The sequence below is a fragment of the Diuraphis noxia genome, unplaced genomic scaffold, assembly GCF_037042655.1.
Source record: "Diuraphis noxia isolate RWA-SAM2 unplaced genomic scaffold, SU_Dnox_SAM2 contig0003, whole genome shotgun sequence".
NCBI lineage: Eukaryota > Metazoa > Arthropoda > Insecta > Hemiptera > Aphididae > Diuraphis > Diuraphis noxia.
In genome coordinates, this window is record NW_028301713.1 from 38,698,835 (window position 1) to 38,843,013 (window position 144,179).

At 29.4% G+C, this 144,179-nt stretch overlaps 9 protein-coding genes and 1 long non-coding RNA gene across 22 annotated transcripts; 6 read left to right on the top strand and 4 right to left on the bottom strand.

The window, feature by feature from the left end:
- Positions 1–1,850: 1,850 nt before the first annotated feature.
- kz (putative ATP-dependent RNA helicase kurz) lies at positions 1,851–10,563 on the top strand. Its single transcript, XM_015518336.2, has 14 exons — positions 1,851–2,221; positions 2,404–2,593; positions 2,657–2,872; positions 2,945–3,080; positions 3,280–3,593; positions 3,665–3,897; positions 6,111–6,331; positions 6,397–6,618; positions 8,037–8,260; positions 8,319–8,550; positions 8,942–9,079; positions 9,148–9,319; positions 9,673–9,770; positions 10,260–10,563. Exons 1-14 carry the CDS (start codon positions 2,004–2,006, stop codon positions 10,334–10,336), a joined length of 2,691 nt encoding a protein of 896 aa, XP_015373822.2. The 5' UTR covers positions 1,851–2,003; the 3' UTR covers positions 10,337–10,563.
- LOC107168810 (uncharacterized) lies at positions 9,643–12,681 on the bottom strand. 5 transcript variants are annotated; one of them, XM_089222852.1, is made up of 5 exons: positions 12,537–12,681; positions 12,146–12,279; positions 10,957–11,079; positions 10,571–10,687; positions 9,643–10,490 (listed from the first exon to the last, which is right to left on the bottom strand). In XM_089222852.1, the coding sequence occupies exons 2-5, from the start codon at positions 12,149–12,151 to the stop codon at positions 10,386–10,388; spliced, it is 351 nt and encodes a 116-aa protein (XP_089078978.1). In that variant the 5' UTR covers positions 12,152–12,279; positions 12,537–12,681; the 3' UTR covers positions 9,643–10,385. The 5 variants fall into 5 exon arrangements, with proteins under 5 accessions (XP_089078978.1, XP_089078977.1, XP_089078976.1 ...); XM_089222851.1 differs by having other exon boundaries at positions 12,466–12,664; XM_089222850.1 differs by having other exon boundaries at positions 12,450–12,663.
- Positions 12,682–21,559: 8,878 nt separating this feature from the next.
- Positions 21,560–24,099, top strand: Prx5 (Peroxiredoxin 5). 3 transcript variants are annotated; one of them, XM_015518333.2, is made up of 5 exons: positions 21,560–21,719; positions 21,945–22,034; positions 22,098–22,232; positions 22,306–22,437; positions 23,763–24,099. In XM_015518333.2, exons 2-5 carry the CDS (start codon positions 22,023–22,025, stop codon positions 23,952–23,954), a joined length of 471 nt encoding a protein of 156 aa, XP_015373819.2. In that variant the 5' UTR covers positions 21,560–21,719; positions 21,945–22,022; the 3' UTR covers positions 23,955–24,099. The 3 variants fall into 3 exon arrangements, with proteins under 3 accessions (XP_015373819.2, XP_015373818.2, XP_089077944.1); XM_015518332.2 differs by having other exon boundaries at positions 21,580–21,781; XM_089221818.1 differs by lacking the exon at positions 21,560–21,719 and having other exon boundaries at positions 21,788–22,034.
- Positions 24,100–45,320: 21,221 nt separating this feature from the next.
- LOC107168811 (nuclear regulator Bacchus) lies at positions 45,321–48,575 on the top strand. The gene is made up of 3 exons (XM_015518339.2): positions 45,321–45,680; positions 47,289–47,427; positions 47,490–48,575. Exons 1-3 carry the CDS (start codon positions 45,579–45,581, stop codon positions 47,546–47,548), a joined length of 300 nt encoding a protein of 99 aa, XP_015373825.1. The 5' UTR covers positions 45,321–45,578; the 3' UTR covers positions 47,549–48,575.
- Positions 48,081–53,525, bottom strand: LOC107168803 (uncharacterized). 2 transcript variants are annotated; one of them, XR_016190676.1, is made up of 6 exons: positions 53,255–53,525; positions 51,207–52,836; positions 50,928–51,082; positions 50,352–50,859; positions 49,606–49,689; positions 49,463–49,517 (listed from the first exon to the last, which is right to left on the bottom strand). XR_016190676.1 is itself a non-coding variant. In XM_015518328.2 (5 exons), exons 2-5 carry the CDS (start codon positions 52,825–52,827, stop codon positions 49,335–49,337), a joined length of 2,043 nt encoding a protein of 680 aa, XP_015373814.2. In that variant the 5' UTR covers positions 52,828–52,836; positions 53,255–53,502; the 3' UTR covers positions 48,081–49,334. The 2 variants fall into 2 exon arrangements, 1 of the variants encoding a protein (XP_015373814.2); XM_015518328.2 differs by lacking the exon at positions 50,352–50,859 and having other exon boundaries at positions 48,081–49,517; positions 53,255–53,502.
- Positions 53,526–55,121: 1,596 nt separating this feature from the next.
- LOC107168806 (proto-oncogene tyrosine-protein kinase receptor Ret-like) lies at positions 55,122–65,837 on the bottom strand. 2 transcript variants are annotated; one of them, XM_015518334.2, is made up of 15 exons: positions 65,696–65,836; positions 63,914–63,975; positions 62,129–62,343; positions 61,876–62,022; positions 61,307–61,461; positions 61,066–61,242; positions 60,872–60,986; positions 60,634–60,766; positions 60,434–60,551; positions 59,805–59,994; positions 59,553–59,742; positions 58,582–58,711; positions 58,298–58,499; positions 55,525–55,682; positions 55,122–55,460 (listed from the first exon to the last, which is right to left on the bottom strand). In XM_015518334.2, the coding sequence occupies exons 1-15, from the start codon at positions 65,745–65,747 to the stop codon at positions 55,303–55,305; spliced, it is 2,202 nt and encodes a 733-aa protein (XP_015373820.2). In that variant the 5' UTR covers positions 65,748–65,836; the 3' UTR covers positions 55,122–55,302. The 2 variants fall into 2 exon arrangements, with proteins under 2 accessions (XP_015373820.2, XP_015373821.2); XM_015518335.2 differs by lacking the exon at positions 63,914–63,975 and having other exon boundaries at positions 65,696–65,837.
- LOC107168808 (uncharacterized) lies at positions 65,189–66,811 on the top strand. Of its 2 annotated transcripts, none has more exons than XR_016191059.1 (3): positions 65,189–65,381; positions 65,684–65,954; positions 66,686–66,811. It is a non-coding gene; the product is annotated as an uncharacterized LOC107168808 (long non-coding RNA). The 2 variants fall into 2 exon arrangements; XR_001506225.2 differs by having other exon boundaries at positions 65,831–65,954.
- A 9,272-nt stretch (positions 66,812–76,083) lies between these two features.
- Pgant5 (polypeptide N-acetylgalactosaminyltransferase 5) lies at positions 76,084–83,139 on the bottom strand. 2 transcript variants are annotated; one of them, XM_015518341.2, is made up of 9 exons: positions 82,088–83,139; positions 81,807–82,014; positions 81,623–81,733; positions 81,381–81,558; positions 80,425–80,605; positions 79,062–79,201; positions 78,906–79,004; positions 78,709–78,843; positions 76,084–78,608 (listed from the first exon to the last, which is right to left on the bottom strand). In XM_015518341.2, exons 1-9 carry the CDS (start codon positions 82,731–82,733, stop codon positions 78,456–78,458), a joined length of 1,851 nt encoding a protein of 616 aa, XP_015373827.1. In that variant the 5' UTR covers positions 82,734–83,139; the 3' UTR covers positions 76,084–78,455. The 2 variants fall into 2 exon arrangements, with proteins under 2 accessions (XP_015373827.1, XP_015373826.1); XM_015518340.2 differs by lacking the exon at positions 80,425–80,605 and adding an exon at positions 81,002–81,182 and having other exon boundaries at positions 82,088–83,136.
- A 1,212-nt stretch (positions 83,140–84,351) lies between these two features.
- Positions 84,352–87,789, top strand: Elp5 (Elongator complex protein 5). Of its 3 annotated transcripts, none has more exons than XM_015518331.2 (5): positions 84,352–84,557; positions 86,494–86,814; positions 86,918–87,093; positions 87,158–87,327; positions 87,392–87,789. In XM_015518331.2, the coding sequence occupies exons 1-5, from the start codon at positions 84,551–84,553 to the stop codon at positions 87,489–87,491; spliced, it is 774 nt and encodes a 257-aa protein (XP_015373817.1). In that variant the 5' UTR covers positions 84,352–84,550; the 3' UTR covers positions 87,492–87,789. The 3 variants fall into 3 exon arrangements, with proteins under 3 accessions (XP_015373817.1, XP_015373815.1, XP_015373816.1); XM_015518329.2 differs by lacking the exon at positions 84,352–84,557 and adding an exon at positions 84,618–85,113; XM_015518330.2 differs by lacking the exon at positions 84,352–84,557 and adding an exon at positions 85,798–85,936.
- A 5,028-nt stretch (positions 87,790–92,817) lies between these two features.
- Positions 92,818–114,468, top strand: LOC107168813 (polypeptide N-acetylgalactosaminyltransferase 13-like). Its single transcript, XM_015518342.2, has 10 exons — positions 92,818–93,303; positions 108,490–108,599; positions 108,949–109,129; positions 109,224–109,393; positions 111,123–111,290; positions 111,361–111,689; positions 112,362–112,542; positions 112,600–112,742; positions 113,161–113,463; positions 114,163–114,468. The coding sequence occupies exons 1-10, from the start codon at positions 93,143–93,145 to the stop codon at positions 114,292–114,294; spliced, it is 1,878 nt and encodes a 625-aa protein (XP_015373828.2). The 5' UTR covers positions 92,818–93,142; the 3' UTR covers positions 114,295–114,468.
- Positions 114,469–144,179: the final 29,711 nt, after the last annotated feature.

Here is a 144,179-nt window from a genome sequence, read left to right on the forward strand (position 1 = left end):
TAATGAGTATTCATCATAATATCATGTTTAATTTAGGAATATTTAACATTATAATTTAGATTCTTCCTCTCAGAAAATTACTGGTTGTGCTAATGCCTATTATAATAATAGTCTATTTAATATATTACAACATATTATGATGAATAGATATGATTGAATATCTAATTATAGATTATATAGTTGGTGGTTATTAATTTATTATTATATTTATACGACATATGGTACAAAAATATTACATATACAAATCTACAGACTTACAATAAATGATTATAGATGCACGAACCTTAACCAGGATGTAGAATAGTTATGTACAGAATCAAGTACATTTACAATCTATAGTAGGTAGGTATCTATAGAGTTCAGAACAGGGTTGAATCCAGACAATATATTTTATGACTATCTAAGGTGGGGGAGGGCAGTGCTCTTTTTTCCATTGGTAAATACATTTAAGTATTATAAAATCTTTTATTAGTTACTTATTAGTTATTATAAATAACAACTAAGAAATTCTAAATTTAGGAATAGTTACAAAACAAATGTTAATAAACATGATGGTTAAATAAGTTCTAAATAATTGTAACGAGTATTGTATAATTAATAAATACATTTTGTTAGAAGTTGTATTTTTGTCAGGTTGAAATTACAAGACATTTGTCTTTCCTCTTAAAGAATGCCTGGATTCAACTCTGGTTCAGAGTTTAAAATCTATATGGAATTATGGAAGATAGTAGTAGATTATTTATAATTTCAGTATCTTATAATTTATGTACCTAATTCTAAATATGGAAATTATTGCTTAATATTTTATAGATTACAGAGAAATCACAAATTCCTAAGTATCTAAGGCCGGTTTTTACAATGTTCGGTTAAGCGTCCGTTAACGGTTAACCGACGGTTAGTGGGTTATTACCGGCAGAATCCCATGGATTGTGACAACTGACAGATGAATATTATGAAATAATTATTATTATGATATTAAGAAGACGTAACACCGGCATTTGTTGTCCCCCCCCCCCTTACAAGTGCGTAATATACCAAATTTACCTTCATCAAATCACGTGTAACTTCATGAGTTTAAAAATTAGAGTAAATCGACCTCTTATAATGGTATAACCATTATTTGTGTTTGTATATCGTATGTGAGTTTTTTTATGATAGTTCAATTTTAAAGTGAGTAATGAGTATTCTAATTTATATTATTTTATATAGGTACGCAAAACTTGCTAAAAAAATAGTACTATTATAAAAAAAATAAACATACAAACACAGATAATATTTTTGCCATCAAGTTTCATAAGAGGCTAATTCACTATAATTTTTAAACTAAAAAAGCTACACGGGATTTGCTGAACGTAAATGTGGTATGCTATTATGCTAATATGCTATACACTTGTAAGAGAAACAACAAATGTCAGTGCTACGTTATCTTAAATATTGTAATTAGACCCTCGCGTACCTATCTAAATATAATAACAAAAATCAATTGATATTATTCTGGGTGGTATTTGAAAATATTTGAACACCTACTTATCAAAAATATTTGAGTATCAGTCAAATACATCTGCCAAAAGTAAGTATTAGCCCTAGCCCAAATTACTTATAAGTTACATATGATTTATATTTTAAATACATTTTAAACTTTTCAAGTGCTAATGTCTAATATAACTATATAAGTAATGTAGCATTCGAAATTCTAGAAAATTTTCAATTTTAACTGTGAATTATGCGGTAACAAAGAATATTAAGCTAATCTGCGGCATCTACTATCTATATAGTATCTACTGACTACTATTAAAGTTTTTTCATCATTGTTGCTTATCAAATCTTCTTATCATATACTGCTGAACAACAAAAAGTAAACATCACCACCACGTGAGAAATTCAAATAATTTATATTTTTCAATACGTCAAAATGTATTTTGTTTGTTGTGGTTTACATTTTTGATTTATTGTATGCTATTAAATTATTAAGTGAATTGTAAATTTTTACATAATCAGTAATTATGAGTGGCAAAATAGATTCTGCTGCTAAAAAGCAGATAGTTCCAATTAATCGAACACCACAAATTATAGAGTCTCGTTCAAAGTTACCGATTATTGGTGAAGAACAAGTCATTATGGAAGCAATCAGTGAAAACGATGTCATTATTGTTGTTGGTGAAACAGGTAGTGGAAAAACTACCCAAGTACCTCAATTTTTATACGAAGCTGGCTATTCAAAGTAAACACACTTTTATGTCAAATATAAATTCAATACCTGCATTTTGTAAATAAATCATAAATGAATAACATAAGACATTTCTATCAGTATCACACTATACAAACAATATAATAGTGACAATCACAATCAACCCTTGGATTGAATGGAATTACTAACACAAATTATGTATTATTTATTTTTAGTGGCAACAAAATGATTGGTGTCACAGAACCTAGACGTATTGCTGCAATATCTGTTTCTCAACGAGTAGCAGTAGAGTTAAATGAAACAACTGATATTGTATCATATTTAATACGCTTTGAAGGAAATGCAGGAACCAATACAAAAATAAAGTTTATGACTGATGGTGTATTGTTAAAAGAAATCCAAAGTGTAAATTTGAATGTTTATTATTCTAAAATAGTAACAAAATTATAAAATTTATGTTTATTTCAGGATTTTTTGCTCAACAAATATTCAGCAATTATATTAGATGAGGCTCACGAGAGGCGAGTTTTTTCTGATATATTGATTGGTATCTTGTCCCGTATTGTTCGCCTGCGTCAAAAAAGGTCTAGTCCATTAAAATTAATCATTATGTCTGCTACTCTTAAAGTTGACGATTTTTCAAAGAACCAAAAACTTTTTGCTCAACCACCTCCTATTATTGAAGTAAATATTCAAAAACATAATAGGTTGTTTAATATACATTTTAATTTAAATTATTTTTAAATGTTTATGTAGCTGAGTTCAAGACAGTTTCCAGTGACAATTCATTTCAACAAGAAAACCCCACATGACTATTTAACTGAAGCTTATAATAAAATTTATAAAATTCATTCCAATTTACCAGCTGGTGCTATTTTAGTGTTCTTAACTGGTATATCATAATATAATATGTTATTTTTAATACAATTCAAAAAATTATAAAGTTTAAATCCTCATTAACTCTAACAAATTTAACTTCAAAAAGCACACTTTGAAAATAAAAGTTGGGGAGCTTAACTGTATTTTTTTCTTCATCTACTATACATTTTTATGCAAATAAGTTTAAATTGATATATGTATTTTATTTCCAGGTAAGTTAGAAGTAAAACAATTGGTATCAAAACTCCGTAAAGCATTTCCATATCGAGAAACAGATTCTAATATAGGTTCAAATACCAAATGCAAACCAAGTATAAAAAAAGAGATTGGAAAACCTATACCTGATATTAATTTAGATGATTATGATATTGAAATGCATTCAGAAGATGAGTTAATTCTTTCTGATAACTCAAGTAATGATGACGAAGATGATGATGAAGTACCCAGTAAAGTTATGAAATTTAGTTCTAAACCACTTTGGGTACTTCCTCTGTATTCAATGTTACCTGCCCATAAACAATCAAAGGTTAATTTACTTGTTAACTATTATTTATAAACAAAAAATCATTCTAATATTATATACCTAACACTTTTTAGATATTTGAACCACCTCCTTTGGGTTGTCGCATGTGTGTTGTAAGTACAAACGTAGCAGAACTCTCTTTAACTATACCAAATGTTAAATATGTTGTTGATTGTGGAAAAACTAAAATTCGAGAATATGATCCTTTAACCAGTGTTTCAAGGTTTTCAGTTGTTTGGGAAAGTAAAGCTTCAGCAAATCAAAGAGCTGGAAGAGCTGGAAGAACTTCTCCAGGACACTGTTATCGGTAAATTTATAATTTTCAATTAAAAGTGTTGTTATTATATATTCATTTTTGTTGCTCTCAGACTTGTACTAGTTTACCTTTAAAGGACCATCCAACTCAAAAAATCAATTATTATTTTATTACCACAATAAATAGAATAGAGTCTAACTAAGATAATGATACTACTAAAATTAATTTGCGACTATTCGTTCGCTAGTTACGGTGGTTCTTGACATTGCGCGTGACGTCACGGATTCATTCGCCGCGGCGGCGGCCATATAATATAATACTCGGCAATATTTATCCATTTTTGGTTTAACGTAAAATAACTACTTATGAATTTATTTTTTTTCAAATGAACTAATCAAATGTATTTAAGAGTATCTCATAATCTTTCTATTCGTATTTCACATTTTGGTTTAATCTATTAGAAAAAAATGACACTCAAATCAATTATTTTACGAATTTACCATATATTCATTACAGTAAACGTGTGTAATATTGTTTTGACGATCGTGACATCGTGTACTTACAGATTTTCAAAGCCTAAACTGGCTATTTTAGTTTTAACTTAACTTGAGCTAATATTAGAAGTTGGGGAGGGCTTTCATAATATTGTTATCTGACTATTCTTACTTAAAATTTAATTGCGGACCGCGGCGGCGACATATGGGAGTATGGGGCTATATAATATTATATATGTAGGCCATTATTTTATTAATATTAAACCAATATATGATATAATTATACGAATAGAAAGATTATGAGATAATCTTAAATACATTTGATTAGTTCATTCGAAAAAAAATAAGTTCATTAGCAGTTACTTTACATTAAACCAAAAATGGATAAATACTGCCGTGTATTATATATGGCTGCCGCCGCGGCAAATGAATCCGTGACGTCATGCGCAATGTCAAGAGCCACTGTAACTAGCGAACGAATAGTCGCAAATTAATTTAAGTGGTATCATTTTTTTCGTTATAGTATGCACTATACTTTAAGCCAAAGAAAATTTGATGAGTTGGATGGTCCTATAAGGGGCACGAGAAAAATATATTTATAAGGCGCCAACTATATTTTTATATATCCACTTCAAAAGAAAAAATGGGTGTTTATCAATGTCTACTTGTGATTGTTTTATTTAGAAACTTGAAACTACCACCTGAAGATGTTAAACACAGATCATGATTTATTCTGCAATTTTTAACAAAATTCCCATCGAAATAATATATTTCATAGTAAAACAGCTAGGAAAATAAATTGTGGCTCTTACTTTTAAAATTTAATTTAACACACTCTAACCTACTGAAAGATTAAACTACATAATAACACATTCCATTAATACACGTAAAAAATAACAAATTTTATTAGAGTGCTTACTCACTACTCATTAAATGATTCAACATTTAAAAAATTTGTTAATCTTAAAAGTTAATCAATTAATAAATGTCGCTTTTAAACGCCCTCCAGAGTGAATAATAATATTAGAAATGCTTGGTTTAATTTTTGAGCATTCTCCCAAAATTAAACTATTGCGATTCAACACGACAAAACACCCTCGAATGCCGTTACTCAAAAATAAAAATTTTGAAATTTTAAATATAGTTCAATGATAAGTATTGAACTAAGGTCTAATAACATATCAAATAATTTTCTTTATGTAAGTCATGATGAGTACGATCAATTTAATATAATAAGTATAAAATAAAATGTATATCTTATTGAGTTAAAATAATTATGTTGGGTTCTGTGATATCCAAAAACTGGAATTTTAGTATAAATGCACAATAATTAATGTACACACATTTTATTTCGATTACGGTGTTCAAATTTCACATGCCATATCCATTGCTTTTATAGTAAGTTATAATATCATAAATGATAACAAAATAATCATTTTCATTAACATAAATACTGTAATAGTAGTAATACTTCTGCATAATAATTACAAAATATATAATTTGTATACTATAATACACACACACAAAAAAAAAAAATAGGTACACTCTAATATATAGTAAATATATATTAAAATTATATAAAAATAAAAATTAGACGAGGGGTGCTAATTTCTAAATTGATCATGGGGCGCACCGGTATACCTCACTGTGTCCTAGACCCCAGTGGACCAATTAGAGCCTGGTTGCTCTTACAAAGATATTACAGCAAAACAAAATTATTTTTTTATATGACAAATTTTGTAAAGTATATTGTTTATTTTTATCTGATAGTTTATTTTCATCCGCATTATTCAATGACGAGTTTCCCGAATGGAATTTACCAGAAATTCAAACCACTCCTATTGATAATGTAATTTTACAAATGAAATCGATGAAAATTGATAAAATTACTAGTTTTCCATTTCCTACACCACCAGATAAACAGACAATTTTAGAAGCAGAAAAAAGATTAATTACACTTGGTGCTTTAGAAGTTGACAAAAATGTTGCCGGTAAACATGATAAATTTAATATTCATCTAACTATTTAATAATTAATTGTTTGAAACTATATTTAGAAATCAACAATATTACACCTCTGGGAAAGAGTATGGCAGCTTTTCCATTATCCCCTCACTATGCCAAGATGTTGTGTTTGAGTAAAGACCGCAGTTTATTACAGTATATGTTATTTATAATTTCTACAATGTCTGTTCAAGAATATTTACCTGGTGACAATGTTGATGCTTGGAAAAAAACCAAACTCTCATGGGCAAACAAGGGCGAATTTTTACTTTTAGGTAAATACTAATAACAAAACATATTTATCTATAAAACAATTATTGTGACTTGGCGTGGCAAGGTTGCTGCAATCATGATTGCTGTAACGTGATTGAGTGTACACACCACCTGTTACCACTAATTTCCATGAGGGTGATCACCCGAGTTCTTAGTGGCAAAAACTTTGCCACACCTACATGAGTAATCGGTCAAAATATCCAAATTTTACGTAAATTAGTAGATTACACTTAACTTTCTAATAAAATTAACTCCTAAATATATAAATTACATTAGTAGTATAATAATATCACAAAATAAACTGCATAAACATTAGTCAAATAGTCAAATAATATAAAATAAAATGTAAAACAATTTGTTTTTATGAATACAAAAATAATTTGCTAAAATAATGACTACCTACAATTTTTTCTAAAAATGTTTTAAAAAAAAATGTGCGTTTATGTATACTGTGCGTCTATCTATGAGCTGAGCTTGACCGCTTGGCGAGTTTTGTTAATATTATATATATTGTAATATATATATATATACAGGGTGTCCCAAAGAGATCTGACATTCTGACAAATGAAATAACTTTTGTTCTAATCAATATTTTAAAAAAATTTCTTTTAAATATAATCCATAGACACAAAAAATAAAAAATAAAAAATGTATTCTAAAAATGTAGCGCATGTGTCTATGAATTATATTTAAAAGAAATTTTTTTAAAATATTGATTAGAACAAATGTTATTTCATTTGTCAGATCTCTGTGGGACACCCTGTATATAACAATTAAAAACTTAACGCAGGGGTTTGACTAATGTGTATGCAGTATAGTTTATGATGTTATTAGGTAGGTACTATTAATGTAATTTATTTTACAATTCGCAATAATAAGTAATTACTAATTAGTAAATTTTTAAAAACGATTTTCTAAATTTTTAGAAAAATGTGTAGTATATTATTTGACTATTTGACTAATGTGTGTGCAGTATATTTTGTGATATTATTACAACTAACGCAATTTATATATTATATAATATATTAATTATATTTTTATAATTAAATAATTTGAGATTTGAGTTAATTTTATTAGAAAGTAAAGTGCAATCTATTAATTTACATTAAAACGGATAAATTTGGATATTTTGTCCTAGATTCTGTACATGCGTTTCGAACCAACTGTACCCTCACAGTTAAAAAAAATAACACAATTATTTTTCTGAAATATATTTGATACTATTGTTTTACTCTTTTACTCATAACCTGACTGCTCTTTTCACACGGAGTTTGTGTGCACTTGCCCATAATTAAAATATTAAAATTAAAATTTATAATCAACATTATTTTGCAACATTTATGTGTGTTAAAATTATAAAAAACATAAAATATTAACAAAGTAAAAATATATGTTGTTTTTTTTTTTTTGTAATAACTAGGTGATTTAATGGTAATACTACGGTCTATGGGTGGTGCAAGCCATGCAATGAAAATATCAGGTTTAGGAGGTCTGCAAGAGTATTGTACCAAAACAGGGTTACATCAAAAATCAATTTTGGAAGCTTGGAAATTGAACAATCAATTAATTAATCAACTCAACATAAATGTGCCATCATTAAAATTAAACACTGATTTAGACATGACACCGCCTACACCAATACAAGTATGGCAGATAATAAATTACTCTAGATTTACAATAATGCAATATTAATTGTCTGTAGGTGAAACAAATACGACAAATTGTATTAGCTGGTATGTTGGACAGAGTTGCAAGGCGATTAACTACCAATGAATTAAATAGAAATGGCATAAGGCCAAATAAGGCTGCATATTATGCATCAAATTTAACAGCAATAGTATACATACACAACAGTAGTGTATTAAAAAGAAGTAAACCAGAATGGTTAGTTTATCAGGAAATATTTGAAGTACAAGACAAAATGTATATTAAAGGTATAATAATAATACATTTTAGTTTTACCAAAACTTTTTTTTAACTTTTATGCTTATACAAAATGAGATATGGGTTGGAGTGGCAGAGTGGACTAAGGCGTCGGTTGCGACGCACGCAGTCGCCGGTTCGAATCTCGGTAACGGGCGGCATCGCTCTTTGGGCATTTCGCGCGATGTCTGGAGAGAGAGGCCGCCGGCCCCCAACCGGGTATGGCAGAAACCCACGGGTGCCCATTCAAAATTCTGCCAAAAACCCACGAGCTAAAACCTTACAGTACCTTCCCCTACAGTTCCCCAGGCTAATGACCTCAGTTAACGAAGCCCTAACCATAAAAAAAAAAAAATGAGATTAAATATGTATTAATTAATTTATAAAAATTGTATTTTTAAGGTCTCACTGCAATTGAACCGGAATGGTTACCTGTATATGCTAATAAATTATGTAAAACATTAAAAGTATTAGACAATCCTATGCCTAGTTATGATGAAGAAACTGGAAAAATGTTCTGTACAGTTAATGCGACTTATGGTAATTTATTAACAAATTTTTGTCCGAGCTACACACTAATATTAGAATTGTTACTCAACTTCATACAGGTCAAGCTGGATGGTCATTACCACAAGCTGAAATCGAATTTCCTAACATTGATCAAAAATATTGTTGGTTAGCATTTTTTATATTGAATGGAGAAGTATTTCCAAAGTTGAAAGATTTTAGGCAACATTTGTTATCTAAACCTGATCTCATTGTAAAACCTTGGTTGAAATTGTAAGTACATATTATTCCAGATTTTATAAATAGTTGGGGAAGGGGTGTAGTGGCCGGCGGATTTAGGCATCAGTTTCGATGCGCACCTTCGCCGGTTTGAATCCCAGTATAGGCGGCATCGCTTTCTGGGCAGTTCACACTGTCGCAGAAAGAGGCCGCTGCCTTCATAAGGGCATGGCAAAAATCTACAGTTGCTTACTGGAAATTCTGCATAAACCACGTGTATTAAAAACCTACCCAACTCAAAACTCTTCAGTACACTCCCTACACCCAATGGCCTATGTTGCTGCGGGTTAACTAAATAAATAAAATAAAATAAATAATTGTATTATTTTATATCTTTTTATTTTTAGCTTAAAAGAATCATTTTATTTAATTACACAAACACTAAACAAAAACCATGATGATTCGGCGAAAAAAATTAAAGAGAATTGGTTAAAAAAGTCAACATGTAAATTTTTATTCATTAAATGATTATTAAGGGGATTTGATACCGTGATTTTCTGTCATTGTCTAGCATATGCGCGTCATAGGATTTTAGCCGTATTTTTTGCCAAACGTACTGATGGCTATAGCAAAGCGATAAGAATTATAAAAACAGATTTGAATTTGTCATATAATCTACTTGAAATCGACTTTCCCGAATTTTTGATTTTAACTTCAACAAAAATTTAAAAATTACAATTTTTAAAATAACATAAGCATAACATTAATTAGAATTTGGAAGATAATATCGAAAATGTTGAAAAGTCGATCTCAAGTAGTCTTGACGACAAATTTAAATCTGTTTTTATAATTCTTGTTGCTTCACTATTTCCATCGGTATGTTTGGCAAAAAATACGGCTAAAATCCTATACCGCGCATGTATTAGACAATGACAGAAAATCACGGTATTGATCCCCTTAATTTCAGATGTTAACAAAATTTGTTTTTTCATAGATTTATTGGAAGAATATTTGATATGGTTACCACAATCAGCACATAAAGAAGTAAAATTAATATGGCCTCCATTGTGAAATAGTTACTGACTTTGTACAGAATGATTTAAGTTAAATAAATAAATTATTATACAATTTCATCCTCATCAAGTTCTGAACCAACATCTTCATCAACTGTCATTTCATCTGAGCTTCTATTTTCTTTAATGGGCTTAGCTGTTTGACATTTTTTCTAGAATTTTATGTTTTGATCAGTTTGTTTTAAAATTACTATTATAAAATATAAAAGTCAAATAATAATGTAATTGTTACTTTTTCTTTTAATGCATTTCTCAATCCACTCGTTTGTGTTTGACTTATAGATGTCATCAAAGACAATGAAGGTGCTGAAAGCTCGAGACTCTTCAGTTCATTTAACATTTCAGATCTCTGAAAAATGTGTAAGAAAAAACAATAATACTTGTTATGAAATATAATAAAATGATCTATTAGTATAATGAATTCCAAAAAAGGTTTGGAAAAACTGCAACCTTGAAACAATAGGACCACTGTGATTAGCCAATAGAAGGTACAGCAACAAACATTGCAAACAAGACTGTAAAGAGTGCAAACCAATACACGTTTTCATGGTGGTTTTTTTCTAAACTTATTTAGAATAGAGTGTGGGTAATAATAATACAAAAAAATTAAAACATTACCTTTTGGCTTTTTTGTTTTTTTTCGATAATTTTTAAAAGTGCTTTTCTTTGTCTACTTGTCAGCTTTTTTTTCTTTAAAGCTTCTGTATCTGCTTGGTTTACATTTTTTTTAGATTTATTTTTCTGTAAATTAGCATACAAAGTATTATTATTGTTGCATGGAAAAATAATAAGTACTAAAATTCAAAATGTCTTGCCTAATCTCTCAAAAATAATATTTAGGTAGTATCAAAAATACTAATCTAATCTATACCTTTAAAAATATAATTTAACACAGTACAATATTAAGTAAGTACTGTGAAAAAAAACAATACCTATATGGCTACGTAATGACTAGGGCTCGGATTTTGTAGCAAATGCTTCTTTTGAGGGGAGTGTGATAGAAAGATAATTCTTATATATAAATACGTTTTGAATCGTTCTGATTTTAATGAAGTAAACTTTTTTCCACAAAATCTGCTTTTCACCCTATTTGATTATTTTTTTCTTGATTTTTACTTATTTTTCTTGAAAACTTAGCCTATTTCTATGTATATTATACGTCTTGGACAATATTATTATTACCAGAAATTATAAAACCAGTGAAAAAACCAGTAGTAAATATATGACTGATAAAATAACTGTTGTTATTGTGCCGAAATGTGTTATCTACAATTATCTATAGTTGTATTTAAGACTCGAGGAAAGGGAAAATTATCTGAATTATACCTACGTATTTTTGTAGCAGGTTCTAATAATTAAAGTAGCAAAATTGATTTTAGAAAAGTGCAATCGTGTTTTTTTAAAGAATGATGGATAGGCAGAACTTCAAAAAGTCAATAGTATTCATAATGGCACTGCATTAAACGTAAATGTGGAACTATATGATTCAAATGATTTAGTTTATATGAAATATGCACCGATTACATTGGTTGACGTGGAAAGGACTTTTTCTATGTATAAAAATATATTAGCACCCAATAGAATGCGTTTTAATGAAAGTAACTTGACTAAATATATGGTTGTAAATTCCTTTTTTAATATTTAATTTTATGTGTAATTGAAATTTGCTTTTTTAGAATTTAATTATTAAATGCTTTTTTTGGCTACTTAAAATGCTTTTTTAAGGATTTATTTTGCTACAAAATCCGAGCCCTAGTAATGATTAATGGATAATAATAATTAGGAACTTGTAAATTGTAATACATACCGCCATTAGATTTTTATTTGTCCACAGAAATCAAACTATTAATTATTTTATATTGTCGAGAAAATATGAAATTAAACAACAAAATGTAAAATTGGTAGCACAGTCCAATTTCGATTATTGATGACTTGTTGATGCTAGAAATTATTTCAATACAGAGGATTAGGTAAATTTCAGACTTCAGTTATTAAAACTAAGATTAAATGGCTAACTTAAGATATTCCTCCACAATGAAACCAATATTAAAAACAAAACTCTTTAACTACCCATACAAGAAATATAATACAGAAATATCTCAAATTTTTACTGTAGTAGTGTAGTACTGTGAATTGTGATGTGCAGTGTTTCGTGTTTCTTAGTTCTTACTTATATATTATTTTTCTATGGTTCTTACTGTTATGTCGTTATGTGTTTGTGACGTTTGTGTATGATAACAAACTATGAAACTATAATGTACCATGTGCGCGGATGTACCCACGATTTAAGATAGTACTATCTTAAATCGTGGATGTACCCATGAAGGCATGAAATGATAAAGCAGCATTATAATATTAATATGATTACGGGCAACCAATGTTTGTTTATGCCATAGACCTTAAAGAACACAGATATAGATAATAATATTTTATTATCTATATCTGTGGTTCAGACCACTGTTAAAGATATACAGGTTAGCTATCGCCCGCCAACCAAGCGGTCCGGAAGTGTTACCACCACAGAATATATTTCATATATTTCATATATTCTGTGCCCCGACTATAACTAGATACCCTAGTGACATTTTGATCCCAGGGATTTAATTGACGGGGTTCTAGCTGGTACGTCACCCGATAATACAGGACAATGGTATAATATAAAAACTGGCGAATTATTTTTTATCATTGCCCCCCGAGATTGTTAAAGTAGTTGCCTATTTTATTCCTTGAAGGCTTGAAATGTTCATAAAAACAAAATTTATTAATCTATTCACAATATTAATTTGTAGTATTTATAAATAATTATAGTTTAATTAAGTATAACTAATATAATACTAATTGTGATTCAAAACATAATATTACTTTAATTTTTCATAATAATTATACAATACAAATTAAAATCTGAAATTATAACATATAAGTGCTTAAAAATTAAAACAAATAAATAATAATAATTGTAGGTACTGAAACATGAACTACTTTTTTCAACATTTATATTGGTTAAATAAGTCATTGCACTTCTTCACATAGCAGTTAATACTTACGTTAAAAAATGTATCTAAAAATTGTGTATTGCAGTCTTTACATATACTTAGTGAGTACCTTTTACAGACATGGCCTTTTATTAGTTTAAGATCCTTTTTTAAATTAGGTACATTTTTTTTTTAGGAGAAGGTTTTCAATGTTTGCATGAAAGAGTGCAGAAACATGTTTAGTAAACTCCAATGTTTTAGTTAGAATATATAGGTAATTTGTATTCTACTAACATAGGTCTGCCCATATTGGCTATATAATCATCCTTTGTAAAGTGAATTGAACAAATCGAACAACTTTTTGTCAAATCTAAATGTCCACATGTTTCTAATAATTTGAAAATTTTTTTGTTTTGGGCCAAATCTATCCATTTTTGACAACTACAAATAATAATTAGGTCAGCAAAAATTATTATAGTTATTTTGTTATACATACAACTTTAAATAACCAGATTATTTAAGTGCATAATATACCTAAATGTTTAAATCTTTCGGGAATTTATGAAATGAAATCGTAGAAGGTAGTGTCATACCATATACTTTACTTTACAGTTAGATACTGCACAGACTTTTTTGGATACCATTATTACTGTGTAATTCACTATTTTAACATGTATTACTACTATAAGAATTAACACTAATGTAAGTATTTCCGATATTATGGACTAAATACCACTTTTATAACATACAGAAATTATAGTCATATTTAGTTTATTTATGATGAATAATAAACAATATTATATATTATAACAATATAGTAATAAATTATAAAAAGCGGGAATTTATACTAGATTAAGGAGTAAAATAGGCAACCATTAAAACAATATCGGGGGGAAATGATAACAATTTGTTCGCCACCATTTTAGTACTGAGTGTCCTGTATTATCGTATATAGGTATTTGCTATCAGAAATTAAATAATATTATAATTTATAATTTAAAAATTGAAAATAAAGCATATTGTACGCTATATTTGTCATAAATCATAATATATTAGAAAATTCAAGAGTTGGAACGTTTCGTATCTGAGATACTGAAATAGAGCTATTAAGTAGCTATAAGTAACTATACAGTTCACAATGTTCACATCCATTTATGTATAATTTCTATAGCACTATAGCTGCTGTAGCACTGCGCAGCCAGCTCGTTCACAAAAAAAAAATTATCTATATATTAGGCGTTTAAATTTTGTTATTTCACATAAAATCATACACCATGAGATATTTTGTCATATTATTACCTCTTGTTGGCTGTGCTTTTAATAACTCGCGATATTAAATGAAATACTATACCAACAATATTTTTCTATATCAGAGAAATACGTAAAGTATACTTGGTTATTTTGTAGCTTTTGTAACCCTTTTCTCCTTTCCCCTATCCTCTACCATCGAGTTTGTAATTTTTTTTAAAATTATTACCTTCTAAGTTCTTAGTAGGTATGTTATACTGCAGGTAATATATAAAATTATTAGGCAATAGAAACGAAAAATGTTTTTCTAAAGTTCTATATAGTTACGCTTTTGGGTATAGTTAGTATATAGTTAGTAGTTACCTACTTACAGTTTAATTAAAAGCTTCAATGTGTAATTGTAATTTATTATTATTGTACTAAATCCGGGGCACTATGGCACTAAAGACTTATAGGTATATGTACCACGGACCGCGGACGTTCGTTAAAGCTCGTTCCGCTATTACCGACAACCTATTGGAAACCACAACCACGAGACACCAAGCAAGTGATTATTTGCGATTAAATATACCTATATGAGTAAATGACTACTAAAGTTGTAAAGAACAACAATTGACAAATGTATGTCGTTTGGGACTAAAACAAACTCCGACAGCGATTATTAGGCACTGTCCAACCAAAAAAAAAAATATAATAAATACAATTTTATTTGAAAAAATTATGTGAAGATTATATAAAGATAACTGATAAGCGACGTGATCTACTAAATTTTTTGTTAGCTCTATTTTATTAGCTATTTTTTCAGTGGTGGTTTTGGGGGTGAGGCAAGTGAGGCGGTGCCTCACTTGTTATTTTCAGGAAAATAAAAAAATAGGTATATATAGGTATTTAGTAATATTTTGAATTTTAATCATATACTTAAATTTTAATATTTAATTTATATAAATATGCTTATATTTTGTATACATATACTATACAGATACAGTATACATAGACGATGGACATTAAATTCTTAATGTTAAACAAAATTGTGGAATATTTAATTTATTTGTACAGAACTTGCACTTGTTTTAGCCCTTTGAACATCGATACGAACAACACGAAAACAAGATCAAACAATACTTCAAATGATAACGAAATGGCTGTCGATAATGACGCTGTCGATAACGACGTTATCGATATAAAAGCTCCGCCACCAATTTTTATTAAATCAATTATTAATAACTACCAAACTTTTTGCGAAGAAATTAGTAACCTACAAGCTCCACCCTTGGAATTCTCGTGTAAAACTACATCAAACAGCTTAAAACTCAACACATCAAATCCCAATTCTTATAGAACGGTAATAAAGTACCTCAAACAAAAAAATTTAAATTTTTATACATTCCAACTACACGATGATAAACCTTATCGTGTAGCTATAAGAAATCTCCACCCCACCACTGCAGTTGATTTTATCAAAGAAGATTTGGGTAACCATGGGTTCTTAACTCGGAATATAACAAATGTACTTCATTACCAATCCAAAGCTCCTTTACCACTATTTTTTGTCGACCTCGAACCAGCCATCAACAATAAAGATATTTTTGAACTACAATATATTTGTTACACAAAAATCAAAGTCGAAGCTCCTAAACCAAAAAAGCAAATACCTCAATGTATGAACTGCCAAGATTATGGCCATACGCGTTCTTACTGTCACAGCACACCTAGATGCGTTCGTTGTGGTGATCATCACAGTTCAACCACTTGTACGAAAAGCAAGGACCTTCCAGCAAAATGCGCCCTTTGTTTCGGCGATCATCCAGCAAACTATCGGGGATGTCCAGCTCTTAAAAATATTCAAACCCATCGCAACCGTCACTCCAAAGTAAACATCAATCACCGTCTCAACAACAACAATAAATTCTACGAAAATAACACTAATGTAATTACTAATTACCCACCCCAGTCCAAACAGTGCCTCAGAAAATCAAAGAATCCCTATTACTACTAATTTATCCTATGCTCAGGCAACTCAAAATAAAAACCATTCTGCAAATAATAATCAACCCCAATTAGATTCTACTTCCTCACTAACTGCCCAACTTACATCATTTATAAATGACCTAAAAACATTAATCACCCCTCTCATAACACTTCTTACAAAAGTAATTGACATAGTCTTAGAAAAAAAATGACTTCAAACTCAATAAATCATGCCTCTTCCTTATCAATTTTCCTATGGAACGCCAATGGATTAAAACAACATTCCAATGAACTTTTTTACTTTCTTCACCATAAAAACATTGATATTGCCCTTATAACTGAGACTCACCTATCCACTACTTCCAATATTAGCTTCAATGGTTACTCAATTATTAGAGCAGGCTATTCAATACATCAATTCTAAAACATAAATTATCATTCATCTCCCCTGATGAACCAACTTACTGGCCATCACATGCAAATAGATCCCCTGACATTCTCGACTTTTTTAATACACGGTTACCAAATAGTTTAAACAAATTTATAACAAACCTTAACCACCTATCAAGCGATCATTCTCCTGTTTTGTTAACTTTAGACGCCAAAATTGCCTCTACCACTACAAACCCGATTCTCTCATCCGGCCCTGTAGACTGGAATCTTTTTCAAGCTAAATTAGACGAATCTTTGTCACTAAATACTCTTTTAAAATGCCCTCTCGATATCGACCTAGCAATCTCCAAATTAACAAAAACTATCCAAAATACAGTTTCTCATTCTTCCTTGACCACCCCTAAAAAAAAACCAATCTAAATCCCACATCTCGCTCTCCTCATACTTAGTCAACCTTATTAAAGCCAAACGTCGTGCTCGATCCTTGTGGCAACGATCGAAATACCCTGAACACAAAACTGCCTACAATTATCTATCAAACGATCTTAAAACTCAATTAGCGAAATATAGATCTGAACAATTTAGTCAATACCTAAGTACTCTGTCTCCTAACAACGGCTCCCTCTGGAAAATAACAAAAAAGCTAACGAATCAACGTGAAAATATCCCTCCTCTTGAACGTCCCGACAAATCATTAGCCATCACTGATTTAGAGAAAGCAAATCTCTTTGAAGCCCACTTATTTTCAACTTTCTCTCCTCATCCTGAAATAATCCCTAGCCCTGACTACACTGACCTAGTAAACTCATTCTTGTCTTCTCCCTTACCCATGTCCCTTCCTGCCAATCCGATTTCTCCATCCTAAATCGTAACAGTCATTCACAAGCTTCGGCCTAACAAAGCTCCTGGTCATGATCAAATCACAAATAAAATAGCAAAGAATTTATCCAAAAAGTCAATTTTGTTCCTTACCCATATATATAATTATATGTTACGCTTGTCATACTTCCCCTCAACCTGGAAGCATTCAGTAATTGTCATGATCTCAAAACCAAACAAGCCTAAACATCTCACAAGTTCTTATCGTCGATTCAGCTTACTACCTTCATTTCCCAAACTTTTCGAAAAACTAATTTTACATAGAATCTCGCCACTAATTGACCAACAAAATATTTTACCTAAATCTCAGTTTGAATTTCGTCGTAAACATAATACAACTCAACAAATCCAATCGTTGATAAAATGTCATCCTCTTTCGAGTCAAAACAATTTTGCCCTGCGGTATTCCTCGATATATCACAGGCCTTTGATCGCGTTTGGCATGACGGACTTCTTTTCAAACTTAAGCACTTTCTCCCTTCACCTTACTTTCTTTTAATTAAATCCTATCTTGATAACCGGTCCTTTTCAGTAAGCCTTTTTTCTCTAAATTCCTATAATATTTATACCTTTTTTTTTCCTTCTTGAAACCGGGAACGGGTGGGAACTGTTCAGCACAATACTGCCACCCGAACCCGTATCGTTTATTCACCATAACAAAAACTTACAACAAAGATATATACATACGTGGGGGCCTCTAACCACCCCAGGTATTTGGCCTTCAGCCCACAAATTCAACCACCATATATTAATCGTGCCTGTCTGGACCGCTCTGCATCCTCCTTTCGCCCGAGAATCGCCTCCACCATCCTGCCAAACGCCAACCTCTGCTTCTCCGCCATCGCCTCAATACGTCGCCTCCTGAACGCATCATCTGGAAGGAGCTCCTGCTATGGCCCCAGGATGATATCCGGCACATCATTGGGCCGTAGTGGCCGGCCGACGCATTGCCCCATCTCTCGTCTGTCTTTTGCCCAGAACGGACAGTTAAACAAGGTGTGCTCCACAGTGTCCTCCGGCTCTTCGCAGTGCATGCAGTAGAGGTTAGCTGCCCTTTTCCTCTTCCACAGGTAGTGCTGGTAGCATCCGTGACCCGTCAACGCCTGGGCCATGTGGAATGTCATGACTTCAAGTCTTGACTGATACACCCACCTCCTGATGTCTGGAACCATCCTCCTCGTCCACTCCGCCTTCGTCGTGTGGTCCCAAATCACCTGCCAATCGCGCAGTGTTACCTCACGCTCCTGCCTCCTTATGACCGCCACCGTCGTGAGCTCTCGCTTGCGCTTCTCAATTCTGTGTCGCTCGTCGGTAAAATATTTATACCTACATTAAATTCTATGCAGGGCCCGGCAGGGGGCAGGGGCGTATACAAGCGGGTGAACGCCCGTCAACCCCTCTAGCCTTCAATATTTCCAATGCTGTATTATATACTATAAATTGGATTTTGTTGTATAATTTTTAAAATTAATTATAACTGATTATTTGATGTTTGTTAACAATTTAATAAGGTTTTAAAGACTTTGTTCTTTTTTATTTTAAAAACAGTATATTAAGTTATTTTATTATGTAGTTAATTATATATAACTGTAATAGTTATAACTAGTTTATAACAATACAATTATCACCTTTATTTAAATTTATATTATCATGGTTTTATGAAATATGTTATAAAAATTATAATATATTAATAATATCATGACACCAGAACAATAAAAAAATTTAATGTTCACCTAGGTAAATAATTTGATAAATTGATGTTTATACGAAGATAGAAATGCAGTGATCAACATGGGTATTTGACCATAGGCGCAATTAGGTGGGGGCTAGAGGGGCTTAACCCCCAAATATTTATTTAGCCCCCCTTCCCAAATAAAGCTATGACTTACGAATTTTTATTTGTCATAGAAATAAAATTGGCAAATTTTTTTTTTAAATAAAAAAAACCTGAAATTATTATTTCAGTTATTATCCAAGTTGCACATTCCAAAAAAAATGTGCAAACGTTCGTTTTCTTCTATGCGTAGATTAAAAACTTAGCAGAGGACGACAATGACAAAAGAGCGATTTTTAAATTTATCAATAATAAATATTGAAAGGGATCTAACAAATAGTTTGGAGACAAAAACAATTATTGATAAATTTGGCGCAGCTAATAGAAAATTAGTATTTTATTGAATATTAACTTAATTAAAATATTGGTAATATCATAATATCATATGAATTTATTTGTGTATTTATTTATTTGTCAGTAGCCATCTGGTTTATAAGCTTTTGGTGTTGCGGTGGCGAAGCCCCTGCGGGTTAGTGTGACTTATACAATTCTATACCCCCCCTCCGCCGAAAAATTGACCCTAGTTGCGCCTATGGGCATTTCTATTCTACTCATTCAAGGGTTTTATCAGTTGGAAAAATTTAGTAGAAGTTGGTCATTATTCAGTAGTGCAGTTCTTTTTTTTCTGTATTTGACTAATATTTGTTTCATGCATATTTGCTAATTTTGTTTTTTTTTTTATAATAAATTGTTAATAATAATTTTCTACATTTTTTTTTTTTTAAATGTTTTATTCAATATATTACAAAAATATGAACAATAAGAACAATCGAGTAAGTAAATAGGAAGTTTTCTACAATTAATCAATTTTTCGCCTCCCCCTCTGGGAGATGAGCTGATTACGCCCCTGGGCCCTGATTCTGTGTTTGCATCATGAATTATGAACATAGACTATTCCATGTATGATGTATAATATGATTAGTAATGTAATTTATATTCGAATAGTTCTATCGTAAATAATTCGAATATTTGTATATTCGAACATTCAAATATCAGTATTCGATGCTACAATACCTAATATGTTTTATCCGTTTTCCACTGCAAGCTTTTTATAATATTTATTATTATTCACTAATTCATATCTACACAACTAAAGATAATGTATGGCAATGATTAAGCGACCTAAATACGAAAATAGTTCTTATCTTGCAGATACCTGTTCGTATAGTTACCATTTATTTATTTATTATATTTTTTTTGTAACTTATACATTATTATTAATAATAATTTAATTATGATATTCTGGTATTTTGCTCAATTTTTATTTTTGTATTTTATTAAATTGCCCTGTCAAATAGTAAATATCGTTGGCTTCGAATCCACTTCTCGCAGGCCTTCATGCGCCATATAATATTATTATTAAATGTTTTGTGTTGCGTGAAAACTTAAAAGAATAATTTACGTTGCGTATTGTATTGTAGCATCGAATACTGATATTCGAATGTTCGAATTATTTACGATAGACCTATTCGAATAATTCCCATCACTAATATGAATACATAGTTAAATAAAATATTATTTTAGTTCCTTGTTTGAACCTTACCATTCAGTATCTAATTAGATACAGACGATACAGTGTAATTATGTGGTTTTTAATATTTACGTATTACATTTAGGTACGCATTTGGCATTCGACCAGAGGCACCAGAATTCAGAATATGAATATAATTCGATGTGCGTAAAAAATTATAGTTACAGGTTACAGAATTGCACAATATATATTATGTAGACTGTAGTTAAAGATCCTATATAAATAAAAAAATTGTAATCATATTTTACAATTATCTTAAATTATGCATAGACATATAAATATATGTATATATTTATATGTCTATGAAATTATGGTGTGGACAATGTCCACTGTGCAGCGCCACGGAAGGCACCATTGCACAGATTATCACTTTATCACTTTACGTATTCACGTTGGCCTTGGCGCTTGATATATTTTGTTGTTTTTTTCTCCTTTAGTTCGTACTTTGTACTCGTCGTCCGTCGTTCACTCGTCATTCCAATCCAATTCCGAGTCGGCAACTAATACCACCATAGACGCGCACCTAACACCACTACACCAGCTGCACCGGTCACGAGTCAGTCACTACTCGATTGTATATAATTAATAACATTAAGTATAAACCATTTTCGTTGAACGGTAAAGTACTCAAACATACTTACACATAATTTATCATAATATAATCGACATACGTAATCGTAAATAACTGCGTTAAACTTTTAAACTGATAATATTATATCTCTTATATTGTAATTAAACCGAGCTTTTTTCAACCATGTTTTGTTCTATTGGGGCGTTACAGAAGACATTGAGTGCAGCCCCGTCCACCGTACTCGGTACAATAACTAAACGTCTATTAAGCGTCAGCCAGACTTCCAAAATGCCCGTCAAAGTAAGATCTATTTAAATTATTCAAAAATGATTAATTTATTTTCATATTATTCTATTTTGATAGGTAGGAGATACCGTACCCAGCATAGACTTGTATGAAAACACACCTGCTACAAAAGTTAACATTTCGGAACTGTGCAGTGGAAAAACTGTCATACTTTTCGCTGTTCCCGGAGCATTCACTCCAGGCTGCTCAAAGGTAAGTGTTCTTACTATAGTATTATTTAATGTGTTGATTACCATTTAAACATTATCAAATGAAATGCTTTTAGACACATTTGCCTGGCTATGTAAACACTGCTGCTGACTTGAAAAGTAAAGGTGTAGATGAGATTGTCTGTGTTTCTGTGAATGATGCGTTCGTCATGGCAGCTTGGGCTCAAGATCAAAAAGCTGAGGGAAAAGTAATTTTTTTAAATTATCTCTAATATCATTTTACAATGTTACAAGTGCAATAGTGAAAGATCTCCTTTTAAGCTGCATATTTTGTTTGAATTTTTCATCTATTTTCAGAAAAATCAAATATTTATAGGATATTTAATAGTAAACAGTAATCAATGATGACGATCGTGACTATTCTAATATTATAGACAATTTATACCTGTACATACATTCTTACTAACTTGTCAATTATATTTTATTGTCTGTTTGAGTTGGACTTAAATGAAAAAATGCAGACCAGGCCTTAGGTGGTTTCAATTTTTTAATTTAAGTTTTGGATTAAATGCTAATGCTGATCCTTTGTAACTATTTTATGAATATGTTTTTAAAAATAAACTGTGTTAATTATTTGAATAATTACAAACAAAACAAATTGTTCAATTAAATAGGTGGCATTTAAACATTTGCATATTTAAAAAAATACTTATATAAATTTAAATTATTTAAATTATAGCAAATTTAAATGGTATTGATTTAATTAAGTAAATTTTTTTTTCAAAACTCAATTTATCATCACATAACTTTTAAATATTTTAAGCTTGTACATTATTTATTTTTGTCTGTTTAGAATTGATTAAATAACCGAGTACATAAATAAATCTTAATTTGGATTTTATATGAAATATAAATAATTATTTACCTAGTTGCATAACTTAGAACAATAAATAACTTATTAATATAGATAATATCATTAATATTTTAAACAAATCATTTAAATTTAATTAAAATACCCTATATTACATAATATATTATATTTTAAACTTTGATATTTTGTTTATTGTTTTATGGCTTGGTATTAATCACCAAATCTGATTAAAGTTTGACCTTTAAACATTAGTTTTTAATTAATAAAATAAACTCATTAAAATTTTGTAAATAATTCATGCAAATATGTTTAAAAATATCTTACAATTACAAACTTATAAGTTCCCTTATTATTGATTTCCTTGTTTTTGAGTGTAGATAATTCATTATTTATACTAGTTGCATACAATTTATAGATTGTGGGGTTAGGTTAAAATGTATTGATTATTTACCCGTTACCTTGCATATATATGATAATCAATAATTTGATGGTAAAAAAAGTTACTTTGTCAAAAAATTTAATTTATTTAAAGTTACCCTGCGTGATCAGAAATAAATGGTGACATGTTATCTTTAACTACATATATTGATATATTTAGCCGCTATGTAAAGAAAATTAATCAGAAAAGAATATCAGAACCCTATTTGTATCATATTTTTTTTATATTTATAAAATTACCGATTTTGTACTAATTAATTTTAGGTACGATTATTAGCTGATCCCAATGCAGAACTCACAAAAGCTTTTGATTTGGCCATTGACTTGCCACCATTGGGAGGCACTCGTTCCAAGAGATATTCAATGCTAATCAAAGATGGTAAAGTGGAACAATTAAATGTTGAGCCAGATAACACTGGATTGTCTTGTTCATTAGCAAATAAAATTGTTTTGTAATCTTCTCATTATTTTATTTTATACATTTTTTTTCTCCAAATTTATTTTATGTATCATTTAATAATTTAATATAGTGCTTTAACAAAATATATACTATTTTTTCGGTGCAAAAATTATAGATCTTTATTATTTAAATTTCAAATAATGTGTTCTTTTTTAATATGACCCAAAATTACTATGTATTTGTGTTGTATCACTATAATTCAAAATACACTTTAGTTAAATTATAATATAAATTTTATATTTTTTATACAAATAATAAATTAAATAATTTAGCTAACTGTAATAGGTGGATTAAAACTTACACCGTAGAATGATCACATATTATATCATTAATAAAAAAATATTTAATTTAAAATTAATAGTTAAAATTTAAATATTCTTTCCAGCAAGAGTTGACCATGGAACATTCTATTTTTAATATTTTACATTTTTTTAACCATATAATAGGATTTATAATTAACTATTTTTATTAAATGCCCAATGCTAAATAGTAATAATAAATGCAATAACAAATACTTAAAAATCATACTTGTGCATAACATAGATTTTTGCATATTTAATCAATACTTATAGATTGTACAGCAATAGTAATGATTCTGAATTTCTGATTATTGATAATATGATATAATATAAATGAATTAAAAATATTTTTATTTCAATGAATGCCATCGGATCACAAATAATAATTGGTGAAATTTTGTGTTTGATTAAATAATTGAATGCATATTATAGTATTATATACCCCAATAATATGTATTTGATGTCTTACCCAAGATTTTTTATTTTTTTTAAAGTTAATGAATAGTATGAATTATGGAAATCAGAATCATGAAATTTCTAGTTGCTGATAAGTGATACCATCAATGCTGTTATGTTTATTTATTTCGATGGTATGTTCTATGTTTAGAATTAGTTTTTTATTCACTTTTTTACTTTGTTTACAGAAGTTTTTCAGGGTGGATTTGAAAGAATCAACAAATAAATGTTAGACTGTCAGGACTTATATTGACGAAATGATGACAATTCATCATAATATAATATTAAATATGGATAAAATTTTCAATATGACAATATTGTTTTTAAAACCAATTTACATAATATAAATACCAAGCATTATAATTACAAATATGTATTAAATAAAATTGCACTATGTCTGCTTCTATTGGTTTTGTATACATAATAATTGTAACCACCGGGCTAAAACAATTTACTCATGACTATGTTAGTGGTATGCTTGACTTGTGGTAAATTATTGATCCATACTAGAAATAATTTCTATATTATAATATGCCACTGCTAATACATGTTTTCAATTTTAATATGTTCTTGAAGACTGGATTCTGACTTGGTAAGAAATGTTGCATATCTATTCTGATGTAATAATGATTTCAAATAATAATTATAATATGTAGCTATGTTATTATATAGAAAATTTTAATTACTTTGTATATTATATTGTATTGTAGAAAAGAAAAAACACTCAAAATAATCAGCTATTCTCTTAGTTCAAGCACTGTGTCAATTGGTATACCTGCTGAATAATATTAATTAATAAATAATTTTAATATTTTGTTCGATTTTGTACTATTGAATATTTTAATTTGAATACTATTTTAGACGAGAGAAAATATTTAAATATATATTTGTAAGCCAAAAACATCGATTGATGAAATGAATAACGATTAATAATGGAAAGTAGTTTTATATTTTATATTGATTACAAGCAACTAGGCTACTTGCGTCTTGCATGTTAAAATATTTAATTGCCTATGCGTTATCACTAAAATATATTATTTATAGATTAGCTACTTCGACTTAAAAAATAAGTTCATGAAGAAGCAAAAGTCAGACCAACGCTTCTATAACTTACTGTCTTAGCGTTAGCAGATACCTCCAACAATAATCTACTATTACGAAATCTCGAAGTCCTTTAAATTCCTATCTTCTGACAACAAATCTAGGCGTCTCAAAAGAAATTATATAGTCAATGAGATATAAACTATAAATTGTTTATATGTATATCGGTATATTATGACAAATAAAGCCAACAAAGGTAGAAAAATTATCATTCCAAATTTCAAAAATTCATTGGTTCGAGTTTATAGAGTACCTAGATATCTGTAATCTGTGCAGTATCAGAGTGACAGACTAGGTTTTTTATTTTCGTTATATACTATTATAAGTACATATTTGTTAAACAACAAATTTTGTCCGGAGACAATATTATGTTGCAATGTGTAAATATTATTAACATTGGGACATGGGATCTCTAAGACCATTATGTTAGACAAACGTTACTTTGAAAACATATTTGATGAAAATCATATTTCTAAGATTTTAATATAAAATTATTAAAATTTCTAATAAATCTTGTGTGTGGGAATTGAGACTATAATTATTATTAAAATTATGTTATCTATGGACTTTGACCACCTATGAATATTTTATTATTATCATTGAATATTGTTCTGTGCTTTTATGTTAAACCACGATTGTATCGGATCGATTGTAATCTGTATGTATACATAATATATATTATTATTTTGTAATTTTGGTTTTATAACTTATACGATTATATTTTTAAATGTACCTATATAATTTTTTTATTTTACTTTTACAATTTATGCTGATTAATAATTATCACATAAGAATAGATACTTATAAAAAAAAATTAGAAAATTTCAAATTCCTATATTAACAGTAAAAAATTAGTTTTAATATTTTAGACATTGTAATTTTGTATTAAAAATACTAAATACTAAATAGTAATTTAAATAATAGAAAATTGTTTCAATTTTCTGCAATTTATAGTTTTTTGGATTACAATGAAATAACAAAAATTGTGTTTCGTACCTAAATATTTAAATTTGTCGGTAATCTGTTTTTATTTTTCCCGCTAGTTAAAAAAAGCAAGGGTGAAATTGTACTTTAGATACTTGGTACTAGAAATATATCCAATTTTCTTTATGAATAGGCTAATAGTTGATGATATAACCATTTGTATTGCTTCAAATGAGGATAAAAGACAAAAGAAACACTAGGTACATTGATGCAATGCCAATATTAGGTTCCATTATAGTTAACAGTTTACATAGGTAACGTATATAAGTACCTCGAAACTAGGTATGCATTTTTGTGACGACGGTATCGCCATGGACCATGGTTGTAGTATACATCGACAAAATATTTTGTCATTTGTCAGATATTGGACACATGGGTCTTGGGGGAAAACTTGATACTTGGTAGGGAGTCTAGAGACCACCGAACATGTTCTGACTAAACATTTTAATCAATGCCACAATTTTTCAATCGTTTAAGTGTAATATTATAAATGTATAATACAACTAGGTACCTATATATAGTAACTACTGCCTAAAATTATTCTACACTGGGCCCTGGGAATTGCAGGGATTGAACGATACAGGACATATTGGTGTACTGTTAAGTAAGTAACAGTAGTAACACATTTTTATATTATATGTTATTATATAACCAGGAATCTAATCAGAGCTTAGAGACCTCGGAAATATCAGGTGACAGGTGTAGCCGTGTAGGATATAATTTTATTAATTAATATGCGTTTGTAGACTTATTGGAGTGGAAGGTGTATCTATATAATATATATATATATAATAGCGTATAAATATCGTGTATTTAAGTCTATTTATTACTGTCGCTCAATAATAAAGACTATATAAAGCACAATATTAAAATATTTAACGCGATCTATGTTTAAATTCGATTACTATACATAATACATGACGTGCGTTTAACGGATACCTACACAGTACACAGAGACAACGGTCAATATTTTGGTGTCATTTGTTTGAGGTAGGTACTCAATACGCAGGGCCGTATAATAATAATAATATGTAAACGCGTATTTTATGTCTACGCAGTATCTACTATAATATTACTATGGGGATAATGGGTATACTTGTAATTTACGTTGTAGGCATAAGTATTGTGGAGGCGGTCCCAGGAGCCAATGGGGAATAGACGAGGGTCGAGTGCAGGTCAACTCTGTCGCTTCGTCGCGAATCGGGGCGATTTAATTTTAAAAATTTTAACTAGCAGAAATAGTATTTTGTACATTTATATTTATTGTTTCGTGTTGTATGCCGTTGTTGCTATCAGCAATTTGCTATAAAACAAAAATAATACGTCCAAGTTCTTATACGTATAGGTAGGTAGTCGATTAGTCGATAGATATATTATAAACATATATATAGCTAGGTATATGTGATGGGTTATAGTCTTTTGTAGCATTGATTATACATTTATATATAATATAATATGCATATTTATATATGTAATGCATAGTTTATGTACCTATAATGAATGGTTATAGCCCATAATAGGTATTGATTTTAACGCAGCAAAAATAGAATATATATCCTTATATCTAATAAATACTAAAGTACCTATATTATAGATGTAAAACTTATATTATTATTACCTATATAGTTATAAAATGTATGTATAACAACATCTAGGGCTTACTCGCTTACTATTTTGCTTAGTGCCCATATAGCATATGGCCGTTGCCCGTTTGCATGTAAGCCTGTCCAAGGTTTTTAGAGGATTTTAAGCATTCACTGCTTACACGAATACAGCTCAGCAATGTTGAATCCAGGTATACTTCAGGGGGGGGGGGTGGATGCCCCCCCTGAAATTTCTTTCACCCCTCCTGACAAATACAACTTTCTGACTTTCAACAAAATGTACCTATTTATTAAATGCACAATACTAATTTACAAATAAATAATTAATATTTTCAATATTTATAATTTCTGAATTGTAATAAATTATAATAATACAATGTATAATATGTGACGACCTTAGATTAACCTTAGATTGATTTATAAATTGTAATAAGAATAACTACCTATTAATGGATATAATTCATTATACTAAAATGACGTATCACCATTCATCAATGAAAAAAAAATGAGCCCCTTCCCCCCAGAAAATTGTCTGGATTCAACACTGCAGCTCAATAATCATGGTTTGCAAATAAGTGACGAAAATAAGTCATTCTGATAAGGAAATCTGTCCCCAATATCATTCCCCGTGAGCTTTCCACCAAAATTAAGGTATGACTGACTGACTGATTAATGACATTACAAAGTACGTGCGAAAATAATGATAATTATATTGGTTAGCCCGCGGTAACATAATGGGCCATTGGGTATTTGAGTGGTTAGTAGGGTTTTCAACTGTGAGTGAGTGTACACGGTTGGTTGGTACACGCTATTTGTATGTGTGGCATTTGTGGCAAGGATATTTGTTGCTAAAAATCCGGATGGTCACCCATCCGGGAGCTATAGCAACATCTAATATATTATGTGATTATTATAATATATAACGAATATATGGGCATATGGATATGGCTGTATATAAGTTTTAAATTTAAAAAACTCTTCTATGTGAAAATGTGCTAAACGTTGTAGTAACTATTATACCCACAACCCACCCGTTTAAGTATATGAAATTAATAATAAGTACGCCATCATAGCTTACCATATAACACACTCAAATTGTTATTTGCACACATAATTTACTTGAATAGTTTTTATATAAATAATGTATCTATTTCTATAATGAGTATAATGTAACAAATATAAAAACAATTGCTGGCCAGCATGCATGATACAAGAACGATTTTCAATTTTATTACCGTTAAACCTTTTTCAACACTTATTTAACAAATTAATTAAAAACTTAAATTAATGCTATTGATACATTTGGAACTCAAGATTATAGCAAATTACTTAAATATAGATAGTTACTTATTATTAATATTTTATTGAATCGATTAATTATTATTATTGAAATTATTGTGATTTATGAATAAGTAATTTGTACCGAAAACTTTATATAATTTTAAAATTTCTAAAATTTAAGGTCTATATATAGGTAGTTGTGTACTTGTGGCTATATGCGTTTAAGTACCTACTACAGATTCATACATATTAATTAATAATAGGGTAAGGCCGTGAGGGTGTTGAAGTGATTTAATATCAAAAAAAATGTATATAGATAAAATTAAAAATGCTTTATAATATATTCTTTTGATAGGAGCTCAACTACCTATATAATATAATATGTTAAATGGTTATCATTGATCATACTCGTAAAGTCATAATAATAATATATTTGTGAATCAGTGATTATATCGTCATTTGTCAATTTGAATTAATTTGATATTTTTAAATTTTTAAACATATAATAATCACTATACCCGTATTAAATTATATCTGCATATACAAATAAATAAATAAATACGAAAGTAAGCTTAATAAATAATAAAAAAGATTAATCAAATAATAAATGCACATTTTTTGTCGGGCCCACTTCGCCGTTTCCATCCTATCTCCGTCACCGGTGGCAAAATCAATTAGAAACTCTCGGTTATATAACGACGATAATAATACGTATAGTTTATACGCATAAAAACTCAATGCGCATGCTCGCGCGTCTATAATACGCACCTCGGCGCGCAATGGCCTGGAGTTTTTTGATTTTACTTTGGGGCGGCGACTGCGGACTTGGTAGGACAGGACTTCTGCAGTTCCAGAAACTTTGTAATATATTAATTATTATTTTTATAAAATTACATTATATGCAGAAATAAGCTGACACTCGAACGTCATTGTCGTTATTGAACGAACATACTTAATATACTCATCAGATATTACTTACACTTCATAAAGTATGGTCAGCGCCCAGCAGGCAGTGAAAATGGTGTTTGGTTATAAATATTTAATGACTGCATATATCATGTGACTTGTACGACTTGTAACCAGTATCGACACTTTTCATCACCGTCGTCGTCGTCAGGTAAAAAACGAATGGTTAAAAAGCAGTAAGAAAATAAAAAATAAAAAAGTCACTACTGGGATAGTTTTTTCTAACAACTCATTTATGTCACTGTGAATTAGACCACATTCTTATTGTGTCTCATGGTACAGATTGTATATTTCTTATAATATAAATAATATAAATTTATTATTTTATTAATAAATGTTACATGACCAGTTATTGGTTTTGGTTATAGCCGTTATAGGTCTATGATAATACATGAATACACAATTATACGTTGTAGTTTACACGAATTATTATCTAAAATATAAATAAGTAATAGCATTGATGATAGATATAAGATTACTATCAATGGTAATAGCTTGCGTGTGATGTGTGCATAATATTATAATAAATTATTAGGGAAATAAAATGCACTGGCCATCCCATTCACGACCCCAAGGGGCCACATCCCACACGGGTTTATAAGGATGTCTTGCTATATCGTATTTTTTTTCTGACTCGTAAGTCATAGACTCCTGACTCATAGATATGTGTACAAAGTTTATATTATATTATATTGTTATGTCTTATGTAATATGTATATATTCGTATATACATTATATAGATAAGGTATAATATTTAATTAAATGTGAAGAATACGATAACAATAATGACAAATTAAATTTTATCTTCATAAATAGGCATAAATATCAAATATCTCTTTGCGCTCAAAAGTTGATATCGATTTTTGGAACAACATATTCTTGAGAGTCTTTATACTCAACCATGGAAATGATTATATCAGATATCTAAACATCGATCAACATTAACGGATGATCATTTAACGAATTTGTTAAGGACTGTTTTAATAAGATATAATCCTGATTTTAAAAAAACTTACAAACAAAATAAACACGCAACAAATAAGAAAATAATTTAAAATTTAAAATTTAAAATTATATCAAGAACACTTTATTTTTGCTTTTATTTCTCCATACATTGTAATTTAATAAAATATTTATAATACATAATATACTGTATTTAGTCTATTTACACATTTTGAAAAGGTAAAAACTTTATGAAACATTTGTGATCAGTAATCAATATTGTCGAGAGAAAATAATTAAAAATTATATCAAGAACATGTTTTTTCTATACATTGTAATTTAATAAAATTTACTTTTTCAAATTCATAAGTTCATATCGAAAATGTTACGATAAGATACGAGCTACAAAAGTGCAAATGTCTATGACGTGAGCCACAGTTTGGCCACCCCACCCACCCCTGATTTATTCATATATAAAGGAAAATTATTGTCGTTGACTACCTGGTTGTGTATACCTTTGCGACAAACGCAATTGTCAAATATAAATTTAACGGATTAAAATCCAACAGAATAAAATGAGTATTATATCTTTTTCTACTCGTGACAGAAGTTTGTAACAGTTGTCCACCAATTACAAACAAAAACATTAATTTTAGAAACTTTAGGTGTACAAAAGTTACAAATTTCAGATTTTATATTTTAAGTAAGCCATATTTTTCGGGTTTGGAGGATAATATGGGTATAAATATATATTTTTTTTGTTTAAGATTTTTTGCCCTATAATTACTATATTACACTACCTACTAAGTTCAATTAAATTTGGGTACTAATCTGATGATTAGATCTAAATATGGGTTCCTCCTAAAAATAAACTAAATATAAAAATAGTAGCTACTAGATAAACTAGCAATACCCGTTGGCCGTTATAGAGTCTAAAATATTATGGTAAGTAACAACTTTTTGCAAATTAACTATGATATTAGACATTAGTCATTATAGAGATATTTTAAAACTTAAAAGTTTCTGTATATGTATATATACTCGTATGTATAGCGTACCGTGCATATATTATACATGCACGTGGTTGATGTCCTTATAGTTGGTGTAGTTATATATAGTAGGTACTCACGCTGTATACGGCGTATATTGTATGCATACTTATATTTCCACCGCACAGCGTCAACTTCCCCTCGCTTGATCTCGCGCAACGACAGATCGTTATATAATAATATGTTAACAGAAAGTTATTCCCCTTCGACAAAAAGGACCTTTGTTGGCGGTTGTTGAGAATTTTTGGATCGGACCGCGTTCCCCCGCGGTGGTGCTGTTCCCGCGCACTGATCCCCGATTTACCCCACTCCATCACCCTGACAGAAAAACCGCTATCTACCATGCTGGCAACGGCGCGGCGAGACAATTGTATAATATTGTGAACAGCAGTTTTTTCGTATTTGTCTCCAACGAAATCGCGTCCATTGGCTCAGTGGCGCACACTCAAAAATAAATAGAGGTAGCACGTGAATGGAAAATAATATATATCACCCATCAAATCGTTTTCAAAAACAATCCCTGTACCTATCCCTATTATCAATTTATACATATATATAGGCATCTATATAGTAATAATCATTGATCATTAATAGTCAATAAGAATGACGTCTACATCGAATTATGTCGCGCGTCTACAGCACAAAGTTTGATCATTAAATAAAAAACAATTTCGGAAAATACACTTGAGAATTAAGATGGTTTTAAAAATTGACATTAAATTATTAAAAGTTCAAAGACACATTTATAATTTTACTCCAAACTCCAGTCATCCAGTCGTAGTGTTTCTATTAAATAGGTTTTCAATATTTTGAATTTGCATGCGTGAAGTGTTCTCCCAAGAGTTGATGAAGATGTACAGTGCATAGTATTTTAAATAATTGGTATATGATAACTGGTAAGTATTAAAAGAAAACAATAGCGTAAACCGCATCTATGGGGAATGGGGATTTTAGGAAATTTTTATTTGCTTTCAGTTTTTCTCCAAATGTCTCCCATAGTCCCATCCCCCATATGCGTGAGCGAAGTATAGGTATAATAACACTAATAGCAGCTAGTTTGAATTTTAGCGACTATAAAGTCATGTAACCTAACAAGTTTTTCAATTGGTTAATATGGTACATATTTACTTAAAAAGGTTACTTCAAATGTAGCTTTATACTCAACTAAGTCATAATAAGTGATGTGTATTTTTTAGAAATTATGTACAATTAAATATTGATTTTGGTCTCACTGTAAAATGTATAAAAAGGACCTAACTATAATATCACTATACTAATAATTATTATAAATAGAGCCTTTTAATTACCTACACGTTTAAGGGCCTCGTCACCATAATACAATATTAAAATTTATACATAGTCATACAGATATAGGTATTTATCATACACTCTCGTCTCTCACTAATCACTATTTAGTCGTCTCTGCTCTTGTAGTAATAATAAATTATTTTTGACTTTTCTCAGAGCGTGTAACAATAATATATCGGTAAACTAAACAATTCGAATAGGTAATAAAAAATATAAAATTAAATCGCTAGTCATCACCCATCATACTTTTTACTTGACTATAATAATTACTTTTGTATTTCTGTATTCTTAATAATTTACTTTGATATAAATCGATTAAAATCATAATGATATGTGATATGATCGATGTACAATGTAGGTAGGTACATAAGTATAGACGATAATATTATATACATAGCTTATAATAAATTAATGGTTACTATTATAATAGGTATAATGCTATAGTACTATATAAATGTAATATAATACAGACATTTGCGTGACTTTTTTGTAGCACATGAAGTATCAACTTAAATATATACAGCATATGTACAATGCATCTATATACACTTACTTATTGTATACCGTATGGAGAATATATTAAGCAATTTAGCTATATTTTAATTATAATGTTGTGTCAAGTGTCAACATATAAATACGAGTACAAGTGATATTTTATTTACTATTACAGTATATTGTACTCACGAAGTTGTACTAAATAATAATGCTCACATATATATATTACCATATTTTAAAAAATGAAAAATATTATTTAGATTAAATTCCAAATTTAAGTATTCTTATAAATTATAATTAATTTTTCTATGTTAAATATCTATATATAATATATTATGTTTAGGTACTAGCTAGTTTTTACAATATACGCAGACGGACTTTAATATATTATGTAGAATTAAGGTATTGTAATTTGAAATATTCTACATAATTGATGTTTAGTCGATTGTTTCATGTCTGTATCATAATATTATTCGTTTGTAATTAAATCAAATACTGAAGTACAATAATCTATATAGTATATTAATAACAAATATACAACAGTGATGTGTTATATACATATACTATATACATAATATATAATTGTATTTTATAAATAATACAACCACTTTTTAATAATAATATTGTGATACCTACCAATTACCATATTACACCAGGCTTACTAAACATAGGTAGTATTAGTTGTATAAGTTATATTAGTTATTCTAATGTACCTATAGGCTATAGCAGGTTATTTAGTTGTATATACTTGACTAAAATATTACGTGGATGTCAACGCACTATTTATTTTCTCTCTCTGACCGATGCTCGGCCACGCAAAACATTGCAAATTTATGTTTATATAGCAGAACCAACCATGTGTTATTATTTTTAATATTAGAGTGAATTCACCTACTATAACACTTTAAGTTAAGAACATTACTTGTGTCCCTACTCTCTACGTTATTATTTTATAATATTTTGATTTGAATGCGTAAATCATATAAGCGTGTTTAAATTATTACAATTTAAAAATGCTTATAACAATTTTAATGTCGTGAAAAAGTCAACATAGGGACATAGGTAATGTTCTTAGCTTAAAGTCTTACAATAGGTGTATTCACTTCAATATTAAAATGAATACCAGTAATACCACTGCCGGTTTGGTTTTATAATAAACTTAAATTTGTTATGTTGTACGTGGGTTATATCATAGTGCAAAAAATGGTGCGCTGACATCCTTTTATGCACTTTTATAAAATACTCCCTAATGTTTTTTCAATAATTACTAATATATATTACTTTTTATTCCAATGAGAAATTATTAAATTAACACAACATACCTATTGTTGAAATATTTTATGTTTAGTGATACGTTTATGACAGTAATGTTTGGGTGAATGCGTGATTACACATAACTATAAGTAGGTAACACTAGATATTTTACTATTTTATAAGTAAGTACTGTGCCTTAAATGATAAAGGCATAAAAAAAAGCATGTTTTCATAAATAAATATTTATCATCAATAAATTATTTTAATACCAATAATATCATAAAGTATACAAACTTTTCCCTCAAAATTGTTATTCGTATGCATTGATTTTTTATCAATGAGATCAAATTTAGCACATTCATTACTATGACCCAAACGACACCTGTTGTGCCTACTGCACGGTACTCAGCACTTTAAATGGTTCTATAAGCTGAACTCTCCCTGAACCAAAAATGTTACTCGGGTGCCTACTTGCAACGGGCGTAACACGTTTCCACCAAAAGTAGACCTTTCCCTTTTCCACCAAAGGTGTATCTTTCCCTTTACCACCAATATCCGTTACCACCAATAATGAGATCTACCTATAATTAAACCACGGTTAATTTACCAAAATAATTTATATACTACGCTTATATTAAAATCTTTAATACAGTTATAAGTTTATTTAAAATACTAATGCTGGATTGAAAAAAAATGATATATTAATGTATTTAGTTATGTATATATTGTATCTACTTATATATATATATAATTGGTTGATATTTTTTTTCAATGGTAGAATATAGCAGTATACAATTGTTTTTGTAAAAACATGGTACATAATTTTATTTGGCGGAAACGGATATTGGTGGAAAGGGGAAAGATACACTTTTGGTGGAAACGGGTATTGGTGGAAAAGGGAAAGGTACACTTTTGGTGGAAACGGGCATCGCCCCTTGCAACTTGCCCACCGTCGTTTTATATTTAAGAATAAAGATGTGTAAATAAATCCTGCAATAGTGATTATTTATGAAAACCTATTAAATTTTACCTAATTCAAGAATTCCTTTCAATTAATCAACCGTTGTCCATTAGACTTTTTTACCGGTCTTTAAGTTATAATACTCAGTTAACCAAATTCAATATAATATTCGTAATAGAAATTACACATTTTGTAGGTTAAACATTTCAATTTAATAATCATGAAATAGTATTGATACTTATTAATTATTATACTCATTATATTCAAATGATCAAATAAATACAATAGCAAATATTAATTATATAGTAATTATCTGTTGTATATATTACTTACCATGACAACAAAAATTGCGATGATTGGTGATACTATACGGACATAATTTAATTGGTTAGTTAATTTAGAGATGAAGGACCTATAATAAGCAATAAAGAGACAAGTAGCAGGTACTGTCTACTTTTTCTGTCTAATGGACATGCATCGTTTTTATATACAAAAATATATATGTATCAGACATCAGCAATCAGTTTATTATTTATTTACTTATGTATTAAGTATATTAATAGGTTAAACACATTGTAAATACCTATTCTCTTTTTAAATAAAAATAAAAATAAAATTAGATGTTCTTTTACTTCATAAAATATTTCTGGTTGATTTTAAATTTAATATTTACTATAAGTTATAAGTTAACACTATTTGTTATCTAAATATTATAAATTATAATAAATGTACAAGCGAGTTATACTTCAGATTTTATGACTTATAATTTTAAGGGCAGTTTAATATCTAATATTTAATAAAATAAAATATAGTTTAAATATCATACCTACAGCTACATCCACTATATAATGCTTCCTTCCTCATAGGCAATGGACATTCTACATTTTTACATTTTTACATAAATACACGCACCTATTTTTTTTTTAGCAATAATATATTGCTAATAATACAGACAATACTCTTTTTTTTTTAAATACAGTTTGATTGTTAATGAATTTATTCAACTAGGCAGAATATTATGCTTGCATGCGTAGGCACACACATTTGGCATCTAAATGCAAATTTGGTTTTTTATTGTATTAATATAGAAGTAAGATAATTAATAACAATGTATAATTAAGTTTTATTTATTTATTATTATAAAATATAATACTCATATATTGTTAATATCTAAAATCAAATTAAATAAATAATTATATTTATATAGGTTCTACCTAACCATGGTACGTATATGCTTTATGTACATCATCAGCACCTGCTACTTGTCTCTTTACTGCTTATAATAGGTCCTTCATCTCTATTAATTAACTAACCCATTAAATTATGTCCGTATAGTATCACCAATCATCGCAATTTTTGTTGTCATGGTAAGTAATATATACAACAGATAACTAGTAACTACTATAATTAATATTTGCTATTGTATTTATTTGATCATATGAATATAATGAATATAATAAGTATCAATGCTATTTCATGATTATTAAATTGTATTTTTAACCTACAAAGTGTGTAATTTTTATTACGAATATTATATTGAATTTGGTTAATTGAGTTTGAGTATTATAACTTAAAGACCGGTAAAATGTCCTATGAAAAAATGTATATTTTACATGTTAAATAGGCACACCCGACACCCTACACCCATACTATGATTAGATATAGTCATCTGTAATAGGTATGTCATATTATGTGTAAGCTAATATTTATCATCTAAATATTATATTTATTTATTTAAAAATTATAGTTATTAATTTAGAAACAATAAAACTAATTAGTGTTGCATTGATTTCCAGATTGGTTGGATTGGACTTAATGTTTCTCAGTTGCATTTCGATGAAATAATCCGCATTAATATAGTCCGTCAAACTATATAATTTGCAAGAAATAGGTTAAAAAATTACCTACAATAATTAACAACGCCTTAAAAACGTTTAAAATACCCATATTATACGAAAAGCCTGTTAAATAGGTACTATTCGATAGTTCTTACTATATTATATTATTATATTATAGATCCCAACACCAATAGATCCTAATTTTGGTGTAAATTAGAAACTCAATTTTCAACTAGCTACCAGGCGTGGATCCAGTGGGGGGGGGGGGTTGTAGGGAGGGACGACTGCCCCTCCTCCCACCCGTTGGCCGTACTTTTCGCAAAATGTATTATTTAAATGTAATGTTTTGTGTTATCCTATGCATTGTTATATTATTCAGTCATAAATCGTCGTATTTTTTTTAATAACACACATTTATAAATTGTTGATAACAATATTAAGAATTTAAGACCGACTGAGGAACGACCAACGACCGTCGACTGCTATTTGATGCTCGGCTGTTGAGCCGCTCATAGGGTTTTGTCCTAAAAATATCTAATAATATTGTCTATATTCGACTGTCTAAAATATATAATCTAAACTTTAGATACTATTGCATGCTTATATTAGTTATAAATACTCGTATTTTACAGGGCCGTATTTAGGGGGGAGCTACAGGGTACTGTTGCCCCGGGCGGCTAAGTAGGAGAGGGCGGCTAATTTTTTTATAATAATTTAAATTTGTATTTTGTATAATGATTAATGAGGCGTATTTTTTTTGTTGCCCCTTCGTGTCAAATTCCTAAATACGGCCCTGCGTATTTACCAGAAGGTAAATAGTAAATATATTTAGATATTTATAATCCGCCACTCCCGTTAATGAAGGCTGGATCCACGCCTGCTACCTACGATGGTTCAAATTTTACACCCTTATATTTTTTTGCGAATTACGAACTCCCCATAATACGGACTATTCTAGACTGTGAGAGTATCATTCTTGAGCTAGTACTTTAGAAAGGTCATTTTTCGATTTTCAAAACAGTAATTGGAAATAAAAGCGGTTAAAGGAGAAAAAACATACGATTTCACGATTTTTATAATATTAAATAATTACGGACGACGTTTTCTACCAGAAATAAAAAATGAAAATCTTTTTTGTTGTATTTTGGATTTTTATCTTACGGTTTAAAGTTCGGAACATTTTAGCCATTTTTGTGCTATTTATAGACATTTTAATTTTAATTTTTTTTTTTTTGTTGTATTCGGTTAAAAACATTCGTAAAAACTTGAAATTTTGGTTGTTTACTTATATTAGCCTTACCTAGATATGGTAAAATTTTCAAAACATTTGAGTGACTTTTAAAATCTAAGATTTGAAAATTTTTAATAATCTATAATATTAAATATATCCTAGCTAGACAGATAAACCGTCTCCGCGCAGAATCGTTTTTCGTATACAATGATATAATATCATTGGATTCAAATTTAATTCCATCCATTACAGTAACCCACTTGTAACCTACTGTACAGCAGAGCGACATCCACGACTTACCCGCTTTTTTTTAATGCATTTTATGTCGACCATATTTATACAAATTATTTATCATATTTAGTATATACTGGATTTTTTTTATTATAATATATATATATTATAACGATTAACTTATGAAAATGTAAATAATATGACTACTTATACTTTTGAATGTATTTTATAACAAAAATAATTATACAAATTATTAAGACTAAATTATAGAAATGATTAAGGACGGAATAAGTATATACATTTTTTTAACCGGGACGAAATTGGTATTATACCTTTTTTAACAGGGACGGAATTGGTATATAAAATGGTTCTTGGGACGGAACTAAGATGCAGCCAGTAAGTATGTACTGTGAATCAGGTTGGTATTTTTATCAATAATAAAACAATGAGTAAATTACTTAAATAGTTATCATAATAGTTAAAAAATATTTTTATTTATTTTTATGTTGTTTAAAGTATGCAATCGGTAAAAGAGTTTTCATTAAGTGTATAGGTTGAATATTCATTACATAAAATAAACACGGTAACGTAAAAAAAAGAAATACCTAACCCTGCACAGTGGTAAGACTTTACCTATATATCACATACTTATATAATATATATATTATACACATGAAAATTACCGTCTATTAAAATAAATTTATATATTTTATATGTAACATGTATAAATACATAATTCTATGTTGTTTATATTTTTATTTAATTATATTGAATAGTGTTTAATTATTTTTCATTATAATATATATTTTACACATATATTATATTGTAATGGACCTGCCGGGTGTAATCTATCGTGGTAATGTGGTATGAATTAAAATATGTCAATTAAGTGTCATAATTTGTTTTAAAACTTATCAAGTTGACGTTTAGTGTCAAAAACTCTGTTAAATTATTCTAAAATTGTTTTTCAACGTGTGAAGAGCGTAGATTATAGATAGTCCTAAATGGGTAAATAGATACTTGGTCTGATATTTATATAATATCATCATTATTTATATAAGCAATAGCCAATGAGATACAAGTAATAATACGGTCTCTTACTAATTAATTTTTAAAGATAAGTGTTTTAAATTGTGAGCGTTTCGATAATTGTATTGATATTACAATGATGTGTGATTTATTTTTGTGTTATTATTAATTTTTGGGTAATAAAAATGCTTCGATTTTCGACTTAGAGAGTGGTTGTTGGTAGAAAATTTGATCTGTTTAGTACAAAAAACTTGAATACACAATTCAAGCATCATGACGTTTCTCCTAAGTTGTTATCATGGCAATTTAAAACTATTTTAAGATACATATACACTGACACAATATTTTTCATGAGCATTTGAAATTAAAATTTTGACAAAATTCAACTATACTAATTATTTCATAGATAAAAATTGTATGAGATATTTAATTTTTATAGCTATAAAGATCGAAAATTTAATACAAGATTCCTCCTAAGCAAAAGAAAACTCACACTGAAATCAAAAAAATCAAAAAAAAATTTGAAACACTTATTTTTTATAGGTATAAAATATATCTGAAATTTAAATATGGACTAAATTAGATTAATTTTAACCAAGAATGATTTGAGTTATTTTGTTGAAATTCAAAAATATTATGTTTAGAACTTACAAACTGTTGACTTCTTTTATAGCTACCTACATCACACGATAACATTATTAAATGCAATGTTTTCGGAAAGAATTAATTAACTTACCATATAAATAATAGTAAAATGTACTTACTACGTATGCAATGATTTATTATTTAAGACATAATAATATAGCCAATATAGATATTATAACATACTTAGGCATACATTACAAATTTACGCAAAACGCTGCAATTATATGGTGACTTGACACTCAATGACAACGAACATTTGAGTATTCAACACCTACTGCACAGTAAAGCGGTTACTTAATTTCACACTTTTTATATTACAAACCTATAATATATATTTATATAGGTACTCTATAATATAGTCTATTTAACAACATTAGTTAAATACCAATATGCGTACAGCGTATCTTACGACTTACACATACTTATAAAATATCACAAATAGGTACAATTAAAACATAATATTTGCGTTTGACTGACTACACGGTGTGTACGCATTTTAAGTTTAAAAGACGAACTTCATTAATGCGAAATTTTAAAGAGAAAAAGAACGAAAATAAAAATTCGTTAGGTGGTGCATGCGCATGCGTGAGCCGGGTGTACACACGAAAATCCTGATTGTTTCATGTTTGCTGCTGCCGGCCATTCCAAACAACAGATACGTATGTACCACAGACTATATGGTATATTATATAATATATATACCTATATACATTATAGGAGGTACCTATTATTATTTATAAATACTCATTTTTTTTTGCCTATACATTATTATTTATAATGTACCGTTCAAACGTGTTCTTAAATTTCACCCCTGCACATAGGGCATTAGGGCCACGACCGACCCGACCAACCAAACGGCTGCGGCGGTTCGTACATCTATACAAACTATATAATAAAATATTATACACTCTTGCGCTTTGTCGCGATGTACCTATATCCATATTATTATTATTATACAACGAACGAATTAACGAGCAATGATTTTATAAGGTGAATTTAAAAATGCTATACAAATAATATTTAATAATGCACATTAGGGTATATCCAAATGCGTATAGTGTTGAATTCGGCGAAATCAGAGAGTAATATGTGCATGCGTCGTATTATAACATTGACGTAATATATATATATATATATATATATATATGTATAGGCAAATGAAACATCGCGTAGTGCATTGGCAATAAACCGCGATGCGATGATTTTGGCTGTGCTACAAAAAACCAAAATGCACAAATGCATGGAGAACTCGGAAATATGAGCAAAATAAGTGGAAACGTATCGTCTCGACCGCGACGTCTCGTATCTATTGCAAACAGTACATAAATGTAACGCGCGGCACTAGCTGTCATCTCTCGCGTTATATAGATTCCGATCTGCTTGCGATGCGAGTGATGCGACCCTGTGTACAATACCGGTACACTGGATTTACGATAGTTTTTTTTGTTTTTACATTTTTTGTATGCGCTCATATCCAAAAGGAGTGATGAAGAAAAAATCGTCCAGCACATCTATTTACAGATACGAAAAAATGTTCCGATAATATTTTAGTCCATTCTTTATAATATAGAATAATTTTATATTATATCCTTTTAAACAGACCATTACGATATTAAATTGTATTGTTGTTCAGCTTTAATTGAATCGGTCTCCGATTTTTCTTTTTCATGCGTTCGCATGGACCGAATAATAATGTTATTGGACCCAGTTGTGTCTAATAAATGAATGTATAATATTGTTACGCATTTTAGGATATATTATTTTACCATTGTTTATATTATATTAAACGCAGGTCACCGATACTCCAAGAGATCAGTAAAAAATTATTTTACACGTGGTGTTATTATAATTTATTATATTATAATATTTCATAATATTTAAATGAGCGCAGAGCGACAAACGTCAGTTGGTGACGCCATTATTATTATAATCGTTATTCGTTACGAGTTTAATATAATATTACGACGCCGTGCGCGGGCCTCGAGTACAAACTATGCAAGCACTCTGGAAGTTTTTATAACTTCCCCGGAACGCGGTGGTCCGGTTTATATTCTCTTTGGAAAATCAATGTTGGCGGCGACGCGCGTAGGCGGCATCCGCGGATGCGGCAATGGCGGACCCGGATCACCGGAACCGTTAAACTCTCAATATTATTATATAATATAAAATATACGTTGTACTTATTGTTTATTTTTTTCATAACATAATATTACAATAAAAACTCACGCTATAGGTTAATCGGCTCCTGTGTAGCCGTGTCCTGTCCAAGAATCGCCATTTTATGCATTGTATACACGACGTGTAACACACATACGTTTAAACAATAAGGGCGGTTAACAGTTCATTCAGTTCATTGTTTAATACAATATTAATAATAAAATAATGGATGGGACGTATATGCCATGTTGGAATAATCAATGAACCTGTTTGTGTACTAACTTTTACGTGCTGGAAAGGGTTTGTATTTTAAACAAACAATAACGGCCATTAGCGAAATTATGACGAACGGTTTTGTATTTTTATTGAATCTTGATCGTGGCATGAACAGACTGGACGGTTAACCACGGCCGACGACAATGAAAAATGCGCTGGTAAACATTCGAATGCTTCGAATTTCGAATAAATAAATACGTACTCGGTACAGTAGGAACTGTATAGTAGCCACCCGCCGGCCATCGTCGAAGTGTGTAATGTTTACGTCCGACCAAGGAACTATTATACTATTGTAGTGTGCCGACTGTCGGCGCCCCCGCGAACCTATTGTAGTTACCATATTATTTTACGCACACGTATTGCCAATTGGTAAATTATGTATTACATAGACATATCGATCGCTGTAATTTTAATTTTATTGGGCTACAATGTGTATTTAGATTTTAGATTGAAATTGAAAATTCCCAGATGTACCTAAATAAAATAAGTAGGTACCCAATAATTAAAATTATTTGAAAAGACGAGCTATCTACGGCTGTATAACAAATTGATTACGGTAAAACGACGAAAGTGTGTACAAAACATGAAACACGTTTTATAACAATAATAATACTATAAGTCTATGATACGATTAATACGACAAAGTGTTGCGTTTGCCGAAAGTCGTGCCGGTACGTGTATGATTAAAAACGAATTTTTCGTTGGTTGCGAACGTGATGGAAAAAAAAATTAAAAGTGACATATGAGAACCCAATCGGCCCACGATGACTGTAATTTTATAATATTCATATCGTGTGCGTTCGACTACATAATAATATACTATAATATTATTAGTAAGTAGTAAGTACAGAACTACGGTGTGTTATAAATTATTGTTGATTCCGAAATTAGTACAATGTTTTGAATTAGTATAAAAATTATAAAAACACCGTCCTCCACGGCGTGTTTTTTTTTTGTTCAATATTAACGCCCGAAGCGTCCGCGAGAACGCGCTCACAATTGCTTTAATCTCAACACCATTGTCGTGGGCCTCCGGTTTTAATCTCAAACCCCTCTCGATTTTTCTCGGATTTCGTCCGTGGGCCATTTAAAAACAAAAAAAAAACATTAGCAAGTTAAAAAAAATATCCTCAAGATTTAACAACCGTCTTTGGGGTTTTAAACGGCCAGGAACCGTCGTAAACGGATTTTTAAAAATCAGCAACGTCCGGCCCCACCAGCACGCGCCATCTTCACAAACAAAGAACGCCACTCGCTTGGGCCGTATTCGCTGCTCGTTTGTCCGATCGTCCGTGTGCTGTGTTCGCTATCCGTGCCGACCCGCGTGCATAACATTTGGTTTTTATTCGTTTTCACGATTATTTCCGTCCACAAGTCCGTGTGACCAAGTTTTCTATCCACCACAAGCACACGCTTACAGCACCGGTGCGTTATTCCCATCGATATTTCAAACGTCGCGAATCGTACGTTTTTTGAAAATTTTTTTAAATTTTTTTTAATTTCAAAACCAAAAATGAGCACGAAAGAAGCCAAGAACGACGTCGCCGTAGACAAGATTGCCGATGATGTTGTGGACGCCAAGGCCGATCTTAAGGGCACCAAAAGAACAGCAGACGTAAGTATCCCTGACAGTGTTTTTTTTTTTTTAATTGTATTGTGTCTGTTATTCAATATATTTTTGTTTTTAATTAACCCATCGGCGGTCGTTTTAACTACAATATCTATCATATTGTTCGACATCGAGACTTGTCTAAATGTTCAATGAATTTGCGCGTATTCTACGGGTCCGGCGCGTCCGTTACGCGCGCGTTTTCCCTAATTTTCGAAATATCGACACGGGCCGCCGCAACCGTCACCGCGTTGCCGGTTACCGGCGCCCGGCGCCGCCGCCGCGCGGCGATTACAAAACTCACCACATGCCCGCCATTTTTAACCCTCGCGGTCTTATACCATCGGCGTTAAGCGTGCGTGTGGTTTTTTTCATCGCGTCCTTCCTTAATGGTAACGCACTCGAGTGTTTCTCAACTCGCGGCCACTCGACATTTTTTCATTCGTTTATATTTCGAACACGATTTTCTCAATCGAGCCTATCGTCGTATTATTATTATTTTCTTTCATATCTCAATTTTTATCGTCCGCCGAGTGGTTTATTGTCCTGATACCGTTTAAAAAACTTCGGTTGCGGTACTGCCGCCGCCATCGTCATCATCATCGACGTGATTATCACCTTCACCAATCACCTAGGCTTGTCGTAGGTATTCCGACATTCGGTGACGCCGTGCATCGTGTTGTTTGTTTCCGGCACACCGACGGTTGTTTACCCGGTCTCTTTTTAACCCCCCTCCCGCCCATCAACCATAAGCACACCCGCCCGCCCTCCCGTTCACCCACTCGCCCCGTCTATCGTGTCGGCGTCGGAACAGTGGCGCGGCACCCCCGCCATAGTGCTCGTTTTCTCGTACGAGAAATTGACCATAAAACGCTGTCTAATTACAAGCGCCGCAAACACGCGTCTCGGGTTATTCTTACATTATTAATAAAGTGCTCATTATTGTGGCGCGTGTATGGTTATTGTTCTAATAACTTGGAGGCGGCCTTTTTTTTTTTTATTATACCGAAAAATTACTTTTCGCTCATCGTACTCTCCACGGGTACTTGCCGATCCGCACACCGCTTGAACGCGCCGCCGCAGCTGCTTTTCCGTAACGGATTGCCGACGTTGGTGATGATGTGTTGTGGCGGGGGAACCGGCCGACCGTCGTCTAGGACGCGTGTTTTTCGCGCGTTACAGATACGCCGAGTACACGGACGCGTTACTGATCCATCGCGATTCGCGGCCATCGCCCTGATATTGGTGGGGTCGGTAGGGGGGAAAAAAGGTTTTAATTTTATAAAAATATATATTTATATCCATCTCATATTATTATTGTCACTATACGAGCTCGATGTCTACGTGAAGCCGAAGACTCGACATTTAGTTGCTTCGTTCGCACATAATATATTTTCAAAACGTGCGTTCATTCCTAGTTGACGACGCCATTTTTCAGGACGTAATGACGTAATGTGTCGCCTAAATCGCCAGTATTCTATAATTCTGCAATCAGGTTGGGCTATTATAGTCTGATATTAAATCGTGTGTACATATAATTATTATTCCATTTATCTTTGATTTGTTATGTACCTAATATAAATATTGTTTTAATCGCTCGGTGATAAATTATAGGAAAAATCAGAAGAAGTGAAAAAATTGAAAAAAGAAGAAAATGGTGAGGAAGACCTAGATGAAGAAGAGGAACCTGAAGGCGAAGAAGATGAAGAAGAGGAATTTGCCGAAGGTGAAGATGATCTAGATGAAGCTGATGGTATGTTACTATATTAAAAATTCCTAATAATCTAGTTATTTCACAATGCACTATTTTCTCAGGTTGTTCAGAAGACGATGAAGACGATGTAGATGGTGTAGAAGAAGAAGATGATGTGTAAACTGACATAATGTACAATTGAACAAGTCTCTTAATTTTATATAATTTATACATAGTGCCGCATGTACTCGGTAACTCCGTTCGATAGAATTTGATTCCAAAATGTAATTTTTTTATACATAATATGTAATACAAAGCTTTTTTGCTACTGAGTGACTAAGACAAAATTTGATTTTTTTTAAACTTAAACACGATATTCCTACTAATTTGTCTTGTGTACATGTTCTTAGTCTCTAGTCACTCACTATCATTCAAGTTTTGAGCATGTACTTGTGAAAAAAAAGTTTCTAAACTTTAGGTAACACTTGACTGGATTACTCAAAACTAACTCGACCACCGACTATTTACATAATGGGTTTTTTTTTTACAATAGATTATAAATGCAATAATTTCTTTTTTTTTTTTAAATAAATTAAATACTACTTAAGTATAAGTAAATATATAAATAATATTTACAAAATAAAAATTGAAATACTGAATTGTAATTTAGTTCATAGGTTTGTCTTCTAAATATATATATACATATATATATATATATATATACATATATATATATATATATATATACATTATATATTATCGTTTAAAATTTAAGCTACTTTTGTATAAACATTTTGATTAAATGATAAGATAATCTAATAAGTACCTCGTGTTGGTTTTTTCTATTTTGTATTCTCGGTGTGTTTCAAAGTTTAGGAAATTTTTTTTTGTTTCTCATTCCAACTAATGAATTTTTTAAGAACTTTCTAGCCACTGAAAATATGTTTTAAGTTTATGTTTAACATTAAATAAAAAAAAATTGTAATGTCAATTTATTTTACCCCATTTAAGTAAAATAAGTATATATAATCTGATATAATTTAATATATATATATATATACACACACACACACACACGTGTCATCAATGTTTTGTTGTCTAGACAGTATTGTAGTTCACAATTAATTAATTGTTGTAAATAATTCTAGTACAAAATGATGTTTGATTTGTTAATATTCTTAATACATATTGTCAGTTGCTACAGCTCAGCGCATTTAGTTTTTATTTATTATAAATTTACTGTTTTTAAGTAATACAATATTAACTGTGTTATATTAAATGGTTAATTGTGACCTATGGTGTAAGCAGCAATTAAATATTGTGTCCTATTCCCATATTTTTAACTAGTTACTCAATTTCCATTGTGAGTAACAAAACAAATTAAAATTTAATATTTTTAATGATAATTATTGTCTTGTGAATAATTTTAAAAAAGAGTGTATGTGTAATTGTCATTTGACTCTAATAAATTTCCTATTCAAATAAATGGTTAATTAATATCTACCGAGTACTTGGACGTGTAATAATTGACGTGGTATTAAATTAATCATATTTGTAAGATTTATTATGTTAATTCTTTTTAAAATAAGAATACTAGGTGTATAGAGTTCAAAATTGAACCATTATTTTGACTGATATTCAAATAAAAATACTAAATAGTAACTATTGACATTTATTTATATCCATTAAATTCATTACTATAAGATATTTATTAACATTTAAATTTGATATAATTAGAAAAATAAACATAACTTTACTATGTTATATTAAAATATTAACAGTACGGAGGTAAGAAATTTAACAAAAATAAAAAGCAACCTGTTGATATAAATTTGATTGAACGAAAAAAATTAACGTAACTATGTTATATTAAAATATTAACAGTACTGAGGTAAGAGCTTTAATGAAAAATAAAAAGTATAAGCTACAAAATTGATAATATACATTACATGATCTCGGTCAACGGCTTAGTGTAATTTTATACTAGTATTGGATTCTAATAAAAATGATCTCTTTATTGATGGCCTTGTACATCTATTAGGACTGTTTTCAAGTGAATTAATTTTTTCCTCTCGAATTTTGCAAAGTTTTTTCATTAATTTATTCTCCAAACTAAGTTTCAACATGTTGTCAACCAAAGCCTCCATTTGCTGTTCAAAATTAAATGTTAAATTAGTTTTATATTTTAATGCTGTGTTATTATATTGAGTTATTCAGAATAGTTGTTTAAAATCTCACCTGAAATCTGTTATTGGTTTTAGATACATGAGTATTGCAGCATCTTTGGGGAGTTTTATTTTGTATGTCATTTAATTTCAATAACTGAAATGAACAGATAATTATTAACACATTTTCTATGTAAACATGTATAATTTAGTTACAGTATTTATAAATTATACACTGTACTTAAACGTTTTTTTAAGGGAATTTAACTATGTACTGATTATGATAAAAATTTTAATTTTAAATCTTTGTTAGTATTGAAATACATAAATGTAGATTATATCCTTCCCCAGGGACCATGATAATTTCTTAATTATATAACAGAGCATTTCTGAAAATCACAAATTAGCAATACGGTTGTCTATTAATTTTATTAAATACCTGAAACCATGATTTGGATGGAATGATCTTGTATTATTTTAATTAATGTAACAGTACTCTAATACTTCGACTAACTAATTTAGTATACTAAAAGGTACAACTACATTTTTAGATTCTGCAGTCATGAATGCGTAGATTTTACCTTAAATCATATACTTGTGTGAATATGTTAATAAGATTTAAAGATTTTTCATGAATGTGTTTTTTTTATCTGTCACCTTTTGAAGCAGTAAAATCCGAATTAAATATTCAGTCAATTTTAATAGGTTAGTACATGGTATAATTTTGAATCTTTATTAGTTATTAATAGGATGTCAATGTACTGTTTATTATGTTTTTGAAATATCTTAGTAAAAATTATAGAGAATTTTTATACTCACAAAATTTTATTTTTATTTTGGAAGTTGATATGAATTGAAGTCGAAAAATAAAATATCAATCTCTTTAATCTTTAAGGTTATCCGTAATATAAAATTGATTTTCGGTGAAAGGGAATACAATAAAATGTTTTTAGAAATATAGGTCGACAGTCTGTCTACACTTGGAATTATTTTTCGTAGGTATGCTGTTATCAATTATTTTTGAATTTAAATTTAACTTCATGATTCATAGCAACGACTTAATCTATGCTGGGGTAATAACATTATAGATAGTAGATTGACTTCTACTAGTTCTACTACCTACTTTATATTTAACAACACAGCTGTTTCTTACTTCCTTCTTATTTTAAGCATATATCTTATCCAGTGCATGCATTTTTAAAAAACATTTTAGTGTAGGTAGTCTTTCTAATTAATATTAATCTCAATGAATAATATTAATCTTTAGGTTCACACAACTTTTTGCAACCTCTTCTATTTTATTTTTAATTCAAGCACTATATAGAAACTACTAAAATGTTGTGATAATGTTACAATAATTAGTTTTTAGTTATTTCTGATTATCTATGCACATACTTGAATGTTACAGGTGTTAGTTAACTGGTCAATAGTAGTTAGAGATTCTTTTAGCTGTAAACTTGCTATTTTTTCGGCTATCATTAAATGCGAACTTTTCAGTTTTAAACTCTCCTTTAAATTGCAAATTTCATTTCTCAAATTAACTTCTGTGTCTGAAAATTAAAAACTGATATTAATATTAATTTTTTACAATGTAATTTAATGTTATAATATAATTATTATATTATATTGTAATTATATTATAACATAATTACAGTGTTATATTTTTAGACAAACCTTCCATGTGTGTGATTTTTAAATTGCATTTTTCTTTTATATCTTCCATCTCATTTTGTAGTTGGAATATAATAACTTCCTTTTCTTTGGCTAAATTTTCCGTCAACGTTAGTTTGTACTCGATATCTTTAAGGTGTTGGTATATAGATATCCGGTTGTTTCCTTTGTCGGACTGTTGTTGGATGGAATTTTGCATGTGGAACAACACTTTCTCATAACCGACTATAGTCTTATTCCAGGCAAAACAGCTGTCTAGTAGTTGGTCCATTTGTTCTTCTAATTTACTCATAATGTGCAATTGATTATCGGATATCAACGAAGAGGACCGCGGCGTTGCTGTGTGCTGTTTACTTTGGGCTTTTGACATCTCTTGTATGGTTTTATTTTTTTCGTCCAATGCATACCCTAACGTAATAACTTCGTGTCTTAAATTTCCGATGTAGTCTTCTTCTGATTTAATGTGTTGTTTCAAATCATTTAACTCACTTCGTACCAATGCGACGTTGATTTCTTTTTCGCTGAGGCAGTCTGTAAATTCTTCCACCATTTGTTTTGTGTAAATTTCGTTTTTTTGACATTTTTCTTTTTCGTTTTTGTATTTTGCAATCGCAATTTCACATTTATTCGTCTGTTCTTTTAAATTCGATTGAAGCGTTTTAATTAGATTATCGTTATCGACACATTTAATTTTCCTCTCGGCCAATTGTTGTCGATGGTCGTCGAGCAACGATATTAAGTGTGTGTTTTTCTTATTTAGTTCATCGTACATTAATTGCATTTTTTCATAATCTTCGTTAAGTTTCTTATGTTTGTTTTGTTTGCAAATTAACATTTGTTGTACCAGTTTTTTGTCTTCAAATTCAGAATTTAGTTTCTCGTTTTCGTTTTCCAAATGTTTCTGCCATTTTTTTTGATCTTCAATTTCTTTTATTAGTTGTAGATTTTTGTCTTCAATGTTTCTAATTAAACATCTGTTAATTGTTTTTAAATGTTCTTCTTTATCGGCTGTCAATCTAGCAAGCATATTGATTAAATCACACAATTTTATGTTTTCAGATTTAAAATCAGTAGTTCCTTGGATTTGATTAATGTGTTCAGCAATCAACATTTTGCCTTCGTACAATTCGTTATTATTTTGCGAACAATCAAATGCGCCATGGACGCTTTGATCGATACATTTTTCAGGAAACTCTGCTAAATTTTCATGCAATACTTGTAATTGTTTATTTTTTTCTTCATTAATTGAACGTATATCGTCTTTCAATTGCGATATTTTTAGATCTTTTATATACAGTTCTTCTTTTAACTTCTCTACGCTTTGTTGAATTTCATCATAATAATTACTTAACTTAGATTTCAACTTATCGTTTTCCTTTGAAATGTAATTATATTCATTTTTACATGGAGCTAACGCGGCGCAAACATTAATCAAATGCATAATATCTTCATTGTCATTAAATTTACGATCTAATGCTAAACAAAGATTAATTTTTATTTTATCCATTTCAGATTTAAGCCTATTGCATTCTTCAACTACACAGTCATAGTTTTCATATTTATTTTGTAAAGACGTATTCGTCGTTTGATTACTAGTGTTAGTTTGCTCGAAATTATCAGACATTTTTTTTTGCTGAAAATATTAATTATTGTTCTATTTAAAATAATCTATATAATATAAAGGTATATATGTATACAAATATAATAAATTTTAATTGAAAAACAATTATTATATAATACATATTAAACTGTAATCGACTTTGTATTGATTCCATTATGTATGTATAGAACTGTATAGAAACAGAAACAAATTATCGTATCAATTTAGACGTCGAGAAAATCGTTTATTGATTTACTTGGACGTTAGTAGTACTGATAAATTTGCATACCTAATCAAAATAATAATTTATTTTTAAACGTTAGTAGCCATTATACTAGGCTTGGCAATAATTGTTAGGAAATTGTAGTATATTGACGTATAGTATACTCGTACAAGTCATACAGTATGAATATAAATATATAATATTATGTAAAATTCTAATATCGCTTACCTTTTATGGCGTATATACGAATTATATAGAAATACACCGTTAGTCGTTAGAGATATTTAAGTATTTTTAATTCTACACAGTATCGCTCGTTGAAAAATGATTCGTTGCGAACGGATAAAAAAAAATAACAACAACAACTATATTAATTTTATTGTTACAGCTATGGACTAAATTATTATAATATTATCTGTCAATATTATAATTATTGGCCTTCTTACGATGAATCGACAATTTTTCTTTCTATACTTCGATGACCGACATAGATTCGGTAATCGGTACAAGCGAGGGAAAATAACATGGCATTTTGGTCCTGATGACTTTTGGTGGTAGTCGTCGTTGGTCATAATATTTTCCTCCATGAACCATGATTCGTAAAAGTTTGGTATTACTCCGAATAATAGCTTGGTGATGCATAAGGCATAACCTGCACCGGTGGAAGAGCAGGGCAGAAGGAGGCAGCTGTTCTCGCCATTTTAGGGGCCCCGTAGGTACCTTTCATCGGATTTGATGATTTGTAAGTCTATAATTTTGTTTTTCAAATTAAAAATACTAGTGTCGTCTGCAGTGGTGGTTTGTGAGTTTTTAATGAAGTGCATATCCGAGAATAAAAATAATGCAACAAATATAATATTATATTACGAATAATTTGATGAATACATGACAGAAACACGATTGTTGTTTTGAATTTACGGTAATGATCGACGAACGTTATCAGCTGATAATCGGAATATAAATATATAATAATATTATAATTTGTTAAAGAGTGCGAGTAAAAATAAATTATAATGTCAACGCGGGACGGCGACGTCTAAAAATATTAGCTGAAAACAATTTAATTGGTTATGTGCACATCAATTCCAATAAATATTTTTAGGCGAGTTATGTTAAATACAACAAAATTTCATATAGATAAATATTAGGACGTGACAAGAAAATGTTTTGTACATTATGAAAAAACATTTTTTGGGCCCACGAAAAAAATCTGCGCGCAAAACCTACCCCAGCGCTGTACTAACATGAATATTACGGTTTCCGACTGGATTGATCACAGGGTATATTATCTATATCTTTGAGTGTGATTATCACATAGATGTCATATTAATAATTAATATACTATACATTGGCGTATTTAGGACAGGGACAACATGTATCTTGCCACACATTCCCAACAGTCCCAACCCATTAAAAAAACTTATTATTATTTATTTATAGGTATAAATCTAAAAGATATTATAAACAATATTTTCGATTGTCGTACTTCAACGGCCGGAAAATACCGATTCCGTTCGTATTATCGACTAAAGAATTAAATAAAAGACATTCAGGAACCAATAGATCAATGTGACAATGTTAGATTCTTATAGGTACCTATATAAGTGAATTTCTTTGTCAACAAAAACATTTAAAAAAAGGTGAGTAATTCGTGGATGTCGCTCTGCTGTACAGAAGTTACAAGTGGGTTACTCATTATAAGTACGAATTGTTGTGTTAAGTTGTGTATTTATCTTTTACCGCACAATTATTTATATATATATAGCTATATGCCTATATAGCAATATAGCTATATAATATTGAAATGTACATCTATATTTATAACCACAAAAGTTTTTAGATTAAAAATAGAAAACAATAGAGATAATTAGGGACAAGTGGATATTTTTTTTTTAAAAGAAATGAATTAGGTTCGGTATCTATACTATTCTGTTATATAATTTCATACTTGTTTTATTAACTATAAATTATAATATTTTATTGATAGGAACTTAAATAACTAAATAAGAAAATTTTAAAACAGTTGTATTTAACTAAAATTAAACCTAAAGTTAATGTTTTTGTATTACAAATAATAATTTCTTACAATAAAACATATTTTAATAAATTTTAATTTGGTAATTGGAAGCGTAATTTATAATTTAAATTTGTTAGATTAAATGTTTGTATGTAAAAGATATTGATAGGTTCTCCTTTTAATAATATTAAATCATTTAATATTTGACTAGTATTTTTGGGTAACTCTAATTTGGCACAAAATCATATTCTTAAAAACTTCACACAATTTGTGCTGGTTGCTGTTCTGGATCAAATACAAAATCTTTCATTGTTACATATGCCATTCCAATTTCGTTAATAGGTTTAGGAATTTCATATTTCACTTCTTTCTCTGTATTTTCAGCTGAAGTTTGATTTTGATTTGCTAATTCATCGTCTAAAATCAGTCATTTTGTCATCAAATAATTTCAGTCATATGTGACTGTAATAAAAAAATTTACCATCCATAAAGTAACACATGTTATTCACAATTTGTTTGAAATCTAACTTTAAGTAATCGTTTCCTTTTTCCAACATTTCTTCCAGTGACGTTGTTAATGATTTGAAACTAGGTCTTCTGTATTGGTCTTCTGCCCAACAGCTGCTCATTATATCATATCTGTAAACATTATTTAGAAAATCAACATACAACCGTACCTATTATTTAAAATTGTATAGGTACATTATAAATCCATAAATGTACATTATGCTATTAAGGCATTGAGAACTAGATAGTATCGTTACCTACATAATGTCTTTAAATATTAAAGTAATTATTAAATACACACTTAAGCACTTGTAATAACAAACATAGAGCATAAAAGACAGACTTTTAAAACCAGATACGCGTATTTGGTTAATACTCATAAATTACAGCTAAAACCCTCATGGATACATTAATACGAGTACTTATAACTGAAAATTGAAAAATTGTATTTATTTAATTTTGACATTATGTATTCATTGTACTTAATAATACAAAATATAAATTTTTGAATATCATAGGCACTACTATAGGTGTAGTCTGTCGGTGCAGAATTTATATCACTTGTTAAGAGCATACTTATTGGTAGAAAATTGTAGTTATAAGTTTGTATGAATTATATTATAAAACATTCCTTGATTTTGATAAATGTATAAATTTAACATAGGTACACCATATTATGTGTAAGCTGGTATTTTTTAGATTATAGACAATTTATAGACAGGATTTGGGTTGTATGTTGAGTAAAAAACATCAATATTTAGAGTTGTGGCAAGATCTATTGCATTTTATAGTTTGTAATATTGTTGCCATAATATGAAATTCAATACTGCCATATTTTAGTATACCTATTATGGCTGTCTTGAAATCAATTTATGTAGGCATGCAATACAGCAACATCCTAAAATATGGCAGTTTTGAATGTTGCATTTACTTAAAAATTGTGAGGCCACAAGTCTAACTTTTTGGATTTAAAAATGTATTTCATAATATTTGAAAAAGTTATATTGTAAAATTTGTAGAAATATCTTAAATTCTTAAATTTTTCAAAATTTTCTCAAAACTATAAATTTTGAATTGAGACTTGTGTCAGTCTAATTCTAGTGGTGCATTTTATATTGGAGTTTATAGTTTTTCTTCATAAAAATAATGTATCTACTTTCTATAACTTGAAAGTATAGTAATGAATCGCTATTATAATTTAATACAATTATTAAAATATTATTTATATATATTGGTCTTACAAAATATCTTTGAATAAAAATGTTGTTGATTTTTGGTACGAAATTGGATTGAGTTTTATAAAAATTCAAAACATTCCAAATGTGTTGTTACAATCGTTTATTATTAGCATCAGGGAATTTAAATATTGATATAATTCACGGGGATTACGAAAACTTACAAATTAATAATATTGTTAAAAATGTATAACATTTTTAATTTTAATAAAAACTGAGGTTTTAAATGAAATACAAGATTTTTAATAAGTTTTGTTTTTTGATAGAATTTAACATAAAGCATCTTTAAGATTGTATGAACTTTAAAGTTAATTTTAATAGTGCATACCTTACATACTTATATTCAAAGGAAAATAACGACTTCTCTTCGAGCAAATTTTGTTATTACGTTATAATTAAAAATATACTAACCGTAGAAGCTTGAAAAATGTCTTTACTTATTATTGAAAAAATTTACTGTTATCTTATATACACAAATAAAAGAAATTGTCTATGTAGTTAGATTAATTTTAAACTAGGTACCAACTTTACTGTACGTTAATTAATTAACCTAAAAATGATTAAAAACCAATAATAATATATGAAAGAATATTAAAGTAATATTATTAATTAAAGTTTTTAACACTATTTAAAGTTCGATCTCTTGTTTGTTAATATAAAATATAAATAGTTAAAAAATAATTTTTGAAATAGAGGCGGATGACACACCACAAGCTAAAATGGAGACACAGTAAAATAATAAACTTAATATAATAATATGACCGTTTATGCAACTGTCATTTTTTATAATAATTTATCACTTAATTCAAATGTAACACGTCATCTTCTTCAATCATTACACTGATTTAATTAATGACGAAGTACACTAGAAAGTAGAAATCTAGTATCTACTATAACCTACACATCAGGAGGGGTCATCAATTAATATTTTTGAAAAGCCAAATAAGAAATTTTTAAATTTTTCGTGGGCCATCAAAATTGCACATGTTGGTGAAAACCAATAAACGAAAATGATAAATTACAAGACCAGTACGTATAATAATAAATTATATATAATTAATATATAAAATATATAAAAATACAGTTAATCGAAATATTATTTTTATTTTCTCATTAATTTTAAGAAATTTACGAACATCTGAGAATTTAAGTCAGTGTATAAGAGTACTAAACTCGATATGATTATATTTAAACCTTATGTTTTAACTTGTTAAATTGTATCCATTAAAGTACGTAACTGTTATTATTTTATTTTCATAATTATTGTTTTTTCAACACATAATGTTTTCCTTTAAAATTAGTTTAAATGATTTTAAACTTAAATAGATATATTATTGTGAATCTGAAATTTTCCGTAAACGTTGAGCATTGAACGATGTTGTTATTAAAGTGATATTATTTAATAATCAATATGGTACCTACATTCGGTTTAAAATTTAGATAGTATAATATAATTATATAATCATAGTTATACATTATGCTTATACCTATTAATTGAAAACCCTTACTTACAATTCAATAGAACAGTTATTTGGTTTATCCATTCGGTATCCTTCTTTTAAAAGTTTAAATAAATCTTGTACGATTATTCCAGGATATGGAACTGCTCCTAAAGTGACTAATTCCCAAAGTAAGATTCCAAAACTCCAAACATCTGATCTACTCGTGTATATATGATCTGCTAATGATTCTGGCGCCATCCATTTCACTGGAACTATAACACAATTTATTTTTGTTAAATTAGAGTATTTTAGATTTATTAAAAAAAAAAAATACATATATATATATACACACACCTCTTCCTTTCGTTTTTTTTAAATAAGCGTTGTCTTCATAAACATCTCGGGTCAGGCCGAAGTCAGATATTTTACATACTTTATCTTCAGTAATTAGAACGTTTCTCGCAGCCAGATCTCTATGAACTAACTATATATATAATATAATATGTATAACAAGTATATAATAGCACCTAAAGTTGAATACTTTTATATTGATGTTTTTTTTTTTTTTTTTTTTTATAAATGTTTTATTCAATCTGTTACAAAAAGAACAATAAGAACAATTGATGAAATCGGAAAGTAGAATAAAAATAAAATAAAAATAAAATAACAATCTAGATATAAGTATATAACAGAGCGTAGAAGCCTCCCAGTGGAGGTACTACATTATCTATATTGATGTTGAATCATTTTTTAAACTATTATTAATTACTAGTTATTAGTTATTATCAACTACTTAATTTGTTGGTGTTTATAAACACCTACTGTACCTAGTTGATATTGAATATTACCCAATTTGTATTTTGGGGTGATTAATTTAAATTAGTTTTATTTTGATAAAAATTTTGTGAAAAATTATTTAACATTTAAATTGAAATTATCATATTATTGACTTACCGTCCTATTTTACCTTGTAATTTTGACATAATATTTTAAAATTATATTCTGTAGAATTTTTAGGAAAAGTTATTTTTTTTTACATTATAATATAATATATTTTATGTACATAAATAAAACAAAAATGTTTTTGTATTATACAATCATTTTAAATATGCATAGATTCAAGTAAAAAGTATATGCATTTTGTGTCAGTATTACATTAATGGATTGACAAAAATGTATATTATAAGATTATACTCGTAAGTAGTCGAATACTTTAAAAAAATGCATTTAAGTATATTATTTTAGTATATTTCCAAAGTATTATTTAAAACAATATCTGCTAACTGGAGTACAAGTTAAAATTAAATACAAATGAAATATTTTACTTTTAGCTCTGCAAGATAAGCCATTCCCTTAGATATTTGCCAGGCAAATTTCAAAATATCTCTTGGAGTGATTTGATAAAGTGGAAATGCCATGGATATCAGGCTTTCGTTTTGTTGTAAATTTCCTGCTGTATTGGCTACAAAGTCATTTGTATTATTGTCTAGGATTCTGCTCTTTCGGAGGTATGACCTAGATGATATTTTTTTTTAGTAAACATAAATGTATTCTACTTAAGACTACATTGAACTTACCTAAGTGAACCATATTTGGCATATTCAATAATAAGGTAAAATGGTCCATCTTGAGTAGTGCAAGCCCCAAGTAGTTTAACTACATTTGGATGATTAACGTCTTTTAACAAATTGTACTCTGACAATAAATCATCCTTTTCGGTTTTTCCTGCATCGTTTTTTATTGTTTTTACGGCGACCGTTGACATCCCTATATAATAATAAGTAGAATTTAAGATGCATATACATTTTTAATAAACACAAAAAGTCATAAAATAATGTTGGAATGTGACCCCTTCAATGACACTTTATGGAAGGGGTGAGACAACTCGAGTATGCATATAATAGCTATAGGACGGCATGTAGACGCCGCCGTAGCTTTTATATTAATAATAATGAATATGTTCATATATTATAGCTCAAGCGTTATATAGAGTCATGAGTTCCTCACCAAAATCGAAACGTGACTGTCGACTGGAAATATGTAATATTTATAATTTAATATTATTAAACAATTATTTTTTACTTAACAGTTTATAGAAATAACGTACAAATTAAAGTGCAAGTAGCGATATGCAACTGTTATGTATACTGTATGTATATTTAATTAATATAGGTTTATTTTATTGACATAATTTGAACAATCATACCTTTTGTACCAGGAATATCTATTGCTTGAGCTTTTAGAACTTTACCAAATTCTCCTTCACCGATCACTTGCTCTAGAATAAGTCTACTTCTTGGAAACTCCCATTTAGGGTCAAAGTCCTGTCAAATAACATATTTGATACAAATTATGTAATAATGATTAGTATATAGAATTGGTACTAATAACCATTGTGTTACTTACTATATTAATGGTGAAAGTATCTCTGTTAGGTACTGGGTTCGGTTGATATTCATCTTGATTGAAGTTCGGCAACAGTTCGTCGAGTGTTCTGACGTTCCTATTCGTTTTATAACCACCCAAAATCCATACGATTCTGAAAACGATATTATTGCTTTTATACAGCTATAATAATAATAATAATAATAATAATAATAATAATAATAATCTTGTAGTTAAAGAAGATTAAACTAAAATGTACCTATTTCTAAAACAATACATAACAAGTCCAGTTGTTACAAACGCTATTACTATTATTATACTAGTATTAACATAGTTGTCGCACCAATTTCCGCACTCGTCTTGTTCAGGATTTACTGAAATGTTTCGATTGTAAATTATAATAGCAGTAGGTATGAATTTAGATGTTACACTTATGTGCAAAAGATGGACTACCTATAGTAGGTGCGTCTGCGAGTATAACGGATTCATTTCGGATTTTTTGATTTTTCGACGGTCCAGTGTGAAGTTTTGTTTCACACGTACATTTTCCAATTTCGTCACACGTACAAACGCCTTTAGCTCCCGAAATCCCTGAAGTTTTACCTTCTTTTCCGGTGCCAAAAACTTCATCTTCAATCATAATCATAATGTTAAACAATATATGTATTAGTAACTGTTATATAGTTATAATTACTGGTACAGTCTTGCGGGCATAATAAATGATTCATTTTTTCCAGGCTGTCACAATTTCCATCTGGACAGGTGTTGATATCCGGGGTACAAGTTGAATAATTTGCAGTGAATACATCGGGATTTGACGATTCTCTCCATTGACATTTTGTAATGGTTCTGCGAAAATTTGAATAAATATTAGTTATTTGTACTTATTTTACTATAAAATATAAAAAATGTGTGTTGTTAAACGTTTAAATATTATTTTCAGAACAGTAGGTAAAAAATTATTTGAGTGACTATATAATCATAATTGGTTAAAGTTTGTTATAAAAACTTCATAAATTATAATTTTATCGTGACATTAGGAAAACAGTATGGACTCATAACAACGATGAATGTATAATTAATAATTATTCATATAACAGTGTCAAAATACCATCTAATAGTGGTAGAGCATGGACATTCTGTTTTTAATTTTAACTATTCGGTGACGTTTTGATTGACTATAAAAAAGCTTTAATTGAATTAAATTTCTCTTTAAAAAAATAAAAAAATAAAAAATATATCCAAATTTTATATTTTACTCACCCTATTCCACATGACGATGTACATTCGGATTTTGTATCTAAATGTATATTAGAACAGTGTGATGTTTTCTTGCATTGTTCATCTGGTAAATTGTTAAGTCTTAAAATGATTTCTGTTTTTTTATCCTTGCCATAATCTATCTTCAGCCTAAAAAAAGATACTTAGTTTTCATAACAATGTCAATTTATTATTAATAATAATTAATAGAAAATTGTTCTGTTCACTAGTTTATATATTATTTTTCTCGACTTACGTAAATTGTGAATAATTGAATGTTTTTAAAAGTTTCACATTCTTGATAAATACTATGCCACCCTTCTTTGTTATACCAAATACTTCAGAATATTGGTTATCTTGGTTATCAAAATAAAAGTTTAACTTTTGTAACTTTACACTGGAAAAAGGTTCGGCTATACGGACGTAATTACCAGAATTTGTATTCACCTCATACGTGATATTTGGATAAATCTAATAAGAATAAATGAATTAGTCTTAGATTCAAATTAAATGATAATGTTTTAAAATGTATTAGCGATAATATATAGGTATACAATCAAAAATCATCTAATAGATTTTGGAAAGTTAAACAGCTATAATATTATAAATACGTAGACTACCTATCTGTATATTTTAATCTGTTAATATTATATAAATTAATATATTTAAATAACTTATGATAAATTAATATTTAATTGTATATAAATTAATTAAGGTCAACTAGCATTTATTTAACTTCTCGCCACATGTTGCAATACTATATTATTCCTTTCAAATACCTATAAGCTTCAAATAATAAAATTACCTATATACATTTCCAGATTTCCTATATTTTTTATTAGTGTTTAGAAAATCATTACTCTGTTTATTGAGCTGAAAAATAATTTTATAAATAAAAATCTAAATATTAAACTTCAAATATAGTTGAAAATGTATGTTGCACTAAGTTTTATTTTTGATTAAATTCTCATAAGAGTTTAAATAAATACATATGTAAGTGTATATGATATACTATACCTATACAGAATAGTTAATTGATATAGTTAATTAAATTTATTAGTCTAGTCAGTAAAAAAAAAGTCTAGAACGTTTTACTAACAAAATATATCATATTATTCTATATTTTATAGGTCAAATATGTTTTGTCCATTATACTTAAAGCTTTATTATATAAAATTATGTTCTACCTACGCAACACGTGCAATAATGTCTCGTTAGTGAAATTAAAATTTTGTTTATCATTAGTTATCATTTTGATTGAGCGTCAGATTTCTAAAAATCTCATTCGTTAATCGTAACTGCATCGTGTAATATATATGTGTGCGAAACATATCCTATTTAAAGATTGCTTAAATATTTAGCTTTTAAATGTAATTGGAATGGCTCTCTTATACGAAACTTAACAAATATGTAACTGTTTAGCTTTTTAATTATTTTAAAATGATCACGAGTTGGCAGTGGTGGCTTGTACTTTTTCCTTGACTCACTTTTAATAGTTTTTTACCACCCACCCCAAACATTTTTTCCAAAACTCTCCAAATATAATGAATTATCATAGGATATTAGAGATGGTTAAATAACGGTTAATTATTAATTAATAACCTTAAAATGTTTTTCAAATTACTTATCCCCACCCTGGGACAACCATTCATTAACATTTGTGTGAATCACATGATTGAAATATAGGTAGTTTCTTCGAGTCACCACCGCATGTGAGTTGTGAGTATGTATCTAAAATATATTAAATATAGTATTTAATGTTGTTATCAAAAGGATAAGATACATATATGGTATATCTGAGATTAGCTATTTCTACAAAACTACATTAAAATATATAACTTAAATAATAATATATAATATAGACGTGTCTATCAAGCGTTACTATATACCCTATATCCTATATATGTGTTTCTACTTTCTTCATTTGATAAAGCAATATATTTATTTATACCTATATTGGCTAGGTATATAAATTGTATTAGTAATTTTGACTGAATTGTTAAAATCTTAATTCTTTAGTACCTGTATAGTAAATACTGACCTGTGATGACATAGGATCGGAGGTATCGGTCCTTTTTTGGTGACTACCGTGAGTTATTACGCCTGGTCACGTCAAAAACGCATAAAAATGTACATAATTTATTAATTGTAATTATAAACGTGCTGAAATGGTTTACATCATTTTATAATCAAGTAAGGTCACGTTTAAGTATTACCCTGAAGGCATTTTTAAAAGATTTATTTACATTTATACTAATTTTGTTACTTATACCATTAACCTTGAGTAGATTACCAGTGTTAAATCAAAGAAGTTCGTGTAAAAATTTATATTATATCTGACTTAATTTAGTAGCATTTTATTTGCACGAAACTAATACAAATGAGTTTTCATTTTCTTAATGGAACCAAGGTATTTCATAATAAAAATTCATAATCAATAAATTATTACCTTGGAGTTAAGCCATACGTTTATCAACGTAATCATATATCCAACAAAATAAAATTGTATATTAGGCAAACTTGTATTCTTATTATGAATAATATTGAATATCATGAATAATTTCGTTTCGTTGAATTTGTATACCTATTTAATAATACTATTGACGATGAATTTAATTAAAGTGATTAATACCTGCTTCAAAATAATTTTTCTAACTATTATGTTATTGTTTTCAGATTCAGTTATGTTTAAGTAATTCATTAACAACTAACTGTTGAAGTTTAATGTAGTGTTGAAGTGAAATAATTAAACACGGGAAAAAAAAGAATCTGCAGGTAAAAAAAAAGGAGGATCATAAAAATGTAATAAACATATTATTTAAGATGCCTGACCACTCAATCACAAGTTTATTACCCATTGTGCTCCGTAAAAAAAATCAATATAATATTTACAGCATACCTAGTTACTTTGATATAGGCTAGTCATCGGTAACCTTTTTTTTGGAAATTTGATTTTAAATTAATCTAATATTAGCTAGGTATGCGTTAATTAAAAAAAATAGTGTTATTCACTTCAAACGAACCAATACAGTATAATTCCGTTGATATGATTAATAAATTAATAACCATTATTCTTATTTCTTATGCAATATATGCGCTTCGTGTATTTTTTTGTTCATTGGTCTTAAAATGCAAAAGTCAATAAATAATAAAAGATAACACAAGTTTGAATGGGTGCAAATATATGTTTGAACTAGTATAACTATAATCTATTATTTAACTTTCGAACAACTATTGTTAATATTATAAAAATGAGTAATTTATTAGCATATTATCCATTACCAAAACATATTATGATAATGTTTAGAATAAAAAAAAAACAAGCTCAATATAAAAACATGTGAATTAAATTTATTTGATTAATGGTAAATTTTTCTTGTTAGAGTAGTGTTTTTATAACAAATGAAAAAAGAAAATATATATTTTTGTTTACCTAGTAGACATTATTATTTAACATTATTGAATGGGCATCCTTATTGAGACAAAAATAATCATGCATTATGTGAAAGGTAAGATAATATTATTGATTAAAAATATTTAATATTTATAGTATTTATAATCAATGACAATAGATATAAATTATTTTAATTTTTATAAAATGTGTAATTACACTCTTATAGTATGTATAAGAAAAAAAATTTTGAAATATAAATCTCATAAAAATGTGTTTAGAATATAGTATTATTATTTTTTGGTTAAAAACTTATTGAATCACGTATAATTACTATAAAATAATATAAATAACAAAGTTGTATTACTACAAGCGAAATTTGTCTTTTGTTGATAATAATTGTTTAGTAATTAATTATAGAAATTCACGTACCGTACACTGCTGTAATCCAAATAAACACATGCCAATTGCAAATAGAAATCATGACAATCAAAACTAGAACGATTGCGTTATAAGTATTTATTCTTATTGTTCAATAATTTAATGAACAAAATATGTTGTCAACAGGTCTACTACACTACTCCAACTGCGCGTCACACGAGTTTCACGTGTCAAAAAGTTTTTCTCAAAACAGTCATGCTCAGTTTTCCGATTTCCTCCCGCAACCCCGCCGTGCACGGCATATAACTTGGTTTGTATTTATAATATTGTTTTTCCCATACTTATTATGATGGTGTTATAGGTAAATTTTATTTTTTATACGGAATAATTGTTTTTTATAGTTATACGTTTTTCGTTGACCTGCGCAGATTAAATATTTTAATCAATTTACTGTAGCCCAGGTATATATCTAGGTAATACCTACTTAGTCGATGTCCTCATTTATTATACATCGCGATTAGCAATATTATGGTATACGTCTAAAGTTTCATTATATTCATACGTACTATGAAGAATATGCACAACAAAATAATCATTAAGTATACCTTTTATTTGTAAACTGTCTAAATCTAAATAATAGGTATTATGTGACCGGTTCACAGAGTCTATCAAATAATGGAATCATTTAGAGTGAAACTTGCAAGGAACTTTTTTAACTAAATGTTTCTTGAAAGTTTTTTTTAAAACTAAAATTTTAATATTTATTATAGAAACGAATTACCTATATTATCATTTATTTTAAAGAGTCATTTCATATGTTATTTTTAGTTTTAAAATACCTAAATCACAATGATGATAATATATTTATAATAACTGTTAAGTTATGTATAGCCGTAGCCCGTAGGTTATCATACAATTTTAGCTATTGTCATTCAACATATTCTTATACAGTGTTTAGTTATATAAGCAGCATATAATTTTAAATAATTTTATGATAATCGATACAACGATATAAATATTTCTGTTTAATTGATTTCGTAGATGCTGTGTCATGAAATACACTACTAGCTTCAAGCTTGTGTCTAAGAAAGTTAAGTGAGAGGAGTTACCGAATTTCGGCTTTTTATGTATTTGCCTATTTATATTTGACATGATAAAATTAAATATCTAAATATATATACCTTTATATAGTATACAATGAGTGTACATCAATCAATATATCGTTAAAAGCTTATTAACAACTATAAATATTCATAAATGTATAATATATTATACATTAATACACGTACCTATGTTGTCACAGAGCGTGTTTGTGGTTGAACTGTTGAAGTTCTAATTTATGATTTTTCGTTGTGGCGAAGAAGTGCAGACATTATTACTTTTGTTGTAAAATGTGGACAACTATACATATTGTACAAAAAATGTATATTTCCATAATTGTAATCTTTGATTTTACCTGAATTATTAATAAATTGGATGTACCTACACACGCAAAAGGAAAACTAATGCTAAAACATTACATGTTAAGAATGATGTAAACGATATACAGCCATACAGGTTGAAATTTTGAAATCCGAGAGAAGAGTTAAAGGATATAAATTATATCTGGAAATTGATAATCATCAAAAAATGTATCTATCGATTCAAGCGAAATAAAATTAGGAGTAGGTTATCCGTAATTATAATATATAAAAAGTCATTAGTTAACCAATCATTTTATATAGAGATTTAAAACTTGAACTTAATTTTTTTAACAGTCTGTGGGTGTTGTAATTTAAGATGTTATTTTTAACTTAATAATTAAAAGTATAAACTGCACGAACTAATGATAAAAATTCAAAATTGACAAAGAAAAGTAAGCAAAAAAGTTTCAGATGTCTGGTCAGGTCTTTATGGTATATACCCACACTATAGTTATATTTTTGTCACAGCAGCATACCTCATTAATTCCAAAAAAATGTAATCAAATTTGAAATGTCTACAAGTATATTAAACATAATACTTCACAACAATAAACGTAAAAATATATTTTTAAGGCGTCTGGCGCTATTGGGGTCTAACGTCGTCGATAACAGCTAGAGATGTGTTGTCATTTTTATTTTTTTAAATAATTGACCGTCACGTTAAAAAAACGATTCTGTGCTTGTCGCTGGTACAGTGGTAACATTTTGAATTTTAGTTTTTTAAATTATTATAGTCTCCACACATTTTGAAAAATTAATTAAATGATTAATTTGATTATGACTGCAACCATAGGCGCCCGCAGAAATTTTTCTGGGGAATGGTAATGTCAGGATTTGAGGATAAATATTATAATTTTACTAGGTGTTTTAAAATAATAACCTTTTTTTATTACACTCGTATTCAATAAAAAAAAAAATATTTTGAAATAGCCTGGGGGGCAAATGCCCCAGCTTGCCCTCCCCTGCGGGCGCCTATGACTGCAACTTGCAAGTATAAGGGCATAATATTATAGGTACAATATAATATATTCTTATCGTTTAATACACATGGCAAAATATGTAGTATAGGTAGGTGTAAATAATATAGCTATATATAGACGCTGCGTCCAACGCATTAAACTTATCAGCTGTCTCGATCTCTAATTTCGGAAAACTATGTATATATCTAATATTAATATACTAAGTAGAAAATGTATAACTATATATAGTAATAATAATAAAATATTGTACACTATTTATTTGTCTATATTATATTAAATTTCGAGTGCGTCGGGTCGTCAGCGCTCACCTACCCGTCTATACCACTATGTCAGGGCCCCGACGACGCCCGTTTTCATTACATATTATATATATATATATATATATATATTATAAGGGGTCACGCGCACCTACATTAGAAATTCATATACAGGGCAATTATTTTAACAGTTAAAACTTACTATCTCAATAAATGTATCAACATTTTGGAAATGATTATTTTTGCATACAAATTTAAAATTTATTATAAAATAACATTTTTTGAGAATTCTTTCTTTTGAAAGACAACATGTATATTCTTAATCAGGAATGATTCCTTTTTAAGGAATTTTGACTTATAAAAATTGAATTTTAGATGAATAGTACTGACAAGTTATGAGTATTTATAGTTTATATTAGTATAGACTAACCTTACAAAAATTTAAAATAACTTAGTATATAAATTATTTATTACTTATTGTATGAAATTTTATTTTTATTCATTGAATTTGCTAAGAATAATATTTGGGAACATAAATTAAGAAATGTATACTTCATTATCAATGAGAAAAACATTTAAAAAACCGATTATGAAAGACAAAAACATAAATTTATTGTTTTTTTTTTTTATTATTTCTAAAATGAAGGCATTTTAGAAAATATTTCAAAAAACGTTAATATTTTGCAATTTGAAATTAGTGTTAACCTTTAGAATAACCAACTCATATACTGTATTGCAGTAATATTATAATAACAATAAATACACATATCGATCATATCGTACACTAAACATAAACCGTGTCATTCGACCGACTTTTAATTTCATAATTTTTTTTTATTATTATAATCTTAAAATGTTTCAGCACACATGGTGCTATTACAAGTAATAATTATTTAACAATGGATTAAAATTATATATGCATTTTTTACATTGATACAGTTGAGTAATTAAAAAGTGATATATAATATGAATTTCATAATATTAAACCATATAACAATATAAATATTGAGTTTTATTTCGATTTTGATATTAAAAAAGGTGGTAAATCGTGGTTTATTTTTTTTAAAGTACCATTTCATCGGTTAAGTTGACTTCAATATTGCATGATTAGAATAAAATGCACTATATTTCCTTCAACAAAAATAATGTCAAAACGAACTTATTCTAAATCACATAAAACCGTCACAATGCTGTTAAAAATTTGAAATACCTATATTATTATATTGTAACGTCTCCTCTCCACCTATCGTTTTGCACCACTCCTTACTCCTTAGGTGTCGTTTTGTTTATATTTACGAGGTCTCGGAGACTCGACCTCGGTGTATGATATTATTACTAGGGATCAGCGTTACCTTATGTGAAACAAAGTACTCAACGTATACATAAAATATAGGTATATATTTTTAATTATTATTATAACTACAATATTAAACTTATAATATATAGAACATTAAATATTATAGTACTTATAAGTTATAATTAAGGGTTACCGATATCTAGTGTGAGTTAAGCCGGTCGTCCGTTGGTGCTCTTCGGGTTGTTGTTAGCCATTGACACCTTCACCATCAACTATTGACACTCAACTCCCCATTTGCCACGGCTAGGAGTCCCGGTCGGCCATTAACTCGACGATTGCTAAACTCTAGTCAGCATAATATTATATTGCGCATTTCCGCGACTATATTTGCCATTACTAACACTCAGCATATATTAACCGTGCTCAACGTAGGGAGTAATGTACGATGTCGATGATGACAATCGTTACATGATCATCAAAATATTTAAAACAAAATGTATTATTTGCAAAAGTTTTAGAACGTATACTGTATCCATTAAAGTAAACAAATTACTAAACTAAGTATAAGCGTATTTAAAATTAAAATTAATTGATCATACATAAAGTAGATAATTTATTTTATAATTTTACTAATTCGTAAAACTAATGAAATTCTATATAATTAATGAATTATTTAATTAAATTTTACTATTAATAACACAACATTGTGTGTCAAAAGTATACGTAATAGTACACACTTATACGCTTCTGCGCAAATCTTTATTTTTGAAAAAAAGTGAAAAATGGAGTGGTTATTTGTACCCACTCCCTAATATAACAGTATAATATTCTGATTTTTTAGTGGGCGTACACTGATTTTTAATTATACCTATATAGCTTGAAAGGGATTTATAATTTTTTGATATTAAAGAAAATTATGAGTTTTTAGTTCCATTTCCATATTATTTTTATATAGGCATCGATGGTATCGAGAGACGTTAAGTGACAGCAGGGCCGTATTTAGAGATTTTTCGCCCCCGGGAACAATATTTATGATGACCCTTTCCAACACATTTTTTTGAATACCATAGAAGTGGTGGCTAATTTTTTTTTTTTTGGGGGGGGGGCATAAAATTAAGTTTCTCTTTCTCATTGAAATTTAATTTGCAGTTAATTTTTAGCAATTTTAACTAGGCTAAATTTTAACCTACCTATGCATTCCTATGCAATATTATATTTTTAATAGTAGGTAAACCATACAAAAAAAAAACATAAGTAACTAATTTATAACTTAGGTCTTAGGTTCTATCTACTTAAAATCTTCCATGATTCAAATAATAATGAATGATATATTGATATACAATTAATAATATGTATATATAGTAATATAATAATATTAAATTTATTGTTTATTTTACAAGTTTTTTTCTTGATTGAATATCAGCAAAATGGTCTATAATATCTTCATATTTAATTTGTTTTGTTATTTCTGATTCATATTTAAAATATTGCAAGTGAGTTTAATCTCTCTTTAGAAATTGTTAAATTTAACCTTAGGTATGTTTTTATTCGGCGTAAAGTTTAAAATGACCGTTCAGCGGTACAGTTTGAACAGGGAGTACATAAAAACATATGTACAGCAATACTCACATAGGGTAAATGGTAAATGTCTTCTAATCCTTTTATTTTTAACATAGAACTCATACCAATTGTAGTTGATGGAGAATTTTTCATACTTTGAATATAACTTTGAAAATGAACATATTTGTTAATAAATGTTACATACAAATCTTTTGTATACATTGAGTACAAATGTTCAGCTGAAACACGTACTTCTGATGGTTTTATCTTTGCGAGTCTTAAAAAAAAATTATACTTTGTTATGACATTATCGTAATAAAGCTAACTTTCGACTTGTTAATTCTTCTATTATAGAATCACAAATCACTAAATATGTGTTTACTTTGAATTCTAAACTACTATAGGCGTAACTAGGGGGGGACTTGGGGGCTAAGCTCCCCCCAAACATATTTTTGCCCCCCTGTCAAAATTCCTAGTCCCAACAACGGAAGCTACGTTTTTAAACTTAATTATCTTTTAAAATTTTAAATATCTTTTTTTTTTATTAATATCTTGGAAAAATATTTATTTTTTTGGTTATCAAATTGTTGTGTAATGACCCTGTGACGTAATACGTATCATTTCGTGTATTTTTAACTATATAAATACTACTTAGAAGTTGTCAATAAACTAAACACAAAAATTGACGTAAAAGACGTTCGATTATTCATAAAAAAATTTTATAATAATAATATGTTACTATTTTAATGTTAACCTACCTCAATACCACATTTTTATAATTTGTTTTATACATGCTATACACGATACACACTACAAAAATTATAATAATAAAATAATGTTATGATTTAAGGAATAAGTATAGGGGGTGTGGGGGCAGAGCCCCCCCACATTTGTTATATATATTAAATATGTTAGGGCTTCAGCCTACCCTAACTTTAAGGTCTAGTTACGCCTATGCAAACTACCTGTTAAATTGATTTCATTTTCAATAATATTAGCTGTTTCATCATGATGTTTTGTCCTTTTTATACGTTTGTAAATCGTTTCTTAACAATTTTCAGAACATTTTTTCATTGCTAGTACTTCATAACGTTGAAACATTTCATCTGTACGGAAATTTACAACATATTTTATTAATGCTTCATATTGATCACACACTGTGCAATACTACAATGTACATACATCAATATTGACTGATTGTATGTAGATATTTACTAACCACATTAAATCGTTGAAGTAAATCACCCCAAAATAGTGACATAAATGTAACTTTAAAACGGTTCATTAATCTAAGTAAACCACGAGCTTCATTTTGAGTGATAGATTTTTCATTTATATTTTCTGATATGTCGCATAGACTTTGTTTAACACTATCCCAATTTTGGTTTAGACAGGGGTTAAAGTGGGGGGGGGGGGTCGCAGGAGGACTCAGTCCCCTTACCTCTGACGGCGGTTAAAAAGCGTCCCCTTTAACAACTTAGGATTTTATACATTAGACATTATACATAAAATATGTATATATTTAAATATGGAACGCTTAAAACTTTTTGGAAACATTAGTTCCCTCTGGAATTTTTTCCCACTTTAACCTCTGAAACACAAAATTATTATTATCTACATTTAAACATTTTACATATTACTTAAAAAATAGTTTTATTTTGATAATTCCCACAATCGACAATCCTGATTTGCCAATACGGGCCAACGCAGTTATACTATACGTCTAGTTTTAGTGTTTACTAGTAAAAATAAACCCACTAATATTTAATAACATTAGGTACCTACCTACTTAGTTAATAACGTTTATTTTTCTTTATTTAAAATGATAAAATATAGGTAAAAAAAAATGTATGCATATGTGAATTTAAAAAATAAATAATAATAAAATGTATCATTTTTTAGAAATCTTCCTCTTTACAAATAAAAAATAAATGATTTTTTATTTATTTTATCTGAGATAATTTTGCCACCCCCGGGCAATTGCCCACCGGTGTCCCCCACTTAAAATCGGCCCTGAGTGACAGTCAATGTTATTTTATAAACAAGATGATAAAATTCTATTCAAACTTTTTAACGTCATCATTATCTATTACAGGGTGGTCTAAAATGTTGTAATTGGTGAGCCAACTTACATATTAAGCACTTTCAGAGTCACCAAAAGAAAAATATATTTTTATTCGTGTTTTATTTTAAAAACAAACTTAATATTATAGAAAATTAGATATAACAGATTAATATATACTGCCACCACGCAATCTCCTACCATTTAAAAAAAAAAATTATAACTCTTATACGATAAAAATGATTGAATACATGTATTTTAAGAAGGGCCGTGGGTTAGACTAGTACACCACCCTGTTCTATAAAAACTCATAAATAATCTTTAAAGTAAAATGATGATAATTGTTATAACTATATACACTTGTAAACTTGTTACACATAGGCCAATCCAAGTTTGAAGTTCATTTTGTATTCTATAGTACCTATGACGTATTATTGCGATGTATATTATTATTATACATACCTACACTGCACGTGCTCGTCTATTATGACTAATAACACCTACGCATCATAATCTCTATTCTCAGTATCTACACCACAAGTATAACGATGTACATATTTTCATAGTTGTAATCTTATTTTTAATTTAACCTTATACCGTGGGCCGGACAATGGGGATTTTAGTCCGCCAGGACGTGTTCGAAGAGAAACGCGTAAACTACCAGTGGATGTACCTATATCTACTAGTTTAATGTACATCACTAAGTATGTGCATTGTACACGTTTAATACGACGCACGAAAATTACCTATCCTGCTGCTTGTCCTGTCGACGACGCGTACGCGAAGACCATACCAGACATATATCACATTATAGCATTGGTACATATGGCATATACGAATACGATATAACAATACATGTATTGAGCAGTGGCGAAGCGTCATAGGAGACAAAGAGACAACGTCTCCCCACTTAGAAATTAGAACACGGGACAAACAAATAATTATTTTGTTTTATTTAATATTAGAAAATGTGAATTTTATTTTATATTATAAAATATATTATGTATATGTTTCAGTATTGTTAAAATCGGTTTTTCGTTGTAGTGTTGTACAGTTATGGATTTCTTAAAATAGATTAGAAGCGCGCGATACGGCCGTGCGTACGAGCTGGCGATACGGGTCATTCCAAATATGGTATTATATCTAAGAGACGTTGCGACGCAACGTCTCACAAATATGGGCACGCGGGTACAGGGGATTGTCAATCAGAGTGGGGTTTACTATGTACGCTATGAGACATGTCTCGCCGTTCGTAATTACCTCAATCCTTAATATTTATTATTTAATACGTTGCCGTTGCGATTGTCACACTCACGCCGCGCCATCGTAAACTTGTAGTGTTTTATTTTATTGCATATATTATGTTTATGTACAATATATTATGTTATATTAAATATTAATTAATATTATCTTTAGTATATATTTTAAGTTTTTAAATATAATTCAATTTTGTTTTTAGTTTTTGAACATTTATTTTTTACCTTATAAGTTATAGATAATGTCCATAATTGCCGGGCTCAAGCACGAAAAAAAAGGGGGGAGTCTAGGCATATTAGTGCCATTTTTTTTCAGTGTCTCCCCGATCAAAAACCTCAAGCCTCGCTACTGGTATTGAGTATTATTATAGTAAATTATAATTTATTAAAACACCTGTCTAGGAATAGGGTTGGAGCAAAGATGTCGGTAATTTAGAAGAAAAAACTTACAAGGAGGTAGTAACTTGTAGGTACATTTATCAATATTTTATTAAATTACTAAAATAATCAAATAGTCAATACAGTTCCTCATATCAGTTTAGTAAGTCATTTAATTATTGTTATCTGGGTTGTTTATTCTTTAAATGTAAAAACTTTAAAAACCTGAACAAATATTAATATGAATATTTATATAAAGCGGACGGAAAAATGAATACAATGGTCATCTATAGTGAGGGATTAGTATGGCCTCTTCACAATTTTGCCAAATATTTGAAATAATAAATACTTTAGTTATATGGGAAACCATACTCTTACTGTGCTTTTACCAAATCGAAATTAAGCTTTACACGGCGCGTAAAGAAGACAATTTAATTTCATGTTATAAATGTTTTAAAATAATATACCACATTTAATATTATATCAAAACATCAAAAAAGCCAGTCAGTAGTCACCTAGTTAAATTCGTAATCGACAACGAATCGATAATAAATATGAATATAATATGTAGGATGACGTGTCGATGGCATCGAAAACTAATAAAATATACTTGGGAGACTTGTGTTTCTCCCTTCCCTCATTACGAAATTTTAAGAAAATGTATTATTATATTTATAACTTTTTACACTGTATCAAACTTGGCACATGGATTTGCCATTAATAGAAGATCAAAAAAATACTTCCATGTTATCACCAGAAAAGTATTCAAAAGTAATTAATGATCGAGGTTTTTTTTCGTTAAGTGTACGGTATCGGTACACTTACTTTGTTACTTTATTGTTTCCACAAAAAAATACAATCATGGGTGAATAATTTTACAATCCACAACCTACCTATACATATTTTTAACTATTAAGATATTTGTCTTCGATATTGATGTTGCTCGAATCCGAGGGATTTTTTTTCTTTAGACCAGTTGGAGGACAACCAAGGCTAACTGTAAGTCGTTAAGAAAATAAGAAGACTGTAGTTGCATATATTTCCCCCTCTTTTTTTAGAATTACAATGTTTGTACATTTAATTATAATTTTAAAATCATAAGGTATCTTGATTTTATTTAATGTTCACTAATTATTACGAGGAATAGGAAATATCTAACTATTAAAGAAATAGTATACTAGGTATATTCTTTTAAATACAAAATTTAATTTTAGATGAACAAAATTTTATCACATTTAACAAAAAAAATTAAAATACTGATAATTTAGCTACCTACTTAAAACAACTAATTATCGATAATAATATAAAGTTGCACCAATGGCTCTGATGCGATTTGATTCATTTCTTGTGTACAAAATATAAGCTAACATAAATAATAAACAACACACAAAAATAATATTAAATATTCATAAACGAAAAAAAAGGTATATAAAAAAAATAATACACAACATACTTTGACTTTGTCTGTATAATATCTGATTGCACATAATGTTAATGGTTGGTAAAATAAAGTAATATTATCACATTTATTGAATGTGAATATTTATCGTGAAAACAAATACATAAATGGTAAAAATAATAATAATAATAATAATTAAAAAATAAACATATTGCGCTGGACGTCATCTCTTGGTATATTTGTCACTATAACTTTTATCATAAAAGATACATACACACAACACACTTACAATGACCAAGAGATGCCAAACAAATATATATATATATATGTAAAAAAACATTGAACATAAAAATAAAAAATAATATGACTTGGATGATTAACTAACTGCATAATATTATACATAATAAATCTATTAAAATCTTAAAACAAGGTACCATAGAGAATATTTTAATTTACTCCACTACTAAGTTATTTCCAATCACTTCTAAATAATAGTAATTTCATTCATACAAATTCTAATAAAATAGAAGTTTAAGTAGACTTTTTTCAATAAAATTTTTTTACTTTGTTGGTCTATATTTTTGATTAGTTATATTTTTTAAACATATTTAAACAGAAATTTATCAGTGCATTTGAAATAAACGAGTGATTTAGAGTTGAATTATTTTTTTTTACAAATGGTTGTATTAACAATATACAAATATTCAAAGTTGATCATTTGATATGGTAATTCCATGACACAAATTGAATTAGTATAAAAATAAATGCTTATTAGATAAATTAGGATTAAAGAATGAAGATATATATTTAAAAAAATATAAGTGACACATAAAACATTTCCTTAGACAGGATGTTTGTTAAAATAAAAATAATTTAATTTATGCAAACTTTTAAATAATAGCTGATCTTCTAACCCCAATACATTTTTTAAATAACTAAAAATGGAATTTTATTATTGCTTAAAAAGAAATATATATTATTATCTAAAAAATAAATGAGAAATTAATATTTCATAATAAAAAAGTTTTTCCTTATTTCATTAGATACATAATAAAACAAGTAGATCAGTCATCAGTTTTAAATTTACAGAGAAGCTCACATATCCTATATGCAGGTATTTATAAGTATACATATATTGTATATATACATTCTTTTAAAAAGTGAATCATTTGTGTCAAAAATATGGATATAACAAGTGGAAATCGCTAGATTAAATACATATAGTATAGACCAGGGATGGCAAAGCTTTCTGTACCTGTGTCAAATAAAAATGCTGGTTGGATTTTATTTTTCGTGTGTGTCAAATAATTTTAAGACCATTTTTAAATCCAACATATCTATATACTACATCTTTAATGGTAAAAAAAAAAACAAGTTAATTGTGTCACTAAAAGAGTGTGCATGTGTTATTAAGTGACACACTTATTATAGGTTTGCCATCTGTGGTATAGAGTAATGACAACATTTTTTTTTTTTTTTGTTAGTGTCCATGTTATCACAAGATAATGAACATAACATAACATACAATATTAATAACATTAAAAGTGAATTAATATATTATACTCACAACTCCATATAGGATATAATTTTGAGCATTAATGATAATATTAAATAAAAAGAAGAAAAAATTATCTATTAATCATACAAAAATGAATTGAACATTTGAATTTGTTTGTATAAAAAAAGAAAAACTGATGTAAATACCTGATACATATCGTAGTATGTATTTTAATTTTAAGTCACGCGGTTATTTTTTTTATAAGGAGGGAAATTTATTTTATAATTTGTTATTATACAAAATATAATATAATAATAATTATAACTAATAACATAATATATAAATATCACAAGTGTTTTCACTGAATCTTTTTATCTTGTTAAAAATATAAGTGGTTTCATTAAGATAATAATATTGTGGGCAGGGATAAATAGTCACCAAGTAGATTTTTATAATTCTATTATAAGTGTTTTTAAACTGTCATGGACTTCATAAGTTATATCTAATTTGTTCAAAAGTATAAAAGATTTTTATTTTATTATATAAGAAGATTTTTTTGTTCATAAGAACTTATAAGTAAATATTTTGATCCCCAAAATGTATATATGTATGCATAAACGAATAACACTTGATTAAAATAAAAAGTAAAAATTAGATTACGTTATCTTGAGCTAGCTTGCCAGTGAAAGTTACTCTTCATTGTCCATTGTTGGCTACGTGAACCATCACATTCATTTAATATGGCAGCATACTGATCAGCAGACATTGAATGTTCTAGACATTGATCTGTAGTTTTATGTTTTATTGTCATTTCCTGAAAAAAATGTATTTATTAGCCAAATAATATTATATTCATGTTATTTTATTAGATATCAATAATCAGTATTTAAAAAAATTGTTTAAATTTAATTTACCTTTGAATCATAAACCCATGCTTGATTACCCTCCAGACCATGGCATCTAATTAAACTAACTGGTCCAACAATATTGGAAGCATCTAAACAATTATCATCGGACATAATTTGTGACCGTTTAGTATATGCAAAAACCTGTAAACATTTAATAAGATTAATACATAAAATTTAATACATAAACAAACTTATTGGTTTACTTGATTGCCACCAAGACCATGACAATAACTCATGCCAACTTTTTCACCACTTTTTCGTGACATGGTGTCAAGGCAATGTTGAGAGTCTACGTTTTTTATCTAAACAAATTAAATTAATTATTAAACAGTGGTCTAATGTAATTTAATTTTACTGACTTCTCCAAGATAATAGTAATCAAGTGGCATTTGAGACTCAGGGTAAATGTTTTCCAAGTACCAACGGAAAGACTTGCATTTTAACTTTTCTCTCAAAGCTAAACGTTCAGAAACATCTCCAACTTCAACATTAGATGCACCTAATTATATGTATAAAAAATTTAATACACAATTTTAATTAATTAACTATTATTTTTAGGTAATAAATAATTAAAATTATAAACAAATGCAGATAACAATAATTGTTTGACTACAGAATATTCTTGATAAACAATGTGATTAATAGATATCATGCAAGTAAATTAAACTACAATCCATAAGGCCATGAGTTTAAAAAGTAAGTATATAACATGCAAATTAGTTTTATCTAATATAATTTATTTAACTAGATTTATGAAAATCTGTTCTCTCAAAAATATTACGTATGTAGACAATTAATTCCATCAAAATTTAATACCAGGTCAATTATTAGTTTCCATTTAATTTTATTTATTATACACCAATTTTATTTTTTGTAGCTGGTATTAAAATATAGCAAACTATAAGGCATAGTAACAGACTACTAACAGGTTAAATAATTGAAATAATTGACAACAAAAGACATTATCAAGGGAAATATTGATTGAGATAGTAAAATATGAAGAGAAAAGCTATTGTATAATGTAGATTGTGGTATATTTTAAAACAGTTAGTCTGTTAAAATTTATAACTGATCAAAATTTATATCCTAATATTCCTAATACCTAATTCATATTGTTTGTAAATACTCTTAAACTGTGGATACACTATTTTCTTAAGCAACAACAATAAGTGATATCCTAATTTACATTTGTTAAATGTATGTATTATGCTGTAAAAAATTTCAAAATTTCAAAAAAGGTATTACAAAAAAAAAAAAATTGGACTAAAGACCAACTATCATTGATAAAATTATGTTTAGGGTAAATTGTCCACCATATACTACGTTTTAATGCAGGAATCAGTTGTCTATTTACCTAATTTATCATATAAATTATAATCTACTGTTAAACTATGAAACTAGTGAGTTAACTATAAAAACAGCTGAAAAGAGAAAAACATGCCAATAGTTTTAAACATGCATAATAATTTTTATGTTCATAAACAAATTATTGGTGGGATATCTATTATTTAAATAAACATTAAATGAAGAATATGTAAAAAATAGAGATTCAAAACTAATCAAAAACAAATGTGTTTGAAGTTATGAAAAATAAAAAATAAAAACATTCATGACTAAGTGGTGTGCTAAGGGTGTAGAGAAAAATATCACATTATCACAATAAAACGTGTAGGTGTCTGTGTGCTTGAAATGTTTTCAATCACATAGGAGAAGAAGGGGTACCTGGGTTTATGGCGTAGTAAAAATGTTTCCACTCATCCATCCAGACCTCGGCAAGGCGGGCATTGTTGTGGTTGACTATATGTGATGTGCCACCAGGAAAAGTGTAAGGTGTGGATTTGCGAAAAACATGACCAACATGTGAACATGGCGATATTTCCAATGTGCCGCCACACATCCAAATCTATGAGTAATCATTTCAATAAAGATAATATTGAAAGAAAACTCTTGATTCATGTCATTTATGAATAAAGATGTATGTATTTAGACACACAAACACACACACACACATTATGTCCATTTCCTACCCCTCTGTATCAATTGTAACACACAATAATCAACAAGTACAAATGAGAACTGCACGAGTTTATACAGAATGCACGGAGGACTGTGTAAACCTTAATTCTTATAATTTTTATATTTTGTATTAAACATAGAAGTATTTTTAAACTTAAATATTATGATATGGGAATTATATTTAAACCAGCAAGCAACAATAATTAGGTTAGATAGTTGTCTTATGTTAGTAAATTTTAGAAAAGCAAACGAATTTTCACAGGCCACATATATCATCCTATACCTGGATTCATTGCATAATAGAAATCTCGCCATTCGTCCATCCAAACTTCAGCTACACGGGCTGCATTGTGCAATACGATTTTTGATACGCCTCCCGGAAATGAGTATGGCGACTTGTCACGAAATACGTGACCTACGTGTGAACATGGTATTATTTCCAGTGTGCCGCCACATTGCCACACCTAGAAATATCCATATCAACTACTTTTCCCCCACAACTAAATTTCTTTAATAGAACATTTAATTTCTGTATTAAACCTAATTCAAAATTCAAATATCTGTATGGAAATTCTTTATAATTTAAATGACATTTTACGAGATTGAAATTAAATTTAAATATATGATTTATTTCACTTAAGGATTGTGTATACAATACTTACTCTGAATGACATTTCAAGATTCTCACCACCCCATATATCCATTCCTTCATCATATGAACCTAATTCATAAAAATAATCTTTGTCTATAGAAAATAGTCCACCAGCCATTGTGGGAGTTCTTAATGGCGCTGTACGATCTTGGTTTCGTCGAGTCATTTCTCTTTGAGGAACTCTGTACCTAAAATAAACATTAAAAATATAAAATTGAACAAATAACCAACTAAATTTATTTAAATACATACCACCTAAAATTCAGCTTCCAATTGAATCCGCCCCATGTCATATCAGAGGCGGTGACGTATTCAAATGTGTCATCTGATATAACATCAATAACTGGACACACAACAGTTTTCCTAGTAACAAAAATATTTCATTTAAATTTAAATGAAATATAAGAAACATATATAAGTAGGTAGTTAACCATACCGATTAAGTACAATTCTAGCTAAAAGTGGTTCAAGCCAACCATCAGCACATTCACAATGCGCATCCAAAAATGTTATCACTTGGCCTGTAACATGTTTAGCCCCAAGTAATCGAGCTCTTATAAGACCAGAACGTTTTTCTGTTCTTAGCACTTTAGTTTCTACAGGAAGAGTGGCAACATAATCTTCCAATTTTTTCCCCAAAAAATCTGAAATTAAAAAAAATCAAATATATAGATACTAGTCATATAATCAAGCGTACATTTGGACAACTGAATTCACCTCTTTCACTAGCATCATCGACCAACAAAATCTCTTTCAATAGGGATCGAGGTGATCGGTTGATGACACTCCACACAGTTCTCAAAAGAGTGGACCACGCTTCATTATGGAAGACAATTACTATTGAAGTGGTAGGCATCAACGTAGGATATTGTTTGCTTTTACATTCTCCTTGTCTTATGTCCTGTAAAGATCGATTCAGTGAGATCATATCGCTGGCTATTATGTTAAACTGGTTCTCTTTGAATTTTTGTTTCATAATGGCTTCTTGTTCAGGTTTCATAGTGACACCACGTCCTCCTTCGCCGTGTTTACCACGCTTTTCACGTACAGGAGGCATTGGCTTCCAGCGCATCAACAAGTGACTAGGATAAGTGGAATCATCGCTGCGGTCATCACCATGCTTGAAACGGTTAAGCATATTTTCCTGCACAGATCCCCATCCCATACGCGGTGCTGCGGAGGCGGCGTCAAACTGATCATTGACACCGCTATCGGAATTTGCAACAAAGCTGTTCTTCGCCTTGCAGTTGGGACCAACGCAATCGGTGTAATACATGAGTATCATGATGTCAATGAAGATCCATAACAGCGACGTGGCAATGATTATCTTGCAAGTATGCAGACGGAACTTACTGCGAAACATGATGGCGGTACGAGTTGTTGAAGAGAGAAAGAGAGCAAAAAGTTTCCTGGTCTACCTGCGCACGAACAACACTATCATAACAGCTATTTATCGTCCTGGCCAGTGTCCGGAGGTGACGGTTGAACGCAACGGCAGAGTATCGCCAATGTCATGTATAAGCGTATACGCGTAACGGACGTCTAAATCTAAAGCAATATGTAAGTACTAAGTAGTAAGTAGCAGTTGCCACTGGTTCAGAATGGTATCGATGGATAAAATCCGTTTCGAACGATCACTGCCGACGTGATTCGTTTCACAGTTCACTTTACAGGAATGAGTGAATTTATTATTATTTTATGGTAATAACTATTAGTGTAATATATAGTAAACGCGGACAGGAACACATCACCAAAAACCACTATCACTGGTTTTGAAATATTATTATTATTATTGTGTACATAACACAAGTTTTATAGGTTAGGTTCGTATCACAGAATAAGATAGAATGCGGAATACGGTAAGCATTCGTCGCATTTTCCATCGTTAGAATATCACAATCACAGATTATATAAAATTATAATCTCTGGTTATAATATAATATATATAATATATATATAATCTCTAAAACTATATATAATTGTTCTGTGGTATCATAGAACATTTGGGGGTCTGGTAAACGACGTTATATCGTCAGTCGTCACGGGACCAAAATCAGTGCCGTAACTAGCTTTATGTGCGCCCTTGGCAACCAATGTTATAAATTAATAATGAATTTTTAGTATTCATATGAAATAAAAATTGCGCCCCTATCGCGATCATTTTAAACTGCGCCCTTGGCCACCGCCCACCTTGCCAATGCCAAGTTACGGCACTGACCAAAATGTTTGGGTCATGACAAAATAGCGTGAAATAGTGATAAGCACTAGTAAAGTCGTAACTCTGCATAGACTACCTATGAAGAAAGGTATTAAATATTGACCTGTCGACCTGTCGTTTGTCGTCATGAACTCAAGAGTCGGTTATTAATTTATTACTTATTACTTAGCATTGAACATATTTACATATAGTTCTAAATATATCAAATCTAAATCCCGTGCGAGAGATGAGATACATTCTTATTTGGATAAATCGATTATTGGGCTCAAAGAAGATCCGATTATTGAATGGGAAAATATCAAAGGAGCTTTTCCAAATCTATATAAACTAGCCGGACAATATCTTTTTATATCAGCCACATCAGTTCATCAGTACCATCAGAAAGATTGTTTAGTAAGACTGGTAACATTTTGACTAAATGTAGAAATAGAATATTAGGCTCAAGATTGTCAAAACTAGTGTTTTTACAATGATAAGTATTGGTTCTGAATTTCTAATTTTCTAAATCTTTTACCTTACAAGTTGTAAATTTTATTATATTCAATGTACCCATAATTATTAATTATATATTAAAATATTTATTTGTTATTTATTTATATGACCTATTAATATTAATATATAAAATTATATCGATATATCGATATTTCGATATTTTGATACCTATAAAAAAGTTTACATCGATATTTCATTCATCGATGATCGATATATAGATATATCGAACCATTGTCGTTTCTCGTTTTTGCGCAACCCTAGTTGTGGAAGCCACAAGCCCACAAACATTATAGCGTCTTCCACCACACTGCACTGACTGCACCAGTACATATTTTTATGTTCCATCTGCAAGATTAATGTGCACCGAGTGGACTTTTTTATGTTTCACCTAAATGCACTACGTCAGTTTTTTGCACTCGGTGCAAAGATAATCGCACGAGCTCTTGGAGCTCGTGCGCATTATCATTATCATGATAAGTACTGCAATACCCATTAAATATTTTATTATCTTTATATATCAGTAATAATTTTATGTAATAAATATGTAGTAATTTTATGTTTCATCTACATTTGCACCAGCCCGTGTTGGGACGATTATCAGTAAACTGTACCAGTTCTACCTTGGTGCAATAGTGCGGTTAGGTTAGGTTTTCTCTAATCACAGTCTTCTAAGTATGATAATATTATCAGGTTTGAATGCTCGTCGCACTGTCGCACTAGCACGCGAATTATCGTTTTCATTTGCCAAGACATGAGTTCATAACAAAATTATTTTAAAAAAAATATTACAAAAAAATTCCTTATTTTAAAGATGATGTGCCAGACTCTAGTGCGCTAAAAATTTTATTTGATTATTGATAGAATCATTTATTTCAAATACTAGAATATATAGAATGAAGCATTTCGGCAATTAATAATTTCAATTGACTTGTAGAAATCGAAATAAATTGTTTTGTATTTGATTCATACACAATGAACGTTTACGATAGTGTTGTAAGAGGTACACAAGCTAGTCGATTAATAATAATTGAAGGTGAGACAACATCAACCATTAATGTATTCAAATGTAACCTAACTAGCTTATATATTAATATGTGATACTTCATCATAATATCATTAATAAAACTTATTCAAATATTTTTATATAATTGATTTTGTGAACTATAATCTACAATATACATATTTCTATTTACATTGTACCTGAAGATCAATGATAATTAGTACCTTCTATTTTTTTAGTGAACAGTCAAATTCTAATACATTTGAACATTTAGATATTTATTTAGGTAGTCCCAGTGATGTAATTTCAATTTTTATTTTGAATATGAAAATTGTTTAAAGCCATAAACCCTATCTAGAATTTATCTATTTTACAGTTCAGTTATTTTAAGGAATGAGCTAAATCATAATTATATTAAATTTTAAATATTGAAATGTAAACATTGTGTAGTCAAATAATCAGTGGCGTAGAAAGACTTGTTAGCGCCCCTGGCCAACCTAGAAAAATGCGCCTTTTAAGCGATTAAAAAATTGACAAAAATACGAAATGATATATTTTTTTATTTTTTATATATTATATAATTAGGCAATACAATATTATATAATTATCAGTTATTATTACAATGTAATTTTGAACTTAAAAAATTTTCTTTTCTTGCTTTAAGGCTAGAGAATTCATCGATGATTTCGTCATATGAAATTTGTCTAAAAAATTCATGTTCTATGGATAAAAGTGCCATGCTTGTGAGTCTCTCTTGTCCAATAGTTGATCTATTTGCGCCCCTTCATAATTTGCGCCCCTGGCGTAGGCACAGTTGGTCATACCCTTGCTACGCCACTGCAAATAATGTCACTGGGTAGGTTTTAGTTTTTATTGAAAGTTCTTACGTTATATTGTCTGAAAATCAAAATAAATAATTATTATATTGCAAATATGTAACCGACGATAATTGTACAATGTCAAATGTCAAATTTGTATTTTAAAAATAAAGTAAATCTTTGTTAAACAAGTAAGTAGTAAATCTAAAAACTTGTAAATCATATTTTAATTTATATTATAATTGTTTAAAATTTTTAATTTATCATAAAAATGTACCATATAATTTTATACTGCGAATTATTTATTAATAAATAATAATTATGTATTTTTATTATAGAAGCTAATTTGCATTATATACATTAAATATTGGTATGGATTTATAAGAGGTTAAAAATATATCTTTACTTTTGACTAAATTATCTTTTAATTCATCATGAAATTACTGATTAATGAATATTTCACATGTTACTAATGTTATTATATTTTGTGTATGATTATACCTTTACAATATATTTAAAAAACATTGTAAAAATGAAAACATAATGTAAAAATTAATATTATGTTATTAATGGTTTTTGAATTTTTTTTTTGCAGATTCATTTTTAGCCAAAGGACAGTTTCTATTACATCTTATATCTGTGAATCGAAAATCCTATGACATCCATGTAATTTGTTATGAAAATGTAGTATCTAAATATCAAACTTTATTTCCCTCTTTGTCCAATATTCAATACCATGATTGTATGTATAACATCATGTCTTTAAATTTAAGTTTGTACGAAACAATTTCACGTATAGTTGAAAAATCAACCAAAAAAATAGTCATTTTAATTGATTCATTGTCTATGTATTTACTTTACACTGAATTCAGAAAAGTGTATAAAGAATTATTGGATATTACATCATCTGATAAGTGTAATTTTCTTTTATTATTTGTAGTTACTCATAAGTATTATGATATATGACTTGGTAACTGGTCCATAAACAATATCTGATTTTTGCTATAATATGATTTTAGTTTCTAGCATTGTTCAATTTGTGGTAGTGATACACAAAGACGTAACAGAAATTAATCAAATTGAACACTTGAAAAATATATGTAAGACTCATATACACGTACAGACTGCTAACAATCCATTCATTTTAAACTTAAGATTAGAACATAAAAGGTCAAATGGGAAATGTGTAGTTCAAGTAATTATAAAACGTATAGCTATTTATTTTTATGTCTATAATTATCTTATTTTATTTTGTTTAGAAATTAAAAGGTGAATTAAAATCTGATTTTACATTTCAACTAATAAATGACTTACCACCACAAAAAATTGAAGATGATAAAATTATTCCAACAAATTTGGCCAGTTTTAAATTAGATTTACAGGATAGTGAAAAAAAAGCTAAGGAAGAATTAATTTTACCATATACTCTGTATGTTAAAAGCTTATGAACCTAAAATTAATATTGCATTTGAATTATTTATTATTTTTTTTAGAGTACAAAACCCATCCAGTACTGGTGGAATGATTCATTATGTTCCTGATGAAGCAGATGACTGGGATGAAGAAGATCCAGATGATGATTTAGAAATATAGTATTATATTATATTCTTCATATATTATGTTATGTAAATTGAATATGTACTTGGCATAATACTTTCGTATTGTTTCATAACAACTTTTTTCGTCAATTCATCAGTCAAAAAGAACTTAAATGACAAATGTTTATTAAGTGCCTTTAAAGATCTTCTAAATACATTGTAAATTAATTTAATTTTTCAATTTACAAGTAGCATTTTAAATTTATCTGCAAATATCAGGTGCTAAAAAGAACATTACAATTATTATAAATTTGAGTGTAAATCAAATAATAAAGCAGTATAATATTTTTAAATGAGTGTGTATCATTCATTTTTTCTATACGTTTAAAGCATTCATTTTTAACATTCAGATAAGCATTGCATAGAAATTTTTTGTGAATCTGTTTGCATTAAACGCAATGTAAACAGATACTGCAAACCTAGGGGTTAACTACAACAGGCAGCATAATTTTAGGCATCAAAAACTATGAGATGGCTTATCTGTATATTATCCACAACAACAATTGAAAAAGAAAATTAAAGTACAGATCTTTTGATATTTTACAATTTTATATACCTAAGTGATATATTATTTTAAAAAAACCAGACTGTCGAAATGATACATTTGGTAGAAATTGTGAATTTTCTAATGAGAAAATTTAATTAGTTACATTATATAACTGAATGTAATTTTAATGAACTAAGAGAACTAAGAATTATATAATTAGTAATAGTTTTTATTTTTAATCGCTAAATTTCATGTAGTATTAAAATTCATAAATACTCATTAAATAGATATTTATATTTATAATTAGTGAATTAACAGTGACTTAACCAATAATCATTAACTGTATTTCTATATGTATATAGTTGTCCCCACTTCAGACCACCTTTTTAGATTTGTAAAATCAACCTCATTGCTCATTTTTTTTTTTTTTTTTTTGGTACTTTTTGGTTATCGTACCTCAATGGTTGGCGGTGGTCGGGATATACCGATTGCGTTATCATACCCCATTATATTTAACTCAATATTGTCATGTTTCATTGCCAAAATTATAATTTATTTTAATAAAATAATCTAATTGAAATTATATGAATACAAAAAAATTATAATAAAATATTAAAACCAATACAATATGAATACCAAAAAAATTATTGTAAATAAAAAATATTTCTGTGATTGAGGCATTGAGATAAATATAATGGGGTACGATAGTGTAATCGGTATATCCTGACTGCCGCCACAGTCGGGGTACGATAACCAAAAAGTACGTTTTTTTTTAGTAGTATTGAGTACTATACAATATGTTATTTTATTATACTTATTAGTTATAATTTATATTATCATTTGAATTACTCACTCTTTACATATTTTTTAAGCAAAAAGGGAATTTGTCTGGAAATGACTACCATCCTTAGTTATTATTAAAGGGTACTTTTGTTTCTCCAAAAAAATATAATAGAAAAAGAAATAACTAAATTGAATTTTAATAAGTACTTATAGCCAAATTATAAATAATAAGATTTATGTATTTGGTAACCAGTAACAGTTACAGTTTTGTATTATTTGAATAAGGATGTAATATGTTAATATGTACACTGTACATTGTACAGTATAATATTTGAATGAGTGCAGTTTAATGAATGTACACTAATTTTACAGAATTCAAAATAAAAACTTCTTAATAACGGATATGGACAAGTTTAGGTTGACACCTCTTAATAACGGGCAAATCTGAGGGGGATGACCCTGTTATCCCACCATACATATGCTACTGAATTAAGGTATATAATTTATATTTTATCTTATCCTGTTGCTAAGCCGCTAAGGCAATAATAATTATTTATTAATGATCTTAGTTTATCAATAAAATAGAAGGTAAACTGCAGAAAAATTAATTATCATAAATCAGATTCTACAATTGAACGTCAAACTATGAGTAATAAATAATAATATCAAACGATAAATGTCTGAAAGCATTACTAAACTTGTACACTATACACAACATAACATAATTAATTAAACGATTTACGTGCATAATATAAACGTGGCATCCAACTTTGGGGCTCTGCTATAAACTCTAACTTCAATATTAAAGCTCCGTTGTATGTCAATAACCTTACTTTACATAACGACCTTAACTCTTAAGATCTGGCCTGATCTGCACTATACCAACTCTAGCCCGCATTTATTCAAACTTTCACGCGTAAACACGTCATAATCACCCTAAACCTAATTCCTAATCTTTTCTCTTCCACCATTCCCGACAATCCTCCTAGACGTCTAAAACGTAACTGGTCACGTGATTTACTTATTTAATCACAATTAGATTTTTGTTTTTTAAAAAGAACATAAAAAAAAATTATTATTGAAATAGTGTTATTATTATTGGATGCCCTTTTCTTTCACACCCCCAAGCCCTGAAAACATTTTTCTAATATTTACTTATTGTATTAATTGTATACAGATTGTAAATATGTTTAAAAAAAAGTACACATAGGTAGATTAGGTAGATATGATTTTTTTTATGGTTTATCTCCGGGGCATCATTAAGGGGGATGAATAGGATAGATCCCTTCCAAAACTTTTATTTTACTGCCAACATGTTATATTTGTTAGAGTAGGTTACTGTATGAGACTTACAGATTTTGCTAAAAATATTTAAACCCCAGCTCTCCAAACCAAATTCCTAATTATGCCACTGGTTTATCTATGTATAATATACATTGTATATAGTCTACATTATTGTAGTCTGTAGGTAATGAAAATAAACTGTCGCAAATAGAATAATGTAAAACATTTTTTGCCGTAGTTTACATGTTATCGACTTTTAGAAAAATGTTAACTTTGCATTTTTACCGCAGTTTGCGTACGGCCGATAAAATTTCTTTCGATATCTCATGTTGAATTCACCGTCACTTGTTATAAGTTCGCCATGATCCCCTGGTACACGGTGGACTCGTTATGTGGAAATTTCGACGGACGGTATCGGCTTTCGTTCAATCGGGTGACGGACGCTCACACTACGATCGCCGCTGCCGCATACGGTCCTGGTATGCAGAACGCGGCTTGTCCCGTGAATATTGTAATATTCGATCACTTCCGGCCGATAAATATTGTAATTCGTATCAATAACAATAACAGTTCGCTGTCGGAACCGCAACAATTATCGCAGTTATGTAAAATATCATGTAATTATCGAAATTACAGGAAATAGGCGCACTACCTTTGACTCGACGGTCGGCGTTTGAAGTAGCGCAGCGGTTTTCTACCGTTCCGAGACCGTCATCAGTATTATGGGACACTGGTTGTTTCGTCGGTTGTTTGAGCGGAGCGCGTGCCAAACGCGACTGATACGGACAACGTGAATGCGGCGAGTGCGATGACTACGTAGTTCGATTTCTATTGTGATTTGTGACCACGCTGTTCCATCGCATTATCGCAATACGATGCGACGATTTCATATTTTTATTTATAAGTGTTTGAATAATTTAAAATCAAACATGTTGATGGTAAGACAGAAAACTCTTGGGTCGAGCATTTTATCTTCCTCTGCAAAATCTTTAATATTGAATATTCTGTTAATTTGCTACGAATAACCTTACTATTTATTTATTAAATCATGATGACTGTTTTGTTATTTTTAACCAATGGCAACCGCAATCTACCGCACTTACGAGCAATGATCCTTTGGTAAAGGTGAGAAAGAATCGCAGTTCTTGACTAATATCGATTTGATTTCTGTGCAATATACTTAAAAATAATTAAGAATAAACTTATAGTATAAATTGTCCGATTTTTATTCGAAAAAGAAATATGAACTCGACAGAAAATTGATTATAGATTGTACTGAACCCTTTCGATACCTTGTTAACATTAAACCATATATTACTGCGAGTTGTATTTCTTGAAACTCGAAAATATTAATTTTTCCAAATCACAATTAATTTAAAATTAAAAACGAAAAGTGATTTGTTCAATCTACAGACATTTTCTGAATTTAAACATTTTTTCAGAATCAAAATCAGACAATTTTAACTTTCATTTTGTTGAAAAATTAAGTAAGTTGTCGTAAAACTCGTATGGTATAATGCAATGTATAATAAAATTTAATATAAATATTATTTTATTTTATATTACATACATTTTTTTTTACATAATAATATTTGAGTTTATTTAATAAATATATTTTTAGGTCATAAATATACTTTTCGGTATTTTTATGGGCATTTATATCCGAGTCCTAGTGATCAGTGTACCGTAAGCTTCATAGATGGGTGGTTTATTGTTTTCATTTTTGATATAAGAAATCCATTAGGATTAGTTATTCTAGTGTGTACAATTTTTTGTTGCGATTTATAGTGGTTTTGTACTTTCGGTTTATATAATGGTTTTCCCATCTGAAGGTTGTACTCTTTATTCGGTTCAGTTTAAAGATTATTTATTATACATTTAATGTTAGTGTGATTTGATTATTACATAATGTATGTCATTTTTTTTCAATGACGGTATTTATGAAGTTTTTGAAGTCATCGTATATAAGAAGCTCTAGTATGTTTGTGTCTATGTCGGAAGTGGCATTTTTGGCGTATTTGCATAATTAATATTTGTAGACAACAAATAACCTATTATTATCTATTCATTGCAGTGACCTACACTTATTTACAGTTTAAAACCGTGCGATATTTCTGCCATAGAATATTCAGAATCCTCTCTTCAGTTTACAATAACCATTGCAGTCATGTCCGATAGAAACTAAAATTTATGTTTTGAATATCTTAACCGGTATCTAAATCGACAAAAACTTATGTCCCAACTTGGCAACTTTAAAGCTCTGCAGATAACTAGGTACGATATCATACCGTAATTTAGTAATTATATAATGGTATACGATAATTTGGTCAGTCGCTTGTGATTACGCAATATACAATACTCCGTAATACATGGAGGCGGACCACCGGGCCACGACAGTAGCAGCAGGTGTTTTGGTTACCTGTTTTATAATTTTTAATAATACTATATTGATGCGTAGGTACTATTGTTATCATCGCTTTGTACAGTCAGTGGACATTCGACGGGTTCGGTGATTGAAACCAACACGCAATGCATAATGATATGACGACAAGACGGTCGTTAAAAAGATTCCTGGGCTGGTGGACGCGTGGCTGTGCAGATGGCGCTCTCGTGTACCGCCGGTGGATGTCTGGAGACACCGTCCGCAACCACGTCAAGGTTACCATACGTACCAGTTACCACCTCCAACAACAACATCGCCACCACCACAGTAACCGGTAATAAAAAAAAATACACAACATGTATCAAGATGTTATTACATGTGCGACGGCGACGGCTGTTTGGGTTTCTAGTTTTCTGCTCTTTCTCATTCACCTCACGACCACCGCTGGTCGCTGCCGTATGACGCACTACCGCGGAACGTCCTCTGATATTCTATAATAATAAGTAATAATAATATCGTATTTCGATGGGTGCGTATTTTTCACTCTAAATATCTGTCGATACCTATAATATTATTATCGTCACCGTTGGTCGACGCCGCTATAGCAACAATGATCTAGCTGAACACCAACGCCGCGGTCCGCAGCGTCCGGTGGTTTACGTGGGATGCACCCCAAGTTTCCTTCGTCGTTGTCGTCTTCATCTTCGCCATGGTGGTCATGGGCTGTCGCAGGAGGATTCGCCGTGGACTGCCGTGGGCGATCGCCGTCCTAGTCACGTCATGCCTGTTGCTGTGGTCGAAAAATGACGATCCCGTGGAGGTGGTCGACCTGCAAGCTGGTTCTGAAGACGACGACTGGGTGTCTCTGAAGTACGTAACTTTTATATACTATTTTGTTTAATCGAATATTTTTTAAATATGTACATTGTATACGTAAAGTAGTATAGTAGTCGCCATTGGAGGTACATAAAATTGGCTATATTCCATAGTGATAATCTATAAGTGTGGTATGGATTAGATATTATTTTATTTTATCAGGAATTTAATATTATATAAAATATTATTATTGATTAAGTTTTATATTCTGATCTCTGATGGTACGTATTTACATGCAGTATTTATAGACAAATATTTAAGAAACCTATATATGATATTGTTATGTATGTAACGTTATAATCTAAAACTTGTGATCAAAATAACTATACAATTATTCATGCGAAGAACAATCTACATATTATTATGTAATAAATAAAATAACTTGTGTTGCTGTATTACATTGTCAAGTGCAGCTATTACGATTCTTTCATAATAACTAGGTATGATTAGAAATTAAAATACCAAGTATACCGATTTTTCAAAACAATATATTTTACGTACACCTAAAATAAATATATAATTTATCCTAAAAATTAGAAACAACAGTATAATAGGTACCTATATAATATAGGCTATGTTTATAAACGTTTTTTACAGTAACCAATAATCGTTGCCATGGATACAAATAATAATTTGTCATAAACTTATGTCAATAGATTTGTAACTAATGGTTACTGCCCATAACAATGTTTCCGTAACGGTTTTTGATGCGAAAGCTTTGTTAAATCATATCTGTGTTACTATATAGGCAGTAGATATTATGCTAAGTAATTATACCCATATATATCGATATCTAGATAGGATAAATTAAAAACAACTAATATAGTACTGCAAAATTGTTGTTTTTTCAAAATGTTTTATATTCAGTGAGAAGTCAATGATAACAAATCAAAAACCATCTCGTATAATTTGCCGCTTATTTGTAATTATTTTTGATTTACGATATTTATGTATCTAATTATTTTTGAAAAACTGACAAACTAGGTGCGTTCTTATATTTAACGGATTTGTAGTATAGACGCGTTTCATTTATTCGCATTAGAACGTATGAAACTGATGCAGATCCAAAATTCTAAATGATTGACGATTTCATTTACTATAGCTAATTTTACAGTTTAAATCGCATTGAAATAATTCTGGCCTCATTGAATATTCAATTGTATGTGTTGTATAATATATATTATGAGTTTTTATATTTTTTTTATTTTAGAACCTTCAGCGATAGCTATTACTGTTCAACAATTAATTAATAATATAGGATATTATGAGTTATTTATGCAATTTAAATATAGTGTTGCGGTAAATCACAGGCGTAAAACAGAATGGAAAAAATATAATATCTAGATGACAATTATATAGATAATTTGTTTTGTAAAATAGGTAAAAAAATTGTACTAAATGAGATCGGAATAACTATTCCAGGGATACTTATTAGTTATTATGTGTATTCGACAGCAAATATTTGCGTTACTTTTTTTGTAGCTAGTAGCTTGTATAGCAATACTATAATGACACAATGTCATTTTTGTTGTTCTTTAAAGTGAACGTCTTATTAGTACTAAGATTTCTGCAGAATGTAATCGAAGAGATTATTATTCGAGATTACAATATTCAAAGTTTTAGTCTGTAGTCATGACAAAAATAATTGTGCGTATCACAATATTGGGTATTATTGCACTATATACTTACGTTGTGTGTGTGCGAGCACGCGGCAAAATTCAGTCAAGCATTCGAGGCTTCACGATCCATCCGGTCGTTGTCCTGATGGGAAAAGAGGAGATCGATGCCGCTGGAATAATAATAATAATAATAATATTGTGTAACAAAAAAAGACAAAGTGTCTTAAGTTTTAATAGCAGAATGGCTAAAAGATAAAGAAGAAAAATTATTTCATTTATCCGGTACACGATTCAAATAAAATCGAATACAAAAATCATTTAACAATTATGGTTAGTTAATTATTGTTTACAAAATTTGCCAGGAATGTAGATCAATTTAGATTTTATAGATTACAAGATGCGAACGATATTTTATTGATAGCACGATATTCTTATTTATTCTGCACTTATTCTGTTGAAAAATGTGCTATTAATTTTTCTTTAATTATTCCTTAATTATTTGTTTCAAAATCTTAATATCTTATATATGAATATTTAAAACAAATTTTTATTTATGAATTAATGTTACGGTATATAAATAAACTTACTAGAAATTCGAATATATTTTGGAATAAACAAAATTTGGACATTCAATATAGATAACTCAATCTACAGGTTACTGTAGCTTTGTGCACATATTGATTATTACAGATTTAAATAATTAGAATATTATATATAAATTAAAAATATAATTTTCTAGATCAATTTTAAGTCGTCACTATTTTTGTTAAACAAGGAGCCAATGCCAGAGCCAGAGGTACCCAAACATGTAAAATAAAAGATATCTAAGATATAATATATTAAGATTTTTTCTATTGATCTTAAACCCGGCGATTAAGGCCATTAGTTGTTGTAGGGGTTATGAACTGTGGTAGGGGTAAGGTTTTGGTACGGTAGGTTGTTTTTACGATTGGTACGGTAACTGGTAAGTAGTAAACACGTCTATGTATGGCAAGGTTTTTAACTACTATGAACCCGGGTGGTCACCCCATCCGGGAGCTAGTTGCTGTGACCATTACTTCCCAGTCGCATTTCGCGATTGGTAGCGGCCAACGCACCACGCTAAGCTACTATTAAGATTTTAATCTTTACCACAAGTATAATAAAATATATTAAAATATTATAATTACTGCATGCACAATACATTGGAGTGAAATACTTACAAATTGTTTTTGTTTATATAACAGAGTAATTGTTTGGTTTTAATTGTAACAGTTTATGTGTCATGTACTCATGTTTTGCGAGAACACTGAACAATAGAAATTTAAAACAATGAATACTAAAAATTAAAACGTTTAATTATAAAAAAAAAATAAGTGAATTATTAACAGTTAATTTCTTTTATTCAATACTTGATGCTTCCGTTTAATGTTTTTTACTTCTAAGAATGTTTCGTGTTCAGTAAATTTTTAGATTTTTTGCCCATGAAAAAAAGTTATCGTCATACCTATCACCTTGGAAATTATTACGGTGACCACGTACATTTCTGCAGACGGCATTACAGTTTAACGTATAAGACGTGTCAAAGTGTAGAATTTTGGATTAATTATTAACATAATATATTATTGAATAATATTATTTTATATGAATAATATTAATTAAAAACATAAAGAATTAAATATTAAATAATAATAAACAATTTTTTATCATATATGATTTACGATTGTACACGTATATATATACTATATGAGATATACATTTGTGCACGGGAGAACTATATTTTTTGAATTTCAGTAATTTCAACGGTCTGGTTTTAGATTCTGAGCGAAGCGAGGAATGTATTGGTTTTACAATGATGTTTATTTCTTTTCTTTTTTATTCTGTAAACACTTTCTCCCTCTAAATTTGCTCAAAAGTATCAAGTTTAGCATCTTTTTGAAAGGTAATATTTTTTAGCTAGTACTTTAGAAAGGTCATTTTTCGATTTTCGAAACGGTATTTGAAATAAAAGCGGTTAAAGGAAATTAATTATTCATTAATATTATAGCCAAGTAGAATCGACAGTATATTATATTCTTATACTACAGTGTTGTAGCTGTAGACGAATCGATATGCTGTGATAGTTTTTTAAATTATTATAAAAACTATTATTATTAGTGTGGGAGTTGTAAAAACTTCGTTCCACGATCCAACGTAATTTTGCGCGTGAACTCAGTCATTGCCTATTGGATTTTGGACGTAATACGTGCTCACATGTATGACGCTACACTGCGTATTAAACACGCATATTATATGGAGACGCAGCGGTAAAATAAATAATAATATCCAATAATAATTGACTGACCAGAGCATATCGAAAAAAATCAGCAGTCCCCGTTGAATATCACATTGTCGCGTATATCGTATGTTTATTGTATTGTTATTTATTAAAAATGCTATTAGTCGATATGACGTAAACCTCCCATATCAACTGCGTGTGGAAACCACAGACAAGTAAAGACGTTATATTCGATGCGTCCTATTTGCATGTTATGCTGAAAAAAAGAAAATGAAAAAACTGTATGCAAGGCCCATGGACAGCGAAAACGGTTATTCACAGCGTGCTCACGAGGCGTAGGTAATACATATAGGTAACAATAATGCTGGTCCTGATTTCAATTACCAATCGTAGCGCATCGCCTCCAGGTCGTTGGTCGTTCGCATCCTATTTCTCCTCTTTTTCCTCCTGTTGTTCTTCCTAGCGTCTCGAAGATGACGACAGTCCTTGAAAAATCGGTTAAATTTTGCTTGCCTCCCGTTCAAATTATTATAATAATATCTGTAGAATGTAGATAAAAAAAAATCTTTCGGAGATATCACCTAGAAAACAATTCTATGCTATATAATTGCATCGTTTTGAGAATTGAACGAACGAATTTACGTTGAATGTCCAGTGTTTGGGTTGGTAAAATAAATGTTGAAGGAACTTAGTTCACTTATTTGCCAAAAAAACGTCCCTATCACTTTATATTCAATCTTACTTTTAAATGATAAAGGAGTGGATAGCGTTATTATACGGCGTTGAATTTTGATACGCGTGCAACCATGTATAAACATATACAAACAAATACCAGTGTGAAGATTTTTTGTTTGATTTTATTCTTCGCGGTCTTGAACAGCCGGAAATGGCATAGAATTGGAACTATAAAATTATATACCATATAGTGATAATCAAGTATATTATCCATTATATCTTGAAATGTATCAACATAGAAAATATTTTTCATTTACCTACATAATTATGAAACAACGTTTTTGAAGATAGTAGCCGTTTTACAATTTATTTATCTGTAGTTTGAAATATTATTCTTATATTCTATTAGTATTATTTTCATTGGGTAAAAATATTTTCAAAAACGTTTATAATTTTAGAAATATAATGGGTGTCTACTGTTAAAATAGTCGCCCTGCAGTCTATAGTTGCAATGAATGTTCACGTGTGCCGTGTCTCGTGTGATATCGGAAAATATTATGAATACAATAATAATTGTATGTCGTAACTATATACTATATAGGCTATGCCTTACGTCATCGAAAACTATAGAGACCAAAAAGAGCATATGTATTTGTATGTTTATACATTATGTTTACTATCAATAATTATTCCCTTTCACTCGAAGTGCCCACTCAGTACGTCTCCTACTCTCTTGGTGTATATTACATTATTACCAACCTGTACCCGGCTACTTACCTCGTTTAAATGTATAATATACAATATTACGTGTTTAAACAAAACACAATTATTATGCGCTGAGGTTTATGGCATTCGTTTGTTTGACGTCTGTATAATATTCAGTTTGTTTTATAACTCACCAGGGGGGGGGGGGGGTTGTGTAGTTGTATTTTAAATCTATATAAACTGTTTATTTGAAAACATATTTATATACATTATTAATTCCAAGTTTCTTTTTTAACTTTTGAAAATCGTTCAATGATATTATTATCTGTTGAAAGTAGAGATCATATTCTCTAATGATGATATTATTATATATTATATATATATATAATAATTATTGATAGGTGTATCATAATACTTCTTTTAGAAAAATAAATAGCTTAGTCCCAAGGGGGGAGGATAATACCCCCCCCACTAACCCTTAAGCCCGCCACTGATCTCAGTTTTTGTTGAATGGTCATTCGTCATTACGATGATCCATTATATCATGATTGAAAATGTGATTACCCTCACAAACGTAGGTAATCACATTGTTATGGACAATGGATGCCGAGGTTATTCTAAAAAATTATACAATTATCTATATGAACGATGCAGTTTTTTTACAAGTTACTTTTTTAGACTGCATTCGATTTCTTTTTAGAATTTCATTTTTATATTTGATTTAATGACTTTGAAGGAGTTTGAACAGTCTGAATTCTCTGCACTCCATATTCTAATATATATACTTATGTAATATATAATATATTTATACACTTAGTGAAGTACATTTTATAATATAATAAAACATTTTTAAAATTAAAGTATTCATTAGCCCGTGTAGATAATCCTGTATATTATAAAGGTCTCATGACGTGTGTGTTACTTATCTATTAAGTGTATGTAAAAAAAATTTGAAATACGGTTATTTGAACAATTTGAGTTTATTTTTTCTTAATAAATCATGACAAATTTAAAAAATAATGAAAATATATTGTAAACCTAAACCATATTGAATAATGACATGGTATATAAACAAAAAAGTACTTTATTGTGTTAATAGCATGCTAGAGTTTTGCTTAAAATATGAATATTTAAAGCAAGATACTATCATACTTTATTTGTTAGGTCATTATAGCAGTAATCTACTAATCCAATTATCATATAAAATATTATATTATAATAATCATTACAAAAATAAAATACCTATCTACAATGGCATTAAATAATTTAAATAATTTTTCTGTTGTTCCTATAGAAGTATGACATTTTTATTATTATTTTTATAATTGATTTTTAACGTTGAGCATATTTCATATAGGTAGGATAATTCTAATTATATTCAGTTGTTAACCTTATTATAGTAAACGATATATGAAAAGAATATTTTTATGAAATATTATTTTATCTTTACAGTGTACAAAATACCAAGATCAAATAAACAATGAGCATTTATACATAAACATATTGTGTTGCTTATTAATAATTAAATTAAATTAAGACGTAATGATGTGTTTTTAACACTTTTAACGGAATGGTTTCTTATTTTGTACGGTTGTCGGCAACGTCCGTGATGGTCAAATTCAAGAAAATCAGTTCGATGAGTTAAGGAGTTTTAAATATGTCTAATAATATGTTGATTAATGTTTCAGACTGAAAAATCTGTTTTCTTAATATATATTTGGATTATTCACTAATGTATGACCGTAACTTTGATTATTCAGTAACATGGTCTAGAGTTTAAACTTTTCTTTATTCGACCTTTCTATCGTGACACTTATTGTTTGGTTCAGCTCCGTTTAGTTATATTCTAGGTCATCTATTCGGTGTTATCATCGAACTTGAACACAATTTGAGATGTCGATGACCAAATGATGAACAATAATATGTTCTCACTAATCATACGTGTATTTTATAACGGTAGACAACAGGATATAAATGTGTATGAGAAACATCGTCTGATCTGACCGCGCGTGGTCGTTGGACCGTTTTCTGTTCAGACCGCAAAATGCAATAACCAATTTTATAGACTTTGAGTACTTTGAAGATGTAGTATCGGCAGTCGGTACAATGTAATTTTTAAAATATACATTAGTCATATTTCTATTATTTCGTTGATAGGTCTATCGACATTTTACAATTCAGTACCATGTATACGTTCAGGCGATAACAATATATAACTGAGACTTCCGCGAATCATATGGAAAAATAATATTATAAAACAAATATTATCAGCTATAGGTGATTAAATAAATATCTGTCCTCCTCCTCCTAAAATATGCAGGCTGTATGACCTATGTCCATTATTTTCATACTACACTGATATCATATCACAGTTAGCCGGAATCGATTTGAACCAACAACATTAGTAACTCCTCCAGTTTATCTTCATTTGAATTATGGAGAACCTTTAAGTTTAATGCCATAGTGTTTTTTTAAATTTTAAAAACTTATTATATCATGCTATTATATTTTTTTGAAGCAGTTGATCAAGATAGTAATTATAATAATAATCATAATAAATGTATTATTATTCATAGTATACATATTAAGTTAAAACTAATAAGAGGAATATACAATTTAAATCCAATTATTTGTACTTTTTATAGGAAGGTTAGGTACATGTATGAATTTAGACTTTTGTATGGTCATGGTTGGTTTAAGTTAGCGTACGATGGTTAATTTAGGTTCATAGATTTTTTTTAAATTCACATAATCCTATCAGATTAACAGAAAATCTCATTATCTACACAATTTTTTCATACCATAGTTATAATGCGTGCTGGTTACTGGACAAAAACGATTATTAATAAAGTAAGATGTAAATATTTTTTGTCCTCATACATAGTTTTTTAGACTACATACTATTAAGACGTGTAACTAAGTGTGATGAAAAAAATTATATCTTTTATAAATAATGTTCTCCAAAGAAAAACACTTGATATACTAATTTATTCTAAAAAAATACGTCAATTAAATAAATTATGTATTTGAAAACTGAAAAATAATAAGTTCGATCGTTATTCGATATAATCTTTAAAACAAATAAATTAATAATAAGTAGATTAAATTCATGATGAGTATAAGAATCTTCAAAACTAGTTATTGTTTTCTTCATAAGGTTTTTCAGTTTTACGTAAAAGTGATTCGCAATTGTTAATTCTCATTAAAGTAAAAATGTCTTACATAATTTTTTTTTAGCTTTTATTTTAAATCTAGCTCAACAATTAAAATCTCTTACATAATTTATGAACTATTAGCGTATTTTATAAAATGGTTGATAGAGCTGTATACAGATTTTACCTATCTAACTATATTTTCTCGTTGAAGTATGTGGACAAATAATTTTTTACGCAACTGATCTATGGCAGTTATGGCTTTAAAATTATACGTAGTACTTAACCAATTCAACAGACAATTAATTAACACTGAAAATCGTGACTTTATAATATATACCTAGGACCTAGATATAGGGTCCTGGCAGTCGGAAGATCGTGACTACGGTAACTATAGTTGGTCATAGTTGTGCACGATAATTAATATAAGAAAGCCCGAGGAATAAAACCATAACTTATATATATATATATATATATATATATATATATATATAATATATAATATATTATCATTTTTGGATTGAAAAATTTTTATTCCTAGCTACTTTTATTTTTATTTTTTAGCCACAGTAACATTTTGATTTTGACATTGAACATCATATTAAAACACTGCCGGAGAAAAATCGTACAGCGTGTTGTAGGATATTTTAATTGAATATCGTTCTGTACTGAACAGTGTATATTAATATCATGATTTACTCGTATGAAGATTGCAGGAAACACGTGGGACGTGGATGTATTTCCTTAGACATTGCTTTGTCAGTCATTACCGTGGCGAAGTGTCACGGTGTTAAATAATTAATGTGGTTACCCCCTCTCTAATTCAGTTAAGTATTTTACACTCTTACTGTAAAAATGGGTTTAATTTTGGACTATAATAAATTTAGGAATAATTGACAACAGCCGTTATGAATTGGCCTGTTACTTACGAATTTATATAATATATGTGTCACACTTACCTTGAGATTAGTTGATAAATAGTATATACTATATAGGTTCCGAAAATAATAATTAATAAAATTTAATGTAAACTAAAAAATCAACTATGTATTTAGAGTTTAAAGGATTGAGTTGATCATTTCAGTATTGGATAGTGGCGATTTTGAGTTTTGGCTATGGAGGGGTGGGGGATAAATCACCTTTGGAAATGCGTGCATTAGAATATACTTAGCTGTTACGTTAGATTATGCAATATATATAGGTAATCGTATTATAAAGTCTTTATTTATTTTACGAATACAATTGGTTGTATAATTTAATATAATTCACTTGGTATTTACTATTTAATATTTATATCATTTATTAATAATAATATTGGTAATAAAATAATTTAACAAAAAAATATTGAACAAATTCATAGTACCTACCTACCTACAGTATTGTTACAAACTTCAAATCAGCGGTACTATGGGGAGTGGCGGCATTGGTGTTTAAATGTATTATGTATATGTGTCTTATGGTTTATGGATGGGGTCATTCTATAAATTTGTGCGACACCGAGAGAGTTACCATCATGTCATCGTGTTGAGGCCGGTAGAGTAAAATATTGTTCTATTCTTCTGATTGATTAATAATAACAGAATTACGTTACTATAGCAAACTTATTATGCATTTTAGATTCTAAGGGCAATTATAATAATTTATAATTTTAATTATTATTTGCATGGAGTGTGGATACTCTCGCTCTTTTTTTGATTATATTATATCGGTTCACAGTAGCATTTATAATTGTTTGTATCTATACAGTACCTATATGTATATATGTATTAAAATTTTGTATTTTAAACTCAAATGAGCGTTTAGCTTATTGTATGGAAATTGTCCAAATGTCGTATTTGACTTAGACGTACGATATATAACTATTTAATCTTACTATCCGCAGGCTTCCTGTATATGATAAATCACATTATAATATTATATCCAGGGTTCGGGACTTATAGCACTTAAAAGCACTATAATAAGCACTTAAAAACCCTAGAATATGCACAAAAAATTAAAAAATATGCATTTAATATATTTATTATTTTATTAATACCTAATTATTAATTACAATTAGTGTCACATAAAAAAATCAACTGATTGTTTCTTGAATTTCCGAGTTTTTTGAATTTTATTCGTAAACTATATGTATAATGTTGGGAAAAATTTAAAATTAAATTCAATAAATAAATAATTTTATATTTATGTGCCTTACCTTCATTGTTACATTGAATAATTAAATGTTTCCGCATTTTGCATTGCGATACGGGCAATACGGGCCATCATATTTTCTAATCACGAAAATTATAAAGAGCTGTGAGTTGTATATAGTAAATAGGTACATAGATTGCATTACTATTTATTTTTTTTAGATCGGTTGAAATTTTGAATTATTTTCCAAAATATGCAAAATAAGCACAATAACGTAAAAATAAGTACTTTCCTGCAAAATGTATGAAATATGCAAAAATATGCACATTCAAATTTTAGATTTGGTATCACGACATTGAGAAATGAATTTATTTCGTACTCTGCTACATTTTACAATAAATAAAAAAAGTATGCAAATGCTATAAGTTCCGAACCCTGATTATATCATTATCGTGGAGGCATACTCTGGCTTTGTATTATCATTTAATTTAAAAGTAGATAATAGGTATTAGTTTATCGGTCCATTTTATTGCACGCCGTGTTCGTATTAAACTGTCGTTTCCCGGCGTATGTACCGAATATTAGAACGCCTGGATGACTGCATTAGGATCGTGGTGTACCTACTTTTACAATAATATTCATATTGTGTCCTATTCGTGTCTTATATAGACTATATAGTTGTAAGTATATGCATCTATCTTGCACGCGTGGCAAGTACGTCGAGTGCGTGTATCCGAATCGTAGAGATCGTGTCTCGAGAGTAGAACATAATATTATTATTTATTATTATCGTATGGTATACGTATAATATTCGTTTTCCGTTTGGAAGCGGTATACCTATGCGCGACGATATTTTCAGCCACCGTCAGCACGCGTATATATTTTTATAATGTTATTATTATGTTCAACTCGCAGTGTCTCGCACACATTCATTTACCGACGTGTGATGGCTTGTAAAGCGGTCGTTGCTGCAAATAAAATAACAATATAATAATATGTAAAGGTACGCTACAACACGGATTCGTTGTTTAATATGATATTATTATCGATGCAGCTACAAACTTACTATTTGAAATACGCTTTTTTTCATTTTGGTTTTGTGTGACAAACGAGTTCTGCGGCGGCGGTTATTTCGTATTTGAAACGCGTATGCGTCGTGTGAAATATCCAATGAAACCGTGCACTGTGTAATCTAACCGTATACCTGTTATGCGATGTATGACCACAGATTCATCTATTCTGTGGTATGACCTCGCGGTTACCTGTCGTCGTCGTCGATCTAGTTGATGGCCTGCTGTCGCGTAAGTACCGTTATAAATGCTCTGATGAAAAACAAAGGGTTATATTATTATGCATTAATCGACAATCGTCGAATGTTAACTTGTAGTTATTATTATTATATTGGTATACCTATATGGTTATAAAATTCTGCAACATAATATAATCGATAGAAGACAAAGGAAGATCCGTAATGGTGCCATGGGGGTGGTAGAGGTGGTAGGAACCAACGTCACGACAGTTGTACGAGACACGATACCCCGACCACCATTGTTCGATGACCAAGCACACCGCGACGTCACTAGGTAATAGGTATACGTCATATTATATTATAATTTTTAAAATAATATATTATTCTTGTACCGGTGCAGTGATTACGGTCTCCCTGAATAGGTCTTACATGTGGAAACCACTATTTTTCAGTGCGGGCGGAATGACTAATGCACTGTAATATTCCGTTCCTGGTTTAACGGCACCGTTTTCAGCGGTCGCGTAAATAAAATGCACTTGACCAAAAAATGAACATATGCTCAAAGAACGTATACCGATATCGTTATTATACTCACTTTGTTCACGTTTCGGAACGAAAATGATTGAAGAAAAATATTAAGAGAACGCTACTCTCGCATGAGACTTCAGTCTTAAAAATGTATTACACACAAACTGTTTCGCACGGAATATAATCACTCAGTCTATAGCCTAAGCTAAGCAATCTAATTTTCACATTGTAAAGAGGAGAATGTTTACTGTGCAACAATGATTTTATATTTTCGATATCACAACTACAAAAAAAATTTATTCAAGTTTGAAAAACTCAAAACTAATTAATTTTGTTAATAGTAAGACCTATTTTTCATATTTTTTTTTTTATAATTCTATAGGTTCTGATCACTACTCATCACAGCTCTACTCACTATATTTCAATCACAGATATGTCTGATAATACTTAACTATTATTGTTCTATAATTAGAACATAGGCATAATAGAATAATTTTTATTTTATTAATATGTCTATATATTAGTATTTGTGCTATAAAAAATTGCTTCTACCCAAATCTTTGCTCTGGATTCGTTCCTGGAATATATATCGCCTAGGTAGCATATTTACTTATTATAACTACTGTACACGTTCCGTAGTGACTATTTTAATTTTTAAATAATTTGAACAGAATATGTATCAGTTACCTTTAGCTAATAGTGCATATTATTATTATGATGTTACTTTGTTATCTTTTACCCGCATTTCCTAATGAAGAATGGGATGTCATCTAAAGCATCGTGCTAATCACATTGCCATCGCAGACCCGCAGTATAATTATATGGCTACACCAATATTTTCAGAAATTTTTGTTTTCACAAATCATAACACCAAATTAATTGCTATTTTTTTGTTGGTAGTTTAAAAAAAAATAATATTTTTTAGACATATTTTAGTTATTTTTTAAGACAACAAATATTTTAAATTTCATATAAGTTTTCAGAAACAGAATACTTTTCTAAAGATGTTGATAAAAATTGTTATTTCTTTATTGGCAAACGTTTAAAATTTATACGCACCAAGTTAATTAGTAGGGGGGGTTACATTAAAAACTTGAGTTCCAGTGCTTCATTTATCTTATCTCTTAACGTGTATTATATCAACAGAGAATTATTTATTCAGTATCGAGGACATTTTTATTTAAATAATATGTTTACTGTATCCATCTGCTTGTTAGAAACTTGTTTTTTGCTTATTGAATATTTTTAATATCATGAAAGTTATTTGTATATTTTGTAATCTTACACATTAAAACATAAAAGTATGGTTGATTCTTAAAAGACTATGAGAAAATTCATTAAAATCAAAATCTTATTATAAAAACCTTGTATTATACTTCAAGCTAAATAAAAATAAATGTATAAAATTGACTTAGAAAATGAGTGTACATAGTCATTTTAAATGGATCACACTGTACACTTGCCATCCAAGTGACTGAGTATAATATCGTAACACGTAATAATGTAAGTTGTGTATATAGGTACATAGCTCCAGTCGTTGCCAACCATAATGACGGTCGATGAAAGAGAATACTTCGTATGAAATGTAATTACTCATATTATATTTGAACGTGGGATCCAAAAAATTATGACCAAAACAATTGCTCACCATATGAGCGGTCGACGACGACGACGGCGACGCCTTGTAGTCTGTTGTGTCGGTGTGATGTACCTACAGAACAAATGCGAGTAGTTATGTATATGTGTGTATGGACTGTGTACAGTTTGAAAATTATTCGAGCAAAACGGTGTAGAAGTCGTATCCCCATACGCACGTAACTTCGTCTTCGACTATTTTATGAGATAAATACATTTGGTGTCAATTTTCAAAAAGATCGTCCTCTTTTTTCATTGAGTTATTTGAATCTATTGTTGTTGATTGTAATTTGTACAGGTTTGCCATCAATGAAACGATCGAACCATGATTGATATCTGAAAAGGTAAAAAAGCGAATTGCTTACATTTTTACAATCAAAAAGTTTATTCCATTCATTTTATACTTAGTTATTTACGTGATCAACGGCTGGTTTAATATATGTGAGAACTATCTTAAATTTTTTTTTTCGTATCACATTGTTATAGATGTGATATTTCTAAGTTATAATATTATTAACATTATTTTTTAATTTATATAACTGTGTCTAATAATTCGTGTTCATTGTCAATAAATTACTATTTTTAATTGCTGTTTAATTAATGTTTGAGGAAAGGTTTTCTAATATTAAAAACATTCGTGCTATACTATGATTTATCTTAGATTATTAATTATTCTAGTTTTCAGCACCAACATTTTAATGAATAATAATAATTGTGTTGTTAAACAAGAAAATTGACTTAAATATTAAAGTATATGCCACACTTGTTTTACTTATATAGAATTATAGTTTCTAATATCTCGTAATATACTAATAATCAACATACTTACAATGATGATAGGTATTATTTGTAATAATTTTTAAGCCGTATGTTTGTTAGGTAATATTGCTAAAAATCATTTTTAATGTTGTTACAATGTTACATACATAACTACTTACCTACGTATAGCCTTACGCCCGTACAGGTATTACCTACGTGCTATATTAATAAATAAAATACTTATTTATCGTTAAATATATTTATAAGTGATTTCAATTTTTTTATATTCTATTTAACTTGATACTTATTAGATAATAATGACGTGAACGGTGATTTGTATATATTATTGCTACCTATTCATACTGCGACATACAAAATGTATTGAACATTATTAGACAATATTCATCTGAATAATGAACAGTTGAAATTCGTAGAAACTATTGTAATACATTTTTGTGTCATGTGTTTCAGATTAAAAAGAGACCAACAAGAATTTATTGATCACAGAGGATTGCATGTAGTTGTTGGCCACTATTTAGGAGATGTTAACAATGTGGGGGCAAGTGCGAATCTCACCGATGGTAAAAAAAAAAAATACAACTATAATAATAGGTACCTGGTACATTTCCTCTACACTTTAATAGTGAATATTAAAATATAGTATACCTATAGGCTATAATACATCTTTACTAACTAGCCATATCCTATTTAAGTCCGTATAATGGTTCTGGTAATTTTACTGTGAAATGAACCGTTGGCCGTGACATTTTTTCGTTGTGATTTTAATCCTTAAAAAATAAAAGGGTTAAGATGTTGAAAATATTTTTTTGTAAATTGTATTTTTCATTATTCTTACGTGGTTTTTTTCATTTCACTATTTCCAGTATACACTTATTTTATATGTACTTAATCAATTTTTTTATACCATAGAGTTACTCAATCGAAACATGTTCGACCCAAAACCGAAGGAAGGACGTGACGGGACTCCGGTCATTATACCACCTCATATGTCCTTACAGATGCAAAAACTCTACAGGATTAACAGATTCAATCTAATGGCCAGCGACCGAATACCTCTGAACAGGTCTCTACCGGACGTCAGAAAAAAATCGTAATTATCTTTTCCAGCGTTTGTGGTCGTCTATAATATAAAATTTAATGGCTAATAGGTATACTGATAAATTTAATATAATATGACCTTACAGATGCAGGCTGAAAAAAATTGATATCGATAAGCTTCCATCCAGTACCGTAATAATTGTTTTCCACAACGAGGCTTGGTCGACGTTAATGAGAACGGTCCAGAGCGTTATAGATCGTTCACCTAAATATTTGCTGAACGAGATCATTCTAGTCGACGATGCCAGTACTCGAAGTATGTACTATGTATATATTGTATACACCTACGAACTATCTATAATTCAATGCATTGGACGTTTTTGAAGGGTAATCTATATCCGTTGAAAATAATATTGTATAGCATGGTCACGAAGTAAACATTTTGGTAAATACAACCACGTGCTTATTATATTGTTTTTGGTATTTAGGTTGTGATGTTGCAGTGTATTTATTACAAACACTGAGACACGCGTACGCCTAAGGTATATTAGTAAATTAGTAATATCTAATTTATTACGATTTACTATTAAACCCACATTCGGGTAGATTGAATTATTTCCACGAGCATATTCTTCAAATACTCATTTAAATATTTAATAATAATAATATACTTCATATACTTACGTTGCAGAGTATCAAATGTATATTCCATTTTGCCGAAAATAATTAAATATTACCATAAATGCTTTAGGTTTCATAAGAAATAATTGAAAATAGACAGACAATCTATCAATTTCGATCGAAATTAGATACCTATATTATTATTTTGTCTATATAATATATATATTATAAGTGGATCCATAGGTATAGTATATTATATATGCATAGATAGTATGCGATCGTATTTTTATGACTGTCATTAAGTCTCTCTGATCGAATCACCGAGTGATTCAATATCAAAAACATAAAATAAAAACCTCCCGACTTATAATCGAAATGATATTAACTGCACTCAAGTCTTCTATAAGAGTTCACGCTATGGCCTGAAGTAATGTTTAGGTTCCATATTATGTAAATCGACTATTGAGTTGGTTCGTTAACCTCGGGGAATAAAGATATTACACTATGACAATTGATTAAATTGATTATCGTGTATAGAATATTATAAACCGAATTCAATTTGCCATCCAAAGGAGCAAACATAATTGTCGTGCCAGATTTAATAAAAAAAAATGCTGTTATTTAAAATCATCCGTGATAAGTATAGAATTAGGCGATGTACTTTCTAGCCTATTTGGCGCCAGAGGGCGTGTTTCTATCGCCATGGATTTTATCATAATAATATTGCAATCACTATACTTACTATTAATGTTCACAATATATTAAACATCGTCTGTAGAATTATATTAAAATTACATAGGTATAGGTACATGTACATTTTTGTGTTTATTTTTTAAACCGAACAATTATGTTTCGTATATTTCCCTTCTTAATTATAGTTTCACCTTTTTTACCTTCTATTTGGTGTTTATTTACTATTTTAAATTCTATGTTTATTTGGTCACAGTTCACCAACAAATAGGATGGATTGAATTTATGTTTTTCTATATAATATTTTTTATATGCACTGTCTTACCCAAGGCGTCCTCACTGTTCAGGATAAAATTATAGGTCAGGCACTGTTATAATAATAGTAGTTTATCAAACATTTTTTTTTTTTAGTTATCTTAAATATTGTTGTATATTTTACTCGATAATCTGATATTTTAATAATAATAAATGTTTGATATTTTTTTCTCGTTTTTTTGTTATGTAATGAAATATAATTTACTATTAATAAAATTACGTGGAAAGAACCATGTTATTCTGATAAGTCGTATAATGTGCAACATAGGTGAATATCGATGACTTTTCAATCAGATATGCTTTACTGAAACTGTAAATTGTGGAGTGTAGAAGGATAAATTATTTTGATGAACAGCAGTCGTCGCGTATTATTATCATTGGTATAAATAGGTACTATTAAAATCGTTTTTTCGTTATAGAATTTTTGGAAAAAGATTTGGATGCTTACGTCGCCAAATTACCGGTCTCAACACGAATTATACGTTCACCAAAAAGGATTGGTCTGATAAAAGCGCGTTTGATGGGAGCCCGGCAGGCGAAGGGTAAAATATTGGTGTTCTTGGATGCGCACTGCGAGTGCACTTTGGGTAATATATTTAGAGGTCACCATTATTTCACTGTACTGTCTATACATATTATGTTCTTAATTTTTTTCAGGATGGTTGGAAGCCCTAGTAAGTCGAGTTGCCGAAGACCGGAAACGCGTAGTGTGTCCTGTAATTGACATCATAAGTGACGAGACGTTTGCCTACGTTAGAAGTTTCGAACTGCACTGGGGAGCGTTCAACTGGGATTTACACTTCCGGTGGTACACGCGGACTACACCTGATATAATGAAGGGTCAGCGGGATATCACCCAGGCGTTTAGGACCCCGGCGATGGCTGGGGGGTTGTTTGCCATGGACAAGTCATACTTTTTCGAGCTGGGTGGATATGACGAAAAGATGGAGATTTGGGGCGGAGAAAATTTAGAACTCTCGTTCAGGGTAGGTATAACTTGTTTTCTGTTAGGCCGTACTTATAATTTTCGCACCACCTTAGACCTCACAATTTATTAGAGATTCGTAGATATTTCCTTAAATTTTTTGTGTAAGCAATAAATTAGTTAATTCGAAATATTTAATACCTGTAATAAAAACCCTTACTAAATTTTGTTTTATGATTATAATTCACATTTATACGCATTTTTTTTTTTTGGATGATTACTAAATTTAATATAGTAATTAAACATTTTGATCACGATATAGATGAGTCGCTTGTTAACTTTTACAATTTTACTGTCTTACTGTATTTTTGAATTTTAAATGCATCTTGTACCATTTAAAGTGTTTTGTAAACTCCTTTAATCCCAATCAATACATTTTTTTTTTTTGTACTACCGACACAGACTTCAGTAAATATCCCATTCTCATGGCATTGTAATATTACATGTACCTATTGTACCTATCGCTTATGTAGAATATCAAACAATAAAGCTTGCATATTATATTTTAGTTCAATGATTTTCAAATTGATTTTTAAATTAATATTTTGCAATGAATCATGTGCAAGTATTCTCCTTAATACGGCTTTGCTAGGAGTGACATAGGCATGTTGGTCGATAAAATATATACCTAATCATATTATAATCGTAAATTATTGTTGTCATCGGCGTACAGGTCTGGCAGTGCGGTGGCAGCATCGAAATAGCACCGTGTTCTCATGTCGGTCATGTGTTTCGGAAATCGTCTCCCTACACGTTCCCTGGTGGTGTGTCTCACGTTCTGTATACAAATTTGGCACGAGTGGCGCTGGTTTGGATGGATGAGTGGCAAGAGTTTTATTTCAAATTCAACCCTGGTAAGTTGGCACATTGCACCGAAATCTGCGGGCTTAACAAATTTTTGGTATTTGCAGAAGCGGAAAAGTATCGCGACGAACAACAGATAAGGACGAGGTTGGAGCTTAAAGACCGTCTCAAGTGTAAAGGGTTCAAATGGTATCTGGACAACGTGTGGCCAGAACACTTTATGCCAACCGATAAAAGGTTTTTTGGCAAGGTAATTATATTACTACCAGTCATATTTAACAACTTATAATCTATAATATAATGTGTATGGGTAACGTTACAGGTGCTATCATTGTTAAGTAATACACTAAACAAATTTAAACATACGTACCTAAATAATAATAATTTAATTATCTTTGGTTAAGTACTTGTTAGGTTTAGGTTAATTTTTAAAAATTGTTTTGCTTATAGTTATATGATTTAAAGATTATATTTTTTTTGCAGGTAACTACTATTAAATCACTTATTTGTTTTACTTGTAATTTTTGCTAAAAAATTTTTTTTGAATATTTTCATACCTTTAATAAACAATTTAAATAATATACAGCTCACATTTGCATATTATAGTATATCTACAATTAAATTAATTAATTCCATTTTTTTTTTTTATGATTATGTTTTCGTTTTAGATCAAACACATGTTGTCGAATCGTTGTTTGGAAAAGCCATCTGGACGTGGTTCGCTGAACCAGCCCATGGGTCCGGTTGGGATCAGAGCGTGCGATGTTCAGGGACGTGCATCTCTGTCGCTCATGTTCGTCATGGCCCCGGCCGAAGGGTTAGACTCCGGGGTATGGTCCGGATCTCTGATGACCGACGAGTCTGTGTGCCTGGACACGCCTGAGCTGGAAGTGACCAATGAAATTGCCCTGAAGGTACGGATCGTCGCTTGCACTGGTCAAAAACGGCAGCGCTGGAAATATGATTCCAAGGTGAGCTCAGTCCCAAGAGATGATCAAACATTTTACAAACATTTTATAGTTTTACAGAGTAAAATTACTATTTGTATATTTAAAAATGTTTTGTTTGTTTTTGCAAAAATGTTCGTGACACTTCTTTTACAAATTTACATTGCGTTGATTTATTATTACCGTTGTTGGTAGTCTCACATTTTCATTTAAGTATATAAAATAATAAAACCCACCTATAAAACGAAACATTATTATGAATTTACAAGTTATTGGACTCAATGAGATTATAAAATTGGGGTAGAACTAACCTGTACATATGTACAATCATCAGCACACATATTGCAGCAGTTATAATATATTTAAATATATTTTATAATGTAGGATGCCACAATATAGGGTAAACACGCTTAAGTGTTGGTTGGGAAATACTAGATTTTGACTATCTATTCATAGGCCATTATTATCATTATCTTATATGGTTAGATTATATGTATTTTTTTTTACATAAATTACAAACATGTTTTGTACTTATAGTCCATATGGTAATCGAATATATCTCGCTCGCTTGGCCAAGCGTGTTGATTTTTGGGCCTGGTAGTACGTAAGTGTATAATATATATTATGAGCACATTGCAGCATATTGTAACGTATTATTTTTAACTTTAACTCTGTGTTATCATGACTTTATATCATAATATTATTGTTATTTTACGATTTTAGACTATGAACTTGGTTCACATACACACCGACTTGTGTCTGGATTTACCAGCCGGCGAATCCAGTATCGTACTTAAAAGTTGTGCTGATCATGCTAGTCAGAAATGGATTTTTGAACAAGTACCATGGAGATGATTATAGATGCCCGTCTGTTAAACTATCTTTTGTGTACATTAATCATTATTTAATTTAACAGTCATCGATTATTTATATAATGTCTTAGTTCCTGTAATATTGTTGGATTTTGTATTAAAACAACTTTTTTGATTTTTTTTTAAATAATATTAATATATTTTGTTGTTCAAACAATTTTTATTGTTTTTATTTTATTTAAGTTGCATGTTAACGTTAACAAAGTAAACATACAAATAGATATCATACATAGTACTGAGTACTCACCAGTCACCACACACATGCGTGTTTATGCTTGTTAATTGTATTTGTACTTATTATCGACAAGAACAACAGTGATAAGTACGTCCTCTTTTTTTTTTTAATGTAAACGTGTTCATAAATGCGGGTAATAATAACAATTATAATGTACTCTGCAGTTTTAGAATTTTAAAATTATTTTAATAGAAAATCTGATTTTAGATTAATATTTTACAAAAATAATGTAATTTATTGCGTGTATATTTGTTATAATATCATCTATGTGTGTTGTATAAAGTCAAACGATATTATTAGTCAATTTTATCTGTCTGAATATATTCACAACTAAATATATTATATTAAATATAATTTAATTTATGCTTTATAGTTGTTGTATTTGGAAACATCAGATAATTAGTGGAAAAATTGCTGTCAATTTTAACATATTGAATTATTAGAGGATATTAGCTTGATCAAATTCAAATTATTGAAAAAAAAAAAATAACAAATAGGTAACAATCACAATCATTTATTATAAATTATAATACAGAGCTATAGAAAATCCCGTCTGTGTTTTCTACTAAAATAGATTTACTATATTAGTACCTCGGCTATGATAATAATAATAATCGGTTAAAAATTCTGAAAACTTATTTGAATTCGTTACACAGTATATTTAAAAACTAATTTTTTACTTTTAAATTGAATTCTTAAGTCCTTAAAAATTAGATTTTTAAATGTTGACAGTTAATTTAAAAAAAAATAATATACATATTGAAGAAAAAACATGTAATAGAAATATAGAATTATTTTCAAGTAAATTTCATAATAAATCCAAATATGGGTTCAAAAATTTCATTGGATAAATAGGTTAATTGATACAATTGAAAAAATATTGATACTTTTTGATAAAAAAATCAGAATAATTAATATTCAATCAGTGCGTCTGAAATTTATTTTACACTTCAGCCATACTCACATTTACACTGTATACACGTGCTTTAAAAATTGCCTATATTAAACTGACATTGAATGATGTCTGGTAGTTCTGATACATTTTTGTGTCTATTCGCTATAATTTTAATATTTATTATCATTATGTTTACATTATTTTAATTTTAATGCTATTTGTAGGATAAATTTCATATAGTTATCGTTATTTTTATTCAAACGTAAAATCATTAAAAATGTTTTTAATTTTCTATTGCTGTAGGTATAGTATGAATATAATTTTAAAATTGTATTATATTTGTTATTTAATATTATGTTTTTATAAATTCTGTAAAATTTATACCTACTGATAATTGATACGACTAAGATATTATAAAGGTATGCTATTAATGTACGAATAATAGTCATCAACCGAAATCATACGACTGTATAATATAATATGTGATATTACTTTACAAGTTTACTCGTTGATTACGTTTAATTTACTAACTTCATTCTAATAGTATCAACATTTGGTTTTCGATATATAGCTACGTATAACTTACTAATACTTTTTAAATGTAGAAAAGTAGAAAATAATTTCTCGAAAGCATTAACCCATAAAAGTTAACAAATAAGATTATTGTTATGTACTATTTTTTTATTTATTTGATGTGAAATATAATTATACAAATTGTAAAAACTAGATCGGTAGAAAAAATAAAAACAAACGAGTAATAATATATAAAAATAAAACACGGATTCTACTAACTGTAGATTTCTTTGTAGGTGTACTATAATTGTGTCCTCAAATAAAGAAAAAATCTATTTATTGAGTTTACGATTGGGAAACGAAAAATATTCTAATTGAGTTCATACTAATAGATCAAAGTAAAATATTAATACATATCAATCAGTTTAAACAATTGAATTATACATACATAATTTGCGTTAGTCAAATTTTTCAAAATAAACACAACAAAGGTATTTTTATCCATACCCTTAAAGTTTTTTGGTATTGACAATCTTAAATCTATGAGAATGGGAAAGAAGGGTTTTTTTTAATTTCGACGAGACTCAGTAAGTATTAAAACATACATTAATTAGTAATTATATTTTAAATTTTACGGGACTCAATTATATGTATCAAAAACAATAACTCGGGATTGAATTTATTTTAAAGTTGTTATGTACGAGTATAATGCAGTCGTAGATTAATGTAAAAATTATAAAAATGTTACAAAAACAACATTAAAATATTGAGTTTTTCATATAATTCTATTGTGTAAAATGTGAATAGATTATTATAGATATATATTTTTTAAGAAATTAAGCTGGTATTCAATCGATTTTTTGGTGTTTATTATGTACCTATAGCTTTCGTTAATTATGTCTCCTCGAATAAAATATCGTAAAATATGGTGTAGAATACAGTTTATGTGATGCACGTATTTATATGAAAAATTAGTAGGTACTGGACTTTTTAGAAAAATGATTATATAGCTTGATATTTTCTTTTTAGAAATAAACAGTATGGGTGGTCAATTTCTATCGTATAATATTTCTGATATTTCGTGTGGATTATCGAGTTTGTCTTCAGAAACGATCAACCTGTACCTTTGTGGGTCGAAATGTAGGACGATAATAGTTCGGCTATGAGAATAATAACGACGAGAGCTAATATAACTGTGTAATTGGTTTTTAAAAGATTTCCGTTTTGGAATATGTTAAGTGCTAATCTCTATAGAATTATAATTACGATGATGGGATGATGCGTATATAAATGGATATAAATGTGATCCATGTCGATATATATGATATGACGCATCGCAGGTATAATTTACCAGTCGAAAATTGATACAGAGGTGGAATAATTTAAACGAACGTATTAGTGGCGTGTGTAATTGGGGCCGAAAGCGATTTGTCTATAATAATAATATAATATTGATTTCCGTACGGCCGCGCACGTAATATTATTATAAATTTTATGGTACTTTGGGCACAGTAAATAGCGGCGACGGCCGTGTGCAGAATTTATTATAACGTGTGCGTATATAATACCTATATTATACTTTATGGCTGCTGTATGTGTAAAGTCTTTGTGATATAATAGACGTTCAGTTGATTTTGGTTTGAAAAATACCATTAGCCAGGTTAACAATAATTTACAATATCGTTGTACGAGTATAGTATTATATTATAATTATAAGTATATATTGTTTACACTGCTTTTAGAGTATTACTTATAACGTTTCTTCTATATTATCAATTAATCACGAGAAAAGTATTCGGTGGAATTTCTGTATTATACTTATAATCTGGGCTCGTAAGTTCATGCACTGAAAAATGCATAAATAAGCATGCATTCATGCCCTAAAAATTAGCAAAATATGCACTTAAAAGTTCAAAAATATGCATTTATATACCCTAAAATTATTAAATTATGCACTGAAAATATGGATTATGTAAAAAACCATGAGCAAATATTAAAATAATAAAAATATATCCATTAATTTTAAAAGTGTTTTATTAATTTTAATTTTTATACATTTAATTAGTAAAATAAAAAAAAAAATGACTAGGTACTTGTGAAGTTCATGATAATATGTATTTGTTATCTAATTTTTGTACACCATTATTCGGCACCTACAATTAAAAAACTTGGAATTTAATATTAGGTATTTCATTTTGAGATATATTTGTATAATTTAAAAAAAAATTATATTTACTTAAAAAATTACACTGTATTATTAGCATTTTTTTATGTTTTCCAACTTAAAAGATCGGCGATTGTCTATCAATAAGTTTTTGAGCATAGAAAAAGATCTTTCTACATCTGCTGAAGTACAATAAATCGTTTGCAGTCATATCATCAGGTAGATCTAAATTTGTAATATTGTCTTCTTCGCTACTCAAAACTTTGGAAATTTTACAAATTATGTTGTACCCGATATTTTTGTCGAAAAAATATTTTAGTTTTTTTTTAATTTTAATTCCGTGATGTCCTTCTAATTTTGTAAATGTGTCTTGGATTTCTTCGACTATTCTAGGTAGTCACAGGAGAATAATAGGTAGGTAATAAATAGAAATACTATCATTTTGTAAACGGGAAAATAAATAAGAAACAAGAAACTTTTCAAATATGTGTCTAAAAAATGTTTTCATGAAATAATATGCGCTAACAACTCTAAAAAATCGACTATATGCCTTAACACCCAAAACATGCACTATTTAAACTTTATATTATTGTTACTACTGTTATGAAACGGATTAAAAACTATTACATTATAAGTTATAATGTAATAGTTTTTAACATTTTTAACACATAATGTCTAACCTGGAGATACCAGTTTCATTTTAAAGATGATTTCAGTGCACCGTTTCTTATCTCTTGACAATGCAAGGTATCCTCCAATCTAAATTTTTGACTTCCAACAACCTACCCATAACCTACAACATTCTATCGATCTGGGGTTTGAATTTATAAAAATAAAACTAAAAACAATCTGTTCATTATTTAAAAATGTTGTCTTGTTATTTCATAAAACATAACCATATAATACATTTTAAAAAGGGCAAACAATTTTTAAAACCCGTAGGACGAGGGGTCCTATAAGTATGATTAATTTTATGTTAAAACGAACATGTTTGAATGATTTGTTGTTTGAGTTTATTTTAGTTTGAATTATATTGTGCAAAAAAACAACAACGTGTTAAGTATTTTTAACAAGTAAAAAATTATTCTGACTTGTGTAAATACTACTCAGTTACTGAACTTATTCTTCATTTTTATCTTTTGAAGTACAGTTATATTATATTTGTATACACTTGGATGCTTCAAGACCATGCTACATAGTATTTATAATATTATATGGTGGATACGACCGGGGTGTTGCTTGTGGATTCTGTCCACATGACAGAGCCTCAATTTTAGACGTCAATCATACAGTGAAGCTTGCATAGACATTTTTATTGTATGTGTGCTTTCAGGACAGTAATTTTGTATATATATATTATAATATTATAATGTTATAATGTTATAAAGTAATACACGTTATATTATTGTTTATTGGCTTATTGCACCATGTGATATTCGCTGTTAGTCGAACAAACGATACTGGTCCTGGTGAAATTAATTTTGGTTCTGGTTTCGGTTCGCTACCCGATCTCGACAACGGCGATGTTTAGAGTGCTTTGAAATCGTTTGTTAAAATTTCTTTGCCATATATACGATACATTGTGTTCTATCGTGTTGGATATGTTATTCATTATACACATTATAATAAACGCGATTTATGAAACGGGACGAACGGCAGATCGTATACCACTGATGAGGTACCTCAGTATATATATATATATAAATATATATTATATAGTTATTTTAGCGCCCGCAGTGTTGTATGCTTGGTACATTATATAACTAAACGTATTTTAACGTTATAATCTTATACTATATTATATTCCACAATGACTAGGGGACGGATTTGAATGCAAATTGCATTTTTTTCTGAATGTCTGAAAACATTGCTTTCCGAGCAAAAAGTTCATTTCATACATCGAGGAATTAAAAAATGTAACTTTTATTTTGCATTTTTAAGATTTAATTACATTTTTAAAGCATTTTTTTGGCATTTTTATGGTTTTTAAGTCATTTTTTCAACATCCATTCTAAAAAAATAAAAATACCTAAATATTTATTATGTTACGAAATCACGAATTTATTGTTGACACGTGTACACACAAATTACATATATGCAAGTTACAATAGATTATTACACGCATTAAGATAAAGATAAGATAATCTATTTATCTAAATTGTAATTTTGTATGCACTGTTATTGAGTTGACTGAGTTGAGTCATTATTGGAAAATATGGAAAATCCATTAAAAAATACTAGAAGTTGTAATTGAAAAAAATTCGGGATTTAAAACAATGAAACGTATTTCAAATATTTTGGAAGGAAAAGCAACATCTTGAAATAATACAATACTCGAGAACTAACTCCTGATGACATGGCTCATATGAAGTTTGCATCTATGACGTCAGTTGACGTGTAACGAAGTTGCTCGAGATACAAAACAATTAGCTGGCAGATAACCGTCGAAGATTTCTGTTTGAGAGTATTAAGCAGCACCTGATTATACAGTGCAATGAAACAAAAGGTAAGAGTATTACGAATGTACCTATCAAAATTTTATACCTATTAATTTTTTAGTGTAAAAAGATGGATAGGAAATAATTGAGAGTTAATTAATCGAGGTCTTATTGTATATCAATATTTTTTATCAGATTTTTCATAATAATGTGTTATATTTTATAAGCTTTAAATTCAAAATAATTGTGTTTCTATTAAATATAAATACATTTTTAAAGTTTTTTAGGATATTTTTTTGATGTTAAAGAATTTTTTTAAGGCATTTTTCTTGTTTTTTATGTGTAAAGCGGCTACCTCCACGTCCGCTTAGTCGGAAAACATGTTCCGTCGTCCGCGTATATGCTCGTCGCCCGATGAACGCCGATATTATATAAAAAAATAATTAAAAAAATAATAATAATCGTAATGATAATGACAATGAAATTGACCAATGACGTTTATTTTATACTAATAAACTGCACAATGATTTAAGAGTCGCCTGGCGATCGACTGTAACATAATGTTATTCGTGCGGTCGGCCGCGTACAATCGATAGAAATCATAACACGCGCGAACGCCGTTTTTTTTTTTCGTCGCTCAATAACATAAAAATAATATACAACAATATTATCGTTTGGCAGCAGACGGTCACTGTGGCTATTATGTTATGTACATACAGACTCACTACAGAGAGAGCAAATTCCGCTCAAACCACGCGTGACGGATACCCACAATATTATATACATTATACATATACCACATACTACATAGTACATATTATATTATATACTACACAACTTTATATACACACACACATATTACATATATATACCTATATTTCCTAGTTCCTACTTCCTACAAATGTCGTGTGCGCGAGCCAAACGCTGCAGTACACGTGCACAACACAGATGAGAATATAATATTATCGTTATTATTATTACTATTACTATACGAGTCTAAAATATAATAGGTATAATACTACTTCGTAACCTAACTTATTTCTAAATCAATGCGGTATTCTGCATGCAGTAGGGATCCGAAATAGGTATGATTTGCGGGTCGATCGAAGTCCGGTCTATAACCCAGCTGGACGCGGGGGAATGGGATATTAAGACACGACAAAAAACGATATAATTTACATTCCGTACAATCCATTTAACCTAAGACACTCATTAATTTATTAATTCAAACACTATTAACTATTTTTTTTTTTTTAAATATTTATGTTACATCATTTAAAGTCGTTAAAAAACAGAATTTTTCCATTCTTATCGTTATTATGTCTCATTAATGATGACTAGCATTTTTTATTCCAAATCAGAGAATTTTTTTTAAAAGTACTTAGATGTATTAAAATCAAATTTTGGACCAGTAATTTACAAATTGCGAATTTTGAAGTATAAATGAGTGGTACGGAGTGTTGTAGGGACATCTCAAAAAAAATTGGACTTAAGGATTTCATATTCTGAACTGGAATTTGAAATGAAAAAATGTATGTTGTCATTCAAAAGAATAAATTCTCAAAGAATGTATAGTCTTGTAATGACTTAAAACTCTGTAAAAGAAATATTTTCAAATATGTTCGTGTTTTCTGAAATAAAGAGTGACTTATGATAAATATATCAACCGGTATTATGTTGTGTTTAATGTCATTATTTACGGATTTAAATGATTTAATCACAACATACTCGCTAAAGCAATAGAAGTTGTATTCAGATCATGCTAAATATTAATCAGCTATCAAATCTAAGGGGGGAGGGAGTATTCCTTTCTACCATTTTGTTTACCCATCTAAAATGTTTTTTTTTTTTTTTTAATATACTAACCTAACCTACGACACTTTACGGTTTGTGAGGATGTAAAGGATGTTTGAAAAGTTTCGGACGACTCAAAATTGAAATATTTTTTTTTTTTTTCATTCATTGGAATATAGGATAATAATTTTAATTAATACAAAAATCATATGAGCGTAAGAATAATAATATACAATATGCATGATATGAAAGCTTTAAAAGAATAGAGCAAGCAAGAACGGAAACTATGGTAATGAGATGTGGCCATTTCGATGACAGTCTAAGATTTAAGTGTAGTGTATGGTTTAATACAAAGAAGGGTGAGTTAGTAACTACACAAATTTATATAGATTGAAACGTTTGCGTTTTGTAAATGTTAGTTTTTTTTGTCACACTTCATATTTGATAGGCCCAAATAGACTTTAGGAAGGTTTTGTAAAGCATCTATTTACTATTCAAGTGAAGTTTAGAATATTTACCAAAGATTTTTCACTATTTATTTTAACTTTAAATTTGCTTCCATGTCGCTATGATGGCTTTGTAAACGTTGGATAGTGACTAATAAGATACCTATGTTTAACTTTAAAAAAGCAGGTAACTTATTTTATACATTGTATCATTATATATCACAGTCCCTTCATCTTTAACCGTTTACGTTAATAAACAGTTCGGTATTCGCAGTCATATAAGTAATATTAGAAAATGTTTTGATTCAGAATATTACGATATTAAAAATAATATGTGTAGGTATCTCGTTACGCTTGCTATTTTTGCATATGTTACCCTCTCCCACTAACCAGAATAATATTATAAATTTTTTTTTGTAAATGATTAGGAAAATATCAACTCAATGCTTGTGAATTCCTGACTAGCTTTTTATTATTCCTCCGAACTTTCTCTGGGTGGAGCTAGAATAACATTATCCCAGTCTCACCCACCGTATCTTACGAACGCATTTGTTGGATTTAAAATAATTGGGCATGTTTTTTTCCGTGGCATCGCGTGTGTTTGTCATTTCCGATCGATTATACCACCATGAAACGGATATAAAAATATAAAATGACGCATTGATATTCTAGTTTTTGTCGCTATTTTTACATATAATATCTCGGTTGAATTTTTATGTATATATTATAAAAAACCACACCGATATATCCGTTGTCGTACCTATATAATAACGTGATTTCGCTTGTGGACGCGCACCTGTACCACATAATAATAATAATAATAATAACAATAATAATAATACAAAATATACTTTGTATTATTATTATTATACAGCAGCTGCAGTAATATAGTGTGCCGACTAATGAAAAAGTCGATTTTCGCCTACGAAGTCTATAATGCAATATACGAATAACCTATACGATATTGTGCGGATGACCGAGCGGTTTAACTACGACGAAGACTATAGGGGACTTTCATAATAATATAACACGCATAATACAAAACGTATAGTGCGTCGTCCTTTCGCTACCGACCCGACGTATGTAGGTACACGGCTATGGCCATTGACGAGTACCAGCCCGAATTTGTTTATTTATTTTTTGTTAACCAGTGAAAATTTGCACTGTTATAGCTATACCTGCTGTAGCAACAGGTATAGACATAATTGATTGAATTTTTATACATTATGATAATATAAAATGCCCGACGCGCAGTATATAAAACACGCATTAGCTAACTAGTTGTATTATAATATATCGAATTTCGATATTGAAAATGCGTAAATGTAGGTACATGCAAACTTGGTGATAAAAAACTTAAAAAAAATATTTGGAATAAATACTCGAAAATACTTATGAAAAATAGTATTAAGATAATAAGTAAATAAATTAAGATACGGATTTGTCTTCAGGGAAGTTCGAAATGATAGTCGATGTTAAAATGTATTGGATTAGTGTGTATGTTTAACTGTACCTAATGATTTATGATTTACAACATGATAATAAATAGTAAATACTAAATCTTAAAGTAAATGAAATAAAAAATATAAAATTATTCCGAAAATAGTGTACGAAATACTATTTAAGAATGTGGAACTTACGTCGGATATTGTACACGTATAGTGTTTCAGATCTCAATGTGTTTGTGTTTGTCATTCAAGGGTCTCCGTAGTCGGCGCAATATTCTGGATAAAATGAAAGGAGGGAAACATATTTCAATTTTTTGTTTTATTATTCGATTGGTGATAAAGCATTTTTTCGTGTTTGTGACGTGTTTTCTATTATATAGGTAGGGATTTAAAAATTATTTTTGAACTATACTTAGATAACTATCGATAGTTAGTTAAAACTTAATTTTGCAGTATTATATTAAATAATTTATATGTAATTTTAAATTAACAAACGTATTTTATTTTAATAATAATTGATTTAATTTGATAATTTTGGGTTATTTATGAATTCAAATTTGAAACTATTTTTTGATATGTATATGCAATCTATGAACATTTAATATTTAATCAAAAAAAAAAAAAAAATTGAAAATTTGGTTATCACTGCACTTGGTTAAAGAAGAAAATTTACTCTACGTAGATGATGACTATCACGTCACTACGTCAGATAATTATTTGCGTTCAGGTAAACATAAAAAATATTATATACATTTCTATCTTTAACAAAGTATCTAATAATTGTTCGAAATCATTTAACAGATAAAACGATGGTTTTTGAGGACGAAAATCCTGTATTATAGATATAGTTCGAATTAGTTATATAGGAAAATGTACCTATAGTAATGCTACAAAGCGCTACTAATGGCTACCCAAGTGTATATTTCTGCGTATAATATGTTCGTCGACTATAAAGAGAAATTTTTAAGTGATTTTTTTCTTAATTTTACTGCAACATGAGATTTAATTTTTTTTTGTTTTTACGACGAAAGCCCCGACCGGATGTTATTAAATGCGTGATGTTCTCAGATATCTTGAGTACATCGCGAATATATATATATCTGACATATAAACACTATAGCGTATAAATGTATAGCTAAAAAAAAAAATCGTCAGATCTTCGTGATACGCACCCTGTATAACGACGTAGGTATATCGGATCGTCGTGTTTTGCTGGCCGTCTCGTCAAAAAAGGAAAACAATCATAATAAACGCCGGGCGATTAAAAACGGCCTCGTCTAATTTTCCACTCTCGTTTACGACCGTTTCGAGTGCACTCTCCTCGCGGGTGTCCGCCCACGTGCCAATTATACATCACATTATAATATTACATATATAACTGCTGCTGCAACATTATATCGAAGAACGGACGCTGAATGTCTACTGCAACCTGCAGTTATACGCAGAAATTTATCTGATGCACTATTTTTATTAAGTGAAATCGTAACGTATAACAATCTGAGATTCTTTAAACTTTATTTGTTATAGGGTTTATGGGCCGGAGTGGCGCAGTGGTCAGGCAGTTGACTCGACTCACACAGTCATCGGTTCGATTCATAGCAAAGTGCAAAAAAATTTGTGTGGTTTTACGCGATCACCAAATCCCCACGCTGTCGTCCGATTGCGTCATCCGGTTTACAACTAGCTAGGTGCCACTCTCTACTGGCAGTCTCACATGTCTGCACATGTCACGGTAGAGTCACATGTCTCCCCTTGGAGAAGGGGGTAGTATCATGCATATAGTGATATATATATATATATATAGATAAATAGATCACATGATCTCCCTACTACCCACTAGTGATAAGCATTGGCGAAGACCTAGAGGTTGTTTCAATGAAAAAAAAAAAAAAATAGGGTTTATGTATAGCGGAATAATAGATATGAATTACTTTTTTATCCATATTTTACGGTTTACGAATTTTTGTTGATATTCAGAGGGTACACAGAGGGAAATAATTAAGAATGCACCTGTGTATGATTTGTAATTTCATCAAAATTACAAAACCCACATGTTCTCCCTTTACATTTGTATAAATTATTAATTAGTTGTTATAACTATATTATTTAATTTTGTTTCACTATCTCTATATTAAGTTCATCATAGAAATGAGGCCACCCATTGTATTTTTTAATAACCACGCTCAGCTCTTAAATTCTAATGAAATAAGATAAAAAATATTAAATATTATTTTAGATTCCGAGCAGAGTGATAAATTTATTGGTTTTGCAATGATCTGTGTGTATAATTTTATGTCTGAGACGCGTCACTCTTTGTAAAAATCTTTTTATAATATCATTAAAATCACCGCGAGTAATAATTTTACCATAATTTCCAAATAGTTTTAATGTTCTATGCGATTTGTGAATATAAGTTTTAAAACTAATTACCTGGTGATTAGTGCGTATACATTATTGGCCGAAAAAACATGCATTAGTTTTTGGATTAATCACATTACATGAAATTTGCAAATGTTATTCATAATATGTCTAATGCCACATGCAATGTTGAATGAATTCAAATAATGTTGCTCGTAAGTACCTAAGTTTATACTTTTGAATTATATTAAATACCTACGTACTTAAGTGTCATGGATGACCTCGGGAGAAAACATTTATAAATAATTAAATAATTTACATTTTACATTTTGCATTGAAGATAAAGGAAACAAGGTGGACTTATTACCAGATGGTCAAACTGGTATGAAAATCATGATTGCATTATTTATTGTACTAGAAATTACGATTTTTTGTCAAACATATTGTAAAACATTGATATTAAATATTTTATGTATATTATATAAGATACTCCGTCATTATATTAACAAAGATTTGATTATGTTTTCGGTGCGCTTACAATTCGATTGTAAAATCAATATTTTTTTAGGGATACTTAAAATTTAATATCAACGTTGAATAATTGATTTTTTAGTAATAAAATATTAATACCTCATTGGTACCTATCATCAAATATAAAATTATATACAATTTGAATTTATTCAACAATTTTAAATGAAATTATTTTCTATTCTACTCTACTATAGGTATATAATATATTATATCCTATAAAAAATATATTATTATAAATGTTTTTATTAATCAGTTCTTACTATATATTTTTCAATAGAAGTAATTCAAAGTCAATTAGAATATCTATAGCTAGAGGGCAGCCATCAAACTTCGGAACCTTGGTTTGTATATAATATATTTTTGAAGTTATTTAGAACTGAATTTCCTGATAGAGATTCTAATTTCATGTACAATTATAATAAGAATTAGATGATTATATGAATTTTTCTTCGACCACCCAATATTTAATTATATTGGTAATTTATAATTAAGTCTTTACATAATACCTTTATAGGTAGATAATAACTTTTAATTTACTGTTACTAATAGAGTAGCTAGGTAACACAAATATAAGCAAATAATTTATTTTTGAAAATTCAGAAACAAACTCGTGTATTTTTAAATGTTGTTATTAAAAAATATATATACATACGCATATACATATTCATTTTTAAATTGTATTTATAATATATTTTAATACTCTTTATTGAATGTTTAAGTTTGATCTATACAATTATCCGGTTTTGATTAAAATTGTAGGTTCCTACATATTTAAGCGTTAAATATATAATATATTTATTATATATATTATAATCGCAGTGTATTTTCACAACGTTCGATAATTCGTTTGGATCTATTTCAAAGCGTACATGTTTCAGGGTATGTAAAAGGTGCTTATTTAATTGTTGATGTTCAAAATGACAAAATGAGACATATTTAGATAATTACACATGAACATATCTGTCATAATACGTTGTGAATGTTTAGGATTGCTATCTTTATCGAATAGTTTGGACGGAGTAGTTGGATATTCTCGAAAAGTAGACATTTAGTGATCTTATGTTAAAAAATCGAGAATTCAATGTGCTATATGTTATTTAAATTTCGAGTGTATCTCGTAACTAAGTAGGTCACTGTAATGGCTGGATTAAATTTGAATCCACTGATAAATCATTTGTATATTACGAAGTACAGTTTTGAGCGTATATATATATATATATATACGAGCATATCATCGTATGTTTATTTCTCTATAACATCAAAGTTAAAGGTTTGGATAGTTTTTCTGCTTCAATATTTTGTGTTCTATCAAATCAAAAAACATTGTTATTAGTACCTAAAAAATACTTATATATTATACAAGAGTGTATAATATATATACGATATCAAAAAGGGCAATCCGGTGCAATTTTTTTGTTTCAAAGTGTACCTATACAAATTAACTGAATTCTGGTTCGTAATGTTTTTATTTATTTTTTATTATTATTAATATATACATTAGTTTCAAGTACGAATTTTGTATTAATATTTATAAGTGCGCAAACAAAAGCACAGAATATATATGTATTTTTTTTTTCATTACGAATTTACGACTAAACCCATCAACCTACAGATTTGTAATACATCAATTGAACGAATCGTTGTAAATAGGACGAAGACCATTGTCTACGTGGAGAGTTCGGGTTTTTTTTTTAACACATCGATAAATAAACAATTAACCATTTAATAGTTAGTGAGGCCAAGGTCTTATTATAGTTTGCAATGCGAACGGTCATATTCCGCTCATCGATCTATTTAGTAAAAAAGCAAAACGCATCCTGCTTTTCAATTTTGTATGTTATCGTGATATCACACTTTATTATTATACGATTATGGCGCAGACAAACGGACGAGAACGTTGGAAATCTCTCAAATTCGATCTCTCCTGTAATACCCCCCCCCCTCTACGGTGAACTCGACGGTTTTGCTTATTTAAGTATATTATATTTTACGAAACCGAATACATAATCGGCGATCAAGAACGCGAATTATCATATGATTATACATATATAATTATATAGTTGTGTAAAACGCTTGAAGAATGACGCGATGGCTTCAAATCGTAATAATAACAATAAATAAGAAAAGCGCACGCGCGCGCGTGGCATATTATAATTTGGATGTATAACTCAAGTGCGCACGAGGCTCGGTCTCTATATCTCTCGGATAAGATGAAAAAGAACAAACATGACCAAGACTCGTCTCTTTTGATATTATAATATGTACATGTATTATAATTTACGTCTTCGTGTTTTTATTATAATCTCTTCGAGTACTGCAGGCTGCAGCGGGTCCGACAACGGCGTAGCATATTATATTCATATATTATTAATATTATTATGTACAATAATACACAGTGACGAGGATAAAACGATATTCCGGTGTGTGCGCCCGCTCATCATCGACAGCGAAAAAAAAATGTACGAGTATTGCAATGACGAACGTATATAAGATGACTGCCAGGCATATATTATTATATTATTATAGTTACGACCGGGTATAATAATAATATATTGTATAATATACGTTTATATACATATATATATAGGTGCCACACGTATATTATATTCATACTATGTATATATGTATGTATAGGTATAGTATAATATGTGCGATGGATCTGTGGTATATTGACTAAGGGCCGGAATTTTATCGCGAGTGCAACGGCGGGCCCGCCGGAGAAGACGGTCATATTATATTATATTGCAATTATATTATACAGCACACTTACGGATTAGAGTCACAATACAGGGTGATGTATTTAATCGACTAGGTGTACACTTATACCTATACGTTTTTTCAAAGTCAATTTTCGTATTTTTGAAAGAAATGCGTTTTAACCGTCGGATTGCGTTTAAAAAAACTTATTACATTTCATTCCTCAGTTGTCTGATTTTAACTTTAAATAATCACTAGAACATATGATATTTTATTTATTCTGTTGTGACAAATGAGTGTAGCTTTTAAACAGATCACCCCGTATATTATAGTCTATATGCGTTTCCGTCGTTTTCTTCACAGTTTATAGATAATATATATTATATCCTACCATAAACGGCGGTTGGCGCACTGCAGACGACCGCGAGTAAGGTGTGCACGTGGGGTGGGTGAGGAGAAGCGACGAGGAAGGTCGTAGGTCACGTGTGTAAGACCACGCCGGTTAATTAATGGGCTCGCGATCGCTGCACGCCCTCGGTGAATCCTACACACACACACAAACACACGCGCGCGCGGCGAGCACACTATGTAAAATTATATTATAAATCTACACACACATTTCACGTTGTACAGCCGCATAGGTGGTACATTATGTTACATATTATTATTATTATTATTATACGGAGAGATGATCCACTTATTTTCGAGACCGCACCGCTCCTATTACGATCATCACCTTGTGAGGTCCCCGAGGCGAGAGTCGACTGGTACCTGCAATATAATAACATAATGTTTACCGCACGCACACAAGCGCGACGTGGACTTGGGACGAGCATTCTGCGAGCTCGGTTCCGTCTTCCTACGTCCACATCACCGTAGCCGCCGCCACCGACGAGATTGTGTCCGTCAATCATTCGTGATGTATACGTATACCTAGCGCGTCCGGAAGCGACCGCCAGCTCGACGAACACGGACGGTATACTTATGATTATCTAGACACAACACGAAAAACATACCATAACTTACTTTTTAACTTGTCTAGTTTTAGAAGATTAGAAGAAGTTGCACGATGAATCATACAGCAATTGTTATACGACCATGCAAGCGATGCGATGTTGGGTTAGGAGCGCGCTTGATAAGGGGTATTAGATCGTTTTTCTGCTGCACCTTTGCGGGTTTTTCCATACAGTTTTATGACGGCCTCGAAAAAAGCTTAATTTTTCATTCGCCATCTACCTACCCATTAATTTTGTCATCATATGCAATCGCCAATCGTCATACATTAAATGTTCGTAAAATGAAATTATGATAAACTTTTACCATACGACAGTTATTGTTAAAAATACATTTTAACCACGATAAATAAAGCACACTTATGTCATGGAAACGAACAGACATTTTTTCAAAAGAAATGGAATGGCATTGCGACAAAATAAATAAGCTGTAGCGTAGTAATCGTAAGAAATTACAGATTGTTGAATTTCTTTTAGGTCTATTGACATCAATAATGGTTAGAGTTAAGTATAGGGTTTATACGGTTTACCCATCCACTTTGAAATGCATTATGTATAAGTTGTGTATAATATACCTATACTGTGTATAAAATATGTTTGTACAAGTGATAATATAATACTATATACATTGACCCATAATATCGAAATGTTACTTATTTATGCAGTAATTTTACAAATAAACAAAAATTATACTCAAAATGACTTAATGATATGTTGAATTAAATGTTTCTGTTAAACCGTAGAGATATGTATTATAGCGAGCTTGTCGGGATGAAGGTTAATATCTATCCAAAGCACTTGATAATAATAGCTTTCCATATATAATATTAGGTATTTATTATTATTTAAAAAGTTTTCGTCGAGTTACAACAATAATGTTGAGAAAAAAAAATCGTGAAAATTAAATGTGCATACCTTAATATTATTTGCTGCAACCTCGAACCAAGTATGGTAACTGCAGTTAAGTGTATTTATATACCTATGTATTATAGCGCTTGCTCTACAGAATTTATTGCTCCGTACGATTATTTTTAGGTACGTGTTAAAGAACATGCAAATATATAATATTATGGTTTGTGTCGTCCACAACAATTTTAATTTATTTTAAAAAGCACACTGGTTTTAAAATTATGATTTCCCAGACCAGACATAAGTCCCGCGTATTAAATTTAATATTACCTATGTTGAACATGAACGACGGTTTTACAGCTTACCTAATGAGTCTTTAACATTTTTATAAACATCAATTAGCATTTTATTTTTCAAGCCGCAACATCTGTAGGTACATAGGTTGGTTACATACGAATGTACAACAATATATCTTATAATATATATTATATGCAAATAACGTCTCGCACAAATGTAAAAAAAACATAGTTTTTTTTTTTGGTATACATAGGTACTCACGAAGTCACTATATTGCACTTGTAAAACTTACTCACTTTATAAATGTATATACCTATATTATGTATAATATGTAGATATACTACCTATATAGGCACGTATCTCTCGATCTCTTACTGCTAAACGACGCTAATAACATATATATTATCATCATATATACAATTAGTGTCACGATAAGATACCACCAAACGAGTGCGAGCCGTACTTTTTTCTCCTCCGTAAAATATTATACGACTTGTTTTTATAATAATAATATTATAGCAATATGGTTATGACGTTGCACACGCTGCAGTTACCGAACGAACATTATGATATTGACACACGATAACGATGGATAATGGTAATTTATTAAAAATGTCAGCGTTGATTATAAAATAATTATAATAATTATATTGCGCGGAAGGTATTGTTGTGCGACATACCGTTTGCTTTTCGCACCATCATCTAAGCTATCAATCTTAAACGATGAAATTAGTATGAATTTGATTACACGGGCAAATGGTAATATAATTAACGTACATATCGCTAAACACCTTCAGCATAAACAACCAATGGACTGTACAGCTACTGCAGACGACATTTTCGATTAATTTGTATGACTTTTAAATATGGAAAATTCGCAATTTATGCTTTTTAAATATAATTATAATATATTTTCTAGAACCGAATGAAAAATCACAAGCTTAACGTACAATAGGACTAGGAAATTAATTTTCCTTCAAATTGTTCAACTCAACGAGCCGTTTTTGTACGTAAATTGTAAATTGTACTCACCATTAAAAGTTAACAAAATTATTTGTTTTACAAAGAATATAACAAAATGTATTAAAGTATTTAAACTAGTTTATGATTGTCGAATTTTCGAATGAGGACTTCTAGATAAAAATTTTTAAGCTTGTCCATCATATTTAGGCCCTTTACATAACAAACTATCTATACATTATTACGTCATTTTATATTTTTGTACATTACAATTAATAGATTCTTAAACGAGGCTCTGATAATGTGTTGTTCTTACAATGTGTTTCTTATGTTTGAAGCATTTTTTAGAACAGAAAAAAATATTCAATATTGAAGATGATCTGTGGTAGAGAATAAAGTACATAATATATTATGTGCTTTGAGGGATCAAAAGCATTCTGATAATGTTCATAATAGATTAATAATCATGGCATGAAAAGCTAAAATAAAAAACATATTCAAAGACAGAATTATTTTCAATTTTGTTTTTTGTTGAAGCTAAATTATAATTTAACAGTTTATAATATTCATAACGAAACAATTTACTCGAATTTTTCACAAAAAATTTATATTTTCTAGACATGATAGTTATATTACTTTAAATTATTGTACACCTAACAATCATTTATTCGTAATGGAAAAATAATTTTTCAATTTTTATAGTCGTTATATGACTTGTTATTACAATGAAATCCTACCACTTATACAGAGTGTCTTACTAAACTAACACACCAAATCTATTAGTTCTATAGTGTATATATTGAATTATGTATACCTCTATCTGGGTATATTATATAATATTAATACATTTTTCTAAATTCCTGTAAATGTCAATACAAGTAAATTTATTCACAATAATGCACTTGCCAAACTACCTACCCACCCATCTCGATCATCTGTCCTAACTGCGGACAGGTACACATATACAATATATATTATATATGTTTCGGCACCACTGCCTGTGCAGTGTTTTTAATTTTAATTCTATATTATTTCAAAACGATCCGGTGGGTCTTCGTCACGTTGCCGCCGCGCATTCTTCTTCGTCGTCACCGTCGCGTCGTCGCCATGAAGATTGCCATCGACTGAATATTATTATGTGCCTACGGACCAATTGATATAAACGATCGATGATTAGACGGTACGCGTGGATAAATAATAATAATAATTTTATATCATGATTGTTGCCGTGGGCACGTCCACGTGTGGGCTCTGAAGACGATGATTGTCCGAGCGTATAACATAATATATTATAATATACCATAAACGCGTCATGACCATATGATGTATAATCGAAATGCACATTTCGCGATGCGACTGCAGTGCAATATAATATTATGATGGTATGAGCACGACGATGAAGTCCCGTCGCGTAGTCGACGGAATTGGCATTTTATCATGGATAAGTGTACGCGCATGTCTGATAGGCCAACGATTGTCGCGTCCGCAGTCGATTTATGATTTACGACGAATAATGCTGAATAAACGACGGGCCTCGAGCAGCAGCGGGAGGTCGATTGCGTGGATAACCGCACGAGCGACGAGCGTCGATGTACTTACAAACATAATAATATCGCATACGAAATATTTAATTTCAATATGGTATTATCTATGACGTGTTACATATTTGTTATGAATTATTACGATATTATGTGATATAACATTATGTTTGATGTCTCAGGCTGCAGTGATTTAAATGTGTTTTTTTTCGATCTAATATCAACTAAATCATAAAACGGGTAATGGGTATACTTTCCATTAATAGAATAATAAAACTATGATACATACAAAATTCACAATGTAAATACATCTGAATTGAACAAAGTCTTATAGTGTAATAATATAACACTTGTACTTTGTAGCATTACTCTTAAATGTATTTCGAATACTATCTGTTGCTTTCAAATTTAAAGACAATAATAATGATCAATATCCACGGTCCACATCAGAGACTCACTCAACTTTGCTCTACATTACAATACGTTTAGTTAAACGTGTGGATAAAATATCATTGGATTGAAGACGGTTTTATTATTTTTCTAATGATTAGGATTTCAGATGTTCATTTTAGATCAAAACATTCAACATAAAATGTAAATATGCGAGTAGTCGTAGTGATAATAGATAATATCTTTACAATAGAAATAATTATTTATTGATTATTCAAAAGCCAATTAGTACCCCAAGAAAAAGTGCAATACTTATAGGTACTAAAATGTTCAAATAACAAAGATATAGTGGATTAGCGTGGAGTGGTTGCTGAAATCATTCACATAGCGTAATTGAGTGTATGCACCGTTCGCTGCCACTAGTTTCCGGATGGGTAACCACCTGAGTTATTAATTACAAAAACTTTGTCACTCATACAAGTTTTTCAAACCAACTGTACCATCCCTCAAAGTTGAAAAAACCTACTAAAAATAACCACCCAATGATCTATGTTACCGTGGATTAGTTAATAATAATAATAATAATAATAAAATATATGAAATGTTTAGATAAAATTAGTAAATAATTAAGTTTTACTATTATTGTTGTTACGAGTATATTGATACTAAAAATCAATTAAAATCTTTAGATGATTAAGATTCAAATTTATGTAATTTAAGTGTGTTCTTGTCGTTCATAATAGTTGAACGTCAGCGTGTAAGTTATTTAAATTTATTATTAAATAATAATTATATTTATAAATAATGAACAGCACTTAATGAACTAACATTTTATACTAATTGCTTGTATAATTCAAATTATACATCAACGTTCAACGTTCACATAAAAACCTTAAAAGTTTCAAAGTACTCGATGTTAAAAAAAAAAAAAAATTTTTTAGTTTGTAATGTTGAAATATTATTGTTGGAAAATGTTAGGGTACACTAATACACAGCTGAATATTTAAAATATGTTAGTAACCGATAATTAATTAATTACTATTCGGTAACAATGATAAATTGTAAATCAGGTGATACTGAACTGTAGATAAGTAATCTCCATCACAGCAGAAAACTACGACACCAATGTTGTAAATACATATATTTAACGTAGTTATATAATGTGCACAATATCGCATGAACGCACAAGTATAATGTTCTACTTCTATGACCTCACATTGCATTAAATTGCAGATTAATTTAATATGTACAATGGAACGATCCACGAAAATCGAAAATGGTAGACTTATGGCTTTGGCCTTGATCAAGCGTGGATCTAGAAGTTGGATATGATGACAAGATGTTTTTCTAAAAAAAATGTAATTATAATTAAAGAACATACGTATGGTACCTAACAGATTAGAGATTAGATTTTAAAACAATAGTTAGTAATTGACAATATTTATAATATATTGTATAAGATTATATTAAAAATGTTTCAAATGTATTGATTTCACGATGTATGTAATGTTAATTATATTAATAAATATATAATAACATTATTAGTATATTATAACATTCCAAAAGGTGAAAGAGATAAAAGTTCTTTAGCTCTCCTGTATCTGCTGCACCTGGCCACGGCCAATCGATTCAATGGTTGTAGTCTTTTAGACAGTTTGGACGTTATGTTATCACTTTACGGTTATCTACTCGAGTATAGGGAACCAATAACCATAATTTTTACGGAAATGCTACGTAATTCTTCGATCATTTTTATAGTTTTCTAAAGATAAACGATTTACAATTTTTGAATTTTAATGGAAATTACCGTTTTACTGCTTTTCGTGATCTTCTTTGACGGTGGATTTAATTTATAGTAATTGTATAGCTGGTTATATGGTTCATTGATTCTACTGTATAGTCGTATAGATATATTTGGTTGTTTAAATACGGTTTGTTATTTATTTTTTACTATGCATCACTATTATAGAGGTATCAGAGTCCATTTTCAGAATATCTTTTCAAAACTTGTGCTTACGTTTTTAAATTTATTTTTATTTTTTTTCAGTGATTTTAGGTGCCTACTTGTCCACGGAAAATCAAATTATTTTTCTCTTTTTATAATCAGTGAAATTATTTGAATATTGTTTTGGTCTTTCTTCATTTCTTCGGTGGTATTGTTAAGTGAAACGGGATTTTTATGGATTTGATTGATCTCGCTTTAATAACTATCCGTTCTTTAACATCCGCGGTAGTGGATTGGTTCACTCGGTATGTATACCATGAATACTTATATAATAGCCAATAGGTTACTTTTGACTTAACATTGTAGCCATTACAATTATAACTAATTGGTAGGTATTAATATATTATACATAATTCTGACTTTTTATTTTAAAATAAACTCACAAAATAAAAAACTACACATTTTAATTTTTTTTTTTTTTTTTATTATCACTCATTGTTACTATCTTATTGTTGTTGGATTATAAACATAAATACATTATAGTTATTGTATGTTGTTAAATATTTTCGAACAAGAATGATCGTCATCCGTCGATATACGTATAGACAGACAATTTTCTTTTTCTCTGGATATAATTTTTAACATTTATCAAATTAAAAATGCAATTTTATATTTAAATGTTACAATGTTTCATTCATAATGATTGACGAGTTTCTCGGCAATACATACAACGTCACGTAAAATAACACCCAAAATTCGGCGGACTCAACACTTTCACATCCGTACACGTATTACGCTATTACCGTCCCTCTCCTTATGTACAGAGGGAGCACTGCATATATATCATAATATTGTTTTCCGCATTATGTTAAAATTTAGTAGGTACAATATAAACTATAAGTAAACGGACCGTAAAAAATGTACCTATATATTACTTATAGTGTTTTTCTTATTTGAGATATCACTGTTTCGTATCATTATTACGTGTCGAGCAATAACGGTTCGTGTAAAAACTTGACGAAAAATGTGTCATCGGTTCTTGTCGTCGATATGCGATAATGATATAATAAATTATGACCGTGACGCGTTTTCTTCACGTAGTTTGAATATAGGTACACGTGTTAATGCATTACACATGACGTATCGACGTCGTCGCGAATAATAGGAATAGCCACTTACACGCGTAACCACATACCAGGTAACTATATAAGCGGTGGTAGTGTAGTGTAGATTTTTTTTTTGCGATCCGGGGAAAGCGGCGTGATGAAAACGAATAGGTATCTTTCAATTAAATCGCGATCGAGGAAGAAGAGGAAAAAACCGTCTTCGGTGACGCGTTCGCGTATCGGACAATGACAATAACACAATGCGATTTGCAGTCAAAACCGCGTAGAAGGGCCATCGTGAAACGAAAAATTCGTCGTCGGTCGTACTTTGCGCGTATAGTAGGCAGGCACACCGACCAATTATCAACGGATTATATGCATCGGACGTAATCGATAAATACATCTCATGTGGAAACCGTTCACTGCCGTCCGAACTGTAACGTACGAAAACCGTTCGCTTTCTACATAATATATAATATATATATATAACAGCGGTATATAAACGATATTATAAGTATCATCCATACCATGGTTACCTATATACATAATATATTACGTATACATATAACGTCGTATAGTGTTGCGCGCGTGCGCCTGCCCCTCGAGTCAGTGCCGTATGCCGGCGTGTACGCTGGTTTCGGCTCGCGCGCGCTCGTTTGCGATCGTCGAAACAATGGGACAAGATAAATATGATTGTATTAAAACGTAGCCGGCAGGGTCGTATGATAGTGTGTGAGAGAGTGATAGAGATGAAGAGAGACGGAGAGAGAGAAAAAAAAAATCCGTTTTCTAAAAAAGGCCTCCAGCCGCACACTGCACGGATCGTGACAAATAACTGGACCGAGTAGAAAGAGAAAGAGCCGCCGAGCGCGCGACGGATGGCGGGCAAAGAGGATAGTACTTACCTATATATTGTGTGTAATATATATAATATGCTATATGCAAACTATTATACTTACTCGCACAAGTGTTATATATTGTATTATTATATGTGCTTTACTTTTATAATAGTTTTTAGAATAATAATTATTGTTTACAGTTTATGTGGTTCGTTTAAAGGTTTTCTTCTGTTTGGTTCGCTACGACGACGATGACAATAAAGCGCATGATACTATATTGTTCATAAGTTTTTTTTTTTATTGATCACAATAAAACATCGACAGCAAAGGCCATTAGTTACAGAAAGTTAAAAGATATACACGAATAAGTGTTTAGAACGATATTTACAAAGATGAGTTATAAATAAAATGGGATGTACATTTTTTAATATAATATGATTGTACGATTTGGAGTGTTTTAAAAAATTCAATAAATCTGAGTTATTTTTAGGATTGGGACCGAATGTGGAGTCCAGGTTGTATGATATCCTGTGCTCAACTCGTTCTTGGTTGTACAATAAACAGTCGATAATTATGTGTTTGGCTGTTAACAAAGTTCGTCTGTTTACAAAAAAAAAAACGTGGGGGTCTTTGCCCCCCATACCCCCCATGCGAGTATTCAACAATCTATAGTAACTTTGTAGACTAATACTTTTAAATTATTCATGATGCCACTTTTTCAACCACAATCACACATAGTAAGCACTATTCATAGTTCAAACAACTTTAAATTACAATTTTTTAACTGCAATATTTTGTAGCGCAAGTGCGTAACTAGCTCAAATATTTTGGGGATGCTTATTTTTACTCTATTTTCATTTTCATTTTATTATTCCTAATGAGTGTTCACTACTAGTTTCATGATTTACTTAACAAATATAAAGTCAAATGTATTAATTTATAATTAACCAAGTTTTTTTTTAACAGCCAAACAAGTATAACGTATTTTATACGTATCTACGTACATGGCTACATACCTGAAATACTTTTAACTTAACACTTAACTTAAATAATTTGATTATTATTCATTAGTACCAAAAATACCAATGCAGGTATCAGCTTTAATCTAGTTGTTTATCCTTATTATCCTTATGATCCTATTCGCTATTCCTTATGGCCTGCTACAGTGCTGCATATGTATACAAATTAGGAACATAATTCATAAATAGTTTGTTGGGGTACCCACGGATCCCTACGACCCCACGCACCGAAAAAAAGGGGTACCCCTCTTGGGTTATAGGTTCGGCGACACTGGCTTCGGCTGTGAATATGAAGCAAATAATATTGGGTAATTTATGTAATATATTTTTATTTGGGAGTTTATAAGTTTAACGCGTACATTATGTCAAAATATTGCTTACTAAATAAATCAGATTCAAATAATCCATGCAAAAATTCAAAAATTTGTTTTTTCTCATTTAGATATTATTTCAGTGTACGTAATTATTTATTTATTCACAGTACATGTGTAGACATGTAAGATAGTTGTTACAAAGAGGCACAAAACAAAATGAGCAATTTAAAATCTGTAATTCAATAAAATTTAAAATTTAAAAGCAGAAATCATAGGGTATTCAGTATATTATATATTTATATTGTTCCGAGTATGCTACAGTGAAGGGATGGTTATGGCGTTTTCCCTTGATTATAGTTGATATTATCTCCATAGCAAGGCTGTATACATAACCGTACAGAATATATTAATGTGTATTTAAATGTGAAAGTATTAATGTACCAAATGTGTATTAATTATTATCAAAACTTGGAAAATGAGTTAAGTAATTCAATAAACTCTTGTTATTGAAAAATACATATATACTTATAATATCTAAGGAGCCTTAGATTAGAGCTTTTTATTTTTAGTTTGATCATTATAGTACCTAATTACGAATTGAATACATCTTATAGTTATTGATACCATAGAGCATATACTGACGGTTATACCCTATAATTGATGTCAAATTGTCAAATATATGTTTTTCTAATGGAATTGATAAACACCCGTACATTTTGATTTATCATATTTGAATTGTATTAAAAATTGAAACTGGGACAGAGGATTATTTTCATAAAGTTAACCAAATAGTAGCCCGTGGTTTGCTGTATACATGCTGCAGTATAAAAGCATTTATTCAGATATACGCACAGTATACACACTCGTACAAAAAATAGGTATACGATCATTTTAATATATATCATCATAGTGGCGATTAATTCCGTTTTTTTTTTATTACTGCGGGCCGCCGCCGGTGATCCACCACAATAATATATTATAATAATATTATTGTATTGCGCATTACACGCACGCGCGCTCGCCTGATTAAACATGCTTTAAATTCACTTGGTCGGCGGCGGCTCGTTACGCGCGTTTATGCACTGTATGTGTATACTGCAGCACAATATTATTAAAAGTATTTCGGACCTTCCGGCTCCTCGAGATGAATAACATAAGCCCAAAACGCCGGTCATAAATCCATTCGCGCCGAACTCGTCGCGTATCACGTCCCGGACCGCAATAATAATACCATTTTAACGATATCATATTATTATTATATACACCGCGGTAATGAGGTGCAAAACGCACCTACCTAACGTATCGTATATGGTCGGCACTCGCCGCTGGAGAATCACGAAACTTTTCGAATAATTCTGAGTTTTTCCCGCGTGGTAATTACCACACCGCTACGTTATAATAACACAGTAAAATATCAATAATTATCGCGCCTGACCTACAGGCGTTTCGGGACGTTATTAATTTTATTGTCATGTCGGACGCAACAGAGTGTATTATTGTATAGTTCACTGAAATTATTGAATCACTGCGCTTGTGTTAAAAATCATGGTCGTGCTATTCAGGGTCTGGAAAACGTGATACCGACATAGTATACGCATATAGAGTGGAATCATATAAAGAATTAAACGATTCTCAGCAGACGTGATTATATATAAAATGCAATGTTACTTATGCTGGCAGAGCTGCGTGAAGTCAATACGCTTATAAGAAAATCGTTATAATCAATATAACTTGCATTTATGCACTAAGAATTGATAGAGCAGCATGGTCCATTGAATTTTAAATTATTTTCAGTTCAAAACAGCTTGAAATTGTAGGGATTCAATAAACATAGTATTGAAAACAGAATATATTTTAAAATATAAAAAATATATTCCTTATTTGTGCACTTTTGATGAGGTATGAATAATTTTAATCTCTTGCCCAACACCAGGGGAGCTTTTAAGGATACAACCACCTCCCGTGTCCGTATTTCTATAAAACATTGTATATTGTTATCCCCCAACCATGTTTCGGTCCAAGTACAACTCAAAATTATCATTGTTTTTCATGTTTGAACTGTCCTTTTCCACCAATAATTTGGGCTGAAGAACTATAAAAAAATCCAAGGTAGGTTCTATAATTATTATTTAAACTGTATAATTTTTTATAATTTTTATAATATTATTATAATGTTATCACAGAACAACAAATGCAGCCGAAAGTTTTCATCGAACATACAATGGCCAATTTTACTACTCACATCCACCCATTTATTCAGTGCTGACAGTCCGAAACAGATGTAAAAATATATTCAATTATTTCTAAAAATGAAAAAAAGAAAATGACTCTTAGAGAAACAGAACGCATTGAAACTATTATTAGGGCATATGATAAGTATAAATCTTGTAAATCCCAAGATCATTTATTATATTATTTATCATTAACTGGCCATACTTATCAAGGTAAATCATTATAATTCATATTACATATATTTTTAAAATTATTATACTCATTATCATTTTTAACTTACATATAAAAATGTTTATAACTTTTTTTGACTATATTAAAAAATATAGCATACTTAACTATAGAAAAAAATTATAATTTATATAACAAGAGTAATTAATTGTATATTTGTATGGCAACGTTGCATTTAAAATTATGTGGAATCGTATACATATATATTAAATTTGCGGAGTCGTGTATGTTTATCAGTGTCTATTAAAATCAACACGATTCCGCAAATTTTGCGGAATCGTGTTGTAGCCGTGAAGGTTGACCGAAATTCGTGTAGTTTGACCTTTCTTCTCTTTATCATTTGAAAACTGCCTGAATATTAATTTTCTGTTTGAGTCTGTGTTACATTTATGAGTTATGAGATGAGATATTCATTGAACTTTTTCAACAATATATTCTTTAAGTATAATTATTATTTATTTTAACTATATGAGCATAGGTTAGGTTTGTATATTTAACGGTACCTAAATATGTACACGTCCTTAAATTAAATTACTATTTGTTATGAATTGTAATTAAATTACTAGTTAGTAGTTATACATTATACTTTCAAATACGTAAAATTCTTGTTATTTGAATAATATGTTTGTTATAGCGTGATTATAGGTACCTCAGCGGTAGGAGACCATTTTCAACTTCTCGAAATAAGGTCAATAAAATTTTTATCCATCAAATTATAATAACGCGTAGTTAAACCGCGCAGATACATTATATACTTATTTGTACAATTTTTTTTTATCGATTTGATAGGATGTCACGTCAGTTGTTATTGAATACAAATCGCGCAACTGACGTGTACTTGAAATTTTATACGTGGCACGGGTGAATGTCAGATGAATCTGCACGTGGAATTTAAAATATTATCTAAAACAATTTCGTCTGCAACACTAAGGTTCCGCCGCAGGTGAAGCGCTGGGTAACGCCCTGTTGACTTTGCGATGATAGTGACACAACACCTAACATGATTGTTATAATGATAATGCACAAGGGCGTAATATTTATAAATCATTTTTTAATTTTTATCCTCGTACACTATAAAGGAACTTAAAGAACTATCTACTAAATACCGTCTGGTTATTAATAATTATAAATCTATTGTTTGGTACAATGTTCGGTATCCATTAATAATAAAATAATAATAATAATAATAATAACTTTATAAATTTTGTTTTATAACTTATAAGTGATTTCAATACATTTAGGTGAACCCAATTTTTACATCATATTATATTGTGTTATGCTATTTTAATTTTTCACGAACAATATTAAAATTTGAAATACCTATGCATATTATCTAATCTTTTTTTTAAGCTATTAAATTCAGTAACATCTATGAACTGTTCATAGATGTTACGTATGCGACATATAATACAATAATATTATAAATAAACAATCTTCACATATTATTGATATTCAATTATATACTTATGAATGGTAGAAAAATCGTTTTCGTGTTCCAGCGGAGGCGAATTGGGTTTTTAATTAATTTGCGTCGCGTAAACATCTACTCACTTTTATAATACTTTTTTTTTTTAAGGTAGTACTGTGTCGTATTAAGTGTACTATTTTTTAAATACATT

Excerpts from the sequence above, each read along its gene's own strand:
- LOC107168811 (XM_015518339.2), top strand. The coding sequence starts at position 45,579 with ATGAGCACGAAAGAAGCCAAGAACGACGTCGCCGTAGACAAGATTGCC. Across the intron at positions 45,681-47,288 it reads GCACCAAAAGAACAGCAGAC|GAAAAATCAGAAGAAGTGAA; the intron begins GTAAGTATCCCT and ends GATAAATTATAG. Across the intron at positions 47,428-47,489 it reads TGATCTAGATGAAGCTGATG|GTTGTTCAGAAGACGATGAA; the intron begins GTATGTTACTAT and ends CTATTTTCTCAG.
- LOC107168813 (XM_015518342.2), top strand. The coding sequence starts at position 93,143 with ATGGTGGTCATGGGCTGTCGCAGGAGGATTCGCCGTGGACTGCCGTGG. Across the intron at positions 111,291-111,360 it reads GCACTGCGAGTGCACTTTGG|GATGGTTGGAAGCCCTAGTA; the intron begins GTAATATATTTA and ends AATTTTTTTCAG. Across the intron at positions 113,464-114,162 it reads GCTGGAAATATGATTCCAAG|ACTATGAACTTGGTTCACAT; the intron begins GTGAGCTCAGTC and ends TTACGATTTTAG.
- Elp5 (XM_015518329.2), top strand. The coding sequence starts at position 85,053 with ATGAACGTTTACGATAGTGTTGTAAGAGGTACACAAGCTAGTCGATTA. Across the intron at positions 85,114-86,493 it reads TCGATTAATAATAATTGAAG|ATTCATTTTTAGCCAAAGGA; the intron begins GTGAGACAACAT and ends TTTTTTTTGCAG. Across the intron at positions 87,328-87,391 it reads TTAATTTTACCATATACTCT|AGTACAAAACCCATCCAGTA; the intron begins GTATGTTAAAAG and ends TATTTTTTTTAG.
- LOC107168810 (XM_089222852.1), bottom strand. Across the intron at positions 10,688-10,956 it reads AAAAACAAAAAAGCCAAAAG|AGATCTGAAATGTTAAATGA; the intron begins GTAATGTTTTAA and ends CACATTTTTCAG. Across the intron at positions 10,491-10,570 it reads GAAATGCATTAAAAGAAAAA|AAAAAATGTCAAACAGCTAA; the intron begins GTAACAATTACA and ends ATAAAATTCTAG.
- Pgant5 (XM_015518341.2), bottom strand. The coding sequence starts at position 82,733 with ATGTTTCGCAGTAAGTTCCGTCTGCATACTTGCAAGATAATCATTGCC. Across the intron at positions 80,606-81,380 it reads ATCTTGAAATGTCATTCAGA|ATTTGGATGTGTGGCGGCAC; the intron begins GTAAGTATTGTA and ends GATTACTCATAG. Across the intron at positions 79,005-79,061 it reads ATTACTATTATCTTGGAGAA|ATAAAAAACGTAGACTCTCA; the intron begins GTCAGTAAAATT and ends TAATTTGTTTAG.
- Prx5 (XM_089221818.1), top strand. The coding sequence starts at position 21,918 with ATGTTTTGTTCTATTGGGGCGTTACAGAAGACATTGAGTGCAGCCCCG. Across the intron at positions 22,035-22,097 it reads CTTCCAAAATGCCCGTCAAA|GTAGGAGATACCGTACCCAG; the intron begins GTAAGATCTATT and ends CTATTTTGATAG. Across the intron at positions 22,438-23,762 it reads ATCAAAAAGCTGAGGGAAAA|GTACGATTATTAGCTGATCC; the intron begins GTAATTTTTTTA and ends AATTAATTTTAG.
- LOC107168803 (XM_015518328.2), bottom strand. The coding sequence starts at position 52,827 with ATGTCTGATAATTTCGAGCAAACTAACACTAGTAATCAAACGACGAAT. Across the intron at positions 51,083-51,206 it reads AAAAATCACACACATGGAAG|ACACAGAAGTTAATTTGAGA; the intron begins GTTTGTCTAAAA and ends TTTAATTTTCAG. Across the intron at positions 49,690-50,927 it reads CTAACACCTGTAACATTCAA|TTATTGAAATTAAATGACAT; the intron begins GTATGTGCATAG and ends TGTTCATTTCAG.
- kz (XM_015518336.2), top strand. The coding sequence starts at position 2,004 with ATGAGTGGCAAAATAGATTCTGCTGCTAAAAAGCAGATAGTTCCAATT. Across the intron at positions 2,873-2,944 it reads AACCACCTCCTATTATTGAA|CTGAGTTCAAGACAGTTTCC; the intron begins GTAAATATTCAA and ends ATGTTTATGTAG. Across the intron at positions 3,081-3,279 it reads TATTTTAGTGTTCTTAACTG|GTAAGTTAGAAGTAAAACAA; the intron begins GTATATCATAAT and ends TTTTATTTCCAG.
- LOC107168806 (XM_015518334.2), bottom strand. The coding sequence starts at position 65,747 with ATGATTTCTATTTGCAATTGGCATGTGTTTATTTGGATTACAGCAGTG. Across the intron at positions 62,344-63,913 it reads CCGATCCTATGTCATCACAG|ATTTATCCAAATATCACGTA; the intron begins GTCAGTATTTAC and ends TATTCTTATTAG. Across the intron at positions 60,987-61,065 it reads CGCAGACGCACCTACTATAG|TAAATCCTGAACAAGACGAG; the intron begins GTAGTCCATCTT and ends GAAACATTTCAG.